This window comes from Piliocolobus tephrosceles, chromosome 13 (assembly GCF_002776525.5).
Source record: "Piliocolobus tephrosceles isolate RC106 chromosome 13, ASM277652v3, whole genome shotgun sequence".
Classification (NCBI taxonomy): Eukaryota; Metazoa; Chordata; class Mammalia; order Primates; family Cercopithecidae; genus Piliocolobus; species Piliocolobus tephrosceles.
Genome location: NC_045446.1, coordinates 73,302,009 through 73,443,068, shown reverse-complemented (window position 1 = coordinate 73,443,068; position 141,060 = coordinate 73,302,009). Strand labels below are relative to the sequence as shown.

At 39.6% G+C, this 141,060-nt stretch overlaps 2 protein-coding genes and 1 pseudogene across 5 annotated transcripts; 1 reads left to right on the top strand and 2 right to left on the bottom strand.

Annotated features, from left to right (window-relative positions):
* The first annotated feature begins 30,763 nt into the window (after positions 1 to 30,763).
* On the top strand, positions 30,764 to 54,217 carry CCDC90B (coiled-coil domain containing 90B). 4 transcript variants are annotated; one of them, XR_002731088.2, is made up of 10 exons: positions 31,156 to 31,298; positions 37,262 to 37,381; positions 38,346 to 38,449; positions 41,362 to 41,463; positions 42,110 to 42,151; positions 42,238 to 42,309; positions 42,403 to 42,456; positions 49,743 to 49,857; positions 51,624 to 51,804; positions 53,729 to 53,867. XR_002731088.2 is itself a non-coding variant. In XM_023209290.1 (9 exons), the coding sequence occupies exons 1-9, from the start codon at positions 31,199 to 31,201 to the stop codon at positions 53,785 to 53,787; spliced, it is 768 nt and encodes a 255-aa protein (XP_023065058.1). In that variant the 5' UTR covers positions 30,764 to 31,198; the 3' UTR covers positions 53,788 to 54,217. The 4 variants fall into 4 exon arrangements, 2 of the variants coding, with proteins under 2 accessions (XP_023065058.1, XP_031789741.1); XR_004228430.1 differs by having other exon boundaries at positions 51,611 to 51,804; XM_023209290.1 differs by lacking the exon at positions 51,624 to 51,804 and having other exon boundaries at positions 30,764 to 31,298; positions 53,729 to 54,217.
* On the bottom strand, positions 36,921 to 134,460 carry ANKRD42 (ankyrin repeat domain 42). The gene is made up of 13 exons (XM_023209289.2): positions 133,450 to 134,460; positions 129,590 to 129,756; positions 123,617 to 123,724; positions 119,025 to 119,144; positions 118,005 to 118,140; positions 103,939 to 104,139; positions 101,246 to 101,371; positions 92,058 to 92,163; positions 86,974 to 87,149; positions 82,271 to 82,397; positions 77,651 to 77,795; positions 63,089 to 63,171; positions 36,921 to 37,401 (listed from the first exon to the last, which is right to left on the bottom strand). The coding sequence occupies exons 1-13, from the start codon at positions 133,505 to 133,507 to the stop codon at positions 37,377 to 37,379; spliced, it is 1,578 nt and encodes a 525-aa protein (XP_023065057.1). The 5' UTR covers positions 133,508 to 134,460; the 3' UTR covers positions 36,921 to 37,376.
* Positions 119,761 to 120,066, bottom strand: LOC111540953 (annotated as a pseudogene).
* Positions 134,461 to 141,060: the final 6,600 nt, after the last annotated feature.

Sequence of the window (141,060 nt, the reverse complement as noted above, 5' to 3'; positions counted from 1 at the left end):
TTTATTTTATTTTATTTTATTTTATTTTATATATTTTATTTTATATATTTTATTTATTTTATTTTATTTTATTTTATTTTATTTTATTTTATTTTATTTTATTTTATTTTATTTTATTTTATTTTATTTTATTTTATTTTATTTTATTTTAATTTTATTTTATTATTTTATGGCAGGATCTAACTCTGCCACCCAGGCTGCGGTGCAGTGGCACAACCTTAAATTCCTGGGTTCAAGCAACCCTTCCACCCTACCCTCCTTAGTAGATGGTAGTATAGGCATGCACCACCACACTCAGTTAATTTTTTTTTTTTTTTCTGTAGACACAGGGTCTCACTATGTTGCCCAGGCTGGTCTTAAACTCCTGGCCTCAAAAGATTCTCCCACCTCAGCCTCCCAAAGTGCTGGGATTTACAGGTATGAGGCAATATACCCAGCCTGTTGTCCTATTTTAAGAAATTGCCACAACCACTCCAACTTCCAGCAACCACCACTCTGATCAATCAGCTGCCACCAAAATTGAGATAAGACCCACCAACAGTAAAAAGATTACAAGTAGCTGAGGGTTCAGATATCATTAGCATTTTTTAGCAAATAAAGTACTTTTAAATTAAGGCATGTACTTTTTTGTAGATATAATGCTTCACGCACTTAATAGAGTTTATAGGGTAAGCATAGCTTCTATATGAACTGGGAAACCAAAACATTCTTGTTACTCACTTTATTGCGAAATTCACTTTATTGTGTTAGTCTGGAACTGAACCGCATTATTTCTGAGCTATGCCTGTACTTGTCTCTTCCCCTACTCATAAACTCCTCTAAGGAGAGAAGTTGTCTCCAGAACATAAAAGTACAAGATGAAGGAGCAAGTTCAGGTGTAGCAGCTGCAGCAATTTATCCAGATGATCTACGATTATTGATAATGGTAGCTGCACAAAACAACAAATTTTCCATGTAGATTAAATAGCCTGCTGTTGGAAGAAGATGCCATCCAGGACTTTCATCGCTAGAGAAGAGAGTACAAAGCCTAACTTCAAAGCTTCATAGGACAGACTGTAGGCTAGGTTTGGAGTGTTATTCAACCTTCAGACATTCTTGAACACCCCATGCCTACCATAGTATCTGTACCGAGCACACAAAGCGTATTGGGCTGGACTGAAAGAGGTTACTGAAGATTGTCAAAATGTCAGGCAATTCACATGTTGCATACTCATAAGAGCTCTTGAAAGTTAAAGAACACCTACCTAAGAGTATGTAAATTATTAAAACATTTTAGAGGGCAATATAGCAATACATTCCAAAATTTTAAATATGCAAACTCTTTGACTCAGCCATTCCATTTCTAGTGCATTCTTACATACATGCACTAAGAAATATCTACAAGGATGTGTAGTACAGCTTGGTTTTGTTTATAACACCAAAAAAAGAATGCAAAGTATCCATTAATAGGAATACCAGTTAAATATATAATGTTATGCTTATACCATGTAATACTATTGAGTTATTAAGAATAAAATAGAATTATATGTGCAAACTTGGGAAAATGTCCAAGATATAATGATAAGTGAGAAAATTAAGCTGCAACACAATGGAAAGAAAGTGCACCAATCCATTAACAATATTATCTTCAGGGTAAGGAATTAGAGAATAATTTTATTCTGAACTCTATACATTTTCATACCTTTTTATTTCTAAGGAAGCAATACATTTATAATAAAAAAAATGCATTTTCTTAAAAAGTAGAAGCCCACCCTCCACTCCATCCCCAGCTTCCCTTTTGGATGCAGTGGAAGATAAGCACTGGGCTGTTTATGGGCTGGAAAAGCTAGAATCTGCTTTTCTCCAGGTGCTCCATGAGAGAGGCACAGCTCTGATGGCCGCTCCCTCCCAGCTGCCAATCACGCCCTCTTCCTCTGATGATTCTACTGTGGGATGGGGGGAGAGCATAGAACAGGATAGGCAGGAGAGGGGCAGGTAGGTGGGAGAGCTCTAACATCAAAAAGTGCCTCTGCCTGTCTTTCCCCTCAAGTCTGACTTGTCAAGCCCAAAATTAGAAGAGAAATGAACTGTAGCTAAATCAGCTAACTGAACCAAGAAACAGCCCTCCACCTTCACTTCCAGTGACATCAATCCAGTGATATGGACAGGGTCCCCCAGCAGTAGAGAGTTCTGCAGACACACAGGCTGACCTGCCCAAGTACTGCCTGTAGAAGGCAGATGGGAACATAGCTACTTGAAAAGGAAAGGACAGAAACAATTGAATGAATTCCATGATTGGGAAATTGCCTAATCTGATTTTTCTCTTTGGATGAGTGTCCTTTGTCTCTGCTTCAAATGGTGGAAAGGGGCACCAGAGTGAGGCTGCTGCCAGCTTTCTTTAATGACATGCTGGGACCTAGGCCTGGTATTACCAATATTCCAGAATCTAAGGAAAGGGCATTATGCCAGATGAGCCTCTCCCTCCCTCCCACTGTGTAAGCTTTAGAATCTGAACTGGACTGAGAGGGCCTGAAGATTACACTTCTGGTAAATAAAAATAATTCTAATATTATATTATTAGCTCTAGTAATGCTATTATTAGGTAATAGCTCAATAAATATCACCTTCTTACTCTGTGTCAAATACTGTGTCAGGTGCTTTGTATGCGTTATCTCACTTTAAAACAATCCTATGATAAGTACGATTATTATTCCACTTTTAAAAATGAGAACACTAATGCTCTATTGAATAACTTTCACAATATCACTCAACTAATAAGAAGCAACACTAAGACTGCTTTAGTTCCATTCTTAACCATGAAACTGTGGTGGTTTGCACAGTAGAATCTTGGCATTCATGAGGAATACACCAAAATGAAACCAAAATACCCTACTAAGAAAACAAACTTACCTCCCTCTTAAAATTTCGCAAAACTGCAGGGAAAGATATTTTGAAAAATATAATAAACCAATTAACATGAGAGGCATTGGGTATATTGGGTAAATACCCAGACACTAGAGTCAGACTACCTAGGTTCAAATCTCAGCTCTCTACCATCTACCAGCTATGTGACCTTAGCAAACCATTTAACCCTCTGAGCCTCAGTTTCTTCATTTTTAAAATGGGTTGTTTTGGCCGGGCATGGTGGCTCACACCCGTAATCCTAGCACTTTGGGAGGCTGAGGCGGGCGGATCACTTGAAGTCAAGAGATCATGACTAGCCTGGCCAACATGGTGAAACCCCGTCTGTACTAAAAATACAAAAGTTAGCTGGGCGTGGTGGCACACACCTGTATAATCCCAGCTACTCAGAGGCTGAGGCGGAGGTTGCAGTGAGCTGAGATTGTAACACTGCACTGCATCCTGGGCAACAGAGCGAGACTCAATCTCAAAAAAAAAAAACAAGGATTGTTTTGAGGGTTAGAAGAGTTCATATAGTAAGTGTGTTTGTTTCCTATTGCTTCTATAACAAATTACCACAAACATATTGGCTTAAAACAACACTAATTTATTACCTTACAGTTCTGGAGGTCAGAAGTTCCAAATGGGTTTTACTGGGCTAAAGTCAAGGTCTGTGTTTCTTCTGCAGGTTCTAGGGGAGAACTGATTTCTTTGCCCTTTCCAGTTTTTATAAACCACTTGCAGCCTATCTTCAAAGCCAGAATCTTCACATCACTCTGACCTCTGCTTTCCCTGCACATTCCTTTTTCCAACTCTGACTCTCCTGCATCCCTCTTTCCCTCATAGATATCCTCAGGTTCATGTGGATAATCCAAGGTAATCTCCTCATCTCAAGAGCCTTCATTTGCTCACATCTGCAAAATCCCTTTTACCATGTAAGGTAACATATTCATAGGTCCCAGGGATTAGGATTAGGATGTATATATCTTTGGAGTCATTGTTCTACCTGTCACAGCTAGATATATAGAGAGATAGAGATATATATAGATATATACGTACTAGTAGCAACATTAAAAATGTAAAAGATTACCCATAACCAAATCAGAACTTTTAGGGAATTCCCGAAAGATTAAAACAACAACAACAACAAGTGCAATCATATTGACAATATAATCATAGCTCAAAATAACGATGAGAAGATTACTAGGGATAGTTCCAGAGAAGCACCAAGCTTGGAGTCAAAATACATAAAGGATAGAAAGGACCCTGCTCAATTAAAGCACTTCAGTAGCAGTATTTGAGTCTGTGGGTCCTGCTGCACCCCCTGTTTCTTCTAAGAGGCAGATGCAGAGTTTTCCCAGTGAGGGTGAGTTGTGTAGCATGATGGTCTAGACAGATGGGGAGCCCCACACTCAGCACACAAACTACCAGCACAAGCCTATTAGCAGCACCTCTTGCCTCTCCCCTGCCACAGTCACAAAAGCAGAAAACATAATCAGCATTCAAAGACTCTAACACTGACAAGGTATCAAAAAAAAAAAAAAAAAAAAAACTACAGCCCCAAATGTATTTATTAGAAAATAAAATAGAAACTAGATGGAGGAAGAACAACAGTAATTAAACCCATGAAAAGTAAAAAACAGAAATTTTAAAAGTTTTTAAAAAGCAGAAAAAGTTAAGCTGATTAACAAAAATCAAAAGCTAATCCTTGAGAGAACTAATAAAATAACAAATCTCTAATGAGTCTAATCAAGAAAAATAAGACATCAAAGCTGGTGTTAACACAAACATAGGGTGATAACTATAGATATGGGGAAGATTAGAAGAATACTTTTTCGAATAGATTTGGAAATCTATGTGAAAGGGACTCTTCTGCTAAAAAACATAAATAATCAAAAATGACTCAAGAAAAGGTACGATTCCTGAATAGACCACATATAACCAGAGAAAATACTAAAAGTCCCAAAATATCCCCTTTCAAAAGACACCACATCCAAACAGTTTTGCCAGGGAATTCTACCAAACCTTTAAAGGAATAAATAAAATGTAATAATAACAACAAAGAGCTATAAAATATAAAGAAATAAGCTTATGAATGATATAAACAATAATAGTATAAAATATTAATATGAAATAATAACATGAAAATAAAACTTATTGAATGACATACAGTAAGGTTAGTCACACTATATACTGAATTGGAAGGCTCGATAATATCAAAACGTCTATTCTCCCCAGTCTGTAAATGTAGTTCGCAATCTTAAGTTCATTTCCAAGGGTAACTCCAGCTGGATTTTTAATGGAATTTGAAAAGTATGCAGAATACAAAGATCTTTCAAGTCTTCAAGTTACAAATATCATCTCTGCTTATAATTTTCTTTAGAAAACTTCTATTTTCCAGCTAAAATAATCAGTTCTGTATTTCCTCTTGATTTCCATAAGCAGTTATAACAATTGGTTTTCTTTTAACTATATTCTGCAAAAAGACTACATTTATGATATTTATGAGATCAATGTATTTAATATTGATTATATTATTTGCGTGATATTTATTACATGCCTCACCCTCTGCATGAATGTATAAGGCATATATTATCTCATGTAATTCGTGCAATCCTGTGTTAAGATATCTTCCATTTTAAGAGGTACCATTGCCAAATGCGGTGGTTCACACCTGTAAAGCAAGCACTCTGGGCGACTGAGGCAGGTGAGTTCAAAATCAGCCGCACCTTTTAGAGTTGAAATTCCGTCTCTAAAAAAATACAAAAGATGAGCCAAGTGTGGTGGCACATGCCAGTATTCCCAGCTGCTCGAGAAGCAGAGATGGGAGAATTGCTTGAGCCCCAGAAGTCAAGGCTGCAACAAACCATCATCATGCCACTGCACTCCAGCTCGGGTGACAGAGCCAGAAATATCATTTATGTACCACCAAGAAAGAAATATCCTTGTCATCTTGTCATTTAATCTACACATATCCATTTTACAGTTGATAAAACTAAAACAAAATGCATCTTGGAATCAATGAAAGATGGTAATATCCCTGTGGTAAAAGTAAGAAAATGGAAGCTTGTTCAGGGATTGAAGTAACTTCTCCCTGTTTCTTCTGTGCTCTAGCTTGGAATTGTCCTGCATGGATTGCATTTCTCCTCCCATCCCTGCTACACACCTAAGAGACAGTTGGCATTTTTTCATTTGTTTTCAATCAAGCATGTCCGTAAAAATTACACCACACTTTTCCTACTAGAAGCATCCCTACCTGAACAACTCCAGAAAGGTCATGAATGCCTGGGGGATTAGGGTTCCTTGTGTTTAAAGGTATTCTAATGTTTCATATAACCTGAAGACAGGACCTCACTCAAATAGTATATTTTATGTACTAACTAAGGCTTTTATTTTTATGACAAATATCCCAGTGTGTAGGAGAGGCTGACTGGGAGCACCTGAAAAGAAAAGTAGCATTCTCTGGTAGAAAGAGCACTTAATAAGGATCCAGAGGCCTCATTCTAGGCCTGACCCTTGGTCCACAGAAGTAGTGAGAAACTATGAAAAACAGCAGCTGCACACCCCCTGCATGCCCTCCTTCATCCACTCAACTTGGAATTGATCCTCCAGGCCCTGTGCTTCAACCCTCATATTATAATGAAAAAACTGAGGCCCTGATGGAGCAAGTGATCAGTCCTCTTCACATAGTCCATGGGAAGAGCATGGGCTCTAAGGTCCATCCCAGGCCAGGGATAAGCTCCAATTCATTTACTGGCTATTTATGTGAACTTAACCTCTCTGGAAAAGGGTATAATAATTGTTCCCTTAAATGATGAGAAGTAATGAATATCTGGCACATGGCCTGGCATAAAGAACATGATCAATACAAATCATTTATTATTTTTACTGCCTACGACTTCCCTTCATTTGCCCCAGTTATGCCTTCTCGAACTGTGCAGAGTAAGTTTGATTTCTCTTTAATACAGCAGCGCAACCTGGCACGATGGCTCATGCCTGTAATCCCAGCACTCTGGGAGGACAATATGGGAGGATCACTTGCACCCAGGAGTTTGAGACCAGCTTGGGCAGCATAGTGAGTTCCCGTTTCTACAAAAAATAAAAAATAAATAGCCCGTAGTCCCAGCTACTCAGGAGGTTGAGGTGGGAGGACTGCTTGAGCCTAGGAGGTCTAGGCTGCAGTGAGCCGAGACTGCGCCACTGCACTCCAGCCTGGGTGATAGAGTGAGACCCAGAAAAAACAAAAACCAAAACAAAAATACTACAGAAGCCCTTCAAATAGTTTAAGAACACAGTCCTGTCCCCCTAGGCTTATATAGATTAAACTACACAGTCCCTTCAATCCTATTTTGTGTTATGTGATTTTTTGACACCTCAAGGACCCAGCTACCCTCATGGAAAATTCCATTTGAAAATGTCCCTTTAGAATGATACACACCACTAATGGTCAATATAGAAAGAAAAAAACTGACAGATCCCCAAAAATATTCAGACCCTAAAAAAGAGGAAGAATTATTAATACTATCTCTCTGTTTTAGAAGTGGGAAAACATTCTATACCATACATTACATTAAAAAGAAAAAAAATCAGGCCAAGTGCGGTGGCTCACACCTTTAATTCAAGCACTTTGGGAGGCCAAGGCGGGAGGATCACTTGAGGTCAGAAGTTCGAGACCAACCTGACCAACATGGTGAAACCTCGTCTCTACTAAAACTACAAAAAATGTTAGCCAAGCATGGTGGCACGCGCCTGTAATCCCAGCTACTCAGGGGGCTGAGGCAGGAGAATGGCTGAAACAGCCAAGATTACGCCACTGCACTCTAGCCTGGAAGACAGAGCAAGACTCTGTCTCAAAAAAACAAAAAAACAAAAAAAACAAAAAAAAAAAATTAAGAGCCCCAATTATATGGTTTGGCTCTGTGTCTCTACCCAAATCTCACCTCAAATTGTAATCCCCATGTGTTGAGGGAGGGACTTGGTGGGTGATTAGATCATGAGGGTGGATTTCTCCCTTGCTGTTCTCATGATAGTGAGTGAGTTCTCATGAGATCTTATTGTTTGATAAGGTCTGGTGCTTCCCCTTCTCTCTCTCTCTCTCTCTCCTGCCTCCATGACTGTAAGTTTCCTGAGGCCTCCCCAGCCATGCAAAACTGTGAGTCAATTAAGCCTCTTTTGTTCATAAATTACCCAGTCTCAGGTAGCATCTTTATAACAGTGTGAGAATGGACTAATATACTAAATGTTAACTAGAAAAAGGATATGAACCCAAAATTCAAACAAGAGGAATTACAACTAGTGAAAAGTTAGAGAAATAATTAACCTCAATAATCAAAGAAATGAAGACTTGACATGATTATGAGATGCCATTCTATATGTCAAATTAGGAAAAAAAGGGGTTTTACAATGAGTACACATGAACATACAGAGTAGAATAATAAACACTGGAGACTTCAAAAGGTAGGAAGATAGGAGGAGGGTGAGAAAAATTACCTATTGAGTATAATGTTCTATACTAAAAGCTCAGACTTCACCACAATGCAATATATGCATGTAAGAAATCTGCACTTGCACCCCCGGAATATATAACAATTAAAAAATTAAAATGAAGAGATTTTTGTCATGATAATATCCAGTGTGGGTGAGAGTATAAGACACTGATGCATTTGAAAATACAAACAGCAGGATAAATTTATACCACCTAATTGGAAAACAATTTGGCAAAATATATAAAGAGCAATCATAAATGTTTTTTGTTTGTTTGTGTGAAACAGTCTCGCTCTGTCACCCAGGCTAGAGTGCAATGGCACAGTCATGGCTCACTGCAACCTCTAACTCCTAAGCTCAAGCGATCCTCCCAAAGTGTTGCTATTACAGATGTAAGCCACCGCACCCAGCCTCATAAATGTTTACATTCTTTGATCCAATAAAGTCAATTTTGGGAATTTATCTTTAAAAATAAAAACATTTTATATTGTTTATAAAAGAAGACCAAAATGACCAACAATAAGAGATTGGTTTAAAAAATTCAATCTACATTGTTTAATGGTTTAAAAGTCCCTATAGCCACATTAGAAAATGGCAATAATACACAATTTGCATTGAACAGTGAATCAGCAGTTAATAGTTTCTTTAAAAGAAAGCTATAAAATTATATATACACTGTTAAGTATTGTAACTATATTTTAATGAAAAGGACTCATAAAAGACTGTAAAGAAATACACTAAAATGTAAACATTGTTTTATTGGGATAGTGGATGATTTTTATTTTCCTTTCACTTCATGGAGGAATACATGGTAATTGTACTCTGGTGTAGTGTGTATCCATGTACTCTAGGAGGCTATAACTGCAGAAATATCTAACACCTCTACAGGAAAATTCAGTTAAATGAATATTTGCTTTGACTAAGGAATTTTATCAAAAGGGCTTAAGAAATAACAACACATTTATTTCAAAAGCAAGGATGCCAAAAACAATTTTCTTAAAATCACTTTCCTCCTGTATCTGAAGTGTGGTAAAACATACTGGTTTTTGAAGGATGCATACATATTTGTATGAAAAGATGCCATGGCTATTTTCATTTGGGAACAGATCTTGTAGTGGGGATTATAAAGCCACTCTGTTTTTCTGTTTTACCAGAAGAAGATAAAAATATTAAAAGGACAACCTGGGTAATATCTCATTAGGAATAACTTCTCAAGCAGCTCTTTGAGAATATTTTACTCTAATTCATTTGCTAGGGATGGTAGAGATGGTCTGAGAAACTTGGACCCTAATCCTAATTTTGACAATAAATAACTATAAGACCTTGAGCAAGTTATTTAACTTCTGTAAGCCTCAGTTCTCTCATCTGTAAAATGGGAATGATGATAGTTACAAAGATGCTGCAAAGAATAAATGAGGCCAGGCGCGGTGGCTCATGCCTGTAATCCCAGCACTTTGCGGGGCTGAGGCAGGCGGATCACCTGAGGTCGGGAGTTTGAGGCCAGCCTGACCAACATGGAGAAACCCCATCTCTACTATTAGCTGGACGTGGTGGCACACGCCTGTAATCTCAGCTACTCAGGAAGCTGAGGCAGGAGAATCGCTTGAACCCAGGAGGTGGAGGTTGCAGTGGGCCGAGATCGCACCATTGCGCTCTAGCCTGGGCAACAAGAGTGAAACTCCATCTCAATCAATCAATCAATAAGAAAGGGTATGACCTTTCAAGGACTTATCAAAGTGTATGAGGCAAATAGTTGGGCACAGCACCCCATGCCCTCCCAATGCACAAGGTTCCTGAGGGAATATGCATGCATGGCAAGGTCTGGCAAAAGAATACCCCTGGCTATGAGGCCACAAAGGCCAATGCAGCCAGGTGAAGCATTCCTTTGTCTAGACAGCCTGGATCATGGTTTCAAAGCTAAGTGGCCTCTGTTAGCCTACAGAAGAATGCCACATCCTACCACTTGGGTAGGGAGGACAGACCAATGCAGAAAGAAAGAGTACAATCAGATAAAAGAGCATGCATAGCTTGCCACGGTGGCTTACACTTGTAATCCCAGCATTTTGGGAGGCTAAAGCAGGCAGATTGCTTGAGCCCAGGAGTTTGAGACCAGCCTGGGCAACATGGTGAAACCCTGTCTCTACAAAAAATGCAAAATTAGCTGGGCATGGTGGTACACAGCTACTTGGGAGGCTGAGGTGGAAGAATAACTTAAGCCCACGAGGCAGAAGGTGCAGTGAGCAAGATTGCATCATGGCACTCCAGCCTGGGCAACAGAATGACAGAATGAGACCTTGTTTCAAAAAAAAAAAAAAAAAAGCATGCATGGCCAGGCTAGAGAGCCTAGGCAGGCCTGCCTATGCCAGAGCTGGTCTGGGCTGCATTGTCAAGGCCTTCACAGGCTGGGGCAGTAAAATCAGCCCCTGTCCTGTTCTTGCCTCCACAGAGCATGGGAAAGATGCTAAAAGGGCATAAGAGACCAAGAAAGAGAGAAAGCTGTGGTCTTCACTAAGCAGGAGAAACCCAATCCTTCTGGAAGGAAGAGGCTCCCAAGAAACCAGCTCTACCTAAGCTCTGACTTTAAATACTTAGCTAAACCCAGTGGACGCTCCACTCTCCAGTCCAACAAAATGAGTTCAGACATGAGTGATTTGTACAGCTCTCCTCCTATGTAGGGTGGGGAGAATGAGGCGGCAGCAGGGACTGGTGAGTCTTCCCCAGTGATTCACACATAGGCCCAATGCACAGTCAATTGCACAAATGCTGTTTCTCTTCCCCACCGAACTCCTGACGTTACTAATAGAGAAGTAGCTGTAGAGCTTCCCTATTCCAGGAAGCAGGGCTGGGTCACAGTTAATTAGGAGTAGAGAGGATTCCAGAACAAGCCTTCACCAACTCTCACTTGGAAAAAGCTCCGAAGAGTGTACCAACCCTGTTGCTGATCTCCTCCTCCAGTCTTGTTCTCCTCATACCCATCGTCTACACTACAACCAAGTTACTTTCCAAATTACTCATTTGATAATGAGGTCTTTCCAAATTACTAATTTGATCATGCTACTCCCCTGCTGAAGGTGCATCACTGTTCTCACAGTATACAGAATACAGCTCCAGTTCTTCGGCCTGACATTCCAGGCCCTTGCCTTCCATGTCAGCCTCATCTCCCACCTCACCCCTGACACTCCATGCTGTTGCATGCTCTGTCACTTACTAGCTCTATGGCCTTCAGTGAGTTCATTAACCATTCTATGATTTTGTTCCCTCATTTGAAAATTAAAATAATATGGTCCCTATCTCACAGAGATTTGTGTAAGGATTAAATGAGATAACACATGTGTGGCACTCAGAACAGTGCCTGACACATGGGAAACACTCAAGACTTTTTAGATATCATCATCATCATCAACACTATCAATATTATATGTTTTTCCCTTTATATGGAATAACCTACTTGCCCTTTTATATCACCCAGCTCCTACTCACCCCTCAAGATTCAATCCAACACTGTCATACTGTCTTCTCCAAGCCCTGCCTGGATCCCCTAGACCCTTTTTGTAATGCAAAGTTCTCATTGCTTAGTTCTATGTACGTGTCTCTAATCTGTCTCCCTCTCCAATCTGGTGAACTCCTCAAGGACAGGGACTGAGTCTCATTTATCTTTGAAGTGACAGGCCCAACAGCATAAATGACACATAGTAAGTAGTCAGTAAATGTTTGCTGTATTGAAATGATACTGAAAGTATCACGCATCCAGCAGCATGTAACATACTGTGAGGGAGATAAGAGGAGACAAGAATGAATCCTTGGACTAGAAGAGTAGATACGCTTGTTGGCCAATCCCAAATCTCTGGGTTGTACATAGAAGAGCTCCAAGGTGGTTGTGAGATGAGGTACATTCATTCCTAAGGCCTGAGGACACATGGACTGCCCACCCTGGGTCAGACACCAAGTCAGCCCATGCAGCCTGGGCTCCAAGGGTCTCATCGTCAACAAGCCGAAAAGGAGGCTGGCTGTGACCACACACTTAAAACCATCTCAGAGGGCTGTGGGGCCATAAGTCAGGTCCTCACTGCTGATGGCTCTGTAAAGTTGTCATAGCATTTGGACAAGCTCAGTTTACTAAGGCCAATTCTGAGGGAAATTGCCCTGCTCACACTCCCTACTGAGGAATGAAGTCCTGCTCTGAGCCCCAGATTTGTCCTTCCTTCTCTGGCCAGGTGGTTTAGAAGTAAGGGGACAAGGATTAAAGGACAGCCAATCCAGAGACTGGCCAGCAACCTGTAGAGGAAACTCTACCCAGACAGGGACAATGGTAGTTAACTGAATCCATCTGATTCCCTCAGGAACTTGGCTGGAGAGGAAGAAAAGTCAGACATCTGGGAGAGAAGACTCTAGAATACCTTGGTTATTCTCTGCTTGCCCTTGGCCCCACCACCCCTGATCCATTCTCCATTCTCCTCTCCTCTCCTCGCCTGTGGGGCTGACCTCTATGAGTGCATTCCCAGGGTCCCTTACCCTCTAGCTTCTAGCCAATGGGGCAACTGGCAGGAGGCTGAAGACTTGAGGAGGGAAATTCCATGGTATTTATTCCCCCACCCACTCCATCCCATCATGTCTGCCTTCCTCCGTGGCCACAGTTCCTGTCAGGCAGCCTTTAAATGGCTCCAACTTCCAAAAGCCTCCAAGACTACCATCTCCCCAGGCCTCAGAGTGATAATGGCTCCTAGTGTTGTGAGTCTCTCTGCCAACACCTTTGCAAATAGTCCCTGCATTAAAAAGTTGCTTCAAAAATCCCAGCCAAGGAATGCCATCTGTGTCTTGCTGGTCCCTAGAATGATCCAAAGACTTCCAAGAGAAACCTAGTGGTGCAGCAACACAGTGAGAAGCTACAAGGTCCTACTCTTGCAGCCCTGGATCTTGAACATCCCTCCTGTCCCAGGGCTCATTCTGCCAAGCTGTGCTGAGGACCCCTCCCTTCCCCTGAGCAGAGGCTGTGTCTCTGCACCTAGGGCTGGGCTCATACTTCTGTTTTCCATATTACTACCTGTCTTTTTAATAAATATTACTGACAGTTCCCTCACAGCTGCTGTGGCTGGGAGAGCTGGCATAGCATTTGGGAAAGCCTGCTTTATGGCACCCATCTTTAGCTTAGCTCTGGGCTCATCAGAAGGAGGAAAGGACCACTCGGAGCCTGGATATGGACTCAGACTTGGGCCCAGAGACTCCACACAGTTATCAAGGAGACAAAAATAGACAAAGCAGGAACAATTAGTGCCCTGTTAAAAGGGAGGCTCATCCACACACATTTCCTTCTGTTTAAGGTGGTATCCCCTCAGCCGTTTTTCTTGTGATGATTATCTTCCCATCTCATGTCCTTCAGAGGGGACTCAGCTAAACCTCACAGATTTGTTCACAGCTTCAAAAACCTAGCATATTAACGAAGCTGCTGTGGGAACTAAACTCTTGCAATTCCTTTGTGTCCTGATTTCATTAACATTTTTAAATTTGCTGTTACTAAATTTTCTATTACACCTGTTTGCATATTTTATCTGGGAGGCAGCCTGCCACAGAGTATTGACCTATAAAATGAGAACCTAAAGACTAAAAAAAATAAACCAAGAATCTAGATAAAAGCTCAAAATAACTTCAATCACTCTTCAGAGATGCTGGAGAGGAGAAAAAGTTTGTGCAGCCATCACAGTTGGATTAACGAACTTTTAAGTCCCCTTCCAGCTCTGAGAATGTTTGAGAGAGTGGCTTTTGCCTAAAAGGTTCAGTATCATGCTGGTAAGCCCAGCCACATCCATTGCCAGGATCTGCACCCCTCATACTCTGGTGATGAGTTGGAGAGTGTTCCTTAGCTTCTATCTGAAGTAACATTCTCACCCAGCCTCTGAGACAGGCATGATAGTTTCTTCCTGACCATCTCTGCATTGTTCCCTTGGATTGTCAGTGTCCCAAGGGCAGGGTCTGTGTCTCTCCACCTCTCCTTGCTCAGGTCCTGGACACGTAGGCTCTCAGAGAATGTGTGCTGAATGAATGAGTGACCCTCCCTATGTCTAACCCATATCCTCGTAGGCTTCCTAGCAGCCCCAGACACCATGAGTTGGTTTATTCGAGCCCCTCTTTGGTGTTCCACACGAACACTACAATACTAAATACACTATTTTCCAAACTTTTTGTCACCTAGATTATGACTGTGATTCAGTTTCTCTAATCAGAAGCATTAGTCTGAGGCTAAAATTCAGAACTGAGTTGCATGGGGAAAGAGCCATAGCAGGAGGCAACAATTATCTTGTACAGATCAGAGCTGAACTGACTTGGCTGTGGAGCCAAGAACTGGGGCAGCAGCTTCCTAATAGTGCAGCTTCCTGATTTTGGCAGAGGCAGCAACTCTGCAGTGTGATTTTGGGGAGCCATTTCTAGAAGGTCAATTTAGATTGCTTCTTCAACTCTCCCAGCAATTCTGTGAGCTACAAATGCTTTTTCATAAACCTCTTCCTGCTTAGCCAGGTAGAACAGATTCTGTTATTTCTAATTGCACTGCCCCGACTGATCCCTTCACACCCTCTCAAACTGTTCCTGGCCTTCTACCTTTCAAAGTTCTTTCCCACACTCAAATTCTCAAACTCCAGCGCAGCTTAGCTTACCTAAGCTATATTAAGAACTCATTCTGCTCCAGGCCCTGGGCTAGATGCTGTAATACATGACATTATTTATGTGAATAGGTCCCTGCCCTCCTGGAGTTTGCAGTCTAATGAAGCAACTAACCATGTAATCAAATAATTTATCAACCAGAGACAGGGAATCCAAGACCATTTAAATGGAAGACACTGATGTTTCTGCATGTCTTAAATGGGAGATGCTTACATTTTGGGAAGGCAGCTCATCTCTGGTCCACAAGTGTTCATGAGCACTACTCTGAGCATCTTCTAGAAAGTAAACCAAGGACTAGTAAACATTTTATGAGGTGATGGATTTTGAAATCTACCACAAACAGAAAAGAAAACACGGCTCACCACAGTCAGGCTGACTTCCACGAGCACAACAAAATACATCCATGCTCCACTGACTCTAGCCTGTTCCTTAGTAACAAAGGCTTTCTCACTCATTGCTTACAACAATGCATGGGACCCTCAAAACTGTTACCCACATTTTCCTTGGAAGGAAAATGCTGTCTGTCTTGGGGTTCTGAGGATTTTGTAACATTCCAGCTTTATCTCCCATTAATTGCTCCATTCATCCTGAGCTTTGGGCATATCTGACCTTCCCCACCCTGAAAATACAAACTGCCCTGTCCCCATCCCTATGCCTCACTCTAATCCTCCATACCACTCTCCTGCTTTGTCAAAATCCTACCCACCCTCCATGGCTCTGATAAATGCCACCTGCACCAAAAGCCTTCAACCAATTACTAGAGACAGGGTTAATTTGTTCTACATCTGTACTATAGACTCTTGACATTTACAAATTTTAACATTTTCTATTTTGACTATTTTCAAGCAACCCTAAAAGTCCAAGACCTAGACTGATTCAGAATTTCGTTGAGGACAGAATTTGAATCACAGCTATTGAGAGGCAGGTGTACAGGAAAATGTCACTGAGCCAAGAGGGTAGTGAGAAGGTTTGGTATAAATGAGGCCCTGGAGAATAAAAAGGACAGAGAATGACAGAGCATCCTATTTCTACCTTCACCTTTAACCCACCCAGATAGAGAAGATGGGATTGGAAAGAGAATGGGATCGGTAAGAGAGTGGGATCTAGTTTTTAAACCACAGCAAAAGGGTCTGGGGATATCAGAAGTTACAGGCCAGGCCCTCTAATAAGGCAAAAAAGGAAGGCTGCCTAGGGGAAATGGTCAAACACTGAGGAAGCAGGACTGAAGTACTGCTGGTTAGGGGCCAGGGCCCAGGCACCAATTGTTAAGTAGGAGCTCAGGGCTGTAGAGCCAAAGGACTGACCAGGTACCCAGGAGTCATGCATCTCTATTTCCATAAGCCCTTGTTACATCTACTGATCAAGCCTGTCCTATAGAGGATGCCCCAAGAGAATGGGTCCCAGAGGCCTTGGCAGTTACCCTCTAAATGTGAATGTCTACTGGATTTGGTGAGTGCCTCCCTCACAACACCCATCATCTAGGGAAGAGGGGATCCTGCCTCTTCCCCCTCTAGACTGGCCAGGGCCTCATCGTAGTGATCCTTGTAGCTATATATAAGATCACAGATCAAAGTGGAATAATCATGTACTTGTCCACTTGACCAGGTTGATTGGGCCAAGAGTGGAACCAAACTCAACTTGACCTTCAACTCTTTTCCCCTCAGATATTTGGACTTGGAACTAGGAAACATTTAGTCAGTATCTCTCTGGTGCCTGAAGTCAGATGTAACATGTAAGAGCTGTCAGAGCCTATTTTCCTACCATCTGGAAAAAGACAGTCTACATTCAAATAATATAAATAACACCAATAACAGCTAACACTTATTAAGCACCTTCTATGTACCAGGGACTGTGCCAAACCCTTTAAGTGCATTAACTCATTTAGTCCTCACAACAACTCCAGGAGATAAATGATATGATCGTTCTTGTTTATAGATGAGAAAACTGGGGTGCAGCAAGGTTAAGTGACTTGCTCAATATCACACGGGTAGTAAGTAACAACAACCCTCTGGCTCCAGAACCCATCATCTCAACCACTACTCTATACATGGCAGAGCTGGCAGGGAGAAGGGAGTACCACTGAGAGATGGCAAGAGGCGTGGTCATTTTCAAGCCCCTGTTCCAGTAGCTTCTGAAGCCAGACTGCATCTGCAACCATGCTGCCATGTATCTACAGAGGAGGAAGTTTGTGCGACCAAAATGGGGTTGGTTCACAACATAAGTTTCTGTCACTAGCAACTAAAAAATTCCTAACAAGATACTATCTCTCTAGCATGTAGCATGCTGCCCACCAACAACCTTCTCACCCTGCATCTTATTCTTCCCATCTCCACTGGGCAGCCAAAATGAGATTTCAGTTCAGACCCTAAATTCACTATAAAAACAACTAGCTCAAAGCAAGCTGTTCTTGAAGCATCTTTCCATCTTCATAACAATTCTATTTGTGTCTGCAGAAGAGGGCTGGAGCACCTCATTCTGCTACAATTGGAACAACTACCCCATAAATGTGATAATTACAGTTTGATCATTTTGTAGGCAAAGGGAGACTGGTTCCAAGATTTGCTCCTCCTTGTTATAAATTTCTGTGAAGAAACTGCTTATGTTCCAGGGCCACAGACTTCATATTTCAGAATCAGATGAGTGTCTTCTAGTTCTTTCCTTTCCAAAATGACAAAGATTTGGACATTTCTCTTTTGTGCTGGATGGACTGCTAAATTTAAGGGTATTGTCTAAGGTAATTGTCTCACTATTTTAAGCCAGGAGGATTAGGCTCTTTGCACATGCCCGTCAACTCAAGAGCCAGCTGTCTTGTCAAAAACCATACTGTCACCTTGGCACTAATTTGACCAATGTGGCAACATAAGTGGTGTCTCTCTCAAGGCCCTAAATACAGAAAAAAGCTATATTCAGATTGCATTTTTTATGGCAAGCTGTGTACCCGGTGTGCCCATTCTTGAAAACAGAAACTTATCTATAAAATTCAAAGTTTGGAACCTTATAATGCCTGCAAAAAAGTTGAGAATAAGCAAGCCCATGCTATGGAATAACCTCTATACATACTACTATGCAAATTATTTAACCTTAAGTATACATATTAATAAAACCAATTATAACCACCACAGTGGAGTAGGACTGGATCTTTAGGAATGGCAAATCCCTTTATCTTTAGCTATACCTTCAGGTATGTCTAAAGACACATTTCTGCCCCATTCTTGTCCAGAAGGTCTCCATCTGTCATCCTGATTCTGCATTACGATTCTTCTCTAGGCCCCACAGGGCCCATGTTCTACATATCTGACTTTAATGGCCACCTCCCAGTTCTGAGAATTTGAGAATTTTTAGTCTGTCTATTTGTAGCAGTTCCAAGTTCATACCTTAAGTGTGAATTGGGTCACTACCTCAATATTCTAATGGGTCTAGTGGCTTTTATTCCTAATATATCCATGCAAATAACCACAAAATGTTCAAAGAGGTTCACAGCCCTGCTGGCATCTCTGCAGCTGCTGTGGAGCTGAACAGTGTTGCATGTGTCTCCTTCTAGAGAGAAGAACACCACTTACAGATGCAAGTACCACCTTTAGAAGTTTCCTACACTATCCAGAGGTCCTCTACTATAGAGGCTACTTCCAGTGTTTCACAGACATCCCTGTCTGCCTATAACAGCTTAGAGTATTGGAGTTTCTCCATTTCAAATTCTCTCATGTCTGGTTCACAGATGTTCTTGTGAAAGCTGAAGAGGATATGCTTTGTCATCTCTGGGTCTTCCACCAACAAATGTTCACCTCTTTCACAAAGGAGTATCAATCCACTTCCCTCCAAATGGTCTTAGCAGGAATGTATAATGTGGCTCTCACAGTTTTCAGTCAAAGATTAGGCGACCAATCTAAGTGGAGCCAATCAAAGTCCCTTCCTTGGCAACTTGAAATTGGAACTAAGTGATGCCAGACTCAGCTGGCTACTCCCTTAAACAGGGGAGATAAAAAATGCAGACATTATGGCATACCATTTTCTATCCCATGCACTAGATATCAGAGAAAACCAATCAACGTAGAGAAATAAGGCAGCAGACATGAGAGAAGTATGGGTAAGAGTTAGAGATAGAAAATTTCCTGGTTCTTAGAAACTTTCCAGGCTCCACTTCCAATCCTTTCTGAGACCTTCATGCATTACTGCCTTTGGATTTCCTGAACTATTCTTATAGAGTTATTATTTTATATTCTCCTTCTATGATTTCTGCATTTACCAGTCAAAGTGATCCTGATAAATGCTATGCTGTTATTGTGAAAAATCCCATAACAAAAGCTGGCTATTCATTTCTCATGAAAGGTCAACAACATAGCTGACAGCAGCAGCCTAGAAAGTTCTTGAGGAAGACTTCTTGGTGTAGCAGAAAGATGTTCTTTGGGGTCAGACATCCAAAGCTTCAAATCCCACCGCTAGAAGCTACATCGCACTGAACAAGTTCTCTAACCATTCTAGACTTCAGCTTCTTTATCTGTAAAAGGGGTATAATAATTACCATTAGGCAGTGTTGTTCTGGGGACTAAAGCTCATGTCCAAAGAGTGCCTAGCACTGTCCTTGGCACATAGGATGGATGTGATAAGAGAGAACTACTATTTCTTTAAATGCCTATTTTTGGGTTGGCCTCAGAGAAACTGTAACTGTAATGGATAACCCTGGTTTAAAAGTTTCCAAAGTAAAGCCAGATGTCAAAATTATACAGCTCAGAAAAGACTGGCTTTCTTCATGATCAACATGTACGTCTACATCCAATAAGATCAAACAAATAGAAGTGGATCTTTTAAATGTAGAATTACCACACGACCCTGTAATTTCACTCCTACGTAGATACTTAAAAAACTGAAAAAAGATATTCAGACAAGTACATGTATGCACATGCTCATAGTAGTATTATTAATAATAGCCATAAAGTAAAAAGACCCCAAGTGTCTACCAATGAACGGATGGATAAACAAATCACGGTACTGTATTATGTGCACTAGAGTACTGGCCATGAAAGGAATGAAGTACTGATGCATGCTGCAACGCAATGAACTTCCAAGACATTTTGCTAAATGAAAAAAGCCATATGCAAAAGGTCACATGTATGATTCAATTTACATGATATATCCAGAATAGATGAATCCATAGAGACAGAACGCAGATTGGTGTTAGTCAGGGGCTGAGAGGAGTGGGGAAGGTGAAAAACCTGCTAAATAGGTCAAGAATTTTACTTTGGAGTGATGGAAATATTTTGGAACTAGATAGAGCTGGTAGTTGCACAACACTGTAAGCGTACTAAATGCTACTGAGTTGTTCACATTTAAATGGTTAATTTTATGTTATGTGAATTTCTCAACAATTTTTTTTTAAGAAATGACCTAAATTACACAAAGAGCTGACAATAAAAGAAAGACCTTCTTGATGATAAGAGCTGAAAACAGGGTAAGGCTGGCAGGAGTAAAATCAATCAAGGGCCTCCAAATTCTCCCCACAGTAGTATACATCAGTTCTTAGAGATAGCTTTGTGGAGTCAAGGGCTCTTCCCCAGAGCCTAAGGTAATAGCAGGAAAAGGCCTGAGGTAGGAGTCAGGAGCTGTGACTGTGTCACTAAATAATCCGTGCCTCTCTCCTGAGCTTCAAGCACCCTCAATTGCAAACCCAGAGAACTACCTCCTGGGGCTGTTGTGAGGCTCAAGGCACACAGTGAATATGAAGATTTTCATTACGCATTATAAAAATGCAAAGTTTTCCGCGTGGTTCAGGGTTGAAATTCCAGCTTGTTGTGTGTCCCTGGACAAGCTACTTAACCCCTCTAAGTCTTGTTTTTGTCTCTACCTACCTTACATGATTGTTGGAGAATTAGAAATAATACACGCAAAGTGCCTGGCACCCAGTACAGTTGTTGAAGCTATTGTTAAATGGGTGGGAACAGTTTCAGCAAGGAAGGGAAGGAATAAGAGAAAATGAGCAAAATGGGTGTTGGGATGATGGTGGGAGTCAGTGAAAACGTCATGGCCAGTGCAGGATTATGGCAGCCCAAGGGGAATATAAGGTCTAGAAATGGCTTATGTGCTGCCTCCTTTCTCTCCTGCATTCATAGCAGATATTACCAATCAATCATGTATTCTTTACTGCTGCACCAAGGTGTGGCCTCACAACACTCATCACTTTGTTCTAAGCAGCCACGGTCAATTGAAGGGTGTTGGCATGAAGATGAAATCCGTTTGTCATTCCTGTACTAACAGTTTCTTGGAGGATGAGAGATGATGTGTCCCTAAGAGTACACATAATTTCACAATTTGTGCCATGTACCAAGTGAAAACAAATTGGGGGAAGGAACAGGGGTAAGTTACCTGTGCATGTGCAGCATGATCAATTATGAGTTCTACCACGTACTAACTCTGTGACCTGGGACAAATCACTTCAGCCTTCTGAATCTCAGTTTTCCTATCTGTAAAACAGGAGCGATGGTACCCAGCTAATGGAGTTGCCCAGGAGCTCAAATGAGCTCATGTGTGTGAGATAGGAGATAAGGCAACACCTACATATGAGGAATTTTTGAGGAAGAATGCCCCACATTTTTGTTGGGGACAGGAAGGATACAGGCCATGCTGAGAGTTTGGTGAGATTTTTCAGCTCTGCTATACCCCAGTGCAGAAAATGAACTCCAAAGTTAAGACCCCAAAATCCTATTTCCCTGGTCTTTCCCAGTGAGGTCCAAGGCAGCCAAGTCATACAATGCGGAGGACTTCTCCAATCAGGTACCTTGAGGCTGGAGCTGTAGGCTCTGCCAGGCCAGGGGTCTTCTCTGACCAGGAAAGGGGCAGATGTCTAGGATTTTCCAGATCAGTACATAGGACAGGGAACCTAGGTGAAATACACAGCTTTGATGGCTAAAGCACTCAGCAAAGGGCAGGCAAACACCCTTTTGGTTTTTTTCCTTTTCTTTTCATGTTTTTGTTTTTGTTTTTGAGACAGAGTCTCTGTTGCCCAGGCTAGAGTACAGTGGTGCAATCAGGGCTCACTGTAGCCTCGACCTCCTGGGCTCAAGAGATCTTCCCGCCTCAGCCTCCTGTGTAACTGGGACTACAGGCATGTGTCCCATTGCCTGGCTAATTTTTAAAAAATTTTTATAGAGACAGGATCTCACTATGTTGCCCAGGCTGGTCTCAAATTCCTGGATTCAAGTGATCCTCTCACCTCGCAAACTGCTGGGATTACAAGGTGAGCCACCATGCCTAGCCACCTTTCTTTTCAAAGCTACTCCCTAGCCTAATGCCCTTCAGTGATTCCTCTTACTCATGGATTAAGTAAAAAAGATCCTGAAGTCACCTTTTCCAACCTCACTTTCTGAATTTCGCTACCCTTAACCCATTCCAGCCATTCTCTCCATTCCCAAATGAACCAGGCTCTCTCGCACACACTTCCTGGCTTTTGCAAGTGCTGTTGCCTTTTCCACACAACATACTCCACACCACCATTCACCACATCCATTTAACCAAAATATCTTTCACACATCCTTTCAAACTAAAGCCTTCCCACGGATCCCTGCTTAGGGTGGTATAAGCCTCTCTCATGCATTGCCTTGGAAGCCTATACTACCCTTCATCATATTTATTACAATAGACTGTTGACAATCTGAGAGCAGGACTGTGTTTTATGTTTATATCTTCATGGCTTAGCACAGTGCCTGGCATGATAAATAGTGTTCAATAAAGAGTCATTCAAAGAATAAATGAGTAATCAATGAGAGACACCAGGTTATGATGTAACATTGCAAAGTATATAATGTTTTCACAGCTCTTTCTTCTTGTTTTCCACCATTCTTTTAACCATTCTTTGGTTTATTTTAATGGGCAAACTCAGAATCAGGTGTCATTGCCAGCCTCCCTGTAAAATTAGGGGGAAAAAAATCCCCAGATTTGCAGGGAATAGGGGCTGATAGTCACTTTCAAGCCATGCAAACTGTGAAATTAACATAAAGCTACACAAAGCTTTTGTGACAATGGGCCCTCTGACTCAGCTTCAGAGACCAGAGCAAAGAATTGTCTTTTGTTCTTTTCATATACTCCCCCTAGTGGCAAGTAAGCTAAGGAAGAAAATGAAACCCATCTCTCTTTCTCAATTCCTTATTCACAGGCTTTAAAACACATCGAGATTCCTTCATATCACCTATTCCAAGAGAAAATGACTGGCAAACGTGAGTGGTCCAGGCTGCATCCTCTCTCTGTGAGGTCACCAGAGTTACAGTCGTAGTCCTGAGTGATCTCTGGTCATCTGATACAACTGTGCCCAAGCTGGGACCCCGACCTCTAAACATCAGAGGAAATAGTATTGGGGCAATGGGGTCCTCAAGAGGATTTGGACATATTAAAATGCCTCAAAAAATTGTATTATCGCTGGAGATGAAATTGGAAACCACCGAAGAAATTGGCAAGTATCTTCACCTTCCTCTGTAAATTTATCAGCTTACTATTCAATCAGCACTGCTTATCTCCCACTCACCAACAGTAGCTTATCTTGAATTAATGGAAAATAGGAAAATAAGTAGTGGCTTCATACATGTTGTTGGTAAAGAGCATAAGCTGTGTTTAAATGGGAGCTTATAAAGGTAAAAAATAATAAAAGTGGTTCTTTGCAATGAAAAAAACCAGGACCCACTTCCCTGCTACCCTGATGGCCTTTGAGGTTTAGATAAACTAGGCTGCTTTCAGCAGGGGAGCATTTCTCATGGCCAGGCCACCTCACCAGACATTGGAAGAGGAAAGGATTCATTTGCCTACACTAACGAATGGCAAATAGTTATTTTCTAGAAAGAAACTCAAACTGATTTTTATCTATGTTAGCTCAAAAAATTTCAAAATCTCCTGCAAGTCCACTATATGAAATTCGATTTCCTTAGTCTTTTTTATTCTACCTTTTTCATTTTATTCACCCCAATTCCACCCAATCTCCATATAATTCCTACACCCCAGCCTACCAAGTTTCCTCACCAAACTATGACCATATTTTGAACATTTATTCATTCAACACACATTTACCAAAAGTTTGTTATGGCCCAGGGGTGGTAAGCACTGGAGACACCATGACAGATATGGTCTCTACAATCATGGAGAAAACAAATATTAAGTGCAGAGACATGGGAAGACTGGGCTGCTGTATGATTCCATAACAAAAGTACCAAATCTGCATGTTGTTTGAGTGGGAATGACTTCTTAAAGAGTCACTCTAAAGAGTCACCATTTAAACAGGTATCTGAAAGATATAAAGGAATTGGCCAGATAAAGAGGAGAAAGGGCTCCAGGTTGAGTAGTGATGCCTTACCATATGCAAAGTCCCTGAGGAGGAAGGAGCAAAGAGATGAGTAAATTGTACTTGCTCACTCCAATCCTCTCTCCTGGACCTTTTGCCTTACAACCTCTACTAACGAAAAACCTTAAGGTTCAAATCCTATCTCTTCTTGATAACCATTACCAAAAAGCATTTAACCTTCAACTGAATTGTAGGATTTATTATTTTCTTAACATTTACATGACACTGATCTATTAAAGCTGTGTTGAAGGCTGCTAAAATGCTTATTCTATTCTCTCAGTTATTAATATATTACAAATTACTGGAGAACAGAATTTTTTTCTATCTTTGTGTATCCCAGCAGAAATCCTTGAACATAGTAAGAACTTGAATAGTTGTTGGATTGAACTGGTTTTCTTTACACTCCTCACAACATCTAGCCTTAAACCTAGCTGGCACTCAGATATTTCTGTAAGTAAAATTGGAAAAATGAAAAATGTTTAAAAGTTCAGAGAATAATAATACTGTGAAGGGTCTGAGATCTTACCCTACTGGCAAGCTATCAAGTTATCCTGTCATGGTTGCATGGATGCTGGTAGAAGACATGAGACTCCTTGCTAGAAACAAAGAACTCAATTACTAATGGTGCAGCGAGCAGCATGAGTATCAGCATACTTGTATCAGCTCCCCTTGGCCCCAAGTTCCATGGGGATGATGCAGCTGGGGCTACATAGACACCTGAGTGTGTGCAGTACATTGCATTACAGAGAGGAACCCTGACCTATGAAAACACAAATCTTTTATAATAGGCAATAAGCATGAGGGCTTTTGCTCCAGAGAGAGACGCTATATTTCCTAAGGTTGCTCATTATACAAAACTGCCACAACAAAAGGCAGAGAAGACCTCTGGAATTTGCAAAACATACAGAAACATAGGAGACCTATGGGAATTATTTCCTAACACTGAGTAAGCAGATATTATTATTGTTTATTGGGTGCTTGTATGTGCCAGGTCCAGTGCTAAGTATTTTATATGCATCATCATCTCTATTCCTCTCAACAAACATATGAGAAAACATTAACAAAGTTATGGAAAAAATATTTTATAAATTAGATGCTTAGCAAACAAACCATCGCAACAAAGGAGAATCTGAAAACACACAGGAGCATTAGGAGGTCCCTGAAGGAGTGGCCTGCCCCTCCACACTTGTGGGCATTTCTCATCAGGTGGAATGAGAGACTTGAGAAAAGAAATGAGACACAGAGACAAAGTACAGAGAAAGAAAAAGTGGGCCCAGGGTACCGGCATTCAGCATACAGAGGACCTGCGCCAGCATCAGTCTCTGATTTCCCTCAGTATTTATTTATTGATCATTATCTTTACCATCTTGGAAAAGGGGAAGTGGCAGGACAATTGGGTCATAGGGAGAAGGTCAGCAGAAAGACGTATGAATAAAGATCTCTGTGACATGAATAAGTTTAAGGAAAAGTGCTGTGCCTTGATGTGCATATGCAAACATCTCCATAAACATTTTCAGTGCATAAAGAGCAGCATTGCTAGCACGTCCCACCTCCAGCCCTAAGGTGGTTTCCTCCTATTTCAGTAAATGGAACATACAATCGTCCCACCTCCAGCCCTGAGGCGGTTTTCTCCTATCTCAGTAAATAGAACATACAATCTGGTTTTACACCAAGACGTTCCATTGCCTAGGGTTGGACAGGAGACAGATGCCTTTCTCTATCTCAACTGCCAAGAGGCCTTCTTTCCTCTTATACTAATCCTCCTCAGCACAGACCCTTCACGGTGTCGGGCTGGGGACCATCAGGTCTTTCCCTTCCCACGAGGCCATGTTTCAGACTATCACATGGGGAGAAACCTTGGACAATACCTAGCTTTCCTAGGCAGAGGTCCCTGCAAACTTCGGCAGTGTCTGTGTCCATGGGTACTTGAGATTAACAGAATGGTGATGACTTTTAACCAGCATACTGCCCTCAGGCACTTGTTTAACAAAGCACATCCTGCACAGCCCCAAATCTGTTAAACCTTGAGTCACCACACATGTCTCTTGCAAGGACAGGGTTGGGGGTAGGGTCACAGATTAACAGTATCTCAAATACAGAACAAAATGGAGTCTCTTATGTCTACTTCTTTCTGTATAGACACAGTAACAGTCTGATCTCTCTCTCTTTTCCCCCGCAGTTCTCAGAGAGGAGCTGTATCTCCCTTAGCTGAATACCATCTGAACTCACTTCATCTGCTATTCCTGCTTTTCCTTCCTGTACTCCTCTGGCCCGCATGGTAGGTTATGGATGCCCCAAGCTCCTGAACTCACTTGATATAGTTCCAGCCAGCCTCAGAGAATGATTAAGAATCCCTGGATCTAATTGCAGTTCCATCAAAGAGAACATGATTGGCCCAACTTTGATAATTAACACTGTATATTTGTGTTACGGAGATAGCTTTATGGTAAAATAAATAATAGTAACATGTATTAATATATAAAGAGATCCACTTTTTTCATAATTACTTAAAGTAAGTAAAATATTGTGATAACACTTACTGGTCTGTATCTTCCACTAGCCTGTGAGCTCCTCCAGAGCATGGATCCTATCATTTGACAGAATTATAATCATGTATATAATTATAATTATAATCTTGTATATAAGAATTATACAGAATTATAATTATGTATACACATGTATAAGGATTTTCCTGTCTCTAAGATTATTTTTAAAAATACTTAATTTTTGTATAAGATTCCAAATTGGGACACTTCTGCAATTTATTTAATCACTTTTGAATATTTAGACTATTTTCAATTTTTCACTATAAATAACATTTGCAATAGTCATCCTTTTCAAAAATCTTAGGTACAGATGTGATTATTTACTTTGGATAGCTTCTTAGAAGTGAAACTCTGGGCCGGGTGCGGCGGCTCACACCTGCCTATAATTCCAGCACTTTGAGAGACCGAGATGGGTGGATCCCCTGAGGTCAGGAGTACAAGACCAGCCTGGCCAACATGGCAAAACCCCATCTCTACTAAAAATACAAAAGTTAGCCGGATGTGGCGGTGCATGCCTGTAATCCCAGCTACTCGGGAAACTGAGGCAGGAGAATTGCTTGAACCCGGGAGGCAGAGGTTGCAGTGAGCCAAGATCACACCATTGCACTTCAACCTGGGTGATACAGCAAGACTGTCTCAAAAAAAAAAAAAGTGAAACTCTGGCTATTCACTTTTTGGAGTTTCATAAATATATTACTAAATTGCTACAGGCCAAAACTGGAAGCACAATCCCCTTGAGAACTGGATACAAGAAAAGGATGCCCATTCTCACCACCCTTATTCAACATAGTGCTGGAAGTCCTAGCCAGTATAATCAGGCAAGAAAAAGAAATAAAGGTATTCAAATAGGAAGAGAGGAAGGTAAACTATCTCTCTTTGCCAACGATATGATTCTATGGCTAGAAAACCCTAAAGACTCTCCCAAAGGCCCTTGGAACTAACTGATAAACGAATTCAGTAAAGTTTCAGGATACACAATCAATGTACAGAAAATCAGTAGCATTTTTATATACCAATAATGTTTAGCTGAGAATCAAATCAAGAACACAATCCCATTTACAATAGGAACAAAGAAATTGGAATACTCAGGATCACCTAACCAGGGAGGTGAAAGATCTCTGCAAGGAGAACTACAAAACACTACTGAAAGAAATCAGAGACAACACAAATAAATGGAGAAACAGTCCAAGCACATGGGTTGGAAGAATCAATATAGTTTAAATGGCCATATTATCCAAAGCAATTTACAGATTTCACGCCATCCTTATCAAAATACCAACATCATTTTTCATAGAACTAGAAAAACCTCTTCTAAAATTAATTTGGAACCAAAAAAGAGCCTGAATAGTCAAAGCAATCTTAAGCAAAAAGAACAAAGCAAGATTTCAAACAATACTATAAGGCTAAAGTAATCAAAACAGCATGATAATGGTACAAAAACAGACACATAGACCAGTGGAACAGAATAGAGAACGCAGAAATAAAGCCACACACCTAAAACCATCTGGTCTTCGACAAAATCAACAAAAATAAGCAATACAGAAAGCATTCCCTATTCAATAAATGGTGGTGGGATAACTGGCTAGCCATATGCAGAAGAATGAAACTGGACCTCCCTACCTTTCACCATATACAAAAATTAAGCTGGATTAAAGATTTAAAAGTAAGACCTCAAACTATAAAACTCCTAGAAAAAAACTAAGAAATACCCTTCTTGACATAGTCTTTGGCAAAGAATTTATAGCTAAGTCCCCAACAGCAATTATAACACAAATAAAAACTGACAAGTGGGACCTAATTAAACTAAAGAGCTTCTGCACAGCAAAAGACACTATCAACAGAGTAAACAGATAGCCTACAGAATGGAAGAAAATATTTGCAAACTATGCATCTGACAAAAGTCTAACATCCAGAATCTACAATGAATTTAAACAAATCAAGAAGTAAAAAACAATCCAATTAAAAAATGAGCAAAAGACATGAACTCACACTTCTCAAAAGAAGACATACAAATAGCCAACAAACGTGAAAAAATCCTCAACACCACTAATCATTAGAGAAATGCAAATCAAAACTACAATGAGATGCCATCTCACACCCATCAGAATGGCAATTATTAAGAAAAAAAAAAATCCACATATTGGTTAGGCTGTGAAGAAAAGGGAACGCTTATACTCTGTTGATGGGAATGCAAACTAGTTCAGCCACTATGGAAAGCAGTTTGGAGATTTCTCAAAGAACCTAAAATACAACTACCATTCAACCCAGCAATCCCACTACTGGGTATATACCCAAAGGAAAATAATTATTTCCATCAAAAAGACACAGAGCTGGGCACCGCAGCTCATGCCTGTAATCCCAGCACTTGGGAGGCCTAGGCGGGTGGATAGTTTGAGCCCAGGAGTTCTGGACCAGCCTGGGCAACACGGCAAATCTCCATCTCTACAAAACATACAAAAATTAGCCGGTTGTGGTAGCGCACACCTGTAGTCACAGCTACTTGAAGGCTGAGGCAGGAGGATCAGTTAAACCCAGGAAGTTGAGGCCGCAGTGAGTCATGCACGACTGCACTCCAGCCTGGGTGACGCAGTGAAACCCTGTCTCAAGACAAAAAAAAGAACACATCCAATTGTATGTTCATTGTGGTGCCATTCACGATAGCAAGGACATGAAATCAACCTAAGCGCCCATCAACAGTGGACTGGATAAAGAAAATGTGGTACATATTCACCATGGAATATTATGCAGCCATACAAATAAGGAAATTATACTCTTTGTAGCAACATGGATGGAGCTGGGGGCCATTATCCTATGCAACCTAATACCAAGAACAGAAAACCAAACACACATGTTCTTACTTAGGAGCTAAGAATATCATTAGATGAGGAAAGGGGTAGAGGCACAGAGGGGTATGGCCTGAAGAAGCACCTGTTGAGTACTATGTTGGGATCGTTGGGACCCCAAACTTCGACATACTCTAAGGTTTTGCTTTTTGTTTTTTGAAACTGGTGAGATTAAACTTTTTTCCCCCTTTTTTTTTTTTTTAGATGGAATCTCGTTCTGTCGCCCAGGCTGGAGTGCATTGGTATGATCTCGACTCACTGCAACCTCCGCCTCCAGAGTTCAAGCGATTCTCCTGCCTCAGCCTCCCGAGTAGCTGGGATTACAGGCATGTGCCACCACGCCTGGCTAATTCTGTATTTTTAATATAGACAGGGTCTCTTCATGTTGGTCATGTTGGTCTCGAACTCCCGACCTCAGGTGATCCGCCCGCCTTGGCCTCTCAAAAGTGCTGGGATTACAGGTGTGAGCCACCACGCCCGGCCATCCTAATGTTTTTAATAGCGATTTATATTTCCTCTTCATGAATTGTCTGTTAAAGCACTTGTGGGCAGAAATCAAGTTTCGTTCTTCTTTCAATGTACTTCGGGCCGTAGAAATGGTGTTTGTTACGTAGCTCTCACAAAGCTTTGAATACATATAGATAGAAACCTAGCCGTAATTGTTTAGAATCTTGCGAGAATAAGCCACTGCAACCGCACAACTGTGTGCCATTTTAGGATTTGCCGAGAATATTCATGAGTATTGGTGCATTTTAATACAACTACTGTGCATTGTTGCTTTCAGCATTTTACTATGCGGAGTAAAGTCCTGAGTGAGGTCTGGGAAGGATAAATGGTGACAATTTAAGGAATTTTTCGTAGAAACGGAGGAATTCATCTTCCCTAAAGAAAGGATATACCGACTAAAATTAGTTGGTCCTCCCGTGCACCAGACGGCGAAGCAGCAGGATGTGACGCTGCACGATAAGTGAGCGACTGGCTAGACTACACTTCCCAGAAGGTTTGTTTGGCCTCCGCACTACGCAATCACCCAGAATGCTCAGCGGCCGAGAACTTCAGGTCCCAGGCTGCTGTGCGGCTAAATATGACTCCACTTCCCCCGACCCAAGCGCTTAATGGCCTCTGGCAATCTTGGGGGAGCCAGCTGTTGGACTATGCCCCGCTGCCAAGAAACAGGCGCCAGAAGATTCTCCGACAAGATCCCGCTTTCCTAGGACGGTAAAGGCGTTCACAGGTCGGGAAGGGGCGGTGGGAGTAGCGGGAGAGCGCTGAACATTGCTCGTGAACTGTGGGTCGGCCTGCGAAGAGGCCCAGTTTCGTGGCACCACGGTGGCGTCCGCACTGGAAGGTGGTCTTGTGACAGAGCGAAAACTACAATTCCCAGCATTCCTGCGGTGCCAGAACTACCTTGCCCGAAAGCCTGTGCGAGATTTACCCCGTCTTCCGCCTCCCGCCCGCCGGAAAACTCTGAGGACATGAATAGTCGCCAGGCTTGGCGGCTCTTGCTCTCCCAAGGCAGAGGGGATCGTTGGGTTTCAAGCCCCCGCGGGCATTTCTCGCCGGCCCTGCGGAGAGGTGAGGCAAGGTGTCGTGTCATAGATGTCTGAGTGCTAAGGAGATGATGCCCGTGGGTGGCGCTTGCTCGAGTGAACGCGCCTGCTCGAGCGAACGGGAAGAGAAGGTGCCACGCCCTCCTCCCCGATTCACGCCTTGTTTTGGCGACACAGTTGTCTGCTGCCCCGACTTGCCCAGCTCGCCCCAAGGGGCGAGGACTGAGGAAATCAGTGCCTTTCTGTTCTTAAAGCGAACCTTTGAAGGCCAGGGCTTCGCGCCCAGCTTCTTTCTCAGCCCTTGTTTCCCTTTTTTGGTGACAAGAGGCTAGTAATCTGGTAGGTTTGTCTGGAGGCAGCGTAAAGTAATCTGTGCTTGACGGTGTCCTGATTTCTTTTGTGGTCTGATCTTTATATTTTGGTTTTTTAGGTGCTGACCTCGAGCCCAGGTTTTTGGTAGACAGCATCATAAATTTCAGGTCACGTCTGCCTTATTCTCGCTGGAATTCTCAGTACTTTTCAGTCACATTGTAGACTTTGGAAAAAAAAAGTGAATACTGGAACCTACAAGTTTCCAACCGGTTGGCACCCTGTTAACAGGGTGTCCTGAAGACATCTAACTTTATTCCGAGAAATGTTTCTAGGGCTAGGTTTTTCTTGTCGTTTTTTACCCCCCGTTTTTAAACTTCCCTCCTAGTTTTTAAACCGTTTTAAGGTTGTCCACAAAATAGGCATTAATAGGCACCTCTTATCAACCTTAGCATTCTCTGTTCATCTTCTTGAATCTTCAGTGCCAGGTACACTGAGCCAGTCGGTACCCAAACACTTCCACGCTGTTATTTATGCTCCATATTATTACTTGTGCTGTTTTGCTCATTGTTTCATTTTAATCCACACCAGTAACAGCTGCAGTCAAAACTGCAGTTGTTGATCCTCCGTCTGTAAGATTGCTCTTTAGCTGCCAGGGTCATTCATAAGGTCTCTTTTGTTAGGTATTTGGGTGTTTAGCATACATACACATTATGATGGATTTTACAAAAAGGAGGTAGCACTTTTGAATTCCAGGAAATCGTCCAACTGTCATCTTTGTTGACTTTTACAGGCGTGCTTTACATATCCAAATGAAAACAAAATTAAATGTTTTTAGAGAATGAACTTTGAAGTGCATATCATAATGGGAAATACATGACCATAAGTAAATGTTAATGTTTTAACATAAAAGTTTTCCCACTTGAGTCTGAAGTGTTCTTGGCGAAACCTTAAATCTCTTCTTACAACTAGTAGGATTTGTAACCTTCCTCACTAAACAAATATTGAATGTTTATTGTGTACAAGTAGTTTAAACTTACCTAATAATGTCAATAATCAGGGGATTTGAAAACCTTGACCTCTGACCAATGGAAGGACCTTAGTTATGATGATGAAACTAGTGTAGCACATTAGTAGACCAGCATGTAAGAATATATGCTGTAATGCCTGTTCTTTTGAGTTCCTAACAGAAAAGTAACTGACTATACACTGAAGTGTTTCAGCTGTAAAATTAGCAGTAAATTCATATAAAACTTGCAACTTAAATTTAGTGGGACAACATTTTACATGTTTGTTTGTTCGTTTGTTTGTTTGTTTCAAAAGTAAAATGTGACCTTTTCCAGCAAAGAGGAGCTTGGTGCAAGATAGGCCAGAGTTCCAATCCACAATCTATGACTTAGTAGTTTTGCCAAACTGATTAAACCTTTAAACCCTTGAGTTTGTATCTCACTATTACAAACAAATCCGCAAGATATAGCTATCAAAGAATCAAAAGTAGTAACAATGAAAGGAAAGGTTTGGAGTTTTGTACAGATGTTTAAGCCCGTACAAAACTTTTCAAGCTATTAAGGATCTGTTATTCCACTATGAGCTGGAAACACTGATTCTGGGCACTTCATCTCCCCTACCTATTAATATGGCTGCGAAGACTTATTTTTTTATTTTTTTTATTTTTTTGAGACAGGGTCTCTGTCACTCAGTCTGGTGTGCCTTGGTGCCATCTCGGCTCACTGCAACCTCTGCCTCCCAGGCTCAGGTGATCCACTTCAGCCTCTCAAGTAGCTGGGACTACAGGCTCACGCCACTATGCCCAGCTAGTTTTTGTAATTTTTGTAGGGACAGGATCTTGCCATGTTGCCCAGGCTGATCTCGAACTTCTGGGCTCAAGCGATCTGCCTGCCTTGGCTTCCCAACTGCTGGGATTACAGGCATGAGCCACTGCACCTGGCCTGTAAAGACATTCTTAATGAGCGCTTATGCATTGAACTGCTCATGACCAGTTGGAATAGTGATTATGAAACCCTACCATGAATATCCAGTGGTTTTTCCAGTTGCTTATGGCTTCCAAAGTGGAGTGAAACCCAAAGTTCTACTGCCAGTGGGTGTCAATACCTACCTCATAGGATTGGGAGGACTAAGCAAAATATTATGTGAATATCTTAGCACATTTAAGGAATAATGTTTTACATATCCTTCTGCATTCTCAGCTCTCCTTAGCCCCATAATAAATAGAAGCCAAGAGAATAGCAAAGGCAGCCCATGCCTAGATTTTGCTGATTTCATTCATCCTGTCTGGATAACTTCTTTAATATTTAATGTAGCTCTACCATCATCCAAATAGTCATTCTCGATCCTTTATTCTCAAGGAGGGCAAAATGCGTCTCCTTTGTATTATTCATCATTGTGTATACATAATGCCAAGCACAGTGCCTTTTGAATAAGTATCTATGTAGCATCCAGATTTGTGTAGGCATTGGGGATTCAGTAGTGAGCAAGAACAAATGTGGTCCCTGCTCTCAAGAACTGTATAGTTTAGTGCAGGGGTTGACAAACTTTTTCTGTAAAGAGCCCAATAAATATTTCAGGCTTTGTAGGCTGTAAGGTCAGTCACAACTATTTGCTTTGCCACTGTAGCATGAAAGTAGCCATAGATTAATCCATAAATGAATGAGCTGTGTTCTAATAAAACTATCTAGTTCTAATGAATAAAACTAGAAAAACAGGTGGTGGTAGTCTACAGGCTATAGTTGGCTGACCGCTGGTCTCTTGGGGAGACAACTGAGAGTCACATAAATGTGTAAATTGTGAGAGGGTTTGCAAAAGAATCCTATGCAGTACTATGAAAAACCATCACAAGAGAGACATAACCCAAAGGAGTCGTCAGGCTTTCCAGAGGAAGAAACATTCAGACTGAGCTCTGAAGGATAAACATGAGCAGGCAAAGAAAAAGAGAGCTTTCTGAACAGGGCAGGCGCTGGGCAAAGGCCCTGAGAAGGTAAAGCACATGGCATGTTTGTGGAATTAAAATCAAAGAGCCCTTGAAAGCAGAGGACCAGAGAGAGCATAGCAGGACATGAGACGAGCTACACCCTACAAAGATTTATTGGCTTGTTAAGGTATTTGGTCTCTATCCCAAATTTAGTAGGAAGCTGCTCTTTGTGCAAGGTATTCAGAGTGTTTGTTGACTAAGTCAGAGGAACTGGACTAATCCGCCTAGCTATGAGACCGTAAGATCTCGGACTGATTACATACAGACAGTCCTCAACTTAAGATAGTTTAACTTAAAATTTTTCGACTTTATCATGGTGCAAAAACAGTATGCATTCAGTACAAATTGTACTTTGAATTTTGATCCTTTCCTAATCTAACAATAATGCATTGGCAGGGGCAGCAAGCCGCAGCTCCCCCAGTTAGCCATGGATCACAAGGGCAAATAACCAATACTTAGTATTGCCAGGGTTTTTTGGGTTTTGTTTTTGCATCCCATAATGTTTACAAAATGCCCATTTGGGTGTCTACATGAAATATTCAACACTTTATTGTAAAACAGGTTTTGTGTTAGATGATTTTGGCCAACTATAGGCTAATGTAAGCGTTCTTGGCATGCTTGAGGTGAGCCCAGCTAAGGTGTGATGTTCAGCAGGTTAGGTGTATTAAATGCATTTTCAGCTCAGGATATTTTCAATTTATGATGGATTTAATGGGACATAACCCTTTTATAAGCTGAGGAGCATCCATACTTAGCCCTGAGCCTCAATTTACCTCATTCATAAAATGAGAATTTTAAGGATGGGGTAATAGATGTGAAAACAGTAAAATATTATATAAATATTATTACTGATTTTTCTTCTAAATCCAAATAAACTTCTAATCAGGGATATGTAACTAAGAGTACCGTCACTACTCCTAATGCAGTTGTTATTGAAATTACTGAAATCTGCCCCTCTTTCCTATAATTTTTCTTTTTCTCTCCTACCTTAGGTCTGGTATTTACACACAAAGGCATGTTTCTTTACCCTACTAGATGACATTCAAGTGAAAAAGATTACTGACCAGTATACCAATATGTGTGTTTTAAAAAATTGCGCCACTTTTATTTACAGCTACTTGCTTTTATCTCTTCAGTTAAAGAGAATTTTTTGGAATATTTTAATGAATCTTTTATCATTTGAATTTAGAGTTTATTGTTAGGTTTTTTTTAAAAAACAGTATCTCTTTCCTACCTTCTAGTCTATAAAATCAGTGAGAACATCATTCATGTCTGGTTTTGCTTATCATTTTACCCCTGTGCCTGGCACAAGTTCTAGCACTCAATAAATATTCATTAGGCTAGAAGGATATAAAGAAGGAATCACATTTGTCCTACACAGTACTGGTGGAAAAATAATGCCTGAAGTTGCAGTCTTTTTTCTTTCTTTCTTTCTTTCTTTCTTTCTTTTTTTTTTTTTTTTTGAGACAGAGTCTCGCTCTGTCGCTCAGGCTGGAGTGCAGTGGTCGGATCTCAGCTCACTGCAAGCTCCGCCTCCCAGGTTCAGGCCATTCTCCTGCCTCAGCCTCCCTAGTAGCTGGGACTACAGGCGCCCGCCACCATGCCTGGCTAATTTTTTTGTATTTTTAGTAGAGACGGGGTTTCACTGTGTTAGCCAGGATGGTCTCCATCTCCTGACCTCGTGATCCCCTGACCTTGGCCTCCCAAAGTGCTGGGATTACGGGTGTGAGCCACCGCACCCGGCCTGAAGTCTTTTAAATATCTAGATCTTTTAAGTGGCTTAGGATAAGTAAGAGAGACAGCATGGAGTGTAAGATTTGGAGTCAGAAGAATCTGAGTCTGAATCCTAATTCTACCATTGGCTCTATAAAGGTAACTCCTTTACCTTTCCTAGAAGTTGTTTATGGGCAGAGTACCTTATAATAAAATTCATCAGCAATATACAGAAAAGGTCTTTACTGTGTCTAGGTTAAAACTTGGGGAATTTATTGAAATAGGACAAGAAGGGTTATTTCAGAAATGAGAATTTTTTCTTAGGGTTCTTATGTTGATACCAGTAAATATGCCCATGATTTCAAATCAAATTCATTGATTGAATCAACAGTAAAACTTTGTGGCCCAACTGTGTGCCAAAGCACTGTTCTAGGTGCTAAACCACAGTCAAAGCATCATGGAACTTCCATTGTGATCCAGAGATACAAACAGCAAACAAAGATAATTTCATATTGGAGCTGAGAACTATGTAGGAAATAAACTGTGGCTATATAAGTGAGTGGGAGTATGGAAAGCTACTTTAAACAGGGATGTAAGTGTAAAAAATTTTCATAGCTCTTGAAAGACTGAGCACAGAGAAGAATTGAATTGTGTAGTTTCTGCTTTACAGTAATTAGAGCTGAGGTGGTGATATCCAAAGCATTTGATGTGTTTTATTACAAGTTTATACTAACTCTTAACATTCCTGAATACCAAAGGAGGGAAAAGAAACATTTTTTGAATGTTTAGTATGTACAGAAAAACGTCTGAGACTTTTCAGATAAAAGAGGCTCAGAGGAGTCAATTAACTTCGGTGAGATGACAAAACTAGAAGAGCTGGAACTATATCATAAATGGATGGGGAAAACGCTTTGTAAGCTAAAGTGGGAAACCTCTATCAGTTACTACAAGAGGAAAAAAATGTCTTCTCTTTTCAGACTTCTTCACCACCACATCCAAGGAGGGATATGATAGGCGGCCAGTGGATATAACTCCTTTAGAACAAAGGAAATTAACTTTTGATACCCATGCATTGGTTCAGGACTTGGAAACTCATGGTAAGAAACACGGATACCTCCTGAAAGAAGAAAATTAATAGCACTCATAATAATTGCCTAGTCAAGACAGTATGACTGTTATGAACAATTAAGAGTAACTATTTAAATAGACCATCCAATGAAATATTTTATAGTCACTAAAAATGATACTGTTTGAGAAATATTTACTGATATGAGGAATGTTCAAGATACGTTAATTGAAAAAAGCATGTGAAATATGTACAGAATGATTCCAATTAAGTGAAAAAGAAACTAGTTTCTAGGCTAATACTAAAGTCCATGTGGAAGTACAAATGTTTGAGATTAAAAAATCAGAAAATAAGCACAAAAAGTTACCTGATATCAAAACAGTAATTTAAATTATGTGATATTAAAGGAATAGACTAATAGAACAAAATGGTATTCAGAGACACAGACATGAGTTTAATGTGATGAAGGCATTACAAATTAGGGAAAGGAAGGACTACTTAATAAATGAGATAATAAATGACTAGCCACTGGGAAAAAATATATTAGATCCCCTTACTGAAAACTAAATTTCAGATAGATGAAAAGCTAAATAAATGTAAAAGAATAAGCAGTTTTACAGAAAAAAGGGGGCAAATGCTATAAACAAGCATAACACAGAAAAATAAATATAAATAACAAAAAGTATATGTAATGCTTAACCTCTCTACCAACCAAGGAAATGCAAATTTAAGTAACATTAAAATAACAATGTAATACAATTTTTTTTTGCCAATTACTCAAAATAAAAAGTCATATCTAGTGTTAATGTAGATGTGGGGAGATACAGAATAGGAATTAAAATTGTAGAGTACTTTTGGAGAGTAATTTAGCATTATCAATTTTTAAATTGTAACCATTATTTTTAAAAAAGTATAACAATTTAAATGTTGAGGAGTTACACGCTGTTTATTTTGATAAGAATATACACTTTAAAATACCTATTTGCTGCCTACAGGATTTGACAAAACACAAGCAGAAACAATTGTATCAGCATTAACTACTTTATCAAATGTCAGCCTGGATACTATCTATAAAGAGATGGTCACTCAAGCTCAACAGGTAATACACTGATTACTACTACTTCTGATACTTTCATTAGACAGTCATTTCATAACTACGTCTCTGTCTACCTAGTGACCTTCCAAACACGCTCGTATCTTCCTTGTTCTCTCTAAAGGGACCACACACACACAAAAAAAGCACTGAATAAAGTCAATATTTAGACAGACTGAATAGTTAGAATAGTTGTAATAATGTTGTGGTAACAGAGATGGTATTTTGCCAAATCTTTGATGGGATGAGATCATTATATTGTGTTATTCATGAGTGGTGGTAGATTGTTAGTGAAACAACCTTTTCCCTCAAGAAAGCTCACCACAGAAGAGCTAATCTTTCTATATATTAAGTATGTTTTATTGCTGCTATACATACATATTGGTTAATTTTCACAGACATAGCTGGAAAGGACTTACATGGCTGAGAAGGACTTTATAAATTCCCTAAGACACCTTAATTTGACTGAATATAAAAATCCTAAAGTCAAATACAAGAATTTAACATGTAAGAGGCACAATGCTGTGTACTTTTCATATATTATTTAATCTCTAACAGCCTTGAAAACTAAGCAGAATTCTATTTGGCCACTGAAGACAGGCTTAGAGAGACTGAGTAGTTTACAGGAGTTTTCACTGTGGTGATATGGACAAAAAGCAATAATTTTACATAAAGGACTGAATAAATGAACTTAACTAGAATAATTTCATACTTGATATGAAACCAAGTCAGCTAGCAGGATGAGGGGGGAAAAAAAGAAAATAAAGTAATAAAGTCTTCTTCTGAGAATTTGATTATATTGTGATTCTGATTCAAATCTGAATATTCTCTGAGGGCTCCATAGTAGTTACAAAAATCACACTTTTAATATATTTGGCTACTTAACAATGGATTATGTCTTTACATTTAAAGTTGTTAAAGATGGACACCTGTGCAGTTTTGTAGGCTTTTTGAGTCTGTATTTAAAGGAAGGATGAGGTAAAAAGAGGATCTTAAGAGCCACATTAAGGCCGGGTGTGGTGGCTCACGCTTGTAATCCCAGCACTTTAGGAGGCTGAGGTGAGCAGATCACTTTAGGTCAGAAGTTAGAGGCCAACATGGCAAAACCCTATCTCTACTAAAAATACAAAAAAAATTAGCTGCGCATGATGGTGGGTGCCTGTGGTCCAAGCTACTCGGGAGGCTAAGGCATGAGAATCGCTCGAACCCAGGAAGTGGAGGCTCCAGTGAGCCAAGATCATGCCAGTACGCTCCAGCCTGAGCGACAGAGCAAGGCTCTGTCTCAAGAAAGTCACAATACAATCCCTTATTTTCAGGTTCAGACTCCACAAGTATGAAGTCTGTAATTAGCTTTCCAACTTTTGCCTATGTAATAGGCAAAAATCTCAGTAATAAGAATGTATTATTTTTAATGTCATATAATTCCTTCATAGTGATATTTGGGGCAAACAGGACTGCCAGCCCCTAGAGGCCACATCTGTGTGACTTCTGAATTAATTCTCATAAATATGTCAAGCAGAATTGAATAAAATGAACAACCCTCCTGAGTAATATATGAGGTTTAGAAAAGGCATGAGTCAGCAATGCCTGTTGTACACAGTTAAAAACTTTTATATAAGAAGTCCAAACTTCCTCCACATTAATACATTAGCATTAGACTATCGTGCTTCAGTCATTATTAGATCTCTGTCCCATCGGTAATAATAATGGTTAACATTTCAGTGATAACCATATGCCAAGTACTATCTTAAGCATTATACATACGTAATCTCATTTAATCCTCAAAACAACTCTTCAAGGTATACCAGGAACTGTTACTATTTCCATTTTACCAGTGAGGCGACCAGAGAAGTTAAATGACTTGCTAGCATCTCACAGTAAATGGCAGAGTTTGGATTCAAAGCTTGACAGCCTGACTGCAGAACTCATACTGTTTTTTGGGGGGGCTTTCTTGTTTTATTTCTAAACTGTTAACAGAGTCCTTAATAAGGTTATACCTCATCTGCTTTTTCTTTTGGTAAAGGATAGATAAATTAGCAAGCTACATGATTTTAAGAAGTATAGTGCTACAGGTTGAATATCCCTTATCTGAAATGCTTGAGACCAGAAGTATTTTAGATTTCACATTTTTTATTTTGGAATATTTCCTTTACACTTACCAGTTGCACATCCCAAATCTGAAATCCAAAATACTCCAATGCGCATTTCCTTTGAGTGTCGTGTCGGCACTCAAAAAGTTGCAGATTTTGGATTTCAGATTTTTGGATTAGGGATATTCAACCTGTAACAGTTATATTTTCTTTGTAAGGCTGTCTTAAATCATTTCTACAAAATTGTCCTCCCTAACAAAGCAAAAGCATATAGATCTATCAGGTAAATGCTACCTTTTCTTTCACATATTCTTTGTAGTGCCAAATATAGGGAAGATACCCAGGAATTTAAACAAAATTGGTTATGTTGTGCTGACAAAGGGCAATTATTTTAACTATACATCTATTTTGTTTTACTACCTGACTTCTGAGTCATATCCAATACCATGGAATTTTCCAGTGGTAGAAAATCTCAAAATCAAAGTAATAAGAGATAAAACCCTTTCCATTTGGTCATTTGGTTATTCAAAAAACAAGAACAAAACATTATTTTTTTGAGGAACTCTTAGAGTGTAAGGAAGCATTTTATTACGATTCTTTTCATTCAAAGACTTACACATTTCTCTCCCCTAGGAAATACCTTTTTCTTCCTTGAATCTCTTTCTTTTCATATTGATATTTCAGATATGTAAGTTTCATATTTACTTAACCAGTCAGCATTATACCTTGTAGCATGTTAACAAGTTCATTTAAATTTCATGAAGACAATTCCATAAATAAAAGATGGCTTTCTGTGGATCACTAGGTTATTTTTATTTTGTTTTCTAGGAAATAACAGTACAACAGCTAATGGCTCATTTGGATTCTATCAGGAAAGACATGGTCATCCTAGAGAAAAGTGAATTTGCAAATCTGAGAGCAGAGAATGAGGTGATGCAAATTTTAATTTATTACTCATAAAATAACTGATCTCATAATAAGCATCCTACTTAGTGAATAAGTTAATAAGACCAAGTAATAATTCCATGTGGTTAGTAAACAATAAGTTTTTAGATTTAAAAAGTACTATTTGTTTAACCATACCTAATCTTTTTCTATATAAATCATAGTGCTTTGCATACTGAAGAGAATAGGAGTTACATTTTATACATGTAAAACCACATAAAACAGAAAATCTTGAGCTATATATATAAAATTTCTATATAATGGTTTCAGAGTTGAGAGTAATGTGGCATTTTCTATTTTATTTAATCCTGTACTAAATGTCTTTGTGACTTGAGAAAAGTATATTTCTGTAATTAAGTCAGAATTTTAAGTTACGTTTTCCACTACAGCTTTTTAAATTTAGAAAATCAATTTTTAAAAGTATAATACAAAAACAAATGCATTTTGCTCATAAGAATTATTTTCTGCATACAGTGGCTTAGTAGTTTCTTTTGAAGATTTTTTTCCTTATCAATTGTGTATTAGAAATCCATAGATTGTCCAAATTTTGGTAATCTAGGGTTTCAGATTTTTTTAATCATAATATAGACTTGGTTTAATGCTAATTACATGTGATCTTTCCTGTACCTAGAAAATGAAAATTGAATTAGACCAAGTTAAGCAACAACTAATGGTAAGTGAATTTTTTTTCTAGCTGTTAATTTCAGAACAAATATTCATTATAAGATCATTTTTAAAATATCTTTATTTTCTTTAAAGCATGAAACCAGTCGAATCAGAGCAGATAATAAACTGGATATCAACCTAGAAAGGAGCAGAGTAACAGATATGGTATTGTGCTTTTAAATGTACTTTCTTGGTTACTTATTCCTTTTTAATTTTAGTCTTTTTTTTTTTAACTTCCTGCTGCTTCATATCCTATAGTTTACAGATCAAGAAAAGCAACTTATGGAAACAACTACAGAATTTACAAAAAAGGTAAGGTAATATGTAAAAACGTCTCTTTTGTACAGTTCTTGTGCCTTGTATAACTGCTTTTATGTGTACCAGTTTATAAGTTTGGACTTTTAAAAACTAGCCCTATAGAATCTCTGGCTTCCTCATAACTATTATAGTTAGCCAGCACTTCTGGGGAACCTGGCACCAAGTAGATCGTCATCCATGAGCCATGACCTTGAAGTAAGAATCAAGCTTTCCACATAGTGTGCTTTTTTAAACGAAATTACTTCTATAATAGAAAATAACTATTTTTTGGGCTAGGCACAGTAGCTCACACCTGTTAATCTTGCACTTTGGGAGGCTGAGCCAGGAGTTCAAGACCAGTCTAGGAATAGAGCAAGACCCTGTCTCAAAAAAAAAAAGAAAATAACTGTTTTTTAAAAGACAAAGATTCACTATTGGTATTTCATAATTGGTACTTAAATGAGTGCCTAGGTTCAGTTAAATAATTATCTTAAGGTTTTAAAAAAGCTACATATTAATAATATCTAAATACTCATATTTAGTATTTATTAATGTGTCAGATACCATTTTACATGCTTTACTTATATCTATCTGTTAATTCACTTAATATTCATATCAGTCTGTGTGACGTAGGCACTATTATTCCCATTTTAACAATTTGGAAAATGAAGCACAAAGGGGTTAAGGTCCCACAGTTAATAAGTGGTGTCACTAGGGAAAGAACCTGGATTCTAAATCCCTAACTTGGAAGTACTGCTCTCCTTCTCAGTAATCCTACGATGTAATCATGACTTCATCTCTGTGGCTTGAGTAAAACCCAGCTTTGTGACTCAGCTTTGTCCTTTTCTTAAAAGTTCAAAGCCATTTGTCCACATTCTAACAGAAAATACGTCGCTCTTGCTTATAATTTAATAGAAGAGAAGGTCACATTTGTTCTTTCAAAGATCTTACTCTTTTCCCTTACTTCTTGGCCAGATAAAGGAGACAAGCAAGGAAATCATCTTATATATTTAGGTATCAAATATTATGAGGTTTTTAGAATATGCCCAGTATGTGATACTCCTAAAAGATGATCTCCAAATATGAAAGTAGAGGGAATGTAATTCGTCAGTTTATAGTGTTTTTTAATAATTTTTTTGTGATACTTTAAGTTCTAGGGTACATATGCACAACATGCAAGTTTGATACATAGGTATACATGTGCCATGTTGGTTTGCTACACCCATCAACTCATCATTTACCTTAGGTATTTCTCCTAATGCTATCCCTCCCTCAACCCCTCACCCCCCAACAGGCCCCACTGTGTAATGTTCCTGTATCCAAGTGATCTCATTGTTCATTTTCCACCTATGAGTGAGAACTTGTGGTGTTTGGTTTTCTGTCCTCGTGATAGTTTGTTGAGAATGATGGCTTCCAGCTTCATCCGTGGCCCTGCAAAGGACATGAACTCATCCTTTTTTATGGCTGCATAGTATTCTGTGGTGTTTATGTGCCACATTTTCTTAAACCAGTCTGTCATTGATGGAAATTTGGGTTGGTTCCAAGTCTTTGCTATTGTGAATAGTGCCACAGTAAACATATGTGTGCATGTGTCTTTATAGTAGCATGATTTGTAATCCTTTGGGTATATACCCAGTAATGGGATGGCTGGGTCAAATGGTATTTCTAGTTCTAGATCCTTGAGGAATCACTACACTGTCTTCCACAATGGTTGAACTAGTTTACAGTCCCACCAACAGTGTAAAAGTGTTCCTATTTCTCCACATCCTCTCCAGCACCTGTTGTTTCCCGACTTTTTAATGATTGCCATTCTAATTGGCATGAGATGGTATCTCATTGTGGTTTTGATTTGCATGTCTGATGACCAGTGATGATGAGCATTTTTTCCTGTGTCTGTTGGCCACATAGATGTCTTCGTTTGCGAAGTGTCTGTTCACATCCTTTGCCCACTTTTTGATGGGGTTGTTCTTTTCTTGTAAATTTGTTTGAGTTCTTTGTAGATTCTGGATATTAGCCCTTTGTCAGATGGGTAGATTGCAAAACTTTTCTTCCATTCTGTAGGTTGCCTGTTCACTCTGATGGTAGTTTCTTTTGCTGTGCAGAAGCTCTTTAGTTTAATTAGATCCCATTTGTCAGTTTTGGCTTTTGTTGCCATTGCTTGTGGTGTTTTAGACATGAAGTCCTTGCCCATGCTTATGTCCTGAATGGTATTGCCTAGGTTTTCTTCTAGGGTTTTTATGGTTTTAGGTCTAACATTTAACTCTCTAATCCATCTTGAATTAATTTTTGTATAAGGTGTAAGAAAGGGATCCAGTTTTATATAAGGTGTAAGAAAGGGAGCCAGCTAGCCAGTTTTCCCAACACCATTTATTAAATAGGGAATCCTTTCCCCATTTCTTGTTTTTGTCAGTTTTGTCAAAGATCAGGTGGTTGTAGAAGCATGGTGTTATTTCTGAGGCCTCCATTCTGTTCCATTGGTCTATATCTCTGTTTTGGTACCAGTACCATGCTGTTTTGGTTACTGTAGCCTTGTAGTATAGTTTGAAGTCAGGTAGCGTGATGCTTCCAGCTTTCTTCTTTTTGCTTAGGATTGTATTGGCAATGCTGGCTCTTTTTTGGTTCTATATGAACTTTAAAGTAGTTTTTTCCAATTCTGTGAAGAAAGTCATTTGGTAGCTTGATGGGGATGGCATTGAATCTATAAATTACTTTGGGCGGTATGGCCATTTTCATGATATTGATTCTTCCTATCCATGAGCATGGAATATTCTTCCATTTGTTTGTATCCTCTTTTATTTCGTTGAGCAGTGGTTTATAGTTCTCCTTGAAGAGGTCCTTCACATCCCTTGTAAGTTGAATTCTAGGTATTTTATTCTCTTTGTAGCAATTGTGTATGGGAGTTCTTCACTCATGATTTGGCTCTCTGTCTGTTATTGGTGTGTAAGAATGCTTGTGATTTTTGCACACTGATTTTGTATCCTGAGACTTTGCTGAAGTTGCTTAGCTTAAGGACATTTTGGGCTGAGACAGTGAGGTTTTCTAAATATACAATCATGTCATCTGCAAACAGGGACAATTCGACTTCCTCTTTTCTTAATTGAATACCCTTTATTTCTTTCTCTTGCCTGATTGCTCTGATTGGCCCGGCCAGAACTTCCAACACTATGTTGAATGGGAGTGGTGAGAGAGGGCATCCCTTGTCTTGTGCTAGTTCTCAAAGGGAATGCTTCCAGTTTTTGCCCATTCGGTGTGATACTGGCTGGGGGTTTGTCATAAATAGCTATTACTATTTTGAGATACATCCCATCAATACCTATTTATTGAGAGTTTTTAGCATGAAGGGCTGTTGAATTTTGTCAAAGGTCTTTTCTGCATCTGTTGAGATAATCACGTAGTTTTTGTTTTTGGTTCTGTTTATGTGATGGATTATGTTTATTGATTTGCGTATGTTGAACCACCCTTGCATCCCAAGGATGAAGCCGACATAATGGTGGTGGATAAGCTTTTCGATGTGCTGTTGGATTCGGTTTGCCAGTATTTTATTGAGGATTTTCGCATCAATGTTCATCACAGATATTGCTCTAAAATTCTTTTTTTGTTGTGTCTCTGCCAGGCTTTGGTATCAGGATGATGTCAGTCTCATAAAATGAGTTAGGGAGGATTCCCTCTTTTTCCGTTGATTGGAATAGTTTTTTTTTTTTTTTTTTTTTTATTTTTTATTATACTTTAAGTTCTAGGGTACATGTGCATAACGTGCAGGTTACATATGTATACATGTGCCATGTTGGTGTGCTGCACCCATCAACTCGTCAGCACCCATCAATTCATCATTTGGAATAGTTTCAGAAGGAAACTATTTTGTACAGCTCCTCTTTGTGCCTCTGGTAGAATTCAGCTGTGAATCTGTCTGGTCCTGGACTTTTTTTGGTTGGTAGGCTATTAATTATTGCCTCAATTTCAGAGCCTGCTATTTGTCTATTCAGGGATTCAACTTCTTCCTGGTTTAGTCTTGGGAGGGTGTATGTGTCCAGGAATTTATCCATTTCTTCTAGATTTTCTAGTTTGTTTGAGTAGAGGTGTTTATAGTATTCTCTGATGGTAGTTTGTATTTCTGTGGGGCTGGTGGTGATATCCCCTTTATCATTTTTTATTGCGTCTATTTGATTCTTACCTTTTCTTCTTTATTAGTCTAGCTAGTGGTCTATCAATTTTGTTGATCTCTTCAAAAAATCAGCTCCTAGATTCATTGATTTTTTTGAAGGGTTTTTTTGTGTCTCTATCTCTTTCAGTTCTGCTCTGATCTTAGTTATTTCTTGCCTTCTGCTGGCTTTTGAATGTGTTTGCTCTTGCTTCTCTAGTTCTTTTAATTGTGATGTTAGGGTGTCAATTTTAGATCTTTCCTGCTTTTTCTTGTGGGCATTTAGTGCTGTAAATTTCCCTCTACACACTGCTTTAAATGTGTCTCAGAGATTCTGGTATGTTGTGTCTTTGTTCTCATTGGTTTCAAAGAACATCTTTATGTCTGCCTTCATTTCGTTATTTACCCAGTAGTAATTCAGGAGCCAGTTGTTCAGTTTCCATGTAGTTGTGCAGTTTTGAGTGAGTTTCTTAATTCTGAGTTCTGATTTGATTGCACTGTGGTCTGAGAGACAGTTTGTTGTGATTTCTGTTCTAAGTCTCTAAGGATTTGCGTTATGAATCTGGGTTCTCCTGTATTGGGTGCGTGTATATTTAGGATAGTCAGCTCTTCTTGTTGAATTGATCCCTTTACCATTATGTAATGGCCTTCTTTGTCTCTTTTGATCTTTATTGATTTACAGTCTGTTTTATCAGAGACTAGGATTGCAACCCCTTTTTTTTTTCTTTCTATTTGCTTGGTAGATCTTCCTCCATCACTTTGAGTCTGTGTGCGTCTTTGCATGTGAGATCAGTCTCCTGAATACAGCATACTGATGAGTGTTGACGCTATCCAATTTGCCAGTCTGTGTCTTTTAATTGGGGGCATTTAGTCCATTTACATTTAAGGTTAATATGGTTATGTGTGAATTTGATCCTGTCATTATGATGTTAGCTGGTTATTTTGCCCATTAATTGATGCCCTTTCTTCCTAGCATCAATGGTTTTTACAATTTGGCATGTTTTTGCAGTGGCTGGTACCGGTTCTTCCTTTCCATGTTTAGTGCTTCCTTCAGGAGCTCTTGTAAGGAAGGCCTGGTGGTGACAAAATCTCTCAGCATTTACTTGTCTGTAAAGGATTTTATTTCTCCTTCACTTATGAAACTTAGTTTGGCTGGATATGAAATTCGGGGTTGAAAATTCTTTTCTTTAAGAATGTTGAATATTGGCCCCCACTCTCTTCTGGCTTGTAGAGTTTCTGCCAAGAGATCCACTGTTAGTCTGATGGGCTTCCCTTTGTGGGTAACTCAACCTTCCTTTCTGGTTGCCCTTAACACACTTTTTCCTTCATTTCAACCTTTGTGAATCTGACAATTATGTGTCTTGGGATTGCTCTTCTCAAGGAGTATCTTTGTGATGTTCTCTGTATTTCCTGAATTTGAATGTTGGCTTCTCTTGCTAGGTTGGGGAAGTTCTCCTGGATAATATCCTGAAGTGTTTTCCAACTTGGTTCCATTCTTCCCATCCCTTTCAGGTACACCAATCAAACGTATATTTGGTCTTTTCACACTCTCATATTTCTTGGAGGCTTTGTTCATTTCTTTTTACTCCTTTTTCTCTCACCTTGTGTTTTCACTTTATTTCATTCATTTGATCTTCAATCACTGATACCCTTTCTTCCACTTGATCAAATTGGCTATTGAAGCTTGGGCATGCATCACGAAGTTCTGGTGCCATGGTTTTCAGCTCCATCAGGTCATTTAAGGTCTTCTCTAAGCTGTTTATTTTAATTAGCCATTCATAATCTTTTTTCAAGGTTTTTAGCTTCCTTGCGATGGGTTTGAACGTCTTCCTTTAGCTTGGAGAATTTTGTTATTACCGAGCTTCTGAAGCCTGCTTCTGTCAACTTGTCAAAGTCATTCTCCATCCAGCTTTGTTTCATTGCTGGCAAGGAACTGCAATCCTTTGGAGGAGAAGAGGCACTCTGATTTTTACAATTTTCAGCTTTTCTGCTCTGGTTTCTCCCCATCTTTGTTGTTTTATCTATCTTTGGTCTTTGATGTTGGTGACCTATAGACGGGGTTTTGGTGTGGATGACCTTTTTGTTGATGCTGATGCTATTCCTTTCTGTTTGTTAGTTTTCCTTCTAACAGTTAGGTCCCTCAGCTGCAGGTCTGTTGGAGTTTGCTGGAGGTCCACTCCAGACCCTGTTTACCTGGGTATCACCAGCAGCGGCTGCAGAACAGCAAATATTGCTGCCTGATCCTTCCTCTGGAAGCTTCGTCCCAGAGGGGCGGCCACCTATATGAAGTGAAGTGTCTTTCAACCCCTACTAGAAGATGTCTCCCAGTTAGGCTACACGGGGGTCAGGGACCCACTTGAAGAGGCAGTCTGTGTGTTCTCAGAGCTCAAACGCAGTGCTGGGAGAGCCACTGCTTTCTTCAGAGCTGTCAGAGACATTTAAGTCTGCAGAAGTTGTCTACTGCCTTTTGTTCAGCTATGCCCTGCCCACAGAGGTGGAGTCTAGAGACAGTAGGCCTTGTTGAGCAGTTCAAGCTCCCCAGCTGCTTTACCTACTCAAGCCTCAGCAATGGCGGACACCCCTCCCCCAGCCAGGCTGCCGCCTCACAAGTTCCATCTCAGACTGCTGCACTAGCAGTGAGCAAGGCTCCGTGGGAGTGGGACCTGCTGAGCAAGGCACAGGAGAGAATCTCCTTGTCTGCTGGTTGCTAAGACCTTGGGAAAAGCACAGTATTTGGGCGGGAGTGTCCCGTTTTTCCAGGTAGTCTGTCATGGCTTCCCTTGGCTAGGAAAGGGAAATCCCCTGACCCTTTGCGCTTCCTGGGTAAGGCAATGCCCCGCCCTCCTTCAGTTCACCCTCTGTGGGCTGTACCCACTGTCCAACCAGTCCCAATGAGATGAACCAGGTACCTCAGTTGGAAATGCAGAAATCACCCATCATCATCTGCGTCAATCACGCTGAGAGCTGCAGACCAGAGCTGTTCCTTTTTGGCCATCTTGAAACGCTTAAAATTTTTTTATACCACTATGCTTTTACTGTTTCCCCAACTAAGACTTTTGTATCACAATTAGCCCATAAGTGAGGGTTTCTAATGTAAATGCTTTTGTCCATTTAATACACAGGAACAAAATTAAGTTCTCTTATTTATTCTGGTTTACTACAGGACACTCAAACCAAAAGTATTATTTCAGAGACCAGTAATAAAATTGACGCTGAAATTGCTTCCTTGAAAACACTGATGGAGTCTAACAAACTTGAGACAATTCGTTATCTTGCAGGTAAGACTGTCAGAGAAAGAAATTGCCGCCATCTCATTTTCCTGTTAGTTCCTACCTACCAAGGTAACTGAGCAGGCACAGGAGAAAAAAGAGGAGCTATTTATTGCTTGGTCCCCTGCAGTGCTTAAAGAAGGTTCTAGTCTCAGGATATATTTTTTGGATTATTGGGTTTTTTTTTTAAATACTTCTAATTTTTATTATAGCAGATACCAAATTAGACACAGCCAAATAGGGTGTAGTATGGGACAGTTCTAAATGTTAAGCTTCTTTCATCCTCACAGATATGTTACCCTTCAGAATATAAGTTTAGCAGGCAATTCTGCAGCTTACTAATAGAAAAAGCATGTGGATATAAAAGAAATATATAAACACAAGCACAAAAATGATAGAAAGATAAACTGGGTATTCCACAGTGAAAAAAAAATGAAAATTTTCTTTGTATTGCTGATGTTCTTCCATAAAGATTTGAATGAGGTTAGAGAAAAAAGATCAAAAAAGTAGATATAAGCCCATTAAAAACCTGGAGGAGGGGGAGATGACCTTACCTTACCTTAAATCAACTGATTCAGCACAGATACTACCCCAAAATTAGATTATTTGTCACATACTGAGCTCCTCAAGTACCATTTGACCTGACCCAATTACAGGGCCCAGCCCAGTGATTTAGGAAGAATGCCCTAGTCAACTATTACTTGTCTTTTTTCTTTCCTTTTATAAAAAGTAATGTATTTTCATTATAAACTATTCATAGAATTCAAAAGCAGTAAAAGTGAAAGCCCCTCCCCATGTATATTTACTATTAGTAGTAAACATTTTCTAGGCTTTTTCTTCTATATATAAACATCTTATATACTTTATAAAAATAATCAGATCACGTATTTTTTATAGTCTACAACTTTTAAACATTTAACCAAATGTCCTATTTCTTTCCACATCAATTCACACAGATATCTTTTTATTAGAAAGCACAGTATTCCCTATATGAAAATGCCACAATTTATGTATCCAGTCCTCTATTAACAGGCATTCTCCCTCCAGTTTTTCATTATTAAGGAAAATACTGTATTGAACAGCCATATATATGTGTTACGTTTGAGTAAATACACATACACACACACATATCTTTGTACCCCCATGCTAGTATTTCTATATAACAACTTGCTATGTACATTTAAATTTTGGGGTCAAAAAGATATGCACATTTAAAATGTTTGATATTAACAAATTGCTATCTAAAAGAAAACTGCCGATTTATACTCTTAGTCATTTTCTGGGCAGTCACCACTGATGTTGAGGGTGCCAGCAGGGTTGAAGATGGAGCCCCCCCAGTCATCAGCTGAACCATGGAAGGGTCACAAGTAAAATAGCCTACCTACAAGCATAATTGGAATCAGAACTTACTCTTTACATCTGTCAATGTGTGCCTCAGTTTCTCATACCAGCTTTCTCCATAGGTTGGAAGCATTAGCACCTAGACTCTTTTATCATTCTACTTTAATGAGGAGAGATTGCCCTCTTTGCTTAGTTCCAATTTGTGAAATCCTCAGAAAGAAGTCTGAATGCTTCATCTTGGGTCAGACACCACCTTTTGACCCAGAACACTGCCACCAAGGAATAATAGCAATTTCCATTTAATCTGTGTAGATAATGTGGCAGATTTTGCTCTTGGCAGATAAATAATGAAAGCTAATGTTTACAGAGTGCTTAAAATGTACCAGGCACATGCTTACCTAAGCATTTTACATATATGTAGAATGTCTCCCTAGACAGGGTATAGAGGATAAACAGCAAACTTAAAGAATTTGGAGATGGCTCCATAGTTACAACAACAACAGCCATGAGAAAAAAAAGCTGAAATAACAGCAGCAAGACATGAGAGAGAAACTTAAATGCAGTAACGATTGTATACTCTACTGAAGGAACAAAATACCTCCCACCTCACAATAAGTAAGTGTTCATTTGGTTATCTAAAACTTAATTTATCAGCTGTTGACTCAGCAGAGGATGTAACCACTTAGATAGCACTATGTGACTCAAATAAATGACAGATTGAGTCTTTCAGGTGTCACAGTATATAATAAGGATAACAAATTTTTTGTGTGTGTTTATTAAAAGAAAAAAAAACGGCGTTGGAGTCAAGTACACTTAGTCTTTTTTTTTTTTTTTGAGATAGATAGAGTCTCACTCTGTTGCCCAGGCTGGAATGCAGTGGTGCGATCTCAGCTCACTGCAACCTCCGCCTCCCAGGTTCGTGCCATTCTCCTGCCTCAGCCTCCCAAGTAGCTGGGACTACATGTGCCCGCCACCACGCCCAGCTAATTTTTTTTTTTGTATTTTTAGTAGAGACGGGGTTTCACCGTGTTAGCCAGGATGGTCTCGATCTCCTGGCCTCATGATCTGCCTGCCTCAGCCTCCCAAAGTGCTGGGATTACAGGCGTGAGCCACTGTGCCCAGCCCAAGTACACTTAGTCTTAAATCCTGGCTCCACTGTTTGCTAGCGATATAACTGGGTGTATTACCTCATCTGTACAACAGGGATAATACCACCAATCTCATGGTTAGTGTGTAATTACTCAGTGTACTAGCATACTACCCGACACATGACAAATAGTAGCAGGATCAAATGGGAGAATATATAATTGCCCAGTGGCAGTAAGACAAGAAACTTTGTGTTATTACTTCTCAAATGTCCTTCTCTGTATTTCTTAGAGATGCCTAATCCCATTTATTAAAACTGAGAAAATGATCTTATCATTAACCAAGTTTCAGTAAGTAGTAGGATCAAGTGGGATGGTGTACAAATGGGTTTATACATTATGAATAACTTTACTTTGAAAGGCTAATTTCTTGTGTCTTTATTCATAAAAGTTTTCTCTTCATCTCTAACTAACTTGTTTTTAAAATTCATTCATTGGTATTTTAAACAAACTGGAAACTAGGGAGTCCCTAAAGGCCACACACAGATTTACCTTGTAAAAGCTGGGAAAACTGAATTTTTTTTTAATCCAAAATTATGTAACATAAAGTACAGGTAGTATATTAACTATTTTAAAAACCTGATGCTGCTTCTGCCTTTTCTTCTACCTCATTGAGTTTAAAGAGTTTTTATTAAGATTTTCTTTTAAGAATTATGAGAAATTACTTTAAAATGTACTGAAAAGGCAAAACCATCATTCTTAGCAAACTATCACAAGAACAGAAAACCAAACAGCGCATGTTCTCACTCATAGGTGGGAACTGAACAATGAGATCACTTGGACTTGGGAAGGGGAACATCACACACTGGGGCCTATCATGGGGGGGGGAGGGGGGAGGGATTGCATTGGGAGTTATACCTGATATAAATGACGAATTGATGGGTGCTGACGAGTTGATGGGTGCAGCACACCAACATGGCACAAGTATACATATGCAACAAACCTGCACGTTATGCACATGTACCCTAGAACTTAAAGTATAATAAAAAATAAATAAATAAAACAAAAAAAATTATCTTCTCATAGATATATGTATGTTTTACTAGCCTAACTACATAATTTTTAATACAAGAAAGATTTCATTTATCATGAGATCTGAAATTGGAGCTTATAATTATTTAGTCAATAATGCTAATGTTAATGATTTTAAATAGTTTATATGTTCTAAATGACATATAATTTACATTTGAATATACAGGCGCTTTTAAGAATTGGGCATTAATGCTGTCCTTAAGAATGTCTTTCATCCTTAGTTTTCTAGGGAATAAAAAACAGGATAGAAAATTGCTTGGATTTCCTGTTTTTTGCTCTTCACTTAAAGATAACATTATTCTCGTTAGCTCTGCAAAATAATACAAATACAAGACCTATAACACAGTTTCTTCTTTTCACAGCTTCGGTGTTTACTTGCCTGGCAGTAGCATTGGGATTTTATAGATTCTGGAAGCAGTAGTAATGCTCATACTGCCATGGCTGTTGGCTTCTTAGAACACCAAACCAGGAGAGATTTACTTTGAACATTGTCAGTTGCAGCAAAAATTTACTACACAAGATTATTCAAAGTATATATGGACTAAAAGAAGAATATTTTAGAAAGAGATAGTTTGTCTTTATTGTGTGTGTCTTTAGTATATTGAAAAGCTGTCATTCAGACCTGGTTTGAGATAGAAGAGCATTTTGTCCTTTTTGATAGTTAATAAAAATCGAACCAGAGTTTCCTTGCGTTTGCTTGAACAATTTTGTAAATCATACAGGATTTTGTTGGTATTGGCTGAATATTTGAAAACTATTCCCTAGCCTACATATTTATTACTGAATTAACTTTCCTGATAACCACTGCATAATTACATTTTTTCTATAAAATAAAAGATTATTACAACAAAGTTGTGTGGGTTTTAAAAGTGACTTACCATATAGTTGGAGATTGATTTCTTTTTGGTAATGAACTAAAACAATAAATTTTAAAATGATTGATAGGCCAGGCGCGGTGGCTCACACCGGTAATCTCAGCACTTTGGGAGGCTGAGGCAGGCGGATCACTTGAAGTCAGGCGTTCTAGACCAGCCAGGCCAACATGGTGAAACCCTGTCTCTACTGAAAATACAAAAATTAGCCAGACATGGTGGTGCATGCCTGTAATCCCAGCTACTTGGGAGGCTGAGGCAGGAGAATTGCTTGAACCTGGGAGGAGGAGGTTGCAGTGAGCTGAGATAGCACCAATGCACTCCAGCCTGGGTGACAGAGCAAGACTCCATCTTTAGTGCAAATGTACACCACTTAATATGAAATCTGTATAGTTGCTAAATATTGAGCTCTGATTATTACATGTATTTTTAAAATATTTGATACTCAAAAACTAGTTTATCCCTGGCTTCTTAATCTAGTTTAAGTTAACCCATATTAAATTTATTACATAAAACAAAGCTTTCCTTCATGACTTAAATTCAGCAAACATTTATTTGATATCTAGTACCTACTCTCAAGAAACTCATAGGAAAATTTAAATTCTAGTTTTGTTATTAGATGTATATTTTTTCTTACAAAGTAATATCTGTTAGTAAATCATATGTAATTTCAAAGAAATTTTAAAATGTCCTTTTCATCTTAGTTCTTATCCAGTTTTATCTTAGTTTTATCCAGATCAAGAAGACCAAAAAGTAAACATTTTGATTTCATAATGCCTTCGTAATAGCTATAAAAGTTGCACAAAAATCAGTTATTCAAAATAACCTTGTCATTCGTTTAGCTATAAACAGGGACTCTGCAGCATAGAGTAGTCAAGAGATTGGTCCATATGGTCCAGTGAGTGAGAGTCAGAGGCTTTCCAACTATATTTTCCTCAGAAATCTAACTGCTGGTTTGTTTTCAAAAGAAAAACTCTTGACATTATCCTGTTGCATTCTGGTTCATTTTTATCTCACAAGCCTATTGCCTAAGAGAGTTCATGCACGTTGTACATGAATTTTCACTGGGTCAATTAATAAGTGACCATATATATTAAAGTCCACTGTAACAAAGTACACTGCATTTGTTCAATTAACCAGTTATGACTGCCTGCTATATGCCAAACAGCATGCTAGTCCCTGTGTGCACAGAGATAAACATGGTTTTATTCTCATTGAATTGACACTCTTAGTGAAGAAGAGAGACATTAAGCAAGTAAATAAATTAGTGGTCTGTTAAGATTTAAAATACTCTAAAATATTAAGAGGGAATGTGTCTTTCCTTCATGTGAAGGAAGCTCCAGTAGCATAACATTGTCATCATTCTTCATCCCCTTATCCAGTCTGCCCTAGGTAAAGTGACTTGCCCAATTGTAAATCTAGTAGGAGAAACAAGGCGCAATTAGCCCACTTCCTCCCCACACCTGTTTGGGACCAGCCTCTCTGAAGAGACATTCATTCTCTTCTGCTTCTATGGGATCAGGCTCTGCCTCTGCAGAGACAGGGTCTCATGTGTTGCCAGGCTGGAGTGCAGTGACTATAGGCATGATCATCTTTAGCCTTGATGAACTCCTTGGCTCAAGCAATCCTGCTGCCTCAGCCTCCGAAGTAGCTAGGACTACAGATGTGTGCCACTGTGCTCAGCAAGAGAATATGGGTTTTATCTTAAGGCCAGTAAGCTTCCTATCACTGAACTCTAGAATTGGACAGATTTACCCTGTCTCAAGCATTGCTCTACTGGGCCAGACCCTTAACCTGCTGAACTGGTTTCAGCAATCAAATCCACTGTTGTCACAGCAAACTATTTCTGGTGATGGGTCAGAATGACTTTAGTATCCACATGAAGTACATGCAAGGGTCCAAAGGGTGGGCAGTCTATGGAATGGTGAGATGGCTGCTGCCATGGAAGCCCAAAATCAGTGACAGATCTTCAAGGGGAGACAAGAGCGACACAGCTGGCCCCAAGAGAGTCATAAATCTTTCCCAGCTCATGGAAGGAAGAGAAGAGAAAAGAGGAGGGGATAGGAAAAAAGAGGGAATTGAAGTCAGAACTGAACTGAAAAGCCATAGCTGTTTTTTAGTTAGCCAAGCACTACTAATCTTTAAGATCAAAGGGAAAAAGAGTAAAAACTAAAGCCAAGTGTTTCTTATCCTGACCAATCTGCCTCTTCTCTATATTCTTAAAAATCTTGCAGTTATGTCATTTGAAAAAAAAAAAATTTTAAACATATCCACACTGGAAGTGAAGAGTACTCTCTAGAAAGTGAAAGAAATAGAAGATGGCTGAATAGGAACAGCTCCAGGCTACAGCTCCCAGCATTAGCAACACAGAAGACAGGTGATTTCTGCATTTCCAACTGAGGTACCGGGTTCATCTCACTGGGGCGTGTCAGACAATGGGTGCAGGACAGAGGGTGCAGCCCACCAAGCGAGAGCCAAAGCAGGGTGAGGCATCACCTCACCCAGGAAGTGGAAGGGGTAAGGGAATTCCCTTTCCTAGCCAAGGGAAACCATGACACACAGCACCTGGAAAATTGGGTCACTCTCACCCTAATACTGTGCTTTTCCAAGGGTCTGAGCAAACGGCACACCAGGAGATTATATCCCACACCTGGCTTGGAGGGTCCCACGCCCATGGAGCCTCCCTTATTGCTAGCACAGCAGTCTGAGATCTAACTGCAAGGTGGCAGTCAGGCTGGGGGAGGGGCGCCTGCCATTGCTGAGGCTTGAGTAGGTAAACAAAGTGGCCAGGAAGCTCGAAAAGGATGGAGCCCACCGCAGCTGAAGGAGGCCTGCATGCCTCTGTAGACTCCAGCCAAGTGTAGACTCTGGAGATAAGGCATAGCCAGGGACAAGGCACAGCCAAACAAAAGGCAGCAGAAACCTCTGCAGATTTAAATGTACCTGTCTGACAGCTTTGAAGAGAGTAGTGATTCTCCCAGCACAGAGTTTGAGATCTGAGAAAGGACAGACTGCCTCCTCAAGTGGGTCCCTGACCCCAAGTAGCCTAACTGAAAGGCACCCCCGAGTACAGCAAACTGACACCTCACACGGCCGGGTACCCCTCTGTGCCGAAGCTTCCAGAGGAACGAACAGGCAGCAACACTTGCTGTTCAGCAATATTCACTCTTCTGCAGCCTCCACTGCCAATATCCAGGCAAACAGAGTCTGGACTGGACCTCCAGCAAACTCCAACAGACCTTCAGCTGAGGGTCCTGACTGTTAGAATGAAAACTAACAAACAGAAAGGACATCCACACCAAAACCCCATCTGTACATCACCATCATCAAAGACCAAAGGTAGATAAAACCATAAAGATGGGGAAAAAACACAGCAGAAAAGCTGAAAATTCTAAAAATCAGAGTGCCTCACCCCCTTCAAAGGAATGCAGCTCCTTGCCAGCAACAGAACAAAGCTGGATGGAGAATGACTTTGACGAGTTGAGAGAACAAGGCTTCAGATGATCAAACTTCTCCGAGCTAAAGGAGGAGGAGATTCAAACTCATCGCAAAGAAGCTAAAAACCTTGAAAAACTTAGACGAATGGCTAATTAAACAATGTAGAGAAGTCCTTAAATGACCTGATAGAGCTGAAAACCATGGCATGAGGACCACGTGACAAATGCACAAGCTTCATTAACCGATTCGATCAACTGGAAGAAAGAGTATCAGTTACTGAAGATCAAATGAATGAAATGAAGCAAGAAGTAAAAATAAAACGAACAAAGAATAAAAATAAATAAATAAAAATAAATAAAATAAATAAACATAAAAAATAAAATGAAAGAGTAAAAATAAACGAACAAAGCCTCCAAGAAACATGGGACTATGTGAAAAGACCAAATCTACGTCTGACTGGTGTACCTGAAAGTGACAGGGAGAATGGAACCAAGTTGGAAAACACTCTTCAGGATATTATCCACGAAAACTTCCCCAACCTAGCAAGGCAGGCCAACATTCAAATTCAAGAAATACAGAACACCACAAAGATATTCCTCAAGAAGAGCAACTCCAAGACACATAATTGTCAGATTCACCAAAGTTGAAATGAAGGAGAAAATGTTAAGGGCAGCTAGAGAGAAAGGTCGGGTTACCCACAAAGGGAAGCCCATCGGACTAACAGTGGATCTCTTGGCAGAAACTACAAGCCAGAAGAGAGTGGGGGCCAATATTCAACAATCTTAAAGAAAAGAATTTTCAACTCAGAATTTCATATCCAGCCAAACTAAGTTTCGTAAGTGAAGGAGAAATAAAATCCTTTACAAACAAGCAAATGCTGAGAAATTTTGTCACCACTAGGCCTGCCCTACGAGAGCTCCTGAAGGAAGCACTAAACATGGAAAGGAACAACCAGTACCAGCCAGTGCAAAAACATGACAAAATGTAAAGACCATCAGTGCTAGGAAGAAACTGCATCAAATAACAAACAAAATAACCAGCTAACATAATAATGAGAGGATCAGATTCACACATAATATTAACCTTAAATGTAAATGGGCTAAATGCTCTAATTAAAAGAGATACAGACTGGCAAATTGGATAAAGAGTCAAGACCCATCAGTGGGCTGTATTCAGGAGACCCATCTCACGTGCAGAGACACACAAAGGCTCAAAATAAAGGGATACAGGGAGATCTACCAAGCAAATGGAAAACAAAAAAAGGCAGGGGTTGCAATCCTAGTCTCTGATAAAACAGACTTTAAACCACAAAGATCAGAAGAGAAAAAGAAGGCCACTACATAATAGTAAAGGAATCAATTCAACAAGAAGAGCTAACTATCCTAAATATATGTGCACCCAATACAGGAGAACCCAGATTCATAAAGCAAGTCCTTAGAGACTTACAAAGAGACTTAGACTCCCACACAATAATAATGGGAGACTTTAACACCCCACTGTCAACATTAGACAGATCAACGAGACAGCAAGTTAACAAGGACATCCAGGAGTTCAACTCAGCTCTGCACCAAGCAGACCTAATAGATATCTACAGAGTTCTCCACCCCAAATCAACAGAATATACATTCTTCTCAGCACCACATCACACTTACTCCAAAATTGACCATATAGTTAGAAGTAAAGCACTCCTCAGCAAATGTACAAGAACAGAAAGTACAACAAACTGTCTCTCAGACCACAGTGCAATCAAAGTAGAACTCAGGATCAAGAAACTCACCCAAAACCACTCAACTACATGGAAACTGAACAACCTGCTCCTGAATGACTACTGGGTACATAATGAAATGAAGGTAGAAATAAAGATGTTCTTTGAAACGAATGAGAACAAAGATACAACATACCAGAATCTCTGGGACACATTTAAAGCAATGTATAGAGGGAAATTTATAGCACTAAATGCCCACAGGAGAAAGCAGGAAAGATCTAAAATTGACACCTTAACATCACAATTAAAACAACTAGAGAAGCAAGAGCAAACACATTCAAAAGCCAGCAGAAGGCAAGAAATAACTAAGATCAGAGCAGAACTGAAAGAGATAGAGACACAAAAAACCCTTCAAAAAATGAATGAATCCAGGAGCTGGTTTTTTGAAAAGATCAACAAAATTGATAGACCGCTGGCAAGACTAATAAAGAAGAAAGGAGAGAAGAATCAAATAGACGCAATAAAAAATGATAAAGGGGATATCACCACTGACCCCACAGAAATACCAACTACCATCAGAGAATACTATAAAAACCTCTATGCAAATAAACTAGAAAACCTAGACGAAATGGATAAATTCCTGGACACATACACCCTCCCAAGACTAAACCAGAAAGAAGTTGAATCCCTGAATAGACCAATAACAAGCTCTGAAATTAAGACAATAATTAATGGCCGACCAACCAAAAAAAGTCCAGGACCAGACAGATTCACAGCTGAATTCTACCAGAGGCACAAAGAGGACCTGTACAAAATAGTTTCCTTCTGAAACTATTCCAATCAACAGAAAAAGAGGGAATCCTCCCTAACTCATTTTATGAGACCGACATCAACCTGATACCAAAGCCTGGCAGAGACACAACAAAAAAAGAATTTTAGAGCAATATCTGTGATGAACATTGATGCGAAAATCCTCAATAAAATACTGGCAAACCAAATCCAGCAGCACATCAAAGAGCTTATCCACCATGATCAAGTGGGCTTCATCCCTGGGATGCAAGGCTGGTTCAACATATGCAAATCAATAAATGTAATCCAGCATATAAACAGAACCAAAGACAAAAACCACATGATTATCTCAACAGATGCAGAAAAGACCTTTGACAAAATTCAACAGCCCTTCATGCTAAAAACTCTCACTAAATTCGCTATTGATGGGCCATATCTCGAAATAAAGAGCTATTTACGACAAACCCACAGCCAATATCATACTGAATCGGCAAAAACTGGAAGCATTCCATTTGAAAACTGGCACGAGACAGGGATGCCCTCTCTCTCCACTCCTATTCAACATAGTGTGGAAAGTTCTGGCCAGGACAATCAGGCAGGAGAAATAAAGAGTATTCAATTAGGGAAAGAGGAAGTCAAATTGTCCCTGTTTGCAGATGACAAGATTGTATATTAAGAAAACCCCATCGTCTCAGCCCAAAATCTCCTTACGCTGATAGGCAACTTCAGCAAAGTCTCTGGATTCAAAATCATTGTGCAAAAATCACAAGCATTCCTATACACCAATGACAGACAAACAGAGAGTCAAATCATGAGTGAACTCCCATTCACAATTGCTTCATAGAGAATAAAATACCTAGGAATCCAACTTAAAGGGATGTGAAGGACCTCTTCAAGGAGAACTACAAACCAGTGCTCAATGGAATAAAAGAGGAAACAAATGGAAGAATATTCCATGCTCATGGACAGGAAAAATCAATATCATGAAAATGGCCATACTGCCCAAGGTAATTAATAGATTCAATGCCATCCCCATTAAGCTACCAATGACTTTCTTCACAGAATTGGAAAAAACTACTTTAAAGTTCATATGGAACCAGAAAAGAGCCCACATTGCCAAAACAATCCTAAGCCAAAAGAACAAAGCTGGAGGCATCACACTACCTGACTTCAAACTATACAACAAGACTACAGTAACCAAAACAGCATGGTACTGGTACCAAAACAGAGATGTAGACCAAAGGAACTGAACAGAGCCCTGAGAAATAATACCACACATGTACAACCATCTGATCTTCGACAAACCTGACAAAAACAAGAAATGGGGAAAGGATTCCCTATTTAATAAATGGTGCTGGGAAAACTGGCTAGCCCCACGTAGAAAGCTGAAACTGGATCCCTTTCTTACACCTTATACAAAAATCAATTCAAGATGGATTACAGAGTTAAATATTAGACCTAAAACCATAAAAACGCTAGAAGAAAACCTAGGCAATACCATTAAGGACATAGGAATGGGCAAGAACTTCATGTCTAAAACACCACAAGCAATGGCAACAAAAGCCAAAATTGACAAATGGGATCTAATTAAACAAGAGCTTCTGCACAGCAAAAGAAACTGCCATCAGAGTGAACAGGCAACCTACAGAATGGGAGAAAAGTTTTGCAATCTACCCATCTGACAAAGGGCTAATATCCAGAACCTACAAAGAATTCAAACAAATTTACAAGACAAAAACAACCCCATCAAAAAGTGGGCAAAGGATATGAACAGACATGTCTCAAAAGAAGACATTTATGTACCCAACAGACACATGAAAAAAATGCTCATCATCACTAGCCACCAGAGAAATGCAAATCAAAACCACAATGAGATACCATCTCACACCTAGTTAGAATGGCGATCATTAAAAAGTCAGGAAACAACAGGTGCTAGAGAGGATGTGGAGAAATAGGAACACTTTTATACTGTTGTTGGGACTGTAAACTAGTTCAATCATTGTGGAAGACAGTGTGGCGATTCCTTAAGGATCTAGAACTAGAAATACCATTTGACCCAGCCATCCCATTACTGGGTATATAACCAAAGATTATAAATCATGCTGCTATAAAGACACATGCACACGTATGGTTATTGCGGCACTATTCACAATAGCAAAGACTTGGAACCAACCCAAATGTCCATCAGTGACAGACTGGTTTAAGAAAATGTGGCACATACACACCATGGAATACTATGCAGCCATAAAAAAGGATGAGTTTATGTCCTTTGTAGGAACATAGATGCAGCTGGAAACCATCATTCTCAGCAAACTTATCGCAAGAACAGAAAACCAAACACCACATGTTCTCACTCATAGGTGGGAATTGAACAATGAGAACACTTGGACACAGGGTGGGGAACATCACACACCGGGGCCTGTCGTGGGGTAGGGGGTAGGGGGAGGGATAGCATTAGGAGATATACCTAATGTAAATGACGAGTTAATAGGTACAGCACACCAACATGGCACATATATGCATATGTAACAAACCTGCACGTTATGCACATGTATCCTAGAACTTAAAGTATAAATAAAAAAAAGAAAGAAAGTGAAATATAACTAGATTTCTTTTGATTACTATACCAGCTAATATTTTAAAGCTTATGTAAATACTTGTAAAATTAATTAGTCATAAATCTCTTGCCTTGCCTGTGTAGAGATATATAAGAATAATATCGGGAGAAGGTGTACAACTGAGTCCATGTCATTTTAAAAATCTCTAAATCTCTTTAGTATAACATTTCTGTCTTCAGAATTGCAATAGAAGCATATCAGAGTAATTCTGAGAGTTTGTATAGACTTACATTTATATCAGTTTTTTTAATGAAAGAGAAAAATCTAGCAGGTTAATTTAGTCATTTCACTGATTAGTACCTTCTCACAAACACTCCTCCAGAAGAAACCTTTTTTTTCACTCGCCTCTTCTCTTTGTTTGACTCACAAGAAGCACAGTCGTCCTATAAACAAAGGAAAAGAGGGTCAAATACAGTTTTCATGCTAGCACACATTTTCGTCTTTCTACATTGCCTATTCAAAAGAAAAAAAATTAACCATGCTAGTATTTTCAACTCTGATTAAATTTCTTTTAGGATTTTATGTGAATAAATTCCCAAATCTGAAGTACCAGTGTATTATATTGTGCTGAATCGTATGACTAGGAGGCACCTTAAGAATTAGAGAAAGAATATAGAATATTTAGTGGGTAAGAAGTGGCTACTTGTCAGATATAGTCAATTTTCAGTGTTATCTCATTCAGTTTTATCTCTACCTAAAGATCCCCAGACACTAATATTTAACAAGATATTGGTAACTGAAAGTGTTAGTATGTCATCTTCTGGATTCTTTTGCCAGTCCCAATGTGCTGCGAATCATTCCCTAGCTTCCCTATCCCTCTTTTGTTTTTGTACTGGATCCCTCTACTGCTCGTCTCATTGTACACTTTGCCTGGTCTCCTGGTCTCACTATTTCTGAATATTTCTTGTCCATCTTGGTATTCTTAAGACCCAGCATGGAAGAATCAATAAATACTATGGTAAGGAGCAAGCAGGACTAGAAACACAATGAGTGGTCACTAGATGTTAATTATCTTTGAGTAATTCTTCCAATCAAAAATGCTCTGCATCTAGTTAGGCAGGACAGCTCTGAACACACAGCTCCAAGAACAGCACAAGGACCATGTCCCAGGGGAGAGCCCATGGCTGGAGTTAGTTCCCCAGGGTGTTCCTGCCCACACCTTTTCTAAGGAGTCCAGTTAGTTTAACTCAATAGTGTGTGAACATGGAAGTAAGCTGCCATTATCCAACACCACCTGGAAAAACAACCATGCATCTGGTCCCTCCCATATCCCTCAGCTGCAAACTTGAGAGTAGGATAAACTTCTAGCTTTCTCTTATAGTGGCCAGGTGTTTGTGGGCATAGGGTAATACAGATGGTCTCTTCTCTTGGAAAAAAAGCTTAGCGGCTAGTCTGAAGAAAAATAACAAACCTTTGATTGGGACTTAGCATATGATACAACTGTTCTTCATACTATACATACAAAATAAAGTGTAGTGAGTAGCATTACCAATATTTTAAAGATGAGGCCAAGTGCGGTGGCTCACGACTATAATCCCAGCACTTTGGGAGGCCAAGGCAGGCAGATCACTTGAGGTAAGGAGTTCAAGACTAGCCTGGCCAACCCTATCTCCACTAAAAATACAAAAATTAGCTGGGCTTGGTGATACATGCCTGTAATCCCAGCTGCTCAGGAGGCTGAGGCATAAGAATCGCTTGAACCCAGGAGACAGAGGTTGCAGTGAGCCGAGATTGTGCCACTACACTCCAGCTTGGGCGACAGAGCAAGACCCTGTCTCAAAAGAAAAAAGAAAAACACTCAGGTGGGGCAGGAGTTTAACCTAATCTAACTAGATGGAATTACAGAAAGAATATAGAAAATTTAGGGGGAAGAGGTGGCTACTTGTCAGATACAGCCAATTTTCCAGTGCTTTAATAAGAGTTATGACTTCCAGAAACAGGCAGGGTATGGTGGCTCACATCTGTAATCCCAGCGCTTTAGGAGGCTGTCGTGGGCAGATCGCTTTGAGCTCAGGAGTTTGAGACCAACCTGGACAACAATGCCCCCTCTCTACAAAAAATACAGAAAAAATTTAGCTGGGCATGGTGGCTCATGCCTGTAGTCCCAGCTACTCACGAGGCTGAGGCTGGAGGATTGCTTAAGCCTGGGAAGTGGAGGCTGCAGTGAGCCGAGATCATGACCCTGAATGCCAGCCAGGGCACAGAGTGAGACCCTGTCTCAAAAAAATTAAAGACTTCCAAAGACAGTAATACTTATTTTTCTTTACCTTTTATATATTAGAAGAGACGAATGGGAGAAAATTTTTGCAATCTACTCATCTGACAAAGGGCTAATTTCCAGAATCTACAAAGAACTCAAATATACAAGAAAAAAACAACCCCATCAAAAAGTGGGGAAAGGATATGAACAGACATTTCTCAAAAGAAGACATTTATGTACCCAACAGACACATGAAAAAATGCTCATCATCACTCGCCATCAGAGAAATGCAAATCAAAACCACAATGAGATACCATCTCACACCAGTTAGAATGGCAATCATTAAAAAGTCAGGAAACAACAGGTGCTGGAGAGGATGTGGAGAAATAGGAACACTTTTACACTGTTGGTGGGATTGTAAACTAGTTCAACCATTATGGAAAACAGTATGGTGATTCCTCAGGGATCTAGATCTAGATGTACCATATGACCCAGCCATCCCACTACTGGGTATATACCCAAAGGATTATAAATCATGCTGCTATAAAGACACATGCACACGTATGTTTATTGCGGCACTATTCACAATAGCAAAATCTTGGAATCAACCCAAATGTCCACCTGTGACAGACTGGATTAAGAAAGTGTGGCACATATACACCATGGAATATTATGCAGCCATAAAAAAGGATGAGTTTGTGTCCTTTGTAGGGACATGGATACAGCTGGAAACCTTCATTCTTAGCAAACTATCGCAAGAACAGAAAACCAAACACCGCATGTTCTCACTCATAGGTGGGAACTGAACAATGAGATCACTTGGACTCGGGAAGGGGAACATCACACATCGGGGCCTATCATGGGGAGGGGGGAGTGGGGAGGGATTGCATTGGGAGTTATACCTGATATAAATGACGAATTGATGGGTGCTGACGAGTTGATGGGTGCAGCACACCAACAAGGCACAAGTATACATATGTAACAAACCTGCACGTTATGCACATGTACCCTAGAACTTAAAGTATAATAATAATAAAAAAATAAATTAAAAAAAAAAGAATTCTAAGACAGCTAGAGGATATGTATATTTTAATAGTCTAAATAACCAAAATAAAGTGCTTTGAATGGAATCCATATTTTCTTTCCATAGGGAAGTTTCTTCATCAGTCATCATGGATGCATTAATTCTGTTTGAGGCTTGTGTCACCTCAAATCTGATCTATTAATATTATAGAATCTTCCTGGCTTCTTTTTATTTTGCACAAACTAGTCATTGGTCTCTTCAATAACCACTTTAAAAATATTAAAATAATAAAACATGTTTGTTGTATAGTGTTTAAAAACAAGATAGATGTTCCTTCTGACACTTAAGTTCCACTCTCCAGAAGTTATTGTTAACAATTTAGTACATACCATATGAGACAAAATTCTATTTATCTGCAAACATGTATGTGTATTTCTATGCATATGCAAATATAATCACTTCCTCAGTTTCTCTGGGTTTTGGTATCTCACCAGTGGTTGATTTTGCAAGAAATATAATTAACTATAATAATTAATCTATTCTCTTCATTTTGCATCCATCTCTTTCATTTATAATAAATAAATAAATAAATAAATAAATAAATAAATAAATAAATAAAATAAAATGACAAAGAAAAAAAATAAAAATAAATAAAAAAAGAAGAGACCTTAAGGTTCCAAATTTTCTAGAAACAGTGGTTAAATAACGAAGTCCCTCCTAACACCAAATATGTAACTTGTTCTATCAAACCAAGTCTTAAAATACAACTACTTCAAAGGAAAATATGTGCTTGGCATTCAACAGGCCTTCCATAATTGTTCACTGAAGGTTCCATATCTCCAAATTTCTAAAAGTTTCTGCATTTGGAGAACATTTTTCACCAAGATTACTCGTTTCTTTATCTTCCATTATAGCCAAGTAGTATATTTCTCCTTAATACATGTTTTCTTCTAAACTCAACAGAACTATATATTAAGATACTAAATACATGAATCATAATGCTTAAGCACCAAAAGCAATTCTAAATGTAAATGCAGTCTATTACTACAACAAAATTAGACAAAAATCCTTGTGGTGAAAATGTATATATTTTTTTACCCTGAAAGAATTAACAAGTTTGTCGAGCAGATCAAAATTCTACACATAAAACTGTTGACTTTGTGGATCTACCAATTATTGCTGGGATATATGGAATTCTTATTTTTCAAAAAGCCTATGCACTCTGAAAATTCTAGACAGCATATGAAACTATAAGAGAATTCCACCTTCTTGCTTACCAGTACAGACTCTTAACAGTGTCAAAACCAACCCTTTTCCCCCAAAAAAGTAGGGTATAAACAAAGAGAAAGAAAGGCAAATCACAAACTTTTAGAACTTCCTCAAGCCAAGAGTTGAATGTGGATAAACTCCCTGAAATCCTCAAATTACTCCACGGGCCACTCTAGGTATATAAGCTAGGATGTCATAGGTCAGAGAGAAGCCCAGCAGAAACCATATCAAAGTTCAACCTTGTTCCGGACCTTTGCAGGTAGAAAATAAGGTTAAGTGAAACATGGAAGGTAACCGTGGAATATTGCCAGTTCCCGGTTAGCCATTCTTGATTAGCAGACATGGCCCAAAGCTGTAGATCAAGGACTTCCTGAATAATACTGGTTCTGGAGACAGAAGCTATGAGTTCAGTGCTACATAAATCTCTCTGTGGACAGACAGCTCTGCCAAAGCTATTACATTATATTTAAGTATATATTTAAATATATATATATATATAATACTTAAAACATTAGTTTAAATTTAATGTTTTAAGTACAATATGTATATCAAAGAGCACAAAGAAAAAAAGGTACAGCTTGATGAATTTTTACAAAGGGAACACACCCCTGTGACCATGACTGAGATCAAGAGACTGGATATTACCAGCATCCCAGAAGCCTCCATTTGCCCCTTCCTAGGCACTACTGACTTATCTTACCGATTTGTGGACTACATGGAAGCATATAGTATGTACTCTTTCATATTGCTTTCTTTTAGTCAGCACAGTGTTTGTGAAATTCATTCGTAGTGATGTGTAGAGCAGTAATTCATACATTTTCATTGCTATATAATATTCCATTGTATGACTATAGCAAAATTTATTGGTTATTACTGTTGAGGGAATTTTTAGATGATTCTAGTTTGAGAGATATATATAATAAGGCTGACAAGAACATTCATGTATATATTTTTTGGTGTCCACCTGTGTACACAAAGAAACATGTACTAATTCCACTAGGAATTAATTTTCCAAAGTGGTTAAGCCAATTTACACTGCCACCACTGGTATATAAAATCTCCAGTTGTTCCACATCCTCACCAAAATTTGGTAACGTCCATTTTAATTTTTACCATTCTGATGGGTATATATTGGTATCTTGTTTGGGTTTTAATTTACATTTCTAATAACCAGTGATTTTGAGCACAATTTCATGTTTACTGGCCCACTTGGATATCTTCTTTTGTGAAGTGCCTATGCAAGTCTTGCCCAGTTTTTTTACTGGACTGTCTTTTTCACATTGATTTGCATAAGTTCTTTATATATTCTGGATACAACTTTTTCAGATAGGAGAGAAGAAAGAAAAGCAGAGAGAAAGAAAGGAAATATGTTTTTCTACACTTTGGCTTGCCTTTTCAAATCTGTTCATATAATCTTTGATGAACTGAAGTCTTATTTTAATGAAGTCCAGTCTACCCATTTTTTCCTACCCCAAGGTCATGAAGATATCCTATGTTATATTTTATCATCTCAACTTCCAATTTAAGACGTATCTTGAAAATATGTTTGAAATTATAGTGTAACATTTTAACAAAATTATTACCAATTTTTAAGTTTTCGTAAGTAAATTAACCCTATTAAAAAGCTATCATCAGGCCAGGCACAGTGACTCACACATGTAATCCCAGCACTTTGGGAGGCCGAGGTGGGTGGATCACAAGGTCAGGAGTTCAAGACCAGCCTGGCCAAGATAGTGAAACCCCGTCTCTGTTAAAAATACAAAAAAATTAGCCAGGAGTGATGGTGAGCGCCTGTACTCCCAGCCACTCGGGAGGCTGAGGCAAAGAACTGCTTGAACCTGGGAGGTGGAGGTTGCAGTAAGCCAAGATCGGGCCACTGCTCACCAGTCTGGGCAACAGAGCGAGACTCATCTCAGAAAAAAAAAAATAAAGCTATCATCAGAAGTTTTCAAAGAAACATTTTCAAAATAAATGTTCCTAAAAGCACAGAAAGAGGGAGTGTGAGGGGTTTATAATAGCAGTAACAAGTGGTGTTAAAAGCATAGACTTGGGGCTAGACAGGTTGAAATCATGGCTAGCCATCTAACAAGCTTTGTAACTTTATAAATTGTTTATTTCATCTGAGAGTTGATTTCTTCATTTGTAAAATGAAGATGGTATCTGCTGAATATAAAGTCTTATAACACTAAGCCCAATATACTCAAAACCTGTTGTTAATGATGACCAAGATGATGTTATTAACATAAGTTAAATGATCTCATAAAACTTAGATTTTCAGTACTGTGGGTAAACTAAGTGCCCAATCATGCTGTACTACAAATGACGAGAAGCCCTCAGACCAGTACAAGGTGCTTGATGGAAGGAGAGATCACATGTGACCAGGGAGACTAGGAAAGGGGTGATAAATGAGACGGTTCCTAGGGTCAACAGAGTCAGTCCTACAGAGTCAACAGGCAGTTTTCAAGGTATATGGACAAACTGAACAAAGGCTTAATGATGGGAAAGCATAGGGTAGCTTAAGAAAAAATAAGCTATTAGTATATGTAGGAGAATAGACAAAAACAAGGTTGGTGAGGTAGGTTAGGGCTGAATGTCAAACTGAAGAATCAGTACTTATCAGGCAAGGAAGATTTTCAATCCAAGGAGTGACAAGAAAATCAAGCTGACCACTGTGAGTCAAATGGATTTGGATAGGGAAGGAGTAAATACCAAAATTCTATCACAGTAGTTCAGACAGAAAGATATAGAAACCTAAACTAGGGAAGCAGTGAAAGTAGAGAGCATGTTCCCACCTACGGGATGGGCTCACTTTTTGTATGACCTAAAGGAGAAAACATGGCTAATCATTAAGAGTCCAAGACTGGGTAGTTGAGAAAATAGTGATGCCATTAATTTAAATGCAGAGATAGGGGAGAGAATCTGGTCTTGATATTGAGCTTGGTTCTGAACATTTTTTTTTTTCTTAAATTCAAGCACCACCGGGAATTTCAGGTGGAAATGTCCAGTTGACGAGCAGTGAGAAATACAGGTGGGGAGCTCTAGTGGGGACAACAGTACTAAAGTATGGATTTGATAGTCATTTCCAGAGAAGTATTAGAATATAATCTGGAGGCAGAGATTCTGAGTTTGCTCCTGCCTTACACTAGCTGTATGCTCTAACAAGACTCTCAACTTCTCTGAGCCTCTGCTTTCTCATTTATAACACAGGATCAAATATATATATATATCATTCTACCTCCTCATAGGGTTGATGCAGACTAAAATGAGATAATATCTGAGAAAGTGCTAAAAAACAGCTGTTATCAAAAAACTATTTAAGTGCTTTATATATGTCAAACTATCCTAGGAAACTATTCTAAGAATTTTTTTCTCTGTAAAAATTGTACTATTGCTGATTATTTTGGGGTCTGAGGATCTTCAAGTACAATAGAATGCAATCATAGGTCCTGACCAGAAGGTGGCAGGAGAAAGACTTAGAGCTTCTTGAGGAGTCCATATTTATAGTTCTGAATGATAAGTTCATTTTACTTATACTTTATATATAATTAGACTCCCAAATAAATTCTTCCTATACTTAGCTGCATGTGGCTCTACACATTTATTTATCCACTGACCATATGAATTCATCTGTAATATAGAAAATGGAAAAAAAGAAAGGGAGTAAATAATACGACGACTACTACTATATAGTGAATACCTCTGTGTGCTAGCAACCGTATTCAGGATTTCTACATAATATTCCACTTAACATCAATACAATCCCATGAGGTAGGTATTATTATTCCTCATTTTAAAGACAAGGAAATTGAGATTCAAGCTTTTGCAAGTGAAAATAAACAGTGCCAGAGTTGCAGCTGCCATGAAAGCTCAGTGACATTTGCTTATTTACAAAAATTAGGTATAACCTAAAGCAAGAATGCAAAAAACAATGAATTCTGAGCACAGGGACCTTGAGTCAGCTCTCCTGAAAGCCTACACATTGTTGGTAAAGTGAAGTTTTAGGGAAGCAAAACTGTGGAGTATGAAACCAGATCCAACCTGAGAACAGATGCTTCTGAGTAAGCAAAGAGAATTTCTAAATAGCTAAAAGACAGAAAACATTTCTAAGTAGACAGTTTGGAATGGTTCAAAAGAAAATGTGCAGCTTGGGTGACCACTCCAAAATATTGTCCCACCTAGGCAGCTGAAGAACAACAACTTAGCCTTGACAACAAAGCAAAATCCCAACCTTATAGAAAAAAAAAAAAAAAAAACCTAATTGTCCAGGTGTGTTGGTGCATGCCTACAGTCCCAGCTACCTGGAAGGCTGAGGCAAGAGGATCACTTGAACCTAGGGAGTTTGAGGCTACAGTGCCCTATGATGGCACCACTCCACTGAAGTATGGGTGACAAGAGCAACACCCTGTGTCAAAAAAAGAAAAAACAAAGAACAACAACTTATCTTTCTACTTTTGAGGAGACTGGGAGTCACAGAGTCCCTGCCACAAGATGGAGAGGTAACAGATTTGATTGGAAGCAGTAAGTTAGAAACGGTACTGTGTCCTGTAGCCCTCTAACCAACACATGACTGTACAGGTGGCCTCTCTGATACTAAAGATTCCCCATGTGCTAAAGGTCGTACAAGAAGAGGGTTGCAAAATGAAGCGAATAGATTAATTATTATAGTTAATTATATTTCTTGCAAAATCAACCACTGGTGAGATACCAAAACCCAGAGAAACTGAGGAAGTGATTATATTTGCATATGCATAGAAATACACATACATGTTTGCAGATAAATAGAATTTTGTCTCATATGGTATGTACTAAATTGTTAACAATAACTTCTGGAGAGTGGAACTTAAGTGTCAGAAGGAACATCTATCTTGTTTTTAAACACTATACAACAAACATGTTTTATTATTTTAATATTTTTAAAGTGGTTATTGAAGAGACCAATGACTAGTTTGTGCAAAATAAAAAGAAGCCAGGAAGATTCTATAATATTAATAGATCAGATTTGAGGTGACACAAGCCTCAAACAGAATTAATGCATCCATGATGACTGATGAAGAAACTTCCCTATGGAAAGAAAATATGGATTCCATTCAAAGCACTTTATTTTGGTTATTTAGACTATTAAAATATACATATCCTCTAGCTGTCTTAGAATTCTTTTTTTTTTAATTTATTTTTTTATTATTATTATACTTTAAGTTCTAGGGTACATGTGCATAACGTGCAGGTTTGTTACATATGTATACTTGTGCCTTGTTGGTGTGCTGCACCCATCAACTCGTCAGCACCCATCAATTCGTCATTTATATCAGGTATAACTCCCAATGCAATCCCTCCCCACTCCCCCCTCCCCATGATAGGCCCCGATGTGTGATGTTCCCCTTCCCGAGTCCAAGTGATCTCATTGTTCAGTTCCCACCTATGAGTGAGAACATGCGGTGTTTGGTTTTCTGTTCTTGCGATAGTTTGCTAAGAATGAAGGTTTCCAGCTGTATCCATGTCCCTACAAAGGACACAAACTCATCCTTTTTTATGGCTGCATAATATTCCATGGTGTATATGTGCCACACTTTCTTAATCCAGTCTGTCACAGGTGGACATTTGGGTTGATTCCAAGATTTTGCTATTGTGAATAGTGCCGCAATAAACATACGTGTGCATGTGTCTTTATAGCAGCATGATTTATAATCCTTTGGGTATATACCCAGTAGTGGGATGGCTGGGTCATATGGTACATCTAGATCTAGATCCCTGAGGAATCACCATACTGTTTTCCATAATGGTTGAACTAGTTTACAATCCCACCAACAGTGTAAAAGTGTTCCTATTTCTCCACATCCTCTCCAGCACCTGTTGTTTCCTGACTTTTTAATGATTGCCATTCTAACTGGTGTGAGATGGTATCTCATTGTGGTTTTGATTTGCATTTCTCTGATGGCCAGTGATGATGAGCATTTTTTCATGTGTCTGTTGGCTGTATGAATGTCTTCTTTTGAGAAATGTCTGTTCATATCCTTTGCCCACTTTTTGATGGGGTTGTTTTTTTCTTGTATATTTGAGTTCTTTGTAGATTCTGGAAATTAGCCCTTTGTCAGATGAGTAGATTGCAAAAATTTTCTCCCATTCTGTAGGTTGCCTGTTCACTCTGATGGTAGTTTCTTTTGCTGTGCAGAAGCTCTTTAGTTTAATCATATCCCATTTGTCAATTTTGGCTTTTGCTGCCATTGCTTTTGGTGTTTTAGACATGAAGTCTTTGCCCATGCCTATGTCCTGAATGGTACCACCTAGGTTTTCTTCTAGGGTTTTTATGGTATTAGGTCTAACATTTAAGTCTCTAATCCATCTTGAATTGATCTTCGTATAAGGAGTAAGGAAAGGATCCAGTTTCAGCTTTCTACTTATGGCTAGCCAATTTTCCCAGCACCATTTATTAAATAGGGAGTCCTTTCCCCATTTCTTGTTTCTCTCAGGTTTGTCAAAGATCAGATGGCTGTAGATGTGTGGTATTATTTCTGAGGACTCTGCTCTGTTCCATTGGTCTATATCTCTGTTTTGGTACCAGTACCATGCTGTTTTGGTTACTGTAGCCTTGTAGTATAGTTTGAAGTCAGGTAGCATGATGCCTCCAGCTTTGTTCTTTTGACTTAGGATTGTCTTGGCAATGCGGGCTCTTTTTTGGTTCCATATGAACTTTAAAGCCGTTTTTTCCAATTCTGTGAAGAAACTCATTGGTAGCTTGATGGGGATGGCATTGAATCTATAAATAACTTTGGGCAGTATGGCCATTTTCACAATATTGATTCTTCCTATCCATGAGCATGGTATATTCTTCCATTTGTTAATGTCCTCTTTGATTTCACTGAGCAGTGGTTTGTAGTTCTCCTTGAAGAGGTCCTTTACATCCCTTGTAAGTTGGATTCCTAGGTATTTTATTCTCTCTGAAGCAATTGTGAATGGAAGTTCATTCATGATTTGGCTCTCTGTTTGTCTGTTACTGGTGTATAAGAATGCTTGTGATTTTTGCACATTAATTTTGTATCCTGAGACTTTGCTGAAGTTGCTTATCAGCTCAAGGAGATTTTGGGCTGAGACAATGGGGTTTTCTAAATATACAATCATGTCATCTGCAAACAGGGACAATTTGACTTCTTCTTTTCCTAACTGGATACCATTGATTTCTTTCCCTTGCCTGATTGCCCTAGCCAGAACTTCCAACACTATGTTGAATAGGAGTGGTGAGAGAGGGCATCCCTGTCTTGTGCCAGTTTTCAAAGGGAATTTTTCCAGTTTTTGCCCATTCAGTATGATATTAGCTGTGGGTCTGTCATAAATAGCTCTTATTATTTTGAGGTATGTTCCATCAATACTGAATTTATTGAGCGTTTTTAGCATGAAGGGCTGTTGAATTTTGTCAAAAGCCTTTTCTGCATCTATTGAGATAATCATGTGGTTCTTGTCTTTGGTTCTGTTTATATGCTGGATTACGTTTATTGATTTGCGAATGTTGAACCAGCCTTGCATCCCAGGGATGAAGCCCACTTGATCATGGTGGATAAGCTTTTTGATGTGCTGCTGAATCCGGTTTGCCAGTATTTTATTGAGGATTTTTGCATCGATGTTCATCAGGGATATTGGTCTAAAATTTTCTTTTCTTGTTGTGTCTCTGCCAGGCTTTGGTATCAGGATGATGTTCGCCTCATAAAATGAGTTAGGGAGGATTCCCTCTTTTTCAATTGATTGGAATAGTTTCAGAAGGAATGGTACCAGCTCCTCTTTGTACCTCTGGTAGAATTCAGCTGTGAATCCATCTGGTCCTGGACTTTTTTTGGTTGGTAGGCTATTAATTGTTGCCTCAATTTCAGAGCCTGCTATTGGTCTATTCAGGGATTCAACTTCTTCCTGGTTTAGTCCAGGAAATTATCCATTTCTTCTAGATTTTCTAGTTGATTTGCGTAGAGGTGTTTATAGTATTCTCTGATGGTAGTTTTTATTTCTGTGGGGTCGGTGGTGATATCCCCTTTATCATTTTTAATTGCGTCTATTTGATTCTTCTCTCTTTTCTTCTTTATTAGTCTTGCTAGTGGTCTGTCAATTTTGTTGATCTTTTCAAAAAACCAACTCCTGGATTCATTGATTTTTTGGAGGGTTTTTTGTGTCTCTATCTCCTTCAGTTCTGCTCTGATCTTAGTTATTTCTTCCCTTCTGCTAGCTTTTGAATGTGTTTGCTCTTGCTTCTCCAGTTCTTTTAATTGTGATGTTAGAGTGTCAATTTTAGATCTTTCCAGCTTTCTCTTGTGGGCATTTAGTTCTATAAATTTCCCTCTACACACTGCTTTAAATGTGTCCCAGAGATTCTGGCATGTTGTATCTTTGTTCTCATTGGTTTCAAAGAACATCTTTATTTCTGTCTTCATTTCGTTATGTACCCAGTAGTCATTCAGGAGCAGGTTGTTCAGTTTCCATGTAGTTGGGCGGTTTTGATTGAGTTTCTTAGTCCTGAGTTCTAGTTTGATTGCACTGTGGTCTGAGAGACAGTTTGTTATAATTTCTGTTCTTTTACATTTGCTGAGGAGTGCTTTACTTCCAATTATGTGGTCAATTTTGGAATAAGTGTGATGTGGTGCTGAGAAGAATGTATATTCTGTTGATTTGGGGTGGAGAGTTCTATAGATGTCTATTAGGTCCGCTTGGTGTACAGATGAGTTCAATTCCTGGATATCCTTGTTAACTTTCTGTCTCGTTGATCTGTCTAATGTTGACAGTGGAGTGTTGAAGTCTCCCATTATTATTGTATGGGAGTCTAAGTCTCTTTGTAAGTCTCTAAGGACTTGCTTTATGAATTTGGGTGCTCCTGTATTGGGTGCATATATATTTAGGATAGTTAGCTCTTCCTGTTGAATTGATCCCTTTACCATTATGTAATGGCCTTCTTTGTCTCTTTTGATCTTTGATGGTTTAAAGTCTATTTTATCAGAGACTAGGATTGCAACCCCTGCTTTTTTTTTGTTCTCCATTTGCTTGGTAGATCTTCCTCCATCCCTTTATTTTGAGCCTATGTATGTCTCTGCATGTGAGATGGGTCTCCTGAATACAGCAGACTGATGGGTCTTGACTCTTTATCCAGTTTGCCAGTCTGTGTCTTTTAATTGGAGCATTTAGTCCATTAACATTTAAGGTTAATATTGTTATGTGTGAACTTGATCCTGCCATTATGATATTAACTGGTTATTTTGCTCGTTAGTTGATGCAGTTTCTTCCTAGCCCCCATGGTCTTTACATTTTGGCATGTTTTTGCAATGGCTGGTACCGGTTGTTCCTTTCCATGTTTAGGGCTTCCTTCAGGGTCTCTTGTAAGGCAGGCCCGGTGGTGACAAAGTCTCTTAAGCATTTGCTTATCTGTAAAGGATTTTATTTCTCCTTCACTGATGAAACTTAGTTTGGCTGGATATGAAATTCTGGGTTTAAAATTCTTTTCTTTAAGAACGTTGAATATTGGCCCCCACTCTCTTCTGGCTTGTAGAGTTTCTGCCGAGAGGTCTGCTGTTAGTCTGATGGGCTTCCCTTTGTGAGTAACCCGTCCTTTCTTTCTGGCTGCCCTTAAGATTTTTTCCTTCATTTCAACTTTGGTGAATCTGACAATTATGTGTCTTGGAGTTGCTCTTCTCGAGGAGTATCTTTGTGGTGTTATCTGTATTTCCTGAATTTGAATGTTGGCCTGCCCTACTAGGTTGGGGAAGTTCTCCTGGATGATATCCTGAAGAGTGTTTTCCAACTTGGTTCCATTTTCCCCCTCACTTTCAGGCACCCCAATCAGACGTAGATTTGGTCTTTTTACATAACCCCATACTTCTTGCAGGCTTTGTTCATTTCTTTTTCTTCTTTTTTCTTTTGGTTTCTCTTCTCGCTTCATTTCATTCATTTGATCCTCAATCACTGATACTCTTTCTTCCAGTTGTCTTAGAATTCTTATTGATTACTCTGCTTATGAGAATATTTTCTCCTTCTATGGTACAATATTAACAATAATACTTAGGAACCAGGCTGCTGTTTGAAGATAGATAGATAGATAGATAGATAGATAGATAGATAGATAGATAGATAGACAGACAGATGTGTGTGTATAGAAAGTTACATAGTTACATATAGTGTGTGTGTGTACATATATTCCTTTAATCCTGTCATCAGCTCTAGAAAGTATAAGTTATCATCGCCAGTTTATAGCTGAGGTACAAAAAGGTTAAATGAGTAGCCCAAATCAAAAAAGACTATAGCCAGGATTCAAGTCCAAAGAGCCCCAGCCCAAAGCTTGTATTCTTAGTCACTCTTGTATATATTTGTTGAGAAAAATAAATGTATTAAAAAGGACACCAACCATAGCCACAAAGTTGGGGACTTGAATTTTTTCCAGTGTTTCCCTGAGTTGATCAACCTGTGCTCGGTATTCATCAAGCTGACATTCTAATTTTTCTCTACGTAGTCGTTCATACTCCAGCTGGCCCTGCAGTTCTTTGATGGTCCTATCAAAAACAAATTTTTAAAAAATCAATCACCAATGTCAACTAACTATTTTTAATAGTGGAAAGCATTCATGCATTGTATTTAAGGCAAATAAAACAAAGAAATCATTTATTCAACAAATATGTATTAAGGTTCTACTACAAATGAGCACTGACTTAGGTACTGGGGATACAGTGGTGAACAAAAGGCCCAAAATCTGCCTTCCTGGACCTTACTACTGCATAGTAGAGATATGCAGACAATAAGGAAAATAAATAAGTAAAATATATGGTATGTTGGAAGGTAATAAGTGCTAAAGGAGAAAACAAAAATAAAGCAGGAAAGAGTAGTATAAAATATTGTGGAAGAGGAGCTTAACATTTCATACAGTGGCTAGGGAAGGCTTTACTGATAAGGGGGCTTCTAAGCCAAGCCCTGAAGAAAATAAGAGAGATAACCCTGTAGACATTAGAGGAAAAGCATTCCAGACAAAAGGAACAAGTGCAAAGGCCCTAAAGTAGAAGTATGCCTGAAGAAGTACAAGAAAAACAGAGGCCAATGCGATAGAATCTTTTAAAGAATAAAAGGGAGGCCAGGCATGGTGGCTTATGCCTGTAATCCCAGCACTTTGGGAGGCTGAGGCAGGTGGATCATTTGAGGCCAGCCTGGCCAACACGGTGTAACCCTATCTCTACTAAAAATACGAAGAAAAAAAAAGTCAGATGTGGTGGCACACACCTGAAATCCCAGCTACTTGGGAAGCTGATGCATGAGAATCACTTGAACCTAGGAGGCATGGATGCAGTGAGCTGAGATCATGCTGCTACCCTCCAGCATGGATGACAGAGCAAGACTCTGTCTCAAAAAAAAAAAAAAAAAGAGAGAGAGAGGCCAGGCACAGTGGTTCACGCCTGTAATCCTAGCACTTTGGGAGGCCAAGGCAGAAGAATTGCTTGAGCCCAGGAGTTCAAGACCAGCCTGGGCAACATAGTGAGACCCCCATCTCTACCCCCAAAAACATTTTTTTTTTAAATTATCTGCATGGCGATGCACACCTGTAGTCCTAGCTACTTGGGAAACTGAGGTGGGGGGGATCCCTTGAGCCCAAGAGGTCAAGGCTGCAGTGAGCTGTGATCATACCACTGCACTCCAGCCTGGGTGACAGAGTGAGACCCTTTCTAAAAAAAGAAAAAGGAGAGGGACAGTAGTGTGAGTCAGAGACGTAAAAGAGAACAAGAGTAAGTAGGACCTTTTAAATCATAGTAAAGACTTTGGCTTTTACGCTGAAGGAAATGGGAAGCCACTGGAGGGTCCAAGCAGAAAAATGGCACAATCTGACCTGTAATGATTGCCCTGGATACTGTTTTAATATGATTACAATGGATATGATATGATTACCCTGTTTTAATATGATTACTCTGGATACTCTGTTGAGAATAGACTACAGGGTAGGGGAGGGGGGATATGAAGGCAGGGACAGGAAGTAGGAGACCTATTAGGAGGATGTCACAATAATCCAGACAAGAGGAGACGTAATTTGAACTAGGATTTTTCTACCTTATGGCTGGATGGTGAGGGGAAACAGAATTCCCAAGGCATGTTAGGTTGGGTCCCGGAAGGGCAATCTAAGAATATACAGTAGTAGCTCTGGTACAGAAGTGAGTAAGGTTACGATTGGGGATAGAGAGGAAGAATATTAATTGTGGAAGCCTAGAAGTTCCGCAAATAAGAAGGGAATATCATCCCCAGGACAGAGTAACACAAATATGTTTTATTGTATTGAGAGATTGGTCTAACTGATGGACAACAACAAAAATCAAAAGATATCCCTCAAGCCAATACTTGTCCAGTTTTTCTTTACAACTATATCTAAGATCAGGAGTTTGTACCCAAAGAATAAATGTCTTAAGATGCACTTAACACAGCGAGGTGTGGTGGCTCATGCCGATAATCCTAACACTTTGGGAGGCCGAGGCAGGTGAATCACTTGAGGCCAGAAATTTGAGACCAGCCTGGCCAACATGATGAAACTGTATCCCTACTAAAAATGAAAAAAAAAAAAAAAAAAAAAAGTCAGTGTGGTGGCTCACGCCTGTAATCCCAGCACTTTGGGAGGCTGAGGTGGGCAGATCACCTAAGGTCAAGAGTTCAAAACCAGCCTGGCCAACATGGGGAAACCCCTTCCCTACAAAAATACAGAAATTAGCTGGGCATGATGGCAGGTGCCTGTAATCCCAGCTACTTGGGAGGCTGAAGCGGGAGAACTGCTTGAACCCAGGAGGTGGAGATTGGAGTGAGCTGAGATCACCATTGTACTCCAGTCTGGGAGACAGAGCGAGACTCAGTCTCAAAAAAAAGAAAAACAAAAACAAAAACAAAACAAAAAAAGATGCACTTAACACAAAGTGGAGAACAAATGCTAGAGAAGAATTAAAACTCACTCAGGGTGGAATTTAGAAGAAACACTGCCATCTTAGCTGATATGAAAATGCATTCTGGCACAAACATGAAGCAATTTTTTTAAAAAACTCTGTTCAAAAATCACTTACATTAATAATATTTCACACTGAGAGACTAATCCATAACTATTCGACTAAAAGTTCCATTAAAGACTATTAAAATTATAATGATCTTAAACAGGGTTAGAATCATAGACTTAGGCTCAAATCCTGGCTCTACCCTCTCTGTGACTTTACCCAAGTTACTTAACCTCTATATTAAGTCTTGGTGTGCTAATCCATATAGCTCATGGAGTTGTGAGGACTGCCTGAGATAAAGTATGTAAGGGGCTTCTCTGGTGCATAGCATACAGTAGTGCTTAGAAGTAATACAAATAGCTGTAGTGGTAGTATAGTAATCTGCTTTAGGAGAAAAGGAAACCAAAATTTAAAGCTCATTAGTAGGAAATAATTTTTCCACCATGAAGTACTTTTCTAGACTACAAGGAATCTAAGAACTTTCAGCTAGGCTCTTAGACCAAGGCTAACACTAAAAAAAATTCTACATCTCAAAACACTTCAAACAATATAGAGGCAGTGGACAGCCACCTATATGATATGATTTGTGAGATACCAAGAAAGCCCCTGATTTAAAACAAACAAACAAAAAAAATCAGTCTGCCACAGCTTCCTAGTGTCTAAAATCAAAACCACATCAAGAGATAGTTTCAGTTAATAGGGTAGCAGGGAAAAAAAACAGAAAAAAGAGTATTTTGGCCTAATGTTTTGCCTTCTGTTTAAATTCCCAAGTACCCATCCATGGAAGAATGACACATTAATCCTTATATTATTTTTTATTTTCTTTCTTTTAAACCAGAGCCAAATGTCAGCTTAACCACATTAATCCTTATCAAAGATTTAGATGTTACTCTGAATACAGTTAGCAGACCTCTTTCAGAGCTAGATTCGGAAGTGGGTGGAAAAAGGGAAACAGGCAGTTCTAAGAGTGTGACGGAACAAGACGCAACCAAAGGAAAGGGCAGGAAAAGCAGAGAACAAAGAAGGGAATCCATGTGTGGTTCTCTTTCCGGACCCATGTTTGATTAAATCCAAAGTTTCCTATCTCTTTCTGTTCCCTGTCCATTCTGGAAAGCAGATAGACAAGCAGAGAGACAGTAGGATGAAAGAAGCTCATGGCATCCTCTATCCCAGCAGCTATTAACTACAGTAGTCCCTCAGTATCAAAGAGGAATTGGTTCCAGGAAGCCCCAGACACCAAAACCCACAGATGCTAAGTCCCTTACATCAAAATGGTACAGTACATATGTATCTGCATATAATCTATATGCATTCTCCTGTATACTTTGAATCATCTCTAGATTACTTATTGTAGTAGTATAAGTTGTTGTAGCACATTATTTAGGGAATAATAACAAGGAAAAAAAAGTCTATAAATGTTCAGCAAAGACACAACCATCCTTTTTTTTTTTTTTCCTGATTATTGTCTCTCCAAGTTTGGTTGCATCCACGATGTGGAGCCCACAGATACAGAGAGCCAACTGCAATTAGAGAGGTACCCATCATCCAGAGAGCCAATTTAGGGTGCAGGAAGTGAAAGGCAGAGACAACCATGCACTTGCTCACTGCCTCTAGATGCAAGAGCATTCTCTGATGGGTACTGCAATCAGTGAACATAAGACCTAGTCTCAGATTTATGAATGGGCAGTGTAACCTGATGGAAATGTTCAGAGACTACATTAGAATGTCAGTTTTGCAAGATGAAGAGAGTTCTGGAGATAGGTTGCACAACAATGGGAACGTACTTAACACTACTGAACGGTATACTTAAACATGGTTAAGACGGTAAATTTTATGTGTATTTTATCACAATTATTTAAAAATCTTAACTCCTTTGCCATCTGGGGACTTAGGAAAAAAGCAGGATGGAACCTAACACCCTTTGGCAAGATGAAAGAAAAAGTTGCTGATGAACAGACCCTCACATGGCATTTACAGAGGTATTTAAAAACAAATCATTAAAGTTTTGAGGACATTACTTTTCTGACTCGAGCTGTTCTTTCTTCTGCTTTAAATCTTCTTCTGTTATGCCTCCCAAGTGTTTGTAGTTGCTCTCGGCAATTTCCAGGAGGTGTCTCAATTCTACAATTTTCTTGTAAGCTCTCACTGCAAAACAGAGTTGAGTAGGAACCTAGTTAGACATATAACAGCTCATGTGTCCACTGGGTGCTGGTCTTCTTGAGCATATTCTTCCTCTAGACTAGTGTCTGTATGGTTTGGAGAGGGGGTGGAGGAAGGTTGGTATATACAAAGAAGGATAAATATCAGTAACAGAATACTAAAATGAGCATGCAATGAAATACCTAAATGGAGGATTCTTTCCCTGCTGCTGGAGCATGTATCAGGTTGTTATGACTATTAATGCTACGAACAAGAAGGTTTTAAAAGACTAGCAGTATTGGCCAGGCACGGTGGCTCAAGCCTGTAATCCCACCACTTGGGGAGGCCGAGGTGGGTGGATCACCTGAGGTCAGGAGTTGGAGACCAGCCTGGCCAACGTGGTGAAATCCTGTCTCTACAAATAATAAAAAAAAGTAGCCAGTGTGGTGGTGCATGCCTGTAATCCCAGCTACTCACGAGGCTGAGGCAGGAAAATCACTTGAACCCAGGAGGCGGAGGTTGCAGTGAGCCGAGACCATGCCACTGCACTCCAGCCTGAACAACAGAGCAAGACTCCATCTCAAAAAAAAAAAAAAAAAAAAAAAGACTAGCAGTGTTTTAGGACTAATGGTGGATTACAGGACCATGTGCAATCTACTACGTAACAGAAAATTAGAAAAACTGAAATAAGTACCAGCCACAAATTTTGTGATTGGTCACTTGTAGCACCTATGCAAGAGAATAGTAAGAGAAGGAAGTATATTGAGAGATACTCTGAACTATTCTCCAACTATCAGAACCATGACATCTCCATCTTTTATGGCAGTGGTTCTCTATCTGGGGTGATTTTCTTCCTCAAGGGTCATTTGGCAACCTCTGAATAAGTTTTGCTTGTCACAGCTTGGGAGTGGGAACAGGGAGGTGCTGCTGGCATCTAGTAGGCAAAGGCTCAGGATGCTACTAAACATCTCACAGTGCACAGAAAAGCCTGCCTCAACAAAATAATTATCTGGCCCAAATTGTCAAGAGTACAGAAGTTGAGAAACTCTGCTTTACAGGACCAGCTTAGCAAATCACAGCCTCTTCTTCCTAACACCAGTGATTTATCTACCAACAGGTTAGAGCTGCAGGTTCTAAACTGCATACACCTGAATCAAATGGGATGCTTTTTTAAAATGTATGTGCTTGAGCCCCATTCCAGACCTACAAATTCAAGAATATGTACTTAATAAAAGCTCCTCGGTCAGGAGCAGTGGCTCACGCCTGTAATCCCAGCACTTTGGGAGGCGGATCACTTGAGGTTGGGAGTTCAAGACCAGTCTGGCCAACATGGTGAAACCCCATTTCTACTAAAAATACAAAAATTAGCTGGATGTGGTGGCACATGCCTGTAATCCCAGCTACTCGGGAGGCTGAGGCAGAAGAATCACTTGAGCCCGGGAGATGAAGGTTGCAGTGAGCCAAGGTCATGCCACTGCACTCCAGCCTGGGCAACAGAGTGAGACTTTGTCTCAAAAAAAAAAAAAGGCGGCCAGGTACGGTGGCTCACCCCTGTAATCCCAGCACTTTGGGAGGCCCACACGGGCAGATCACAAGGTCAGGAGATCGAGACCATCCTGGCTAACATGGTGAAACCCTGTCTCTACTAAAAATACAAAACAAAATTAGCCAGGCGTGGTGGCTGGTGCCTGTAGTCCCAGCCACTCGGGAGGCTGAGGCAGGAGAATGGCGTGAACCCGGGAGGCGGAGCTTGCAGTGAGCCGAGATGGCGCCACTGCACTCAAGCCTGGGCGACAGACCGAGACTCTGTCTCAACAACAACAAAAAAAGGCTCCTCAGACAATTCTAAAGGGCAGACAGGTTTGGGAACCACCATAACCACTAGTAAGAAGGTAGAGGGGATTATGATAAAAAATGTCAGAAAAGAGTGAAAGAGCAGTATTTAGCTTATATAATAATTTATTATTTGAAAGTCTGTGTTTCGTAAAGCCTGTTTTATGGGGTCCTCAGAGGTAAGAACTAAGATTAATTGGAATTAGCTCCAGGAAGAAAGATTTCAATTCAACAAAAGAGGAAATTTCCAATGAAAACAATAAAAATCATGTATTTATGCAGTGTCTGTGATGTCGAGACACTACACTAAGTACCTTATACAGTTTAATCCTCACAGAGAAGAAATGCTTCTCAAAAGAAGACATACACACAGCCAACAAGCATATGAAAAAATGCTCAACATCAGTAATCATTAGAGAAATGCAAATCAACACCACAATGAAATGCCATCTCACATCAGTTAGAATGGCTATTATTAAAAAGTCAAAAAACAACAGATGCTGGGGAGGTTGTGGAGAAAAGAGAACATTTATACACTGCTGTTAGGAGTGTACATTATTTCAACCATTGTGGAAAGCGGTTTGGCAATTTCTCAAAGAACTCAAAACAAAATTAACACATGACCCAGCAACCCCACTATTGGTATGTACCCAAAGGAATATATATCATAGTATATTCATACTATATTCACACTATATTCATACTATAAAGACACATCCACACATATGTTCATCGCAGCACTATTCACATAGCAAAAACATAGCATCAACCTAAATGTCCATCAACAGAAGACTGGATAAAGAAAATGTGCTGTGGCTGGGCACGGTGGCTCATGCCTGTAATCCCAGCACTTTGGGAGGCCAAGACGGGCAGATCACAAGGCCAGGAGTTCAAGACCAGCCTGACCAACATGGTGAAACCCCATCTCTACTAAAAATTCAAACATTAGCTGGTCATGGTGGCACACACCTGTAGTCCCAGCTACTCGGTAGGCTGAGGCAGGAGAACCACTTGAACCCGGGAGGTGGAGGTTGCAGTGGGCCAAGATCGCACCACTGTACTCCAGCCTGGCGACAGAGTGAGACTCTGTCTAAAAAAAAAAAAACAAAACAAACAAGAAAAAACTTACTACCATTCACCGAATTCCCCAGGCCAGAAATCTGTCATCCTTGATTACTCTCTTTTTCTAACACCTCATAGCCACATCTATCAGCAAATCCTATCATCTATCTCTTCTAAATACACCCAAATCTCACCACTTCTCATTATCCCCATCATCTCCACTCCAGTCCAAGCCATAAACAACTCTCTCCTGAACTATAGCCACAGCCCCCTAACTGATTTCCCTGCTTCCACTCTTGCCCCATGAAGGAAAGTGGGCTTTCCACAACACCAGAAATCTGGAGGCAAAAACAGTCAAGGCCAACAAGATCTTGGCTTGGCTTTCACTCTATCTTCCCAACAAAGTATGATCTTACTGATGCTGATTTTTTTCAAGAACCAGGATATATATATAAATATTGCCTTAAAGAGAATACATAGAATGTTAATGTAAGCTCTTCTTAAATGGTGATGAAAGCCTCTAGTATAAAAAGGCGGAAGCAAAACAAGAATGGAGATGTCCCATATCACTGGTAGTTACAGGCCTACATCAGGAACTCTAGGAGCCCAGGAAATCTGTGCAGATATTCTACATCTGCTCTTATACAATTCTAATTTAGTATCCTTGGCATCAGGATATAATTATATCAGGAACTTCATCCAACCTTATATAGTTAGGTGGAGTATGTTCTTTTCCCACCTAATTCATACCCCATATGAAATGCTATGCTCTTGTCCACCTCCCAGTCTATCACCCACTCAACAGGTAGAGTGACACTGGTTTTAAATGTGAATCAGATCACATCATTCCCCACCCTGAATCCCAACAGTAGCTTTCTATTTAAAATAAAATTTATATGCTGAGATTTTGTAGTGAAAAAAGAGGAAAAATGAACAAATAAAAATCTAAAACTAAAATCCTTATTAGGCCCTAAATAATCTGACTGGGTCCCTGCTTACCTTTCAAACCTGTCGCCACTTTCTTAGGGATTCTACTCAAGCCACACTAACCATTCTCAATGCTACATAATGGCCTTTACATGCACTGCTCCCTCTGCTGGCATGTTCTCCCAAGATCTTAATATGACTCATTCTCATCACTCAGGTCTCTGCTCAAACATCACCACCTCAGAGAGGCCTAATGACTTTCTTATCTATAACACCACTCTACCCTATTTTCTTTATATATCTATTTTCTTATCAATTATTTATCACCCTCCCCCTGACTACCACCATTCGAATGAAGTTCCTTTGTATTGTTCACCATTATTTCAATACCTACAACAGTATCTGGCACATAGTAGACAATAAATATTTGTTGCTATTATTATCTATAACAATCATTTGCCAGCTAACCATGGAAATCCTTGAGATGTCTCTTTCCCTGTTTCCTTGATCCACTGAAGAAAATACTTGAGTATTTTCTTATATAACTTTCCACCCCCTGAGGGACAGAGATTATGCCTTATACTTTTTATATGTTCAACAACCCTAGTACAAAAACTTATATTAGTTCTGGTTCCTGCAAAAATATCAAATTATTTTTCTTGCAGGCAGTATTTGTCTTTAGAATAGTTTCCAAACTTGTGGTAAAAAGGGGCTATGTTATTTCGGAAAGGATAAATCAAAACAGAGGCAGCATACTTACTTCTGGCATCTGTTTTATCCAAGTCACTCAGACATAAATCATCCTTGGCATCAGTGCTTCCCTCAACACCATGTCTTATAAAATATTTCACATCATTTTCATCAATTTCATTTTCATCATCTACATCATATTTCTGTAGCTCCTCTAACAGCTTCACTGCTGCCAAATGGGCAAACCTGTAGAAAAGAATCAATAACTAACCAGATCCACAGTCTTCCTGAAACTGAAACTGCAGCTTGCACTTAATTTAGGGAATTACACTCTGTACACTCTGCCATCAATCCACTCACCAGCCAAGGAGCCAAAATCTGAAGGTCAGTGACAATTTGACATATATTCAACTATGTGAGAAACTCAGTTACTTGACACTAAGGACAATTATTCATATTAAACACTGATTCCATAATTTTTATTGGCAAAAATACACTGGGAATGGAGATCCAATATCAAAGGAATATGTGGTGTGCTCTCAAGCAGAGCTGCTCAACTGAATAGAAGACCAGAACCACCCTCCTTGATTACCTACAGTTATTGCCTTTTCTTGGCCTAATTTAGATTATAGAATTCATTTTCATTTCAGTTTTAGGGCTAACTATTAATATAGCTCTAGACCCCTCTATCTTCACCCTTCCTCAAGCCAAAGCATTTGGTACGACTTTGAAATTTAATGAAAAAATAATGACCTTTCCATTCATGTTTCTAATTCTCCTTAACCTTTCCTGCATCTCTATGAAGGTTCCAGTAAGGTACTCTTGGTTTTGGAGTTGTTGTTGTGATTGATTGTATGTAACCTGCAAATTTTTCCACAATTTTTCTAACTGGAATTTTTAATATATTTTCTTACAACTTGAAGAATTACTAAACATAAAAACCTTAAATCCTATTTTCTCATATTTACATAACCAAACACGCACATTACCTCCTGCCAGGTACTGCATATCATTAAAGACACAGTAATAGTAACAAACATATGCAGGAAGTTGTAAGGTTTATAGAATTCATTATCTCTACTACTAGGTTGTAATTTCACAGCTGTCATTTACTGAGTGCTTACTTTATGCTAGATTCAAAGTTATCTCTAAAATAACACTACACCCACACCAAGCATTTTGGTGCATGAGAAAAAAATGTGGGCCCAGAAATTATGGAAAACTTCAGATACACCTATAGTATTCAATCACCTATTTGATGCTGATACAAAAATATACAAATAGATCAATGGATAAAATAGTTCAGAATTAAGCCCACACATACATCGAGAACTGATTTTGACAAAGGCAGTGTAGAAATGATAGTCTTGCCGGGCGCGGTGACTCAAGCCTGTAATCCCAGCACTTTGGGAGGCCGAGACGGGCGGATCACAAGGTCAGGAGATCGAGACTATCCTGGCTAACAAGGTGAAACCCCGTCTCTACTAAAAAAAAATACAAAAAACTAGCCTGGCGAGGTGGTGGGTGCCTGTAGTCCTAGCTACTCGGGAGGCTGAGGCAGGAGAATGGCGTGAACCCGGGAGGCGGAGCTTGCAGTGAGCTGAGATCCGGCCACTGCACTCCAGCCTGGGCGACAGAGCGAGACTCCATCACAAAAAAAAAAAAAAAGAAATGATAGTCTTTTAAACAAATAGTCTAGAACTGGATATCCATATGCAAAAAAAGAACTTGGACTCATACTTCGTATCATATACAAAAATTAACTCAAAATGATCACAGACCCCAATATAAAAGCTAACACTATATAACTTCTAAAAGAAAACACAGAAGAAAAATTTTATGACTTTGTGTTAATCAGACTTCTTTAGATATGACACCAAAATCATAATCCATAAAAGGATAAATTACTAAGAAATTTTGCTCTTCAAAGACATTAAGAGAATGAAAAAACAAGATACAACTGGTAAAAAAGAGAAATCTTTGCAAAGCATATATCTGAGAAAGAACTAGTATCCAGAATATACAAAGAACCTTTAAAACTCAACATCAAGAAAACAATTCAATTTTTTAAAGTGGGCAAAAGATCTGAATAATCACTTCATCGAAGAAAATATAAGATGGCAAGTATGTATATTTAAAAGATGCTCAAAATCATTTTTCATTAGAAAATGCAAATTAAAACCACAATGAGCTACCACTACATACCTATTTCATTACCGGAATTAAAAAAAGACCCTAACAATACCAAATGACGGTGAGAATGTGGAACAACAGAAATTGATATCCATTGTTGACAGAAATGCAATTTTTTTTTTTTTTTTTTTGAGATGGAGTCTCACTCTGTCACCCAGGCTGGAGTGCAGTGGCGCGATCTCGGCTCACTGCAAGTTCTGCCTCCTGGGTTCACGCCATTCTCCTGCCTCAGCCTCCTGAGTAGCTAGGACTACAGGTGTCCGCCACCACGCCCAGCTAATTTTTTGTATTTTTAGTAGAGATGGGCTTTCGCCATGTTAGCCAGGATAGTCTCGATCTCCTGACCTCAAGATCTGCCCGCCTCAGCTGCCCAAAGTGCTGAGATTACAGGCGTAAGTCATCGCGCCAGGCCAATTTTTTTTTTGAGGGTCTAGCTCTGTGGCCCAGGTTGGAGTGCAGTGGTGCAATCTAGGCTCACCGCAACCTCCTCCTCCTGGCTTCATGCAATTCTCCTGCTTTAGCCTCCCAAATAGTAGCTGGGACTATAGGTGCATGCCACCACACCCGGCTAATTATTTTATTTTATTTTATTTTATTTTATTTTATTTTATTTTATTTTATTTTATTTTATTTATTTATTTATTGAGACAGAGTTTCGTTCTTGCTGCCCAGGCTGGAGTACAATGGTGCAATCTCAGTTCATGGCAACCTCCACCTCCTGGGTTCACACAATTCTCCTGCCTCAGCCTCCCGAGTAGCTGGGATTACACGCATGCACCACCACGCTTGGCTAATTTTGTATTTTTAGTAGAGACGGGGTTTCTCCATGTTGGTCAGGCTGACCTCGAACTCCCGACCTCAGGTGATCTGCCTGCCTCAGCCACCCAAAGTGCTGGGATTACAGGTGTGAGCCACCATGCCCAGCCTGAATTTTTCTTTTTTAGTAGAGATGGGGTTTCACCATGTTGGCCAGACAGGTCTCAAACTTCTCACCTCAAGTGATCCACTGCCTTGGCCCCCCACAGTGCTGGGATTACAGGCATGAGCCACCGCGCCCAGCCCCTAGAAACGCAAATCTGTATGGCCACTTTGGGAGGTACTTTGACAGTTTGTTACAAAATTAAACATACACTTGGCATATGGCCCAATAATGCTACTCATAGACTTATCAAATAATTGAAAACATGTTAACACAAAAACCTGTATAGGAATGTTTACAGCAGCTTTACTCATAACCACCACCAAAAAATGATACAATCAAAATGTCCTTCAGCCTGTGAGTGGATAATCGAATTATGGAATGCTATGGAATTCTACTCAGCTGTTAGAAGGAAATGAACTACAATCAAGATGTCCTTCAACCTGTGAGTGTATAATTGAACTATGGAATACTATGGAATTCTACTCATCTGTAAGAAGGAAATGAACTGCTAATACACATAGATGAATCTCAAAATAATTATGTTGAGTGAAAGAAGCCAGACATAAATATATATTGTATGATTCCATTTATATAAAACTCTAGAAAATGCAAACTAATCTACAGTGACAGGAAGCAGATCAGTGGGAGCAGTCAAAGGGAGAGAGATTATAAAGTGGCAGGAGACTTTGAGGGTGATGAATATGTTCACTATCTTAATTGTAATGGTTTCACAGGATATGCATATATCAAAACTCATCAGTTGTACTGTACAAATATATGCATTTTATTGTATGTCAATTATACCTTAATAAAGTCATTTTAAACCAATAAAATAGACTTGAGTTGATAATGATCCCAGGTACATGGTACAACAAAACCACACTCCAAGGCATCAAAGAAATTCCATAAACAAAATTTTAGGGAACATGAGCTCACAAACAAAAGTTGCATGGCAACTTAGCAAATGATTGGACCAGAGCATACTGTCAAGCCTCATCTGCCATTGTTAGCCCATACTCCTAGTTTAGATTCCAGTCTCCTAATCCACATGCAGTTCTTCAAACATACAAGGTGTTATCTTACAACTCCTCCTTAGGTTTACACTTATGCTTACAAGTATCAAAATAAATGTTTCTTCCTCAAAAAAAAAAGTTTTTTTCTTTGACCTCTATCTAAATTCTGTCCCCATAGTTTCCTTCATAACTTTTACCATCCTCTGTATTAAAGTTTCTCCCTTACAACTTTCAAACAGAAAGACTTTTTTCTATGTTCTTAGTGTACCTTACACATACCATGTAATACAGTATAATGATTAGAATTAATAAGTATTTTATTTGCATATTTATCTCTCCACAATACTGTAAGCTCCTTGAGGGCAGTGACTGTGTTTTCTCCGCTTTGTATTTCTACCACTAATCACAGAACTTGGAACATGGTAAATATATGGGAAGCTGAATGAAAAAACAACCAAATGAACAAATAGATGCACTAAATATTTCTTGAGAACCTAACTTGAATGAGCTGGCTATGTTTACTAATACGTGCTATATTTAATTCAGATGTAAACTGCAAAATATGTTTCAAAATCCATGTCATTTATTTTTCTATTATTAATGCTATTTATTTTTATCATATAGCATTTCTTAACAGGGAATGCTACAGGCATTTGGATGGGACAAATGGTGCATTACTGTTCTGAGCACTGCAGAACATTTAGCATTCCTAGACCTGACCTCCAGTTGGTGAAGGTCTCCTGACCTCCAATTGGGAGTCTCCTTCCCAACTGGAGGTTGGGGAAACATTTCCAAAGACCCCTCCCATGAGAAAAGGGGAAAATATTACCTCCCAGTTGAGAATTACTGCTTTAAAGAGAAAAGCTGATATAATGATCACTGTAAATTCAGCTTGAAAATTGTCATTCCATCTATATTTGATTGACTCCTCTAAAATTCCATCAAATCTTCAGAGATTTTTGAGTCCAAGAAAGCATATGCAAAACTTTAAAGCAAAAGAAAGGAGTAAAGAAGACAGATTTATACCTCTTTGCCACATCACTGGGTCTCTCCCCTGCTTTGTTGGTAATATTACTGTCTGCTCCCATTTTAATTAACCATTGCAAACACTCTATGTGGCCTTGTCCAGCAGCTGTTCAAACAAAGGAAAAAGAACAGGAATTACAAAAAAAGTTAGTTATAAGTAATAATTTTCTAAAATTTTGGATAGTACCATTATAGAGTACTCACTTAAGTATTGATCCTTGCAGTAACTGGCAAAAGTACGTTGGGCAAATATTATTTTCTCTATTTCACTTACTAATTCATTAGACAAACATTTAACCAACTGTGTTCAGGCCCCAAACAGATAATTTTACATACGGATACAAAAGCTGAAACTCAAAAATTTTTTTTATGTATTTATTTAAAATCACACAGCTAGTAAAAAGTAGTTTGAAACTAGAACCCAGGCTTTTCTAATACTATCTCCTACTATAAATAGCTTCTAACCAATCTTCTATTTCACAAGAACGTGAGCACATTCTAACCATAAGAACCTACAAAGACTTCAAAAAGTCTTGCTTCAGCATATATTTATATGATAGATGTACGGTATATATGTATTCTTCTGATTCTTACAACTCAAAATTTATAGGCCTGTGAAACCACACTTGATTACCTCAACTGTTTACCACCTTTGTCCACATCTTTACCTCAAAACACATGCTGTCTTTATTTTCACCTTCACAACTCTGCTTAACATGTCTTCCCACCTAAAGCCAATCACTCAACAATGTGCTCATTTAACCTGTAACTATTCTTCTTTATCCATCCTGAAACTCAAGGAAGCTGAAGAAAACAAACTGAATAGACTTAAAAGAAAGACTTGAGTTTAAGTCTATTAAACAATCAGATGTGAGGACAAGGCTGTAATCTTCATATCCCCAGAACATAGCAAGTGGCTGCAACTTATAGACCCTCAATAAATGCCTAAATAGAGTTGATGAGTGAATGAATACATTTTAAAAATGAAATCTCAGCTCTGCTATTACTAGCTATATATCTAACCTCAGTCAAGCCACCTGACTTCTCTAAACATCAATTTCCTCATCTTTTACACAGATGATTATTTCATAAGCAAAGCACACTGCTGCTTTATAAAACTGCAATAAGGATTAAATATGATAAGAGCTTTTCACTCTGTTAAGTAGTATATAAACATCAGGTATTATTACCAAATCCCTATGAACAGTTCCTCAATAATTTGATCCTTAGCAACTTCTTCACCCTTCAATTCCTATTCCTAAGACATGTATTTTAACAACCTAATTATTTTTTGCCATTAATTGCATCCTATGTTAAAAGAAATCTCTAGTTCTTTTATGGTATAATTATGTAACTCTTTAACAGTAAGGTCCAGATCTCATTTTGGCTCACAGTACAGGCACATGGTTGGTGCTGAATATGTATACATGACCTTGCAAAATGAATCAAAGAGCAAGAACTTTTGGTATTTATTTGGTGCTTTAAAAAGCAAACCCACCTCCATTACTGGCAACAGAGAGGACACAGAGCAATATCAAGGGACTAAACAACCCTATCACTACAGTCCTACAGCCCAGCTGGCAAGTCTGTAAGAACTCTTGTTCTGTTGTCCTCTGCCTCAGAGCCATCTGCCAAATTACAGGCTGGCTTCTGCAGAGTCTAGGGCTTCTCTCTTTCCCACAGAGTCTGGGGCTTCTCTCTCTCCTACAGCCTATCTAACCCACTAACACAGAAACTTCATGATTTCTCAGACCTCTATTAATAACCCCACTTTAGACAAAAAAGGCAACATATTGATCTTTTCTGTCATTAAGAATCACAAAATCATATTTATGAGCATGGATAATGCTGAATTTTACAAGACAGAATGAATTTAGCCCAACATTTCATTTTATCACATGGGAAATGTTTAAAAACAGGAGGAAGGGAGGTTAAGTAATATATCTACAATGAAATGCAATAAGAGGATTTACCTAAGATTTTTATTGAATATTGACTAGGATATGTTGACTAATTTGACCAATGTTTTATAAGGAACAAGATAAAATTATATAGGTGTTAGAAATTTTTAAGAAATGACGAAATAATTATGATTTAAGAGCAAGTTTAAAAAGGGCAAGTCATAGATCTAAACAATTATTAAATAACTAAGAAGAATTCCTCAATAATAAATACTACAGCTTATCTCCTAAATGCAATTAAAACTAAAGGAAAAGGCAGTCTGACAAAATGTGAGAAACATGAATTAAATTATAAACAGATATCAACTTTTATATGACCAATTTTAGTACAGTATAAACATACAGATGGTACCCAAGAAAAGGCTAATGTCTTAACGTACTTCTGAATGACTGGAGGATCAATGAAAAAATTAAGAAGGAAGTTGAAAAATTTCTTGAAACACATGATAATGGAAACACGACATACAAAAACCTATGAGATATAGCAAAAGCAGTACTAAGAGGCAATATTGTAGTTTTAAGCGCCTACATCAAAAAAGAGAAAAAACTTCAAATAAAAAATCTAATGAGGCCAGGCACTGTGGCTCATGCCTGTAATCCCAGCACTTTGGGAAGCCGAAGCGGGTGGATCACCTGAGGTCAGGAGTTTGAGAACAGCCTGGCCAACATGGTGAAACCCTGTCTCTACTAAAAATACAAAAATTAGTCGGGCATGGTGGTGTGTGCCTGTAATCCCAGCTGCTCGGGAGGCTGAGCCAGGAGAATTGCTTGAACCTGGGAGGCAGAGGTTGCACTGAACCAAGATCGCACCACTGCATTCCAGCATGGGTGACACAGTGAGACTCCATCTCAAAACAAACAAACAAAAAATCTAATGATGCATCTTAACAAGAAAACCAAGAGTAAGCCAAACCCAAAATTAGTAAAAGAAAAGAAACAATAAAGATCAGAGCAGAAATAAATGAAATTAAAATGAAGAAAACAATGCAAAAGATCAGTGAAACAGCTGAGTTTTTTTTTTTTTTTTGAAAAGTTAAACAAAACTGACAAACCTTTATCCAGACTAACTAAGAAAAAAAGAGAGAAGATCCAAACAAATAAAATCAGAAATGAAAATGAGATATTACAACTGATACTGCAGAAATTCAATGGCTCATTAGTGGCTGCTATGAGTAACTATATACCAATAAATTGGAAAATCTAGAAGAAATAAATTCTTACACACATCCAACCTACCAAGATTGAACCAGGAAGAAACCCAAAACTTGAACAGACCAATAATGAGTAATGATATCAAAGCCATAATAGAAAGTCTCCCAGTAAAAAAAAAAAAAAAAAAAAAAAGCCCGGAACCTGATGGCTTCACTGCTGAATTCTATCAAACATTTAAAGAAGAACTAATACCAATCCTACTCAAACTATTCTGAAAAATATAAGGGAAAGGAATACTTCCAAACCCATTCTACAAGGCCAGTATTACCCAGACTCCAAAACCAGACAAAGACACATCAAAAAATAAAACTACAAGCCAATATATCTGATGAATACTGATGCAAAAATCATCAACAAAATACTAGCAAACCAAATCCAACAATACATTAGAAAGATCATTTCATCATCACCAAGCAGGATTTACCCCTGTGATGCACAGATGATTCAACATATGCAAATCAATCAATATGACACATACCAATAGAATGAAGAACAGAAACCATATGATCATTTCAATTGATGCTGATAAAAGCACCTGACAAAATTCAATCAACATCAAAACTGGGTTTTTCTTAATATTTATTTTTTTATTTTTTATTATTATTTTTTATTTTTATTTATTAATAAAACTGGGTTTTATGTAGAAGGGACATACTTCAACATAATAAAAGTCATATATGACAGACCCACAGCTAGTCTGCTACTGAATATGAAAGCCCTTCCTAATTTAAGACCTGGAACACAAGGATGCCCACTTTCTATTATTCAACACAGTACTGGAAGTCCCAGCTAGAGCAATCAGACAAGAGAAAGAAACAAAGGGCATCCAAATTGGAATGGAAGAAGTCAAATTATCCTTGTTTACTAATGATATAATCTTATACTTGGAAAAACCTAAAGACCCCACACAAAAAGACCTATTAGAATTGATAAGCAAATTTAGTAAAGTTGCAGAACACGAAACATACAAAAATCAGTAGCATTTCTATATGCCAACAGTGAACAATCCAAAAAAGAAATCAAAAAGGTAATCCCATTTATAATAGCCATAAATAAAATTAAATACCTAGGAATTAACCAAAGAAGTAAGGGATTTATATAGTGAAAACTATAAAACATTGATGAAAGAAACTGAAGAGGACATCAAAAAATGGAAAGATATTCCATGTTCATGGACTGGAAGAATCAACATTGTTAAAATGTCCATACTACTCAAAACAATCTACAGATTCATTGCAATCCCTATCAAAATACCAATGACAGTCTACACAGAAATAGGAAGAAAAAAAAAAAAAAAAACCTAAAATTTATATGGAACCACAAAAGACCCAGAATAGCCAAAGCTATCTTAAGCAAAAAGAACAAAACTGAAGGAATCACATTACCTGATTTCAAATTATACTATAGGGCTATAGTAACCAAACAGCATAATACTGGCATAAAAACAGACACATAAATCAATGGAACAGAATAGAAAACCCAGAAACAAATCTACACACCTACAGTGAACTCATTTTTGACAAAGATGCCAAGAACATACACTGGGAAAAAGAAAGTCTCTTCAATAAATGGTCCTGGAAAAAAACTGGATATCCATATGCAGAAGAAAAAAACCAGACCCCCATCTCTCACCAGATACAAAAATCAAGTCAAAATGGAATAAAGACTTAAATCTAGGACCTCAAACTATGAAACTACTAAAAGAAAACATTGGGGAAAGTCTCCAGGACATTGGTCTGGACAAAAATGTTTTGAGCAATACCCTACAAGCACAGGCAACCAAAGCAAACATGGACAAACGGGATCACATCAAGTTAAAAAGCTTCTGCACTGCAAAGGAAACAATCAACCCACAAAGTGAAGAGACAACCCACAGAATGGGAGAAAATATTTGCAAACTACCCATCCGACAAAGGATTAATAATCAAAATACATAAGAAACTCAACTCTATAGGAAAAACTCTAACAATCTGGTTGTTGTTGTTGTTGTTGTTGTTACAGAGTCTCGCTCTGTCACCCAGGCTGGAGTGCAGTAGCAAGATCTTGGCTCACTGTAAGCTCCGCCTCCCGGGTTCACGCCATTCTCCTGTCTCAGCCTCCCGAGTAGCTGGGACTACAGGCGCCCACCACCACGCCTGGCTAATTGTTTGTATTTTTAGTAGAGACGGGGTTTCACCGTGTTAGCCAGGATGGTCTTGACCTCCCGACCTCATCATCTGCCCGCCTCGGCTTCCCAAAGTGCTGGGATTACAGGCATGAGCCACCGTGCCCAGACCAATAATCTGATTTTTAAATGAGCAAAAGATCTGAACAGACATTTCTAAAAGAAGACATGCAAATGGCAAACAGACACATGAAAAGGTACTCAGCATCATGGATCATCAAAGAAATGAAATCAAAACTACAAATAAGATATCATCTCCCCCCCCTCCCCGTTAAAATGGCTTATATCCAAAAGGCAGGCAATAACAAATGCTGGTGAGGATGTGGAGAAGAGGGAACCCTTGTACACTGTTGGTGAGAATGTAAATTTGTACAGCCACCATGAAGAACAGTTTGGAGGTTCCTCAAAAAACTAAAAATAGAGCTACCACACAATCCAGCTATCCCACTGCTGGGTATATGCCCAAAACAAAGGAAATCAGTATATCACCTTCACTCCTATGTTTGTTGCAGCACTGTTCACAATAGCTAAGATTTGGAAGATTTGGAAACAATCTAAGTGTCCACCAACAGATAAATGGATAAAGAAATGTGGTACATATACACAATGGAGTACTAATCCGCCACAAAAAAAAAAAGAATAAGATTAGCTGGGCGCAGTGTTTCACACCTGTAATACCAGCACTTTGGGAGGCCAAGGCAGGCGGATCACGAGGTCAGGGAAACGAGACCATCCTGGCTAACACGATAAAATCCCATCTCTACTGAAAATACAAAATATTAGCAGGGCGTGGTGGCACACGCCTGTAGTCCCAGCTACTCAGGAGGCTGAGGCAGAAGAATTGCTTGAACCCAGGAGACAGAGGTTGCAGTGAGCCGAGATTGTGCCACTGCACTCCAGCCTGGGCGACAGAGCGAGACTCCATCTCAAACAACAACATGGATAGAACTGGAGATCATCATGTTAAGTGAAATAAGTCAGGCACACAAAGACAAACCTATTTGTGGGATCTAAAAATCAAAACAATTGATATCATGGACATAAAGAGTAGAAGGATGGTTACCAGAGGCTGGGAAAGGTAGTAGGGGAGTCAGAGGGAGGTAGGGATGGTTAAAGGGTACCAAAAAATAGCAAGCATGGGACTGGATGTAGTGGCTCATGCCTGTAATCCTAGCACTCTGGAAGACCAAGGCTGGCGGATCACTTGAGTCAGCAGTTCGAGGCCAGCCTCTGTAACATGGCAAAACCCTGTCTCTACAAACAATACAAAAAATTAGCTAGGTATAGTAGCATGTGCCTGTAGTCCCAGCTACTCAGGATGCTGAAGTGAGAGGATCCCCTGAGCCCAGGAGGTCAAAGCTGCAGTGAGTCATGATCGCCCCATTGCACTCAAGCCTGGGCAACAGAGTGAGACTATCTGATAGCACAACAGGGTGACTATAGTCAATAATAACTTAATTATACATTTTTAAATAACTAAAAGAAGGTAACTGGATTGTTTATAACACAAAGGATAAATGCTTGAGGGGATGGATACCCCATTCTCCATGATGTGACTATTTGACATTCCACGTCTATATCAAAACATCTCACATACCCCATAAATATATAAACCTACTATGTACCCACAAAAATTAAAAAGAAAAAAACGATAAATGTCCCCTAACAATGCCCTTTTCCAGCTGTAGTGACTTATAATCCCCCTCCACCACACCATCTGATCCACTCCTAGCCCTAGGTATCCTTGATGGACGGACTCATGAAGAGAGGGTGAAGAGCAAACTCTTCTGGTTCCTCATCACATTCACCTTCCCACCTTTCAACATCTATATTAAAAACACCTTGTTGTTGTAGAACAGTCTCTTTAGAACCTGCTTCCAGATCCCTCATTTCTCTCTCAGTTCAAGTGGTGAAGAAATGACTAGGACAGGCTGAAAACTAGCCATCAATGAAATTTAATTTACTGTCCCCACAAAGATGCACCATGAGCACCATGAGTGAGCCTATCTTTTGCTACTGTGTCTAAATGACACCCCTCCACACACATTAGCAATAAAAAACATATCTAGGATATGAAATGGGGACTGTAAAATGGATGTGTTATAGGAGGAATTGTGTTCCCCTCAAAATTCATATGTTGAAGTCCTAAACTCCAGTACCTTTAAAGTGGTAACTAAGGAAAAATAAGGTGATGTGGGTGGGCCCTAATCCAATTTGACTAATTTACTTACAAGACGAGGAGATCAGGACACAAATATAGTCATGCACAGAGGAAAGACTATGTGAGGGTATAGCAAGAAGGCAGCAGGCCTTCTATAAGCCAAAGAGAGAAGCCTCAAAAGAAACCAAACCTGCTGCCACCTTCATCTCAGACTTCTAGCCTCCAGAATTCTGAGAAAATAAATTTATGTTGTTTAAGCCATCCAGTCTGCAACATTTTGTTATATCAGCCCTAGTAAACTCATACAGGGGTTTTGCTCCAAGAAACCACATTTAAAAAAAAAAAATTTATGTACATGTTAAGCCTCCTCCCCATACACATATCTCACAGTAGAGAGTTTAACTCCTGGATGGCCAGCAGAAATGGATGGAGATATTCCAAACATAGGGCACAGAGCTCACCCATCTGTGGACTCTTTCTGTGTAGGAGAAAACATCCTCTGCATCCCATCTCTTCCCATTTCCCCTGCTTATAAAACTACTGGTACACATAGCACTTAGATTCTATACTTTGAGATACGTTATGGATTAAACAATGTAAGCTAAAAACCTAACCAATGGGAACATAATATATGATCTGAGGACTGCCAGAAGTTAATTTGTGAAATAAAGTCCAATTTAAACACATGATTATATTAATAAGCCTACTATCATTTTACTCTAAGAGTTTAGTAAGAATCACCTGCCATCAGGCCAGGCTCACGCCTATAATCCTGCACTTTGGGAGGCCAAGGCAAGCGGATCATTTGAGGCCAAGAGTTCAAGACCAGCCTGGCCAACATGGTGAAACCCCATCGCTATTAAAAAGACAAAAAATTAGCTGGGTGTGGTGGCACATGCCTATAATCCCAGCTACTCAGGAGGCTGAGGTGGGAGGATGACTTGAGCCCAGGAGGTCTCCACCTGCACTCCAAGCCTGGGTGACAGAACAAGACCCGGTCTGAAAAAAAAAAAAAAGAAAGAGAGAGAGAGGGATGATTTCTATTTTAGTATTAATTAAAAGGTCATTTAAAAAATGTTATCCTAAGAAACTTCTCTAGCAGTACATTTCACATTTAACTAACATGACAATGTCGCTATAGATATTTTATTGGAATTACCCTTGAATAAGATAATGCATGAATATCTGGCATCATAAAAGAAACATTACACTTGAATAGAAAATTTAGGCATTCTATATACCACACAAGGTAGACTGATATCTGCTAGGGCATCAGAAAAAAGTTTTATGTTTCATGTGTTTCTGATTGATATTTACTTTAAAAGATTAATAACTCAGGCCGGGCGCGGTGGCTCACGCCTGTAATCCCAGCACTTTGGGAGGCCGAGGCGGGCAGATCACAAGGTCAGGAGATCAAGATCACTGTGAAACCCCGTCTCTACTAAAAATACAAAAAACTAGCTGGGCGCGGTGGCGGGTGCCTGTAGTCCCAGCTACTCGGGAGGCTGAGGCAGGAGAATGGCATGAACCCGGGAGGCGGAGCTTGCAGTGAGCCAAGATCGTGCCACTGCACTCCAGCCAGGGGGACAGAGCAAGACTCCGCCTCAAAAAAAAAACAGATTAATAACTCAGCAGCTATTGTTGAGTTAATAACTCAGCAGCCAAACTGAAAGGAGGAATCATAACTCACCTTTATGCATAGGAGTTGATCCATTATCAGCACGCTCATTAATATTGATTACTCCATCTTCTACTAACTTCTTAAGCATCCCCAAATCACCCTTAAAGGCAGCCACATGACCTGGAAATGCTAAAGCTATGAATAAAAAAATTCAGCATTTCAATAAATATAAGAGTTTATTCTTTTCCCTGTCTTAAGCTGTCATATATTTCAGGTTTCAGTATTTTCTCAAATAAAAGGCTATTGTAATGGAATGAGTTCAGTTGATGACTAGCAGTAAAAAGAGAATTATCAAATAAGATTATTACTAATCATTCTACTCTTTTTCCCCTCAGGACTTCAAACATGCCAGAAGTATTGTACCAGGACAATTTTTAGCCACATTCTCTTTCTCTCTCATACCACCACAAAACACAGGGGATGGTCATTTAAAACCCTTTGTATAAAGACACACTTGGAAGCTGGGCGTGGTGGCTCACGCCTATAATCCTAGTACTTTTGGAGGCTGAGGTGAGTGAATCATTTGAGGTCAGGAGTTCGAGACCAGCCTGGCCAACATGGTGAAACCCTGTCTCTACTAAAAATACAAAAATTAGCTGGGTATGGTGGCTCATGCCTGTAATCACAGCTACTCAGGAGGCTGAGGCAGGAGAATCACTTGAACCTGGTTGCACAGACTGCTCCTTCTCTGCTTGCAAGACAGTGAAGACAGCAAAATAGACTAGAAGCAGATAAGAAGTGTGTATGTGCACATACATATAGAGTCATCCCTTGGAATCCTAAGGGTTCTAGGACCCCCCAAAGATACCAAAATCTGTGGATGTCCAAGTCCCTTATATAAAATGGTATATTTGCAGATAACCTATGCACATCCTCCCTCCCACATACTTTAAATAATCTCTATGTTACTCACAATACCTAATACAATAGAAATACTATGTAAATAGTTGTCACACTGCTTTGTTTTGAGATAGGGTCTCACTTTGTCACTGAGGTGTGGTCACAGCTCACTGTAACCTTGAACTCCTAGGCTCAAGCAATCCTCCCGCCTCAGCCTCCCAGGTAGCTAGGATTACAGGGATGCACCATCATGCCCTACTCTTACTGGTCTTTGTTGTATTCTGTCTTACTGATCTGTATGTCTGTTTGCCATTACTACACACTGCCTTGATTACTGTAGCCATATAGTAAGTCTTAAAATCAAGTAGTGTTAAGTCCTTCCAACTTTGTTATTTTACAAATATTCTTTGGCTATTCTAGATTGTTTATTTCCATATGTAAAAATGAGAAAAGCCACATTTCAGATTTGTTGAGAGGGTAAAATTATGCAATTCTTTGGTATCCAAGTATCAAGAAGATCTTATTTTAAAAAAAGACGAAACAATGCAATCCTTACAAGTGCTTACTACCATGTCTGACATTCTTAGTAAGGACTCAGTTTATGTAGTTACTATAATTAAAGACATTTTATTAAGCATCAACTATATGCAAGGGATAAGGTTAGGTGCTTTCAGTTGTGTGTGTGTGTGTGTGTATGTGTGTGTACACATGTATGTGTATAGATGCACAGCTGGCCCTCCGTATCTGCAAGTTCCACATCTGCAAGTTCCACATCTGCAGACTGAACAGACGGAAAACACTTGAAGGAGAAACCAATAAAAATAGCAATACAACAATAAAAAATAATGCACATAAAGAACAACACAGGGTGGATGCAGTGGCCCATGCCTGTAATCCCAGTGCTTTGCTGGGAGGCTGGGGCAGGAGGATCACTTGAGGCCAGGAGTTTGAGACCAGCCTGGGAAACATAGTGAGACCCCAACTCATATATATAACTAAAATATAAAACCACAGAATGGAATGAAAAATCTAAAATAGTTTACCCTTGAGGAGGAAAAAAAGGTGATGGTAATTAGGGAGACAGATCCAAAAGGCTTCAACTCTATATTTTATTCTTTTCTTTTCTTCCAAGATGGAGTTTTGCTCTTGTTGCCCAGGATGGAGTGCAATTGCGTGATCTTGGCTCACTGCAACCTCCACCTCCCGTGTTCAAATGATTCTCCTGCCTGAACCTCTCGAGTAGCTGGGATTACAGGTGTTAGCCACCATACCTGGCCTCTATATTTTATTCTTAAATTTAGTGATTCACTGCTCATTATGTTAATTTTTTTTTTTTTTTTTTTTGAGACAGGGTCTCATTTTGTCACGCAGGCTGGAGTGCAGAGGTATAATCAAGGCTCAGTGTAGCTTTGACTTCCTGGGCTCAATCTATCCTCCCACCTCAGCCTCCCAAGTAGCTGATTACAGGCATGCCTCCACATCCAGCTAATTTTTGTATTTTTTGTAGAGATAGGGTTTTACTATATTTCCCAAGTTGGTCTTGAACTTCTGGGCTTAAGCAATCCACTCACCTCAGACTCCCAAAGTTCTGGGATTATCAGCATGCGCCACTGCAACCAACCTCTACACATTTTTGTCTAAAGTATTTTATAATAAAGAATCTGGATGAATGTATCGGCAATGATATGTAATAAATTTTAATATGTTATATATTAAACATGTTTATATTTTTACATATAACATATATAACATTTGCCTTATATCTTCTTTTCCTATTTCATTGATTCTACATCAATGAAATTATATTATTATATCATCATCATCATCATTACATTATATGCTAGAACATATCACTTACTTACTTTCCTGATCTTCTAAATCTTTTCCTTCATACTCAGCCCCCTGGATAAACTGTAAAATGTTTTGCTTGAAGAACCTCTGGGCCAAATCCAATACATTTTCTCCGTTATCATTGAAAGCTTTTAAAACTTGTGTCGCACTGCTCATTCTACTGAATAAGAATTTGAAACAGTGAAGGTGGCCTTCCATGGCTGCTAAGTGAACTAGAGGAAAGAAAAAAAATTTAATATTTTAAAAATATGTATGTATATATGTATGTATGTATTTAGAGACAAGATCTTGCTCTGTAACCCAGGCTGGAGTGCAGTGGCACAATCATAGCTCACTATAGCCTCCAACTCCTGGGCTCAAGGGATTCCCCCCACCTCATCCTCACAAGTAGCTGAGAGTACAAGCAGGAGTCACCATGCCTGGCAGAATTTATTTTTTAAATTGAAACTAAAATAACTTGAAAAAAGAAATAACACATTAGCTCTACTCCTCATAGGGAGATAACTATCCCTGCCCCAAATGACAGGAGCAGAGATGAGACCTTTTTCCCAGCCTGCATTTCTTTACAGTCAGCCTTCTAGTCACTTCAAAGCAGTAAGTAAATGGTTCAATAGTTACACTTATCGTGAGTCTAGAGAGACCAGATGAGGGTCACCAAAGAGCAGGCCCAGAAAGTTATCTTGGAAAGTGAAATCCCAATTATACAGTTTATAATTACATGATAAAATGCTTATTATGTAAGTAAAATAACTAAGTAAAATTTAATATTTTGGGAAAAAATGGAAGAAACCAATCACTCTGCAAATAAGAATATTATTTTATCACTATGCATTTGTCACTTTTCTATAATAATTTATTCTTTTTATTATAAACAAGAAGAATGGATTGAAATGCAGACTAGGTATATACACTGACTTCACCATTTACAGCCTTTCAGAAAATAACAGAAAAGGTATTTTTTAAAGCTACAAAAAAGTAAAGAAACAAACAGGAATGCTATGAACAGACAAGAAATTTTAAGGAATCTCTGAAAGAAGTATATTGGATGAGACTCGGGGACAGCCATAACCTAAAATTTTATGGGGGAAAAAAAAGGAACGAATCTGGAGTTGTTATAAGCTTCGAGGCAATGATTACAAAGACCAAGACAGTCTTTACACTTAAGAAATGACCGCTTGGGAAATAAGCCCAATTCACATATCTTGATTATGGAGAGGCAGGGTAATGCCCAAGTGGCCAGTATAATTCAGGTGAAACAAGAAGTACCAGATAAGAAGTCCAGAAGATAAATTGCTGGCACATATCAATCTATCCTCCCTCAGCTGCCCCTCATACTAACCCCTGCCCCCCTGAAACTGCAGATTCCTCTAACTGCTTACTCATCATTTACACTTAAAAGTCTTATAGGCATTTCTAACATATGTCAAAAGTTGAGCTCCTTAGCCTCCTCACACACATTTTCCTTATATTGTCTCCCCATCTCGGTTAATGGAAGTTCTCTCAACATTGTTCAGGCCCATAAGCCTTGGAGCCATCCTTGACTCCCCTTTCCATTACTCCCCACATCAACAAATTTTACTGGCTCCTTCAAAATATACACAGAACCTGATTACTTCTCAGTACCTTTGCTGCCTCTATACTGGCCAACCCAAATAGTAGCCTGAATTATTGCCTCAGGTTCCCAACTGCTCTATTTGTTACCCATGCCACTACCACACCCTCAACTGCAGTCTATTATAAACACAACAGCCAAATGATCTTTTTATTTTTGTTTTGAGACAGGGTCTTCCTCTGTTGCACAGGCTAGAGTACAGTGGCACAATCTTGGCTCACTGAAACCTCCACCTCCCAGGTTCAAGCGATTCTGGTGCCTCAGCCTCCCAAGTACCTGGAATTCCAGGTATGTGCCACCACACCCAGCAATTTTTTGTATTTTTAGTAGAAACGGGCTTTCACCATGTTGGCCAGGCTGGTCTCGAACTCCTGGCCTAAAGCAATGCACCCGCCTTGGCCTCCCAAACTGCTGGGATTAAAAGCATGGGCCAACGTGCCCAGCCCAAAATGATCCCTTTAAACAACAGGTCAGATCATGTCACTCCTGTGATCAAAACCCTCCAATAAGGCTGGGCATGGTGACACATGCCTATAGTCCTAGGTATTCAGGAGGCTGAGGCAGAAGGTTTGCTTGAGCCCAGGAGTTCGAGTCTAGACTGGGCAACATACTGAGAAAGATAGGAAAGATAGAAAGAAAAAACAAACCCTCTAATGGCTCCTCTTACTTCTCCAACCATAACATCTAATACTCACCCCCTTGCTTCTGTTGGAACTACACTGACTTACTATTACTCAAACACACCATGCACATCCCTGCCTCCGGAGATTTACACTTGCTGTTACCTCTACCTGAAATGTTCTTCCTCCAGGATAGCCACAAAATCTGCTTCCTTAACTCCTTCAGGTGTTTACCCAATTGTAACTTCCTCAGTGAAGGTTTCCTTGATGACTTATTTCAAATTTCATCCCCTCTCATACTCTCTACTCACCTTTCCTACTTTACATTTATCTAAACACATATCTCTATATAATATATATTTTGCTCATTCATTTAGATGATTATCTGTCTCTCCCTTCACCACCACGAGTAGGTAGGACTTTGTCTTTTATTTGCTGTAATATCTCCAGCACCCTGAAGAACTGACACATAGTATGTGCTCAATAAACGTATGTCAAATTAATAAAAATTTCTTAGAGGGTTTCTACTTCCAAAATGGCCCCGAAGACGCAAGCTAATTTCACGCTCTACCAAAGAAAACAAAAACAAATATACAGCACTGAGGTTATCACTAGCAATAGCCCAGAATTCAAATATGAGGATGAGACACAGGTCCTGGGGCACAGTCAAGTGAAAAACCTCTGAGCAGACAGTAACAGAATCGGACTTCCATATCCAAGACATGCCTCCCCCAATTCTGCCCAGCACAAAGCTCATGAAAATTTCCCCCAACTCACAGTTTTTATACTGGAAAAAGTGAGATCAAAGTAAGCAGCTTCCCTATCATCTTGGGCTCCCTGGCAGAAGACCTGTCCCTGCCTCAAGCCACAGGAAGCACTAGGAGTGCCTGAAGACAAATATATCCCTGAGGATAGCCAGAGACAAAGGGGAGAGGTAGGACTACCATCCTCAGTCCTGGAAACTCTGCTCTGTAACTAAGCCAAAGGAGACACCAAATCAGAGTGGCTGTTTAGCATCACCATACTAAGGTTCTTTCTACAGGTCCCCTCAGCACAAACTGCTAGCAAGCATTCCCATACTGCTGAGATATCCCTTTTGGGACCTCCCCAGTTTGGAATGGGATACACTCTGATGGCTTATTTACTAGAGTCAAGGCAAACCTGAGCATAAGGTGCCATTTAGGGCCAAAAAGGAAGCAGAGACCTACCTGGAAAAAGAAAGAAAATCAACAAGAAAATTACAAAGAATCTCTAAATGAACATACCCCATAAAAACCAAAAGAAACCAGACAGCGAAGACTGGAAAAACTAATCCCTCAATGTGCAAAAACATAGATGTACATCCAAGGGAAACACAACCTACCCAAACAGACATAGCAATAAACCACCGACTGACTCCAACAAGATGGCGATATGTGAGTTCTTGAAGAATTCAAAATAGCAGTTTTAAGGAAACTTAGTGATCTCAAAAAAACAAAAACAAAAACAAAAAAACAGAAAAGCAATTCAGAAATGGATCACAGAAATTTAACAAAAAGATTTTAAATAATTTTTAAAATCAAACAGAAATCTTAAAATTGAGAAACATATTTGCCAAACTAACAAATTCATTAGAGTCTCTCAATAACAGAATGAATCAAGCAGAGGAAAGAACCAGTGAGTTCAAAAATAGGCTAATTGAAAATACCCAGTCATAGGATAAAAAAAATGGAAAGAAATGAAAATCTCCTACCAGAAATAGAAAATTGGCCAGGCGCAGTGGCTCAAGCCTGTAATCCCAGCACTTTGGGAGGCCGAGACGGGCGGATCACGAGGTCAAGAGATCGAGACCATCCTGGCTAACACGGTGAAACCCCGTCTCTACTAAAAAATGCAAAAAAATTAGCCGGGTGAGGCAGCGAGCGCTTGTAGTCCCAGCTACTTGGGAGGCTGAGGCAGGAGAATGGCGTGAACCCGGGAGGCGGAGCTTGCAGTGAGCCGAGATGGCGCCACTGCACTCCAGCCTGGGCGACTGAGCAAGACTCCGTCTCAAAAAAAAAAAAAAAAGAAAAGAAAATTATCTCAAAAGACCAAGTCTAAGAATTACTGGTGTTCAAGAGAAAGTGAGCAAGAACAAGTGGTAGAAAGTTTATCCAAAGAAATAATAACAGAAAACTTTCTGAAGCTTGAGATAAATATAAATATCCACAAATAGTAAGGTCTCAGAACACCAAACAGATTCAACCCTAGTAAGACTACCCAAGGCGTATAATAATCAAACTCTCAAAGGTCAAAGACAAAGGAAGGATCTTAAAAGCAGAAACAATAAAGAAACAAATAACATATAAAGGAGCCCCAGTTTGTCTGGCAAAAAACTTCTCAAGAAAAACCACACAGGTCAGGAAGGAACAGGACCTTTTCAAAGTGCTGAAAGGAAAAAAACAAAACAAAACAAAATCCTGCCATCCAAGAATCCAGCAAAGCTTCTTCAACTATAAAGAAGACAGAAGGGCTACCCGTTCCGGGCCCCTTCCACGCTGTGGAAGCTTCCTACTTTCACTCTGCTCAATAAAGCCTACAGCTTTTTCTCTCTATTGGTTCGTGACTCACCGCAGTCAGCTGCCACACCAATTCTTTGGCGTGGCTAGGCAAGAACCTTAGGTGTTACATTTTGCGAGGCAGCCAGGAGTCTCCAGGAAAGGCATCTACATCGTCACGTGGTGAGTACAATCAGACCTCTTTCGCTTCCTATTCCGTCCTGTCCTTCCTTAGAATTCAGAGGCTAAACCGGGCACCTGTCAGCCACTTAAAGGCAATTAGCGCAGCCACCACACTAAAGACATGGGTGTCAGGCTGTCTGGAAAAGGGCTCTCTAACAACCCCCGACCCTTTGGGGTTGGGAGCATTGGTTGGCCTGGAACCAGTTCCAATTCTTTCGCTTTCCGTGTTGGTCCCAAAGTACACCCAGGAGTGCTCAGTGGACGTCTCAGTGGACGTCTTAGTCTCCTAGATATCCTGGTTGAGACCATGGTAGGGCAAGAATCTCTCCCTGCACGGGTTACTGAGTGTGAGACAGCCACACCTGTCTCCTGCCTCCTGGGTCCTAATGTCTGCCGGCTAGACTTCTTTCCTCATCTCACAAGCAAGGTTATTCCCCCTAGGCAGGATCAAGATTCCCTATTTAGAAGTCTTGAATTCTTGGGGTGGTGCCCAGAAGATCCCTGTTCATGGTGCCCTCCAGGGTTTAGGCAAGTGTCGCCATTTCATGGCCATTTTGAAGGGCCATTTCCCCACCATAGTGTATGGTCCCCCACATCAGGACAATTTAAAGACAAGTCTGTAATTTTCATGTGGATAGTAGAAAAGCCTTAGGACATTTCCTCCATTGCTCCCCACATAAACTTACCCCTTTCTTGGGGCCTCTCAAGTACAATCTGTGGTACATAGGCACGGGTCTTAAAGCCATTGTTGTTTCAACCATTCAATAATTGGTATTAGAGGGAAGAAAATACAGTTAGTTGGGACACAGGATACTGGTACCACCTTGAGAGGGGGGCTTACTCCTTTGATGGCAAGTGGGGACAGAAGGCTAAAGTACAGCAGCTGTTCTCTCGGCCCTGGCCTAGAGGACATCCACCACCCCCTTTAAGCTTACTATACACCTCCTGTCACTAAGTCAGAGATTTCTCCTTGAAGGACAGTTTTATAGCCAGGACCACATAAATTGGACTTTAGCATGCAAGCATCAGTGGTGTCCCAGACCCAGGCCTTGCCACCCTGGAACAGGTAGGACGCATTGGCAGAAGGACCACAATAAATCCAACAGTCCTTGTGCCCCATTTAGTGGTCAACAGGTGCACGGCAGGGGCAAGGAAGTTTCCATCCCGCCGGTAAGCATGGTTAAATCCGGTAGATGAAGAGCTCAGGAAAAGGGACCATGAGCTTTGAACACAATTGGACCTGACCCTTAGGGGATGCCCTTAGGGAAGACAAGTCCCAGGACTAACCAGGGTGCGAACATCCCTGTGTTTAAAATTCCAGATAAGCACCACATCTTCCAAACCGGACACTCCCTTAAGATGTATCCTGAATTACTGGGATAAATTTGACCCTGAAACCTTAAAAAAGAAATGGCTAATTTTCTTCTGTACCACTGCCTGGCCACAGTATTCCTTACAAAATGGAGAAACTTGGTCCCCTGAGGGAAGTATTAATTATTACATCCTTCTACAACTAGCTCTTTTCTGTAAACAAGAAGGTAAATGGAGTGAAGTTCCTTATGTACAGGCTTTCTTTGCCCTTCATGACAATACTGCCCTGTGCCAAGCCTGCAAGCTTTGCCCAAATGACAGAGGCTCACAGTTACCTCTATACTCAGGGCCTCTTCCCTCAGCCCCACTCTCCTCCCCCACTGACTCTCCTCCATCCAGCCCCACCAAAGTGTTAAAGGCATCCCAGAAAGAGAACACAAACTCCACAAACCAGGCACCCAAACTATGTCCCTTACAAACAGTAGGAGGAGAATTTGGGCCCATTCACTTTCATGCACCCTTCTCATTCTCAGATTTAAAACAAATAAAGGCAGATTTAGAGAAATTCTCGGATGATCCCTATAACTATATAGATGTTTTACAAGGGTTAGGGCAGTCCTTTGATCTAACATGGAAGGACATCATGTTGTTCCTTAATCAGACCTTAAGTCCTACTGAAAAGGAGGCAGCTTTAGCAGCAGCCCAGCAATTTGGAGACTTATGGTATCTTAGCCAGGTAAATGATCGAATGACCCTGGAGGAAAAGGAAAAATTCCCCACAGGGCAACAGACAGTACCCACTGTAGACCCTTATTAGGACTGACTCAAATCATGCAGATTGGAGCCACAGGCATTTGCTAACTTGCATTTTAGAAGGGTTGAGGAAGACTACGAAAAAGCCTATGAACTACTCAATGTTATCCACAATTATGCAGAGAAAAAGAGGAAAACCCTTCGGCTTTTCTAGAAAACTAAGGGAGGCCCTAAGAAAGCACACCTCCCTAACTCCGGACTCCCTGGAAGGCCAACTGATTCTAAAGGATAAATTTATCACCCAATCAGCGGCTGACATTAGGAGAAAACTCCAAAAGTTTGCCTTAGGCCCCGAACAAAATTTGGAGGCATTATTAAACCTGGCAACCTCGGTGTTCTATAACAGGGACCAAGAGGAACAGGCCAAAAGGGAAAAGCGAGATAAGAAAAAGGCTACAGCCTTAGTCATGGCCCTCAGACAAGCAGACCCTGGTGGCTCAGAGGCAACCAAAAGAGAAGCGAGTCAATTTCCTAGTAGGGCTTGTTATCAGTGTGGTTTGCAAGGACACTTTAAGGAAGATTGTCTAACCAGAAACAAACAGCCCCCTCGCCCATGTCCAATACGCCAAGGCAATCACTGGAAGGCACACTGCCCCAGAGGACGAAGGCCATCTGGGCCAGAAGCCCAACCAGATGATTCAGCAACAGGCCTGAGGGTGGCCAGGGCAAGCGCCAGCTCATGCCATCACCCTCTCAGAGCCCCAGGTAAGTATGACCATTTAGGGCCAGGAAGTGGACTTCCTCCTGGACACTGGCATGGCCATCTCAGTTTTAATCTCCTGCCCCAGATGACTGTCCTCAAAGTCCGTTACTATTCGAGGAATCTTAGGACAGACTGTAACCAGGTATTACTCTCACCTCCCCGGTTGCAATTAGGAGACTTTGCTCTTTTCACATGCCTTTCTTGTTATGCCCAAAAGTCCCACACCCTTATTAGGAAGGGACATATTAGCCAAAGCTGGGGCTATTATCTACATAATGCAAAGAATAAATTACCCATTCGTTGTCCCCTACTTGAAGAAGGAATCAACTCTGAAGTCTGGGCCTTAGAAGGACAATTCAGAAAGACAAAGAATGCCCATTCAATTCAAATCAGGCTAAAAGACCCCACCACTTTTCCTTATCAAAGGCAATGTCCCTTAAAACCTGAAGTTCACAAAAAATTACAGGATATTGTTAGACATTTAAAAGAGGAGAAGGAGCTTGAACATTCAGTACCCTGGAAGATGTTTGACCAATGGATATCTGGGCTCCTCCCTTTTCTAGGCCCTGTGACAGCCATCCTATTATTACTCGTCTTTGGGCCTTGCATTTTTAACCTCCTTGTCAAATTTGTTTCCTCCAGGATCAAGGCCATCAAGCTACAAATGCTCTTACAAATGGAACCTCAAATGAGCTCAACTCACGGCTTCTACCAAGGACCCCTAGATCGACCTGCTGGTCCCTCACTGGCCTAAAATGTTCCCCTCTGGAGGACACCACAACTGCAGGACCCCTTCTTCGCCCCTAACCAGCAGGAAGCAGCCAGAACGACTGCCGCCCAGTTCCCAATAGCAGTTGGGGTATCCTGTTTTAGACGGGGAACTCAGAGGAGGGGCTAGCTGGGCTTCCTGGGTCAAGTAGGGGCTCAGAAAGCTGTGAAACTCACTCATTTCCTGCATCAGAACTTACTTTGGTCCTGGATGGATAATATTGAAGATATATGGTTAAAATATTCCTAACACCAAAAAAAAAAGAAGAAGAAGACAGAAAGCCTTTCCCAGACAAACAAAAGCTGAGAGAGTTTACGATCACCAGAACCATCTTATAAGAAATGTTAAAGGGAGTTCTTCAATCAGGAAGAAGAAACACTAATGTGCAAATGGAAAACATTTGAAGGTATAAAAATCACTGGTGAAATTAAAAACATGGACAACCCTAGAATACTCCAATAACGTAACTGTGGTATGTGATAACTCCAGTATGAAGACTAAAAGACAAATCTAACAAAAACAATAATAGCTATAGCAACCTGTTAAGAGATAGGAAATACAAAAATATATAAATAAGTGGGGCGCAGTGGCTCACACCTGTAATCCCAGCACTTTGGGTGGCCAAGGAGAGTGGATCACTTGAGGTCAGGAGTTCGAGACCAGCCTGGCCAACATGGTGAAACCCCATCTCTATGAAGAATACAAAAATTAGCCAGGCATGGGGGTGGGTGCCTATAACCCAGCTACTTGGGAGGCTGAGGCAGGAGATCTCTGGAATCCAGGAGGAGAAGGTTGCAGTGAGCCAAGATCACACCACTGCACTCCAGCCTGGGTAACAGAGCGAGACTCCATCTCAAAAAAAAAACAAAAAACCTCAAAAATATGTAAATAGAGACAATAAAAAGGCAAAATGTGGGAGAAACAGTTAACATGTAGGGCATTTTGGTTTTTCCTTGTTTCTATTCCTTTCTTTGTGACCTAAGGTAAGTTGTCATCTCTTTAAAATAATCTGTTTTATCTATAAAATGTAAGACTCATGGTAACTACAATGCAAAACCTATATTTACTAAAAAATAAAAAGCAAAAAAATAAAACATACTACCAGAGAAAACCACTTAACCACAAAGAAAGACAAGAAGAAAGGAACATAGGAGTTACAAAACAACCAGAAAACAAGCAACAAAATGGCAGCTGTAAGTCTTTACCTACCAATAACAACACTGAATGTCCATAGACTTAACTCTCCAATTAAAAGGCACAGAGTATAAAGAAACATGACCCAACTACATGCTGCCTACAAAAAACCCACTTCATCTATAAAGATACACGTAGATTGAAAGTGAAGGAATGGAAAAGATATTCCATGCAACTAGAAGAAAAAAACAAACAAGAGTAGCTAGATTTATATTATATAAACTATAAGTTAATTCCACTACTGTGTATATATCCACAAGAAAAAAATGTCATTATATCAAAGAGATAGCTGCACTCTCATGTGTATTAATACACTATTCACAATAGCCAAAATATGGAATCAACCTAAGTGTACATCAATGATGAATGAATAAAGAAAATGTAATGTATATTCACAATGGAATATGATTCAGACAAAAATGAATGAAATACTCTCACTGCCACAAGATGGATGGAATTGGAGGTCATCATGTTAAGTAAAATAAGTCAAGCACAGAAAGACAAATATTACATGTTTTCATTCATATGTGGGAGCTAAAATATGCTGGTTTCATGAAGATAGAGAGTAAATTGATTGGTGGTTATCAAAGGCCAGAAGGGTAGCATGGAGAGAGGAAGAACAGAAGTTGATTAATGGGTACAAATATAAAATTCGGTAGAAGAAATAAGATCTCGTGTTTGACAGATCAGTAGGGTGATTATAGTTAACCATAATCTAGCGTGTATTTCAAAATAACTAGAAAAAAATTATTCGAATGTTTCTAGCATAAAGAAAAGAACTATTTAAGGGATGGCTACCCCAATTACCTTGATTTGATCTTTATACATTACATGAATGTATCAAATTATCACACGTACACCAAAAATATGTACACTTATCAATAAAAAATAATTTTATGAGAGTGATTTGAACACAAGCAGTCTAGACCTAAGGCCACATTCTTTCTTAACATCTATATTATAAATACTCTACCTGGTTATAAATAAAAGAATTATACCTGTTTAAAGAAACAATTGGATTTTTTAATGACCAGACAAGACTAACAAAAATGATCAAGTATACTTGATAAAGGACAATACAAAAATAAAACTGACCCCTACCTTGTATTACACACAGAAAAGTCAGTTCTAGGAGGATTGGGAATATAAATGTGAAAGTAAGATAATAACATTTGTAAAAGATAACATAAAGTAATGTCTTCATGATCACAGAATACGGAAAGTACAAAAAGCACTAACTACAAAGGAAGAGATTATTAAAATGGATTACATTAAAATTAAAACCTCTGGCCAAGTGTTGTGGCTCACACCTGTAATCCCAGCACTTTGGGATGCCAAGGTGGGTGGATCACAACATCAGGAGTTCGAGACCAGCCTGGCCAACATGGTGAAACTCTGTTTCTACCAAAAATACAAAATTAGCCAGGTGTGGTGGCGCACGCTTGTAATCCCAGCTACTCGGGAGGCGGAGGCAGGAGAATTGCTTGAACCCAGGAGGCAGAGGTTGCAGTGAGCCAAGACTATGCCACTGCACTCCAGCCTGTGCAACAGACCAAGATTCCATTTAAAAAAAAAAAAAAAAATTAAAACCTCTATTTATCAAAAAATACCAAAGAATGAAAGAGCAAGCCATAGAGTAGAAAGATTAGAAAGATATTTGCATGAAAAGATATTGGTAATAAATGTAACTGACCAAGGGCTTGTATCTAGAATATATAAAGAACTCCTGGCCGGGTGCGATGGCTCAAGCCTGTAATCCCAGCACTTTGGGAGGCCGAGATGGGCGGATCACGAGGTCAGGAGATCGAGACCATCCTGGCTAACATGGTGAAACCCCATCTCTACTAAAAATACAAAAATTTAGCCGGGCGAGGTGGCCGGCGCCTGTGGTCCCAGCTACGCGGGAGGCTGAGGCAGGAGAATGGCGTGAACCCGGGAGGCGGAGGTTGCAGTGAGCTGAGATCCGGCCACTGCCCTCCAGCCTGGGCGACAGAGCAAGACTCCGTCTCAAAAAAAAAAAAAAAAAAAGAACTCCTATGACTCAATAAGAAAAAGACATACTCCAACAGCTAATAGGCAAAAGATCTGAACTACTTCACAAAAAAAATAACCAAATAGCCATTAAAAATATGAAATGATGTTTGACATTTTTAGTCATCAGGAAAAATGTAAATTTGAAACTGCAATGAGATACATCCATCAGAAAGACTAAAACTAAAGAAAAACTAATAATACCATAAATAATACCATATGCGAAAATGGAGCAATTGAAAGCAGTCTGAAAAAGTGAAGGAAGCCTAGCACAAAAGGATTTTTTTTTTGGTTTTTGGTTTTTTGGGTTTTCTTTGCAGGTTTTACAGTTTTATTTAAACATAAAGTACGCACATGAGGTAGCTACTCATTTTCTTCACTGCGCAGCCTGGCATTGGGGTTGGTGACTATGATGGCCAGCTGGGCAGCTCATTCCACAATGGCTTTGCGGTTCTTGGAGGAAACATCTCAGCACAGTAAGATTTGTTGTACATCAGCAGCACTTCCAGCTCCTTGACATTGTACACCAGGAACTTCCAGAAGCCACTGGGCAGCATGTGCTTTGTTTTTTTTGTTGCTCCCACAACCAATGTTGGGCATCAAGATCGACCCTTGAACCTTCTATGAACCCTGTTTTCTATACCTCTGAGTTTCTGCCAGTTACACTTAATTCTGACATATCAGTCAGTCTGGTGCCGGATGAACGTCTTAGTTCTCTTTTTGATGATCTTGGGCTTCACAAGGGGTCTAAGGGTGGCCGTGATGCCGAGGAGGAGATGGCTGCCACCTCTGTAGGCAGTGCCGAGAGAGGGGCTTTTTGTTTTTTGAGACTTTAATTTAAATTTTACTTTAAACAAACAAAAAAAAAACTTATAAAATACAAAGTAAAAAGAATGAGAACAAAATAAATTTTCAGATACACAAAAATTGAAAAGTTCATACCAAAAGACTTCACTAAATGAACACTGAAAGATGAACTTCAGAAAAAAGCAAAATGATCATGGACAGTAATGTAAAGATATAGAAAGATGAGGCCATGCAGATAGGTAGGAGCCAAATTATGTAAGTCCAGCATGCCAAGCCAAGGAATCAGAGGCTCCACAGGGATCCAGGGAGGTTCTAAATAGCAAAGTGATTTGATCAGTCCTGTTCATATTATTCTGCCCCTCCTCTTTCTGTGTTTGCTTCTTTAATTTTTCATTCATTTTCATTCCAATCTCACTGTGATCTATTCTTTGGAATTCTTTAGAATTTCTAGACCACTTTTTAAAGAAGGTGGAGTCTAGGTCTCCACTGGCCACTTTACTGTAGGTTAGACAACTGAAGTAGCAAATTAACTAGTATCCTCCATTTATGCAGTACTGTTTAAAAAATGAAAACTTTGGGCCAGGTGCGGTGGCTCCTGCCTGCAATTCCAGCACTTTGGGAAGCCGAGGCAAGCAGATCTCTTGAGGCCAGGAGTTCGAGACCAGCCTAGCCAACATGGTGACACTCCCTCTCTACTAAAAATACAAAAAGTAGCCAGGCGTGGTGGCAGGTGCCTGAAACCCAGCTATGAAGGACGCTGAGACATAAGAATCACTTGAACCTGGGAGGCAGAGGTTGCAGTGAGCTGAGAGCACACCACTGCCACTGCTGGGCAACACAGCAAGACCCTATCTCAAAAAAAAATTAAAAATTTAAAAATAAATTAAGTTGTCTATGAGGCAGAGAGAGGTGAAGTTAAGAAATAAAAACACTAGGTAGCAGATGAAGGAAACTGCTGGCAGGAAGAGCAAATCTATGTTTAATTTTGTCAATTTATCTTTTGCTGATATGGTTCCAGAAAAAAATCAATCAAATGTAAGGTACATAAGATGGGTGTGATGTAAGATAAAAAATGTTCATGTCAACATATACACTACTTCATTTTGTGAGGGACTAACAGAATAATTGGTTTCAATGTCTTTATTTTTTAAGAGATGAGGTCTCACTTTGTTGTACTGAAGTGCAATGGTACAATCACAGCTCACTGTAGCCTCCAATCCCTGGGCTCCCAAATCCTCAGCCTCCCAAGAAGTTAGACTATAGGCACACACCACAACACCCAGCTTTCTTCTTTCTTTCACTTTTTTATTTTTTTGTAGAGAGAGGGTCTCACAGTGTTGCCCAGGCTGGTCTCAAACTCCTGGCCTCAAGTGATCCTCTTGCCTCAGCCTCTCAGAGTGCTGAGATTATAGGTGTAAGCCACCATGCTCAGCCAACAGTTTAAATTTCTTAAACAAGATCAAACATTTAAAAGTTTACATCAATGAAAAACTAAAAGATTTGCTTTATTTAAAATACCTGGAAGGTTTCCATTGTAGTCCACATCTTCTATGCTACAACCCCATTTAACAAGAAGTTGCAAGCAGCCAAGCCGTCCATGAAAAGCTGCATAATGTACAGGTCTCCATTCTCTCTTATCGGTCACACTGGGATCCTAGAGGTAACATTCACAAGGACTTAGTTTCTCCCTATTTTGTAGAGAAAACACTAAACCTAGCAGCTTAATTCTATAAATAAGAATTGGAGGCTGCTCTTAATACAAGAAGGCAAACACTTAACATAATAGAAAAATGCACTGCAACCACTAATTTGAATATGTGAGCTAATAAAATACTAGTAAAATTTTATACAACAGGCTTTTCAAAAGAACGAGTCACATAAAATAGTTTTTAAAAAGGAACTTAACTAGTCATCTTACCAGTCAGATTCCTGACCAATAAAATGAAAGGGATAGATTGAATGATCAAATACTATCATTGAGAATATAAACAGAATTAATAAAAAATATTCAGTAAGTTTTCACTCTTTCTTAAACTATAGAAACACCAACTCTCACCACAATGTCTTCAATATATGTAGTTCTCTTCTTCTATGTTATTTATTACAACTACTACAGATAAAATTAAATATTGCAATAAACAAAATTTCTGAAGAAATAAATCACTTTCTAAATCAGTATATGAAATAAGAGTTTCAAAACAAACACAGAGGTAGACATACAAAAATTCATAAAGATTTACAATCACCTGGTTAAGATTTGTTTGAAGCTTCGTAATCTAACCAGTTAAACTCTGAACTAGCATGAAGAACCCAAAACCTCTCAAGTACTTTGTAATACTAAATTGTTTTTTGGGGGAGAAGAGATTTGTCTGAATTATTGCTTCTATGTTTAAAGATAGAAAAGGTAGAGAGAAAAATTAAATTAGCTTCCCAAAGTCATATAAGAGATCTAAAAAGTCAGGAAGAGACAACTAGACTACCAAATACTATTCCATCTACATTATCATACATTAGCACATATTAATAGGAGCCACTCACCACTCCACTTCGAAGCATTATTTGTAAAGTAAAAGAATGTCCGTGAGTTGCAGCAAGATGTAAAGGAGTGCATCCCCGGTCATCCTGGGCTGTCAGATTTGCTCCATTCATTATAAGAGCCTAAAAATAGAGAAAAAAGAACGACTTTACATGAGTATAGATGTTAAACCATAAATGCAGATGCAGATTATACAAAGGCAATTTATTAATCTATAGCTAAATTATGTATGTTCTTACATGTGTGCTACAAGCAAATCGTAAGAAATTCTTAGCTAATACTAAGAAAATGTTTTGTTTTGTTTTGTTTTTTAAGATTATAGAAACTTCCTCTCTAATCAAGGCTTTTAACATGAACTGATTTCTCGAATAAAATGGAAAGTTTCCAGTACACTAAAACATAAATCCACAAGTCGCCTGGCAGGATAAAACAAAAACCTGGCAGGATAAAACACTTGGCAGGATAAAACAAAAACAGCAAGTTTACATGATCCCTGTAACACCGATGATCTCAAACTCAGATGCTTCCTCCATCTGCCAACTGTGTTCTGGATACAGAGCACATCGTGGCTTCTGGGATCATACTCAGCTGAGGCTATGGGTCCACAGAGCACTCATCTGGCTGGGCTATGGTGGTGGTGGCTCTACTCAAGAAGCAAAGCAGTTACTAGCACATTCAGTGTATGGAACATATTTTAAATATCAAAGTGAGAAACAAGAAGGCAACATAATAATGTTATCAGAAAGATGTTAGGAAGTAAGGACAACTGTGTAAAGCTTGAGGCTGAAAAGCAGCTTGCCAGCTTCCTTTCTTTGGCTTCTTGGGTAGTGGGCACCGGAATAGCAAGATGCGACGTTCTGGTTCATGGATCATATAATGGACTCATCCCTGACTCTGCTGAATGCCAAGATTCCTCCATTCAGATTCAGGCATCAAATGGGTTTTACGGACCAGCTTGGCTATGTCCGTGGGCAGCATGACATGTCGATACTCAAACTCCTCATCGCCATATTTGTCGCAATAGTAAATTTGTTTGTGCAACATGATCACTCGGTTTGCTAGCCTTCAGCCCCATGCCGCCAAGCAACTCCCAGCAGCACGTGCTCCCACCCACTTTGGCCTCAAGAAAATGTTTTAACATTGCCTAGAAGACATTTATAATATTGGTTTTACATTTTGATTTGAGCATGTATATATACTTTATGACACATCTTTCATGAGCACAGATAGCCACTAAGTTAAATTCTTTAATTCTAACCTAATAAAACTGAAATTTAAACATTCACTAATTCAAAAGCAGAATCCTTGGTTAACTGGGTTTTGGACTCAATAAAAGAATTAATTATTAAAGTGACGAGTTCTAAGCTCCAAATCAAGTTTCTAAGTACATCTAAAGAGGTCCCATCTGAATTTGCAATTGGCCCAGTTTCTATATATGGGTTATACCATATACAGAGTAATTGGCTTAAAAGAATTATTAGTGGCCGGGCGCGGTGGCTCAAGCCTGTAATCCCAGCACTTTGGGAGGCCGAGATGGGCGGATCACGAGGTCAGGAGATCGAGACCATCCTGGCTAACACAGTGAAACCCCGTCTCTACTAAAAAAGTACAAAAAAAAACTAGCCGGGCGAGGTGGCGGGCGCCTGTAGTCCCAGCTACTCAGGAGGCTGAGGCAGGAGAATGGCGTAAACCCGGGAGGCAGAGCTTGCAGTGAGCTGAGATCCAGCCACTGCACTCCAGCCTGGGCCACAGAGTGAGACTCCGTCTCAAAAAAAAAAAAAAAAAAAGAATTATTAGTCCCGGCCAGGAGCGGTTGCTCATGCCTGTAATCCTGACACTGTGGGAGGCCGAGGTGGAAGGATCACTTGAGCCCAGGAGTTTGAGACTCTTCTATACTTCACCATTCCTGTAATCTTTATCTCCAGCCCCCTTTTCAACCGCCTGGACCCTCTTCTACCTGGATGACCTACAGACACATTAAACTCAATGTATGCCAAATTGAAGTCAACATCTGTCTTCCCAGTGTTCCTTGCTTTTCAGATTTCCCTATTCATTCCATCATAATTATCTGTTATTCTGACCCAAAATTTGAATTTTCACTACACTGTCAATGTTTGCTTTGCAAGATATCTTAGCTCATTTTCTTTCTTTCCCTCTGCCACCACCTGTTTTTACGCTCTCTGGTTAGTGATTACAGCAAAAAATCTCTAACTGACCTTCTTGTCTTTAAACTCTTCCTTCATCCTAGTAATCCTGGACACATTTTGCTAGAATAATTCCCTGAAATACTGTTTTCATTATCTCATTCCCCTGTTAATGTCCATGTGGATGTTTATGTATATGTATAAATATATATATAGACATATTCACACACACACACACGCACACACACATATAATGTATATAGAAACTCTCTTTTCACAGCCAGATGCAGTGGTTCATGCCTGTAATCCCAGCATTTTGGGAGGCCAAGGCAGGAGGATCACTTGAGCCCTTGAGTTCAAGACCAGCCTAGGCAACAAAGGGAGAAACCCCCGACAGACATCTCTACAAAACCAATTAGCCAGGCGTGGTGAAGCATGTTGGTGGTCTCAGCTACTTGGGAGGCTGAGGTGGGAGGATCGCTTGGACCCGGCAGGTTGATGCTGCAGTGAGTCATGACCAAGGCACTGCACTCCAGCCAGAGCGACAGAGCAAGACCCTGTCTCAAAAAACAAAAACATAAACAAAACCTCTCTTTTCTTTCCAGGTAATCACAGGGTTGAGGAGGGGGAAAAAAACTATCTTTCTATAAAATGAATCCAAAATCTTCATTCTATTTCTGAGGCACTTTACAAAACTGGTCTACCCAAGCATGGTTCTTAACAGTCCACACCACAAATAATCTATACTCAGTCAAACTAACATAATGGTATATCCTCTGAACATAGCCCAATTTTCCAATTCAGAAGCTTCTTACAGGAGTATAGCATAGAGATGAACAGGACAAGTCTAGGTTCAAATCCTAGCTCTGTCACTTGCTTAGGCAAGGTACTTAACACTCTGAATCTGTTTTGTAACCTATATAAAAGCGAACTCATAGAACTGTTTGTGTTGGATGAAATGACACATGAGAGACTGACTGACACACAATAAATCTTCAGTGAATGACAATTATTATTTTTATTTGCGCCTAACGTATTGCCTGCCTCTATAATACTTCCTCATCACTTAATCTTTAAAATCAGCCCACTCTTTTGGGCTTAACTGATGTTTTATTTCCTCCATTTATGATCCCTCTACCTCCTCCTAAATTATACAATTCTTCTCATCTGTATTTTTCACTAGAACTTTAATCATAGATTTTGCTTTGTATCGTTTTGCAACTCACTGAGTAGAGCTCCTGACCCTTCAAACAATCTCATGCTTCCGCCTGGCAGGAACTGTGATGTGGATTGGCTGTGTTCCCCCTCAAATCTCATTTGAATTGTAGTTCCCATAACCTCCACATGTCATGGGAGGGACACGATGGGAGGTAACTGAATCAGGGGGTGGTTACCCCCATGCTGTTCTCATGATAGTGACTGAGTTCTCACGAGATCTGATGGTCTTATAAGAAGCTTTTCCCCCTTTGCTCAGCAATTCTCTCTTCCTGCCATCCTGTGAAGAAGGACGTGTTTGCTTCCCCTTCCACCATGATTGTAAGTTTCCTGAGGCATTCCCAGCCATGTGGAACTGTGACTTAACTAAACTTTTTTTCTTTATAAATTACCCAGTCTCGGGTATTTCTTCATAGCAGTGTGAGAATGGACTAATACCAACTGTTTGCTTATATGACTCTGTATTCCTCCAAATTCCAGTCTATTTCAAAACACTGAATAAATATAATTACTCTAATATACTAGATCCCACCATATATTAATGTGTCACCCTGGTCAGGCAATACATTAAATATGAAATTTTAGGCATGGCCAAATGTCTTAGTCTGTTCAGACTACTATAACAAAATATCACAAACCAGGGAGCATATAAACAACAAAAATTTATTTCTCACAGTTCTGGAGGCTGGGAAGTCCAAGATTAAGGTGCTGGCAGATTCTGTCTGGTGAGGGCTCATTCTGCATGGATAGTGCCTTCTCACAGCATCCTCATATGGTGGAAGAGGCTAGTGAGCTAGCTCTCTGAGGTCTCTTGCATAAGGACATTAATCTCATTTATGAGGGCAAACCCCTCATGACCTAATAACCTCCCAAAAGGCCTCACCTCTTAACATCATCACGTTGGGGTTAAGATGTCAACATATTTATTTTGGAGGACACAAACATTCAGACCACAGCAGCAAGCTATAAAGGAGATAATCTGGTCATGACTGTGAGATCTCACGAAACAACCCAGATAGCCAACTACATCAGAGATAAAAGGATTTCTGGTTGCATACCATTTATTTAAGTGGATAGCTGGTATCAGAATATCTGAGTTGTGGAATCCAGTAAGTTATTGTTTAGAACATAAAACTAAATCTATTGAGTCAAATAATTAGAATAATAGCAATAGCCCAATAGAACTATGTTAAAGTAACTAAGCTTACTGAAAAAAAGTAATAAGGTATTATTACCTGTACACAAGCATCCTGACCCCTGATTGCAGCTATGTGAGATGCTGCCCAACCTCTCGTTGTTACTTGTGTGATATCAGCTCCATGCCAGAGCAGCCAATGAAGACACTAAGAAAATAACCATGTTAACAAGTGATAAGGTGGATGTTTTTAACATTTTTATCTTTTAAATTTGGTCTGTTATCATAAAATAACAGACTGTAGGGCAAGAAGTATCATAAGTGAATGAGAGATCCATGTATAAGAAAAACAAAAGCACAAGCACAGTGACACGGCAACCAACATTTGGCCTCACTGTTGGGTAAACAATAGAGACTAGTGGGAACTGTGGCAAACTGGAAACCATATTTCTTGTCTGTAAGGTGTAGACACTACCAATTACAGTCAGTGGCTGCTATGAGTGAAATGCTTATCCAATGTTTGTAAATATTCTGTTTGACCAATACTGTGCAGGCCAAAGAAAACAGATCTAAGAATCAAATTCACTCAAAGGCTGCCAGTTTTCAATCTCGAACACAGATCTTTAAATGGGTCCAGAGATTTTGCATCGGAGCAAACATTGTTATTCTAGTGATTCTAAAAAACAAATTATTTTAAAAAAAAGAGAGAGAAGTCAAATATATCTTTTAAGATTTTTAAAAATTAATCTAAATCTCAATATAATACAGTACTTAAAGGTCTGTACCACATACAGTGTTACTGTCTTTGTATAATCAAGTTTGTATATTCTACCACCTTTCTTTTTAAAAGAATTGATCATATCATTGGGATACATTGTCATAGAAGTCATAATCATATTATTTGATAAAAAAGCTTATCAAGTAAATATCATTTGCCTATCACAGAGACTAATGACAATAAAATATAAAAAAACCTCAATCTCAATAATTATCATAGTAAGTCATTCATTTATTCAACAATATTTATGGAAAGACTATTATGTGCATTGTTCAGGTACTAGAGAATAAAGCCACTGTCAACATTCATGTACTGGATTTACATTTGTCTTGGGTGATTATATAGAAGTGAGATTGCTAGGACATAAAATAAGTATATATTTAACTTTATTGTAAAAACTGCCAAACTGTTTTCTAACATGGCTGTACCTCTTTACATTCCCACCTGCAATGTATGGGAATTCCAGTTTCTTGATATCCTTGTAAACACTTTGTATTGTCATTTTTTTCAGGTTTTGTTTTTTCTGCTATTCTTACAGGGATGCACTGGCATCTCATTGTGGTTTTAATTTGCATTTGCCTAATGGCTAATGATGTTGAATATCTTTTCGTATGTTTAATTGCCATCCATATGTACTCTTTAAGAAAGTGTCAATTGAAGTCTTTTGCCCATTAAAATTTCTTTCTCTCACTGCTGAGTTCTGAGAGTTCCTTATATAATCTGGTTATAAGTTCTTAGGTACATGATTTGCAAAGGTTTTCTTCTCTATTTTCTCTATAAGTTTTATAAGTTTTACATTTATCTACAATCTGTTTTGAGTAAATTTTTGCATACGGTACCAAGTATGGCTCAAGTTTCATTTTCTTTATTTTTTTAATTTTAGACTCAGAGGGTACATGTGCTAAGTTCATTCATTTCATGGATATATTGCATGATGCTGAGGTTTGGGCTTCTATTGAACCCATCTCCCAAATAGTGACCAGGTTCCAAACAGGTAGTTTTTCAACCCTTGCCTCCTTTCCTATCTACTTTTGGAATCCCCAGTGTCTATTGTTCCCATCTCTTTGTCCATGTGCACCCAATATTTAGGTCCCACATATAAGTGAAAATATGTGGTTTTTGGTTTTCTGTTTCTGTGTTAATTCACTTAGGATAAAAGGTTCATTTTCTTACATATGAATATGTGTAATTGTGCCAACATCATTTAATGAAAATATATCTGCTCTCCACTAAATTACATTTGCATCTTTGTTAAAAATCAATTGACCGGCCGGGCGCAGTGGTTCACATCTGTAATCTCAGCATTTTGAGAGGCTGTGGCAGGTGGATCATTTAAGGTCAGGAGTTCAAGACCACCCTGGCCAACATGGTGAAACCATGTCTCTACTAAAAATACAAAAATTAGACAGGCATGGTGGCAGGCACCTGTAGTACCAGCTACTCAGAAGGCTAAGGCAGGAGAATCACTTGAACCCAGGAGGCAGAGGTTGCAGTGAGCCAAGATCATTCCACTGTACTCCAGCCTGGGCAATAGAACCAGACTCTGTCTCGAAAAGAGAAAAGAGAGACCAGAGAAGAGAACCGAACCAGATGGAAATTCTGGAGTTGAACAGTATATCTGAAATGAAAAGTTTACTATGGGCTCAAGAGCAGATTTCATCTAAAAAAAACTGAGGTCCAACAAAGCATAGTTTTCACCAATTGTTAATTTAGTGATTATTTCTCGCAACCAATATATAAATACCAAAAATCTTAAGAAAATTCAGAAAGGATAAAAAACTGTAAAGGTGTTAATGTAGTGCTCAAGTAAAGATTTAGGGCCAGGCGCGGTGGCTCACGCCTACAATCCTAGCACTTTGGGAGGCCGACGCAGGTGGATCACAATGTCAGGAGTTTGAGACGAGTCTGGCCCACATAGTGAAACTCTGTCTCTACTAAAAATACAAAAATTAGCCGGGTGTAGTGGCATATGCCTGCAGTCCCAGCTATTTGGAAAGCTGAGGCAGAAGAATCATCTGAACCCAGGAGGCAGAGGTTGCAGTGAGCAAAGACAGCAACAGAGCAAGACTCCTTCTCAAAAAAAAAAAAAAATTTAGGAGATGACCTTAAAGTGGGAATAGAGGAAAGCACTAAAATCTTTGGTTTCTGTTTATGTTTGGTAAAATCCAACAAACAGGCTGGGGCATGGTGGCTCACACCTGTAATCCCAGCATTTTGGGAGGCCAAGGCGGGTGGATCACTTGAGGTCAGGAGTTAGAGACCAGCCTGGCCAACATGGTGAAACCCCATCTCTACCAAAACTACAAAAAATTAGACCGGCATGGTGGCACATGCACCTGTACTCCCAGCTACATGTTAGGCTGAAGTGGAAGAGTTGCTTGAACCTGGGAGGCAGAGGTTGCAGTGAGCTGAGATCACACCACTGCACTCCAGCCTGGGAAACAGAGCGAGACCCTATCTGAAAAAAAAAAAAAAAAATCCAACCAACATTTATTGAACATCTGCTGGGCACTGTGCTAGACACTAAAAATATGAACAAATAAATTTAATTCAACAAATTCAGCAACATGAGAAACATTTATTGTGAACCTATGATGTGACTCCTATAATATGCTAGACACTACACTAGGTATTGTGGAAAAAAAGACGAATAAGACGCAAAGGGTATCTTCAAAGAGCTCAAAATCTAACAGAGAATAAAATTTAAAGTGATACACTTTTTAAAATTTATAAGATTTAGAGGTAGCAATAAGGAGTCAGTAACCAGTTGGGAGATATTGAGAGGGGTACTTAGGGACTTCAAATGTACCTGCAACATTCTATTTCTTTTCTAAAATCTGACACTACTAAAGCAAAAATGTTAGAATATGTATTCATTATATTATCCACTCCAAGTTATCCTCTATGCTTGCCTCTGGAACCCAGTCACCATACTGTGAGGAAGTACAAACCAGCTCATATAAAGAGTCCTCACAAACAGGCCCACAGGGATGAAGTTTAAGGTGCCTAATCCATAAGCTTTACCAAGTGGATACTGACTGACCTGGATTTCAACCAGGTAACCAGTGGGAAGAGATGAGACAGGCAGATAAAACAGCATGTGCATACTGCCCAAAGTAATTTACAGATTCAATGCTATTCCCATCAAGCTACCATTAACTTTCTTCACAGAATTAGAAAGCACTTTAAATTTTGTATGGAACCAAAAAAGAGCCCGTAGAGCTAAGGCAATCCTAAGCAAAAAGAACAAAGCTGGAGGTATCCTGCTACCTGACTTCAAACTATACTACAAGGCTACAGTAACCAAAACAGCATGGTACTGGTACCAAAATAGATAAATAGACCAATGGAACAGAACGGAGTGCTCAGAAATAACACCACACATCTACAACCACCTGATCTTCGACAAACAGGACAAAAACAAGCAACAGGGGAAGGATTTCCTATTTAATAAATGGTGCTGGGAAAACTGGCTAGCCATATGCAGAAAACTGAAACTGGATCCCTTTCTTAAGCCTTATACAAAAATTAACTCAAGATGGATTAAAGACTTAAAAGTAACACCTAAAACCATAAAAGCCTTAGAAGAAAAACTAGGCAATACCATTCAGGACGTAGCCATGGGCAAAGACATCATGACTAAAACACCAAAAGTAATTGCAACAAAAGCCAACATTGACAAATAGGATTTAATTAAACTAAAGAGTTTCTGCACAGCAAAAGAAACTATCATCAGAGTGAACAGGCAACATACAGAATGGGAGAAAATTTGTGCAATCCATCCATCTGACAAAGGGCTAACATCCAGAATCCACAAGGAACTTAAATTTACAAGAAAAAAACAAACAACCCCATCAAAAAGTAGGCAAAGGATACGAACAGACACTTCTCAAAAGAAGACATTTATGCAGCCAACAAACACATGAAAAAAAGCTCATCACTGGTCATTACAGAAATGCATATCAAAACTACAATGAGATACCATCTCATACCAGTTAGAATGACAATCATTAAAAAGTCAGGGAACAACAGATAATGGAGAGGATGTGGAGAAATAGGAATGCTTTTACACTTTTGGTGGGAGTGTAAATTAGTTCAACCATTGTGGAAGACACTGTGGCGATTCCTCAAGGATCTAGAACTAGAAATACCATTTGACCCAGCCATCCCATTACTGGGTATATACCCAAAGGATTATAAATCATGCTGCTATAAAGACACATACACACATAAAAAAATAAAATTAATTAAATCTAAGGACATGTTTACGAGGATGGAGCCCAAGGTTCAGATTTGCATTAAAATACTCACTAAGTAGTTTGTACTAGCTAAAAATTGAAACCAAATAAATATCCAACAATAAAAAAACCAATAAATTCTGATACCAGTCTAAGAATAGAAAAACAACATGGCTGAAGGAAATGAACTAGAGTACATATATGTAACCACACGGCTAAAACTCAAAAACATATTGTTGAACAAAAAAAGCAAGCTAAAGAATAATACACATAATGTGATATCATTTATATAATGTATAATGTCATTCAAAACAATGATATAATCATATGTAATAACAGCATAAAACATAGATGGGAATAATAAACACCAAAATCAGGGTAATAGTTTTCAGGGTAAAAACACTTTTCAGGGTAAAGTGAGAAGGAGAAAGTAACTCTCTAGAGTTGGAAGCAGAGGAATAGCACCTGAGAGGGGTACTTAGGGACTTCAAATGTACCTGCAACATTCTATTTCTTTTCTAAAATCTGACACTACTAAAGCAAAAATGTTAGAATATGTATTCATTATATTATCCACTCCAAGTTATCCTCTATGCTTGCCTCTGGAACCCAGTCACCATATTGTGAGGAAGTACAAACCAGCTCATATAAAGAGTCCTCACAAACAGGCCCACAGGGATGAAGTTTAAGGTGCCTAATCCATAATCAGCATCAACCACCAGAGACATCTTGAGTGAACAAGCCTTCAGAAGAATCTAGCCCCAGCTTTTTAATATTCCAGCTGAAGCCCCAAATATCATGGAGCAGAGACAAGCTGTCTCTGGGATACAAATTCTTACGTTTGTTCACGAGTATAACTAAATCATTTTATTACGCTAAATTTTGGGATAATTTGTTATAAAGTCCTAGCAAAGTAGAATACCCAAATATTAAACGACTATGACTGAAAAGAAAATATATGCAGTACCTATCAGAAGGTCTCAGCCCTGTTTGCTAAATTTACAAAACTGTTATAGCTATAAACTTAACCTCGGTTTAGTGGTATGTAGTTCCTTACCTCCAAACTTCCAGAATGTGCTGCCCAATGTAAAGGGGTAAACTTATGGAGAACATCAACTTCATTAATGCTGGCTCCACGTTCCACTATTTCTGAAAGCTGCTTTACATCTCCAGCTCGTACTGCGTCATGTATGCTGCCAAAATGCACCTTCTTCCTGGAACCTACTGAAAAATCAAATTATTTACAATGTACTACGAAACTGTGAAAGAAAAAAAAGACTAAAACAGTGATCTAACAGAAAGCACAAAATTACTTTGGTTTTCCAAATAATTTACTACAAAGACGTTTGTCATTAATATCTTAAACAGACTTCTGGTTCCAACACTGACATGTAAAAAGCATGGAAGCTGACGCTCCCATCCTTATAGGGAAAAGTGAATAAACAGAAAATGAACAGCTTTTCTTGGACCCATCAGAGAACTGAGGTCTCAGGGCAAACTGCTACCCCAAATCTGGAGAGACAAATACAGAAAAATATAGTCCTGGAGCAGAAGCACTGGAGTCATAAAGTGATAGATGCACTTACATGGTCTTTTGATGATTTGCCAGAGGTTGAGTACATACTGGTCAAAGAATGAGAAACTTCTAGGGGTCACACTCTTACTTAGGGAGCCACTACACTTTCATAGATTTTTACCTTCACAAACCTCACCAGGTTACCATGGTGAAAAGCCAGGAACTCATGTATTTGGCAGTGAGAAGGAGAAAATAACCATTTTGAAATATGCCTAATGTGTTCTCCATAACAAAGGCCTCCCTAGTGAAAAAGACTTCACCAGAGCCTCCTCTCATACATGCAGATATATTTTATCAACATCCTTCTTACATTTCTAATTTATGTCTTACACTAAGAAAGGAATGGCAGGCTACAATTTTTAATTCATATACTCTTAGTGCTTCATATTTTATAATTTAATTAATAAGCATTGTGAACCAGAGACAATAAAGGTATCTAAGCATGAACAGACAGCTATTAGAGAAGGATGAAAGAGTAAGCAGTTCAACTGCAGCATTTTCTAAATAAAACAGGCATGATTCCTGACCTGAAGTTGATTTGAAAACAGCTCACCAACACTTCTGGCAAATGATCTGTGCAACCTTGTACTATGATTTATCTATGTACATGTCCTCTCTCCACAATCAAAATATTAATTTCTTAAGGGCAAAAATCATATTTTACACTGGAATTATATCTTACTTTTATTACATCTTTTTATATACTCTAATTATATCTTTGCTCTTAGCAAAATGCTATAAATGTACTCAAAAAGCCTTTCTGAACATCTACTGTGAGTCAAGCACATGATAGAAAATGGACATGGATGTAATACTTTTTTTTCCACCAACACATTAAAATCTATTTGGATAAATACATAAAGAAAACAAAACCTAACAGCAATGTCCTCAGAGAGTACAGGTAAAATTAAGGAGAAACAAAACAAGTCATACAGGAGGAAACATTCGAGCAAGACCTTGAGGAATAATTAAGATATATGGCAAATAGGAACAAGAGCTTATGTAAGGTGTGCACACACATACACACACACACCCCTTTAATAAACATTCAATGATGTTAATCCCTAGGCCAGAACTTCATTCTTCTCCTTTAAACTAGCACAGCTAGACCTACAAATGATGTTCTATCCACTCTACTTATTTTACACAGACACTCCTCTAATCCATCTTATACAGACCAACTATCCTGATCACTTCATGCCCCTACTCTAAATTGCTACCGGTTGGCCACTGCTAGTCTACAAAACAAAACCCAGACTCTCAGTATGACCTCTATGGCCTCCCATAATTTGGCTCCATCTAATTTTATGGCCTTTTTTCTCACCATATTCCATCCCAATTTATTCACTCATCCACCCATCCATCTACTCAACATAAGTTTGGTATCTACCATAAGAATAAAAAGATGAAGACACCCTCAAGGAACTCACAGATTAGTAGAGAAAATACAAACACAAAATACAAAATAATGTGGTGAAAGTAATGATGAAAATACTCATAGGAACTTGTGGAAGCACAGATGACTTCAAACTCAGCTAGGGTAGGAGGGAAGGGGAACAGAGAAGGATTCCTGGGGAAAGTAACATCTAAGATAGAATCTTCAAGGATTAACAGGAGTTTGCCAAGGAAAGTAGGAGCAGTGAAAGGCCTTTTAAACAGCATGAACTGTCAAGAAATCACTCACACACATACACACGCATACACACACACAAATCCTATTACTAAAGTATTAAGGGGAAATATCGCCTAGAACTAGACAAGATACAGACAATGGTGAAACTTATTTTTAAAAACTTGGACTTGAGCAGACAGTGGAGAATCACCGAGGAATTTTAAACAGAAGAATTATAATGATTGAGAGTTGTAAGGCTGAGTTTACAAAGCTAAATTCAGGGAAGAGAACTTATTGAATGGGGAGCAAAAAGGCAAAACTAGAGAGTAGGTTGATTGGCCCGGCGCGGTGGCTCACGCCTGTAATTCCAGCACTTTGGAAGGCCGAGGTGGGCAGATCATGAGGTCAAGAGATGAGACCATCCTGGCTAACACAGTGAAACCCTGTCTCTACTAAAAATACAAAAAATTAGCCGGGCATGGTGGCGGGCGCCTGTTGTCCCAGCTACTCCGGAGGCTGAGGCAGGAGAATGGCCTGAACTCAGGAGGCGGAGCTTGCAAGTGAGCTGAGATCTCACCACTGCACTCCAGCCTGGGGGATAGAGCGAGACTCTGCCTCAAAAAAAAAAAAAAAAAAAAAGAGCAGGTAGATCATGTAAGAATACAGTTTACAATAGTCTAGACCAGAAAAAATGAGACCCTGAACAGTGGGAAAAGAAAAGGATACAGATTCAACAAATATTAATAAAATTAGAATGAACTAAACTAGAATGGATTCAGTGGGTGAAATAAGAGAAAAGTAATGAGATAACTCCAAGATGTCTGGCTTTGTCATCTGAGTGCTGTGGTGCCATTAGTTGAGACAGCAAACACTGAAGGACAGAGAGGATATATAGATACAAAATTACAATTACAATTTGGACATGCTGCTCTTGAGGTACCCAAGGAAGATACCCAGAAGGGAGACATATATATACATCTGCAGCTCCGAGGAGAGACAGAATTCAGGTCTCAGTGTTACGTGTGTCTCTGCATTAGAATGCTTTTTCTGACACCCATACTCACCCCCTACTGGAATCAGTAGCATTCTACCATCCTTTATAACACTCACCTCACTTGCCATTATTTGCTCAGTATTTATCTTCCTCACTAGAAGGTAAAGAATGTGCCTGTCTTCTTTACGGATAGTTCCTTAACACAGAGCACAAAGTAGGCACGCAGTAAATATTTACTGGATGGTTGAATGAGTAACAGATTTGAGGGCCATCAGTAGGACTGAAGTCACAGTATATGACAAGAAGAGAACCAACGATGGCATCATCAAGGGGGGAAAGCTGCATTTAAGAGGGCAGAAGAAAACGGCAAAGGAAAGAGTCACTCAATGGAATGAAAGAAGAAAACTAAGTAAGTACTAATTTGTCGTCTCCACAGGGTCAAATGCTTCAGGGAAGCCAAGGAAGAACTTAAAAGAGTCCATAAGACTGAACAAGAGTTGATGTCAAGCTGGGCAAGAAGACTCGGAGGACTGGTGTGGATGGAAAAAAGGAAAGAAAGCTGAAATAATACAGAACAAGGGAAAGTTGACAGCTTTGGTATCTCCAAAAACAAATTAGAAAGGGAAACGGGGAGCGACACCTGAGAAAAGGAAATGCCAGAAAGGGCTAAGACTGTTGCACGCTTAAGAAAAGGAATGTGGCAGAGATGAGGGCCAACGACATAGTCTGACTCACAGGGGTTTGCAGTCTCCCTAGAGGAAGTGGAGGGGCCTGAATTGGCCACCCCGGGCATGGTGCAACACCTCCGACTCTGGGGAGGAGTTGAGTCCAGGCCCCTGATGCTGCCGCGGTCTTCACTTGCTCTCACCCACGAGCCACTGCAGGGGCAGCGGCCCTCTTCTCCGTCGTCACTAGGACGGGGCCCAAGGTCCTCTCTTGCTCTCTCCCAGAAGCTGCAGCAGAAACCTTCGTCTTCACTTTCTCTCTCCCAAACGCCACTGAGGCGGCAGCTGGCGTCTTCACTGCCGCTCACACCGGAGGAGTCGCTGGCTGCGTAGCCGCGGTCTTCACTTACTCCCTCCCAAGAACTACCCAGGCTGTGGCCGCCGTCGACACTCCCTCCTTCCCAGGAGCCACTGAGGCGGCGACTGCGGTCGTCACTGACTCTATACCCGAAGTCACTAGTTCGCGGGTCCCGGACGTCACTGACTCCCTTCCAAGTACCACTTAGGCGGAGGCCTCGGTCTTCTCTGGTAGGTCCCCTGGAGTCGGTAGTTTGGTGGTCTCCAACTTCACTAAAATTCACGTCGCTGCTGCAGAAGCTGCGGTCTCCCCTAACTCTCTCCCAAGAGCTTCTGTGACTGTGGCCACTATCCTCCCTAACTCTCTCCCCAGAGACGCTGTGGCAGTGGCCGGGGTTTTCACTGACCCTTCTCAAGTCACTGCGGGACAAGCCGGCGTCTCCACTTAGGCTTCCCGCAGCGACCCTGGAGCGGCGGTCGACCGCTTCACGTTTTCTTTCCCCGTCGTCGCTAACTCTTTCCCTTGACTCGGCGCTGGAATGGCCCTGTAGGCCGTTTATCCTCCACACGTGGTGGCTAGTGCGGCGGCCGCCGTCTTCGTCTGCAACTCCCTGCGAGTCGCTCTGGCGGCGGCCGCCTTCGGCTGGTACTTTCTCGGAGTTGCTTTCCAGCCTCCCGACTCCAGTCAGTTGGCTGGAGAGGCAGCAAGGCCGTCGCCTTGGAAACGAGTATACGTCCGACGTGCTGAGGTCATTTCCCGTTCCTCCCGGCTTACGCCATTTCCGGTTTCCTTTCCCTCAGCTGTTCCTTGGCTTTTCGTCTGGACAAATCGGGTGGTGATGTGAACTGATTTTCGGTAAAATTCGGTTCGGCTTCACACGAGCCTATCTAGGTCCCTCTCTGGAGTGGCCTGTCATCGATCGCGCCCTCCATCGCTGAGCGACACAAGTGGAACCTCCCAGGACTGCATTCTGCGTAGGTGACCTGTGTGGCGCGGACCGGGCGGGGCCTTTTTGTCCTTCAGCAAACCTAGTATACTTTCTCGGTGGCGGTTGGAAGGAAATTTGTTACCCTGTCATTTCGCAAGTATGGAAAAAGACCTAAAGGAGAATTTAGCAGCTGCAGCCGCTGTTTTTATTGAGTACTTTACTAGCGCCAACTCTTAAATAATCGCTTGTTAGATGTTACCCCTATTTTATAGGTCAAGAGACTCAATATGTCGGTACTTTGGTAAGGCCAGGCAGCAGGTAAGTTGTAAAACAAGTATAAAAACACAGGTCATTAGTCAAAAGACTGCTTCAGGTCTCCTGGCTCCAAATCCGAGGCTCCTTTCACTGTAGCATGTTTACTGCTCAAATATTTCTCTACAACCCTATTGCTTAACAACAGGAATGAATTGTTTCATCATTTGTTGGAAACATATGGGTCACGTTTTGTACCAGCAGCAGAAAATACAGAAATTAGTAAGAATTCTCTGCCCTCCGGGGCATCACCAACCCAGATTCCCCTCTCAGCCCAGTTTTTCCACCCTTATTGCCTTCTCCCTTCTGGAATAACGAACTGGTCCTAGAAACATACCATACTTTTTAATATCCCTCTGCCTTGTCGTGTGCTGTTCGTCTTACCAGGAAACTACCGTGCCTTTCCCCCAGTTTTTGTCTGTGAACACATTTAGGGAATTCTTCTGATCCTACCTCTACTCTCTTGAAGTACAGTAAATTGTCTTTGACTTCCATCACCTTTTGTAATATTACTAGTTGCCATTTATTGAGTTCCTATGATCTGCCTGATACTGATCTAAGTGCTTTATGTTAGTTTTCTTGTTCTTTTTTTTATACCAACATAAATGAGTTTGACTCAATTCTTACTATAACCTGCCAAAATAAGTATTCCTCTTCTTTTTTACGGAGAGATAAACAAGGAACAAAAAAGTTAATTGCCTGAGGATACACTGCTAGTGTTGCGGGACAAATGAGAGACGGGAGAGGCCGAACAGAGTTCAGGAGAGCCCTTTATTATTAAGGTGATCACTGGCTCAGTCGGACTAGGGCCCAGAAGGACTGAGTCCAGAACAAAGGGATCAGTTACCTTTTAAGCAGTTTATGGCGGGAGTTTCGTGCTGCAGGAAGCCTATTTGCAGAAGCAAGAACAAAGGCAGATAATTACTCTTTTATATTTGTTACACCACGTGTCTTACATCCTTGGGAGTACCTGCTTTTGTAGCAATTGCTTATCAACCTTGTGACTTTACAGCTGCTCTGGGGAGGGAAGCAAGACCTCGCCCTGCCTCAGGGAATGTGAAACCTTGGAACACAGATAAGCCTCTCCGTGCATAGAGGAGAAATAAGCAGTTAATATTCTTTCCTAACCCAGGCCTCCAGACCGGGGGGCTATGTTACATTCTACCTCTAAGGAAGAATAAACTTTTTGACTAATATACTTATAAAATTCATTAATTCCCCCTTCACTAGTAAGTATTAAATACCTGACTTAGGATTCCAACATAGGTCTTGGATTTTGCTGCAGGAGCTCCTCAAAGTCTCTGAATTCCCACAACCTTTTATTAGATCACTTATCCCGTTGTACTATAATTATCTGTTTAACAATTTTTCCTCAACCCTCAAGGACCCTGAGCTTCTGGAAGGTAGGGATTGTATCTTAAAACCTTGGCATTTCTGACATCTAGAATATTTCATTTAAGAGAAGGGCTTAGGCACTGTTGTGTGGTTGAGTGGGTGGGTTGATCAGGTGGGTTGATTAGTCCACCTGTCAGGCAGGTGGACTAATAGGCTGAAGATAAAGTTTTTCACTGTTGGAAGTGAATTTGGGATTAGTCGTCCTAATCCCCTCACTTTTAGAAATGGGGCAACTGGGTCGGGAACGGTGGCTCATGCCTGTAATTCTAGCACTTTGGGAAGCCAAGGTGGGCGGGTCACCTGAAGTCAGGGATTTGAAACCAGCCTGGCTAACATGGTGAAACTACTAAAAATACAAAAATTAGCCAGTCATGGTAGGAGGAGCCAGTAATCCCAGCTGCTGGGGAGGCTGAAGCAGGAGAATCGCTTGAACCTGAGAGATGGAGGTTGCAGTGAGCTGAGATGGGGCAGTTGCCCTCCAGCCTGGGTGACAAGAGCAAAACTCTGCCTCAAAGGAAAAAACAAAACAAGAAATGGGGCAGCTGAGGCCTTTTGTATACCAGGCATTTATCGAGCTACTCGTGTGGGCCAGTTTCTGTGATAAATGATTTGCAAATAATATCCAACCTAATCTGCATTGTTATTTTTATCTTTACAGACGAAGAAACAGCTCAGATTTGACCAAGATCACAAAAGTAGGAGTTGAGGAATTGGAACCCACTATGACTCCAAATTAATAGTGTTTATAGCCACTTACATAATAATGGTAAAGGTTTTATTTTTTTCACTATACAATATGTAGTAGATAAATTTACTGAGGAAATGAGACATCATGTGACAAATCCTTAAAGGATACACACATAACAGGAAGGATTAGAAGAGGAAACAGAAACAGGTAACAGAGAAGCAGAAAAAGTAAAATCTCCCAAAATAAAAATAGAAGGAATTAAAAATAAAAGCAGAGTCCAGGTACTGGACTCCAAGTGCTCACGCCCAGCACTTTGGGAGGCTGAGGCAGGTGAATCACTTGAGGTCAGGAATTCGAGACCAGCCTCGCCAACATGGTGAAACTCCATTTCTACTAGAAATAAAAAAATTAGCCGGGTGTGGTGGCGTGCACCTGTAATTTGGTTACTTGGGAGGCTAAGGTAGGAGAATTACTTGAACCCAAGAGACAGAGGTTGCAGTGAGCCAAGATTGTGCCATTGCACTCCAGTCTGGGTGACAGAGCAAGATTCCATCTCAAAAATAATAAAAGCGGAAGTTAATGAAATAGAAAATAAAATTGATGATAGTAATTAGCTAGTGTTTGAAAAGAACAAAAAATAGACACTCAACAAATCTGAGGAAGAAAAGGAAAGAAAATGATACTGGAAACAAAGGAGCCCATGGAGGGAGGATGACTTGAGCCCAGGAGGTTGAGGCTGCGGTGAGCCGTGATTGCACCACTGCACTCCAGCCTGGTCAGCAGAGCTAGACACTGTCTCAGAAAAAAAGAAAAGAAAGAGGCCGGGCATGGTGGCTCACGCCTGTAATCCCAGCACTTTGGGAGACCAAGGCGGACAGATCATGAGGTCAAGAGATCGAGACCATCCTGACCAACATGATGAAACCCCATCTCTACTAAAAATACAAAAATCAGCTGGGGTGGTGGCGGGCATCTGTAGTCCCAGTTACTCTGGAGGCTGAGGCAGGAGAATCACTTGAACCCAGGAGGCGGAGATTGCAGTCAGCTGAGATCGCACCACTGCACTCCAGCTTGGCGACAGAGCGAGAATCCGTCTCAAAAAAAAAAAAAAGTAAGGGCAAAGGACATATTACAGATATGAAGGAGACTTTGAAAATCAGAAGCAAATTATTTTGTGTAACATACACGTTGAGCACCACTTACCCAAAATGCTTAGGACCAGAGTGTTTCAGATTTTGGATTTTGGAATGTTTGCATATACATAATGAGATGTCTTGGGTATGGGACCCAAGACAAAACATGAAATTCATTTGTTTTATGTACACCTTATACACATAGCCTGAAGGTAATTTTTTACAGCATTTTAAATAATCTGGTACATAAAACAAAGTTTATGTTAAGTATTTATGTGTGGAATTTTCTACTTGTTGCATCATGGCAGTGCTCAAGAAGTTTCAGACTTTGGAGCATTTAGGAGTTTGGATTTTCAGGTTAAGAATGTTCAACCTTTACTAATCTTGAAAATTCAGCTGGGCGTGGTGGCTCATGCCTATAATCCCAGCATTTTGGGAGGCTGAGGTGGGTGGATCACTTGAGTTCAGGAGTTGGAGACCAGCCTGGCCAACATGGTGAAAACCCATCTTTACTAAAAATATAAAAATCAGCCGGGCGTGGGGGCAGGCACCTGTAATCCCAGCTACTCAGGAGACTGAGGCAGGAGAATCACTTGAAGCCAGGAGACAGAGGTGGCAGTGAGCAGAGATCACGCCACCACACTCCAGTCTGGGTGACAGAGCAAGGCTCCATCTCAAAAAAAAGAAAATTCACTTGGCTAATTTTCTCGGAAAATACGAATTTCAAAATATTGGCTCAAGAGTCAAAAAAACTTTAATAAATTGGTAATTATAAATGTTGTAAAGTAGTCAATCCCCAATAAGTGTCACCAGGAACAAAGCATAGAAAAGGATGGAGTACTTCCCAACTCTAAAGCTAGCATAACCCTAACAGCTCTAACCATGTCAGAATTTCAAATTCACATTGTCCATGAACCAACTGGTTGTGAGATCTTCAAAATAACTTGCTCAGATATATGTAGTATGATAGTCACCATAAAACTTTGTGAATAATTAGAAATTTTAATATCAGTAAAAGAATAGCTAAATTATGCTGCAGTCATACAAAATACTACACAGTGGTAGAAATGCAGATCTATGTACCTTAATCTACGTGGAAAGAGTTGTAAGGTATAGGCAATGAAAATGGTGCAAAACAATACATATGTGATCTCATTAAATTTTTAATATATTTTTTTAATTTGGAAAGGGTCTATATGAATTGTTAACCCAGTGGTCACTTTATAGACCAAGAAAGAGGGTATAGAAGGAGACCATATTTTATACTTGCATTATTTGATTTTTAAAATGTTAAAGAAGAGAAAAACGTGCCATCACATGAAGCAAAAAAAGATAGTTCTAAAATGAGTGTGAGTTGGGCACAGTGGCTCACGCCTGTAATCCCAACACTTTGGGAGGCTGGATTGAGGTCAGGAGTTTGAGACCAGCCTGGCCAATGGGGAAACCCCACCTCTACTAAAAATACAGAAATGACCTGGGTTTGGTGGTGGGTGCCTGTAATCCCAGCTACTCAGGAGGCTGAGGCACGAGAATCACTTGAATTTGGGGGTCAGAGGTTGCAGTGAGCTGAGACCATGCCACTGCACTCCAGTCTGGGCAACACAGCGAGACTCTGTCTCAAAAACAATAAAGTGAGTGTAATCCAGAAGAGATTAAGAAGCTAAGAAAAGCACACTGGTTTTAGCAATAAGTCATTGATAATAAGTAATTTTAATTAAAAAGCTAAGATGCAATGTCCAGACTGCACAGGATTTCAAGGTAAGTGCCTGACTATGGAAGAGGTTTCTTACCCGAATACATCCTGAAGTGGTCATCTCAGTATTCTCAAGAATTGGAACCTTTTGCGAGTAGGAAGGTATGATTCCGGTTAGTAAATATGACTAGTCCTCAGTATTTCCAAAATGGGGTGATAAAGCAGGAGATCATAAATCAGCTTTTTACATCTTGTTTCAGAGAAGGGAGCAGGACCAATCCCAGGCAAAAAAAAAAAAAAATGAAGTGGATATTGGTGACAGTCTGTACTCCTTTCTGCCTATATGCCATTTTCTCTTGTTTCCCAGTCATTCTGTGTTCCCTTTGGTGCTCACTCCCAAATCCTCACTGGGATACTTCATGGGTACCTTTTGGCTCTTACTTAGCTACTCTTCCCCACCTGCTCAACATAATGCCCATTATCTCTGGGAGCTGACACCATTTAGGATAAGGAAAAAACTTCCCAATTCTAAAAGAGTTCAGATCTTTCTTGATAATAGTCTTTATTTTCCATTTCTACCTCCAGTTTACCAGAGTCAGCTACATTTTTCCACCTGCAGCGTGGTAGATGCTTCCTTAGAGTTTCCTGAATATTTTGTATAAACCTCCATTAGGGTACTTAACTTGGTACTGAATTGTAAGGTCAGTCGTAAAAAGAAATGTATATACTAAGCTGTTATATGAGAATGTTTTAATTTTTTATATATAATTACTTTTCTTCCCAAAGCTTATTTTTAGCTGAATTGCAATGAGATTGCTTTCTATTTTCCAAAGCATCGAAGTTGGAAATTTTCAGTAGGAAAATTACAGTAAAACCAGGAGGATATATACTTAATGAAATCTTTAGATTTTAGGAAATGTATGCTATTCCTTTTATTTGTTCTCTAAAACTTCAACTCAATTTAAAAGAAAATGTTCCATCATCTCTAAGGCTTCCTTTAGCTTTCTTTACTGCACTTTATGGTGTGAGATTACTACTTCTAGCTAACAGTGTTATGTATTGACTCTATTTTATCTTTGGGGATGCTGTTGATCTGATGTTGATTTCTGAATTATTTACCAGATCTGGCTGTTCATTAGAAAAAACTATGGAGCTTCTTAAATACTAGAAGTGC

Excerpts from the sequence above, each read along its gene's own strand:
- CCDC90B (XM_023209290.1), top strand. The coding sequence starts at position 31,199 with ATGAATAGTCGCCAGGCTTGGCGGCTCTTGCTCTCCCAAGGCAGAGGG. Across the intron at positions 37,382-38,345 it reads TCAGGACTTGGAAACTCATG|GATTTGACAAAACACAAGCA; the intron begins GTAAGAAACACG and ends TGCTGCCTACAG. Across the intron at positions 42,310-42,402 it reads GGAGCAGAGTAACAGATATG|TTTACAGATCAAGAAAAGCA; the intron begins GTATTGTGCTTT and ends CATATCCTATAG.
- ANKRD42 (XM_023209289.2), bottom strand. The coding sequence starts at position 133,507 with ATGCCCGGGGTGGCCAATTCAGGCCCCTCCACTTCCTCTAGGGAGACT. Across the intron at positions 119,145-123,616 it reads GTCAGGATGCTTGTGTACAG|GCTCTTATAATGAATGGAGC; the intron begins GTAATAATACCT and ends CTCTATTTTTAG. Across the intron at positions 101,372-103,938 it reads AGATTTAGAAGATCAGGAAA|CTTTAGCATTTCCAGGTCAT; the intron begins GTAAGTAAGTGA and ends TTTTATTCATAG.